General features: G+C 48.7%; 6 protein-coding genes and 3 long non-coding RNA genes across 18 annotated transcripts in view; 7 read left to right on the forward strand and 2 right to left on the reverse strand.

Moving 5' to 3' along the window:
• Positions 1-7,434: 7,434 nt before the first annotated feature.
• LOC127610540 (uncharacterized) lies at positions 7,435-36,250 on the forward strand. Its single transcript, XR_007964886.1, has 5 exons — positions 7,435-7,816; positions 9,552-9,598; positions 32,958-33,096; positions 33,173-34,277; positions 35,522-36,250. It is a non-coding gene; the product is annotated as an uncharacterized LOC127610540 (long non-coding RNA).
• Positions 36,251-37,529: 1,279 nt separating this feature from the next.
• LOC127610500 (protein kinase C epsilon type-like) lies at positions 37,530-62,545 on the forward strand. Its single transcript, XM_052080715.1, has 15 exons — positions 37,530-38,695; positions 43,166-43,229; positions 44,860-45,028; positions 45,860-45,894; positions 45,966-46,054; positions 46,173-46,305; positions 47,755-47,903; positions 48,278-48,362; positions 48,484-48,689; positions 49,440-49,613; positions 57,302-57,456; positions 60,742-60,880; positions 61,353-61,541; positions 61,626-61,772; positions 61,927-62,545. The coding sequence occupies exons 1-15, from the start codon at positions 37,922-37,924 to the stop codon at positions 62,071-62,073; spliced, it is 2,655 nt and encodes an 884-aa protein (XP_051936675.1). The 5' UTR covers positions 37,530-37,921; the 3' UTR covers positions 62,074-62,545.
• Positions 62,546-63,192: 647 nt separating this feature from the next.
• LOC127610501 (endothelial PAS domain-containing protein 1-like) lies at positions 63,193-84,910 on the forward strand. Its single transcript, XM_052080716.1, has 16 exons — positions 63,193-63,592; positions 70,571-70,761; positions 74,232-74,368; positions 75,948-76,035; positions 77,171-77,289; positions 77,631-77,824; positions 79,212-79,318; positions 80,078-80,225; positions 80,429-80,619; positions 80,774-81,003; positions 81,102-81,212; positions 81,358-81,896; positions 82,524-82,602; positions 83,539-83,614; positions 83,691-83,780; positions 83,897-84,910. The coding sequence occupies exons 1-16, from the start codon at positions 63,567-63,569 to the stop codon at positions 84,046-84,048; spliced, it is 2,478 nt and encodes an 825-aa protein (XP_051936676.1). The 5' UTR covers positions 63,193-63,566; the 3' UTR covers positions 84,049-84,910.
• LOC127610542 (uncharacterized) lies at positions 77,147-78,502 on the reverse strand. The gene is made up of 2 exons (XR_007964888.1): positions 78,411-78,502; positions 77,147-77,282 (listed from the first exon to the last, which is right to left on the reverse strand). It is a non-coding gene; the product is annotated as an uncharacterized LOC127610542 (long non-coding RNA).
• A 5,409-nt stretch (positions 84,911-90,319) lies between the features above and the next one.
• LOC127610536 (uncharacterized) lies at positions 90,320-95,539 on the forward strand. Its single transcript, XR_007964883.1, has 5 exons — positions 90,320-90,435; positions 90,517-90,680; positions 90,753-90,931; positions 94,892-95,039; positions 95,129-95,539. It is a non-coding gene; the product is annotated as an uncharacterized LOC127610536 (long non-coding RNA).
• A 732-nt stretch (positions 95,540-96,271) lies between these two features.
• LOC127610506 (high affinity choline transporter 1-like) lies at positions 96,272-106,697 on the forward strand. 2 transcript variants are annotated; one of them, XM_052080723.1, is made up of 9 exons: positions 96,458-96,610; positions 98,156-98,217; positions 98,295-98,408; positions 100,599-100,754; positions 103,164-103,312; positions 104,300-104,443; positions 105,187-105,340; positions 105,541-105,758; positions 105,867-106,696. In XM_052080723.1, the coding sequence occupies exons 3-9, from the start codon at positions 98,354-98,356 to the stop codon at positions 106,416-106,418; spliced, it is 1,428 nt and encodes a 475-aa protein (XP_051936683.1). In that variant the 5' UTR covers positions 96,458-96,610; positions 98,156-98,217; positions 98,295-98,353; the 3' UTR covers positions 106,419-106,696. The 2 variants fall into 2 exon arrangements, with proteins under 2 accessions (XP_051936682.1, XP_051936683.1); XM_052080722.1 differs by lacking the exon at positions 98,156-98,217 and having other exon boundaries at positions 96,272-96,606; positions 105,867-106,697.
• Positions 106,698-110,200: 3,503 nt separating this feature from the next.
• Positions 110,201-131,499, forward strand: LOC127610512 (bone morphogenetic protein receptor type-1A-like). Of its 2 annotated transcripts, XM_052080741.1 has the most exons (13): positions 110,201-110,427; positions 115,931-116,007; positions 121,462-121,690; positions 125,151-125,313; positions 125,819-125,921; positions 126,001-126,100; positions 126,207-126,294; positions 126,740-126,875; positions 126,980-127,172; positions 127,396-127,693; positions 127,770-127,945; positions 128,437-128,567; positions 128,658-131,499. In XM_052080741.1, the coding sequence occupies exons 3-13, from the start codon at positions 121,624-121,626 to the stop codon at positions 128,781-128,783; spliced, it is 1,581 nt and encodes a 526-aa protein (XP_051936701.1). In that variant the 5' UTR covers positions 110,201-110,427; positions 115,931-116,007; positions 121,462-121,623; the 3' UTR covers positions 128,784-131,499. The 2 variants fall into 2 exon arrangements, with proteins under 2 accessions (XP_051936701.1, XP_051936702.1); XM_052080742.1 differs by lacking the exon at positions 110,201-110,427 and having other exon boundaries at positions 115,882-116,007; positions 126,210-126,294.
• A 716-nt stretch (positions 131,500-132,215) lies between these two features.
• LOC127610529 (ubiquitin-40S ribosomal protein S27a) overlaps positions 132,216-140,721 on the reverse strand; it is a 113,025-nt gene continuing 104,519 nt past the window's right edge. Inside the window, exons 1-6 of one of the 2 annotated variants that reach the window (XM_052080772.1) lie at positions 133,491-133,606; positions 133,315-133,379; positions 132,898-132,952; positions 132,731-132,816; positions 132,454-132,585; positions 132,216-132,390 (exon numbers count right to left, since the gene is read on the reverse strand). In XM_052080772.1, the coding sequence (XP_051936732.1) occupies positions 132,241-132,390; positions 132,454-132,585; positions 132,731-132,816; positions 132,898-132,952; positions 133,315-133,362 (471 nt within the window). In that variant the 5' untranslated portion in view covers positions 133,363-133,379; positions 133,491-133,606 and the 3' untranslated portion in view covers positions 132,216-132,240. Of the gene's footprint in view, positions 132,391-132,453; positions 132,586-132,730; positions 132,817-132,897; positions 132,953-133,314; positions 133,380-133,490; positions 133,607-140,721 lie in introns of those variants that run through there. The other variant, XM_052080773.1, reaches the window with a different exon arrangement.
• Positions 135,960-140,721, forward strand: part of LOC127610495 (reticulon-1-like) — a 15,311-nt gene continuing 10,549 nt past the window's right edge. For 2 of the 7 annotated variants that reach the window (XM_052080691.1, XM_052080693.1), the window contains exons 1-3: positions 135,960-136,729; positions 139,820-139,858; positions 140,459-140,509. In XM_052080691.1, the coding sequence (XP_051936651.1) occupies positions 136,192-136,729; positions 139,820-139,858; positions 140,459-140,509 (628 nt within the window). In that variant the 5' untranslated portion in view covers positions 135,960-136,191. The remainder of the gene's footprint in view (positions 136,730-139,819; positions 139,859-140,458; positions 140,510-140,721) is intronic. The other 5 variants (XM_052080694.1, XM_052080692.1, XM_052080696.1 and 2 more) reach the window with 5 other exon arrangements.

Consider the following 140,721-nt stretch of genomic DNA (forward strand, 5'->3'; position numbering starts at 1 on the left):
CTGCTGTCAGGTTTGTTTTCGTTCACGGTTCTGTTTTAGCTTCAGTTGCTAGTTTTGTTTGCTACTTTGGACTTTCTTTGTTTCGGATTTAGTTTTTTGTATTTTTCCCCCACATTTTATCTTACAGCCTTACTTTGAAATGGATTCACCTGATAGGTCCCCTCCAAAATTCTACACAGCCACCGAAACAAACTGGCAACATGGAAAAAGTTGTTTTGAAAACATCTTAACGATCAAAACGTGCAGTTGTATTGACTGTGTGGGAAAATCGGAGGCCCGCAAATGGTTTCCAGGTGGCGCGTAAGTGAGTCAAGGTGCATTGGAAGTCGTCAGCGTGACTTGAAGAGGGAAACCGCCTTTGAGATGCTAACCCACGCACGAGAAGTCAAATTAGAGCCAGCGACGAGAGGCTGCAGGTTGTTCATCACAATCAGTCTGCGGTATAAATTGTTCAAGCTGCGATTGCCATTTTTTTTTCCCGAGGGGGGGGGGCAGTCTTGAGAGGAGCGCCGGCCTCCTCTGAGAGTCCTCTACATTCTCGACTGATCTTCTCCTTCTTACAGCAAGGGCACAAGAGACTTTCTTTGTGTGTGTGTGTGTGTGTGTGTGGCTGAGCAACCCAATAACAAGTAAACGGCGTCAAAATAAGACTGGATCCACTTTTGCGCTCGAGGCCCCCCTGCCCCCGCCTGTGTGGACCAATCACGTTAACGTTGCATATTTGTGTCATGTAAGTTTCACTTGATGGAACACATTTTTCATTTCATCCTTTATACGTGACTTCCAGGTGTGTGTGTGTGTGTGTGTGTGTGTGTGTGTGTGTGTGTGTGTGTGTGTGCGCACCGCCTGCTATGATTTCAGTTTCAAGTCTACTTTTTATTGCTCTGTTTTTTTTTAAGAAGTTGAAGTGGGGAAAGTAGTTGGGGTGACATCTAGTGTACAAATCTAAGACTAGTTCCTCTCTAAATCTCTATCAGAAAGGGTGGTCCTCACTCCTTATCTGGAGTTGCCCGGACCTCACAAATGCAATCTTACAGGAATGTGTGTGTGGGTGTGTGCGCACCGCCTGCTATGATTTCAGTTTCAAGTCTACTTTTCATTGCTCTGTTTTTTTAAAGAAGTTGAAGTGGGGAAAGTAGTTGGGGTGACATCTAGTGTACAAATCTAAGACTAGTTCCTCTCTAAATCTCTATCAGAAAGGGTGGTCCTCACTCCTTATCTGGAGTTACCCGGATCTCACAAATACTGTCTTACAGGAATGTGTGTGTGGGTGTGAGTGTGTTCGGTGTGTGTGTGTGCGCGCCGCAGGTACAAGTTAGTGAGGTTGTCGAGGGGAATCTTGTCACGAGGAGCTTGGAGAAGGCCAACCTGAAGATGGCGCATGTGCACACACACACACACACACACGCGCGCGCGCGCGCTTACACACACCATATACACACCACATGTGGAACGCTAATAACCTTTGCACTGTTTTCATGGGTGTGTGTCACACCAGATGTGACTCTGAGAACCGTTTCCGTGGAAACCTTCTCCGAGGAACCTGCTATTGTAAGTAACGCCACTGCACACGCACACGCACACGCACGCACGCACATACGCTGGAAGCATTAGCTCCTAAGTCGAAACTCAAGCTAAAATTGCCGCCTGGACTTCCAATTTGACCCGATTCAAAGCAAACGTTCACGCAGGGAATAATGTAGTAAAGTAAAATATGATATCAGTATTGTGTTTAAAAAAAAAATAAAATGTGGGAAGAGACGGACAACAGGGCTCAGTTTGCATCTCACACACTTTTTGGCCTGAAAATGTTGATGGAAGAGAGAAGTGTGTTCAAGGGAGAAAAACATCTGGAAAATACATTTGAAAATGCGAGTTCATGAAAAAACGATTCATCAAGTTCAGCCAGACAAAAATGAAACCGAAATCAATGCCTCGATCTTATGGCCAACATCAGGTTTATGATTTTAAAAAATATGTCAATAGTGTATTCAGAATAGCATATGGTGAGAATAGCTTACCCGCTCACTACAAACGGCGCATTGTAGCAATTTGATTAAAAAAAAAAATAACGCAAATTCCTTCATATGCGGAGATGCGCCATCAAAAACAAAAGTCGTCGGAAGGCATGTTTTGTCCGCGCTTTCATTCTTTCGGGAATTTGGGCGACGTCGTGGCAAATGCGTTTGCGGGAGCAGAAGGCTTCACCTGGCTTTAGGCTCGTCTGCTTCTCTCAGAAAGGAAAAGTCAACGATTTTTTTTTTTTAAACTCCGGCCAGGAAGGTTCTTCTTGCAGCTTTTATCGCTGGTTTGAAAGGTTTTGGTTTTTCCAGGAAAACGCTAGAAAATAAAACAAGATTTTATTTTTTTCCTGGATGGGAACTTGCTGTTTTCATCTTGTGTTGGACTCTGAACGGCGGCGACGGCGGTGAAGGGGCTTGGCCGGTGGGCCACCTGGGTAGGTTCAACATAGTCGGCAGATGGCAGCGAGGGGGGGTTGGGGGGGGGGGGGCGCCTCGGCTCCGAGCAACCCGACGTGACTCCGAAATGCTCTTAGCGCGTGGGCGTGTCACGGCCTCTTCTGGGACGGCCATTAATGCCACATTATCGTGTTTGAGCAAGCAACAAAAGCACACAGGCGAGCGGGACGCGGCGGGCCTTCCGTGTTTGCGGCCAGATAAAGACGGAAAAGAAGGGATGATAAATGTCTTATCTCAGCCGCCGCGTTTGTTCACATAGAAACCGCGACCTGGAAAATCTGGCCGGGGGGCGGGGGGGTGGGGGGGGGGGCGTTTGCTTCTGTTCGACTGAAGTTATTTGGTCAGTCAGTCAGCTAATCGGTGAGCTGTTTATTTAGCTGTTTGGTTGGTCAGTCAGTCAGATAATTGGTTAGGTACTTGCTGGATAAGTGAATGCTGGTTAATTATGTTAGTTAGTTAGTTAGTTAGTTAGTTAGTTAGTTAGTTAGTTAGTTAGTTAGTTAGTCAGTCAGTCAGTTAGTTAGTTACTCAGTTAGTTAGTTGGTTAGTTGGTTAGTCTGTTGGTTCGCTAGTTAGTCGATTAGTTAGTTAGTTAGTTGGTTAGCTGGTTAGTTAGTTGGTTAGTTAGCGGTTAGTTAGTTATCTAGCTAGTTAGTTAGTTAGTTAGTTAGTTGGTTAGTTGGTTAGTTACTTAGTTAGTTAGTTAGTTTGTTAGTTAGTTAGTTAGTTTGTCAGTCAGTCAGTCAGTTAGTTAGTTAGTTAGTTAGTTAGTTAGTTAGTTAGTTAGTTAGTTAGTTAGTTAGTTAGTTAGTTAGTTAGGCAGGCACTTCGTTATTTAGTGACTTGGTTAGTTGGTGGTTGTGGAAGTAGCTAGGTAGGTTAGCACATGGCCGTTTGGTTGGTTCAGTCAGATGGTCACTTCATTGGTTCGGGACTCGTTAGGGTAAGTGGTTGCTTGGTTCACTGATTAGTCCAGTCAGGTCATTATTTGGTCGCTTGGTTGATTTAGTCAGACAGACCATAGTTGAGTTGAGTTAGGAAGACAATTGCGTGGATGGTTGGTTGGTTTGTTAGCATAGTACCGGTAAGTTTGTTTGTTTTTGACTGTAAATACTCAGCTAGATATATGGATGTAAATCAGTCGGTCAGTTAATTATTGGGCGAGTTAAGAAGCTAGACTAGCTGGATGCTTGTTGGGAAGTTAAATCGGTCGGTTTGGGCAGTTTGCTTGGTTTTATTTGATTTTTTGAGAAACAACATAACAAAATGAAACTACATATTGTGACTTACATCGTTAGTTGGTTAGCGAGGTGGACAATTGTCTGGACGGTCGGTGGATTTATTGGGTCAGGTCGCCTTGTAGGTTTCCGGTTGGTTAGTTGGTTATTACGATAAGTCTTGTAGTCTGTTGCTTCGTCGGGTGGCGAAGCAGGTGCACGTTTGTTAGCCGAGTCGGTCAATCCGTTGGTTTGTTAGCAAGGAGATGGACGGAGGCTTTTTGTGGCTTTGGTTGCGCCGTTTTGTCAAAGAGAGCGAAGGACAGCGTCAGGAACGTTAAGTGACGGCGAGAAAAGCTGACGAGCGCAGCTGAGTTCCAAGCCGCTTCGTGCTCACGTTTACGCTAATGGCGTCACACATCCGCGAACCCCGCCGACTGGTGGCGACGCTTGATACCTTCAGCGACACCGCGCGTGACGCCACCTCGACGGGCGTGCGCGGGCGGATTGTGTGGGTGGCCTGTCTCTGCGGGGAATCGCAATTAGCCGAAATGAACTTTTAAACTCAGCCGACGCGCTCATTGCTAACAGCCATGATTTTTTTGTTTTTTTTTTGGGTGGCACACGCAGGTGACAAACACACAAACAAACTTTGCTGCAAAAAACTTGAACCTTGCAGGATAAACAAACCAGGCCCGACGGCGACCGTGCTGGGGAGGCACACTGGGACGTTGTCTTTGATGTTGTTCACTCATGGAGCGCAGACCACGTCCGCAGTGAAGGTCGCTGCCTAAACGGGTTGAAGAAGATGTCACAGTACAATGATAGTCGTCTCTTTTGGGGAAACAAAAGCAAGAACTCTTAAAACGAAATAGGGGTTCGGTTTTGTGCCGCTGTCAGGACTTTAAGAGTCCTGAATGAGTGACGAGACCTGAGGCGACCTTTTCGAACCCATTTTTGGCTGCCGCATCCATTCTCGGCGGCGCCTTTCATTAAGATAAGAGCCCGAACGTGGACTGGACGCCGGCCAGCCGCCGCGACGACAATAGCCCGCCGGCAGGTGTGCGCAATATTTGATTTCTATTTGACCATTTTTTTATTGACGTGCTCGTCACATCACGAGGCAGGAAGCGAAGTGAAATCAGCCGAGGCTTTTACGACCCGGTGCTGAAGCGGCAGCGGTTGTCACGGAAACGCGACATTTGACGCCGCACAACGCTTTGCTCACGGTGACCACACTTGACGGCTTGTTTGCCTCGCGATGTCATCGCCGAAGGCAATTGGGACAAACGACAAGGTTGGGGAAAATGTGGAGTCTGAAGAAAAATATTTGGGAAAATTTGCGGGAAGTGGGAAAATCGGAACTCATGTTTGGGCAAAAGTATTGGGACACGTGCAGGAAATGAAATGTGGATCAAAGTACTTGGACAGGGCGGCCCGGTAGTCCAGTGGTTAGCACGTCGGCTTCACAGTGCAGAGGTACCGGGTTCGATTCCAGCTCCGGCCTCCCTGTGTGGAGTTTGCATGTTCTCCCCGGGCCTGCGTGGGTTTTCTCCGGGTGCTCCGGTTTCCTCCCACATTCCAAAAACATGCGTGGCAGGCTGATTGGACACTCTAGAAATTGTCCCTAGGTGTGAGTGTGAGTGCGAATGGTTGTTCGTTTCTGTGTGCCCTGCGATTGGCTGGCAACCGATTCAGGGTGTCCCCCGCCTACTGCCCGGAGACGGCTGGGATCGGCTCCAGCACCCCCCGCGACCCTAGCGAGGATCAAGCGGCTTGGAGGATGAATGAATGAATGAATGAGTACTTGGACATGTGCTTACAGAAATGTGAGACTAGCGTTTGGGCCAACATTTTGTGGACGTACAGGGAGTGAGCTATGAAATCTCGAGTTTGGCTAAACGTGAACCTGCGTGCCATCTTCCTTTGCGGTTGCAGAAAGGTTGGATCATCGCAGCGCATTCAAAAACCTCGTTAAGGGTCATTTGTTCTGCCAAAGTGCCCCCCCCCTCCCGACCCCCACTTCCTTTTTTTTTTTTTCATTCCCCCACCCCCTTGCGCTTTTGCCATTAACGGCACCATTACTAGCTGTAGCTTGAAAGGAGATCTGCTAATTAGCCTCTTTCGCTTGATCTGGCGTAACACGAGAAGCTTGACGCGTCTCATTTCGTCTCGTCTGCTGACCTTCCGACGGCAGAGCGGGACGAAAAATGGCTCGTGATTCGCAGCCAACCCCCCCCCCCCCCCCCCCCCGCAAGGGAATCATTTTAATGACAATGATCATTTCTGCCGCCATTGGAGTCACGCTTGACAAAAAAACATCTCGCCGTAATGCCGAGTTTGTCTTCAGTTGACGAAAACGCGTCGATGGAAGGTTAAGATAAGGTTTGCTGTTGCTTTAATGCTAATCGATGAACGAATCGCAAAAGCGAAATCGTCAGACACAAAAATGTCTGATCTGGACAACATGAATGCTAAGTGCGTTGACAAAATTCTTTAATCCTCGGCGGAAAAAAAAAAATATGTGACCTTTGTTCTACACAAAATTGCCTTTGAGGTGTAATCTAAATGATTTTTACAAAAAGACAAACTGATATTAAATTTTTAAAAAAGCACTTTGTATTGGAATCGTGTTGATTCGAAACACATGCAAGGTCTGTTGATCTTTTTGGAAAAATGCCTGAGTGCTTATTCGTACACAAAATGATCGTTTATGGAAAATGCCAGTGAACTTTAATGTACACAAAATACTCTGAACTCTACAACAGATTGTCTGTTGGAGGTTTTTAGAAGACTAACTCATCTGCGTTTACAAAAACGTGTCGTTGAAGCCGATCTTTGACATTTACGAAAAATCATCAAATGGTCTTTGATGGTTATGAAAAACGTGATCGCTTCCTTTGTTTCTTGCTGACAGACGTTTATATTGGAGGCAAAAGAGGTTGCCGGTCCTGCTAATTTGCATGTTTCACTAAGGTGAAAACCGGCGAGGCGTACACACCGACATGACCGGTGAGTGTTGCCCCGGTGGCGCGATGACATCATCCCGGCCTCGGGTTCCTCGGAGGTGTTGTTGTGGACGTTGCGACTTCTGGCGCGCAAACAGATTTGCTGATGAGCAGTGTCATCGCGGCGACCTTGCGCCTTCGTTCTCGCTCGCACGACTTCACCGCCGAGTTCGCTTCCGCGCCACGGCGCCGCCGTTACCTGAACGCGCCGCTGGGTGCTGTGTCAGGCAAAGTTACGGCAACAACTTTGATGTTTGTCCGCTAACTTCAACGCTTGCGAGGCAACGGCAACGTGTGCAGTGTTACGGCAATGCATCTCACCTTGCTTATTAAAAAAAAGAAAAAGGGAAAAAAAAAGCTTGTGTCACCAATGTACAAACAAAAAATCTTATAAACCTGCGGCATAAACGTTGAAGACTCCAGTGTGAATTCTGACAAGACGTTTTTATTTAGTTTTAGTTGTAGTATTTATAATTAAAATTAATGATTTATTCCTAATTTAGTCATCTTTCGTGCAATTTCAGCGCGGTTTCGTCAACTAAATGAATAATTTCAAGTTACGAAACGCCTTGACTGAAAAAATATTGCCTCTTGTTATGAAAGCCATTTCAAGATACGAAAGGTAAAAAAAAAAATACAGGACGAGCTGCGAATCACAGCTCCGAGTTTCCTGAACGCCACATACTCATAGCTGCTCTGCCATTGGCCATCGTCCTGGCATCCCATTGGCTGAAAGGCAGCAGCTCGATCTCGAGACCAGGAAAAACAATACGTGCCCTCACATGAAGGTTTCCAGTAACACCGGGAAAAAAGTCGATAGATTTGTCGCTAGTCGCTTATTTGAAAAGCTACAGTGGTCTGAAAACTCGCTAAATATAGCGAGAAAGTCGGCGAGTTGATGAAGTCGTCTCTGTGAGGCGAGGTCCCGTTTGCCGCCCGCCCACAAGCGTAAGCAATTAAGCTCATCCAGCAGCAAAGTGATTGGAAGGTTTCAAGGGCAGGAAGTGGGCAGCAGATCCCAACAAACGACCACATGACTAACGGCGCCGACATCCGTGTGCGAAAAGTGTTTGCCATCCACTGACAAGTTGTGAGGAGCGGCCCGCCACCGGTGAGTTGTCAAGCTGAGTTACGGCCCTGACATTAATCTCCTGTTAGTGTTGATCTGTTCCACAATACGGCCACAAACGCTGACTGGGTGGATTTACGCCGCAGGATGAAATGAGCGTTTCTGCTTTACTGGCTGGAAATGAATTTTTGGGCGTTGGAGGTAGGAATTTTCTCACGTGTACAGTAATAGATTTTTTTTGAAACTCTGCCTTTGTAGAGAGACTATATTGAGGGGGGAAAAATAGTGAGCCACTCCCACACACTGAAAGCACATTTAAAGTGATAAACGGCTCTTAAAATTCACTTTTGAAAGTATTTCTTAGCATCTCTTCTCACGTTCTCGCCGTCAAGAGATGAGAGACGCAAAGACGACTGACTCGCAAGTAGCGTTCTCCAATTACAAAGTAAGAGAAAAAGCTCTTTATTTTTCCCTGCCACTTAAAGTAAAATGTCAAAGAAAATTAAACACGATATACTTTGTAACTCAAAAGCAAAATGTTCACTCAAACCATATTTTTATCTTCCCGCAGTACACTAGGCGGAATACTAACCGAAGATTCGGAACGCCACAGTGAGGCTAACAGAAATTAGCATTGATTGTTAGCCTCTATCCAGACAAACAACTGCTACTTGACTATCAACTACTACTTGAAAATCAGTAGTCATTTTAAAGTTTCATTTCTGCCTTTTTTTTTTATCCAGGTAAGGCAATTGAGAACAGATTCTCATTAGCATCGCAGACAGCAATGTGAAGCACAATGAAAGCGCATACAAATAAGTGGGCGTGGCCTTCACGTCATGATTGACGGCGGCAGTTTTTAATGACTGCGGATGGTTGTAAAGTGAAACGATGACTCCGGCGCTTCTGGGAAGTTTTACTGTCCAAATGTGTAAGCGGCGTGCGGGAAGTGCGAGTGCACGTTTAGATTTTCTTCCTAATTTATCAGATTGTCAGCATGATGTAAACTGCCGCATTGGACGCCAAAAACCCAGCCGGCTATCACCAACCCCGCCCCATCCCCGATACTCGCATCCCCAATGAAGCTAAAAGCAGCGTTTTTTTTTTTTTTTTTTTTTCCACCTCCATCAGGACGTTTTTACCTGCTCGCCGCTAAACCTCTTAAGCCCGTTCTCATCCTTGCCTCCCCCCTTTTCTGCCGCCAGAGACAAGACTCTTATTGTGCTGCTATTAGGGCCATTTAGCGTCTCCCCCAGGCTCAATTTAGACCAAATATACTCCTGCCGTTTTGGACTTCATAAATCTTGTTAGCTTGCAGGATGCTGAGCTCTTTAATCCATCAATTCCAGATTAATTTATTTGAGATTTGTGTCAAAAAAAACAAAAAAACGTGGCAGCGGCAGACCCTCTGTCTTTGAAGCACCGCAGGAAATATCGACTTCAAAACAAAGGGTCATGACTTCCTGGGGTTTTTTTTGGGGGGGGGGGGGGGGTGCACCAAATGTCACATTCTTGCTGCTGTAGGATGTAAATTTTCCCAGTGTGGAACAAATAAAGGATATCTTCATCTAAGGCCTGCAAATGTTCGCTTCAAAGCAAAATGGCCGCCTTGCTTTTCCGGCATGGCTTCAAGAGACTTTGTTGTGCTTCTACTCACAACGCAAATTTTGACGACGAAACTTGGCTTTGGGGGGGGTGACATTTTCAATGGGTTGTGAGGAAAAAACGAGAAAAATATTGCAGTAACTGAGAAATATATTTTCTTGTTTTCGACCAGACCAACAACGTCACGGATTTGGTGAAGTTCTTTATCGCCTTCTTCAGGTACGTGCTTTCAAGTTTTGATGGTGACGAAACATCGGCTTCTTGAAGTTGAACGACGCATCATCTTTATTCAAAACCGAAGTGTGTTTGATGTTTCCCAAAAACCTGGACGTGATTGATATAAAAATGATTTATAAGATAGAAAGACATAACTGGGTAGGACTAGATTTAGTTTTTTACTTCTTCCTTCTCCCTTGAACATAATAACTGTGTTGAATGAAGACTGATTTCGTACTTTTTTACAATTTTATCTGCCTTATTTTCCGTCAAATTATTACTGTATATGTTGTATGTTCAATAACCAAACCAAACGTCGAGATTCACCCTTTGCTTTGTCAGACTTTGCTTTGTTTCCTGTGCCACATATTTCCACTGGAGTTGATATTTAAGGCAACGGACTTCAGGTTTGACAAATACTCCAAAATGGCCGACTAACAAGCGCACGAGGATGCCTCGTGACCTGAGGCGACACGCTGCCACTCGCCAGCGCGCGCTTGTGTGTGTGTGTGTGTGTGTGCGCGTGTGTGTGTGTATGCGTGTGTATGTGTGTGTGCGTGAGTGAGTGAGTGTAGCCATGAGAGGGAGCAAACTGTTGTGTGCCTCAGGCCTGCCTTCAGACATCAGCAACCTTTGGGCAAGCTGAGAGTGATGATGTCATATAGAGAAGACTGTGTGTGTGTGTGTATTTTACCGCCAATAGTCATGCCGTTGAATCATGCAAAGATGACAAAATTAATCCAATCTTTGGGCTTGGTGAAGCAGCATTTGGTTCATTACCCAAGTGTATTTAGAACACATAGCTCAGAAGTACATATTTTTATCAAGGGCTGCAACTAATGATAAATTTGATTGATTGATTGATTTTATTTTTTTTAATTGATGAATTCAATTGGGCGGCCCGGTAGTCCAGTGGTTAGCACGTCGGCTTCACAGTGCAGAGGTACCGGGTTCGATTCCGGCTCCGGCCTCCCTGTGTGGAGTTTGCATGTTCTCCCCGGGCCTGCGTGGGTTTTCTCCGGGTGCTCCGGTTTCCTCCCACATTCCAAAAACATGCGTGGCAGGCTGATTGGACGCTCTAAATTGTCCCTAGGAGTGAGTGTGAGTGCGAATGGTTGTTCGTTTCTGTGTGCCCTGCGATTGGCTGGCAACCGATTCAGGGTGTCCCCCGCCTACTGCCCGAAGACAGCTGGGATAGGCTCCGGCACCCCCCGCGACCCTAGTGAGGACCATGCGGTACAGAAGATGAATGAATGAAGGAATTCAATTGAAAAAAATTCAATTCAAAAACAGCCCCCCCCACCCCCCCCCCCCCCAAAGTCCATTGGAAAATGGGTAAAAATGGTTTTCCAATAGCAGAGTTTTGCAAATGTCTTATTTTGGCGGGGTGATCGGGAGTAAGTAGCAAAGATCATCTGCGACTGTGGGGAGGTTTATGATGATTTGGACAATTTGAATCAACAAAGTCTCCAAGTCTCCAAGTTTCTCAGCCGCTTCCTGTCGCCGAGGGTCGTGGTCAGATGTTCCTTTTTTTTTTTTTTTTAGAGAGGCCAGCTTTGTTGGCCACCTCGACTTTGGCCCGCAGACATTGAACTGCGTGGGCGTCAGACTTGTCGATTGCCGTCCGGCGCGGCCTCTTGGCGACATCCTTCCCCCGGCGGCCCGAGCTGCGCACAATCTTCTTTTCCCAACAAAGTCCATTTCCTGCCGCCGCCGCCACACTCCCGACTCCTCCTCGGGTCGATTACAAGGGTGAGAAACGCGTTTGAGTTCAGGGAGCACATTCACACGTGCTTGATCTCAAGTGGGGCCCCGATTGGTACATTTGTGGCCTAATCGGCTATAAATAACCATTTTCTAATCCGATTATCCTCACGAGGATCGTGGGCGTGCTCTCGCCTATCGCAGCCGAATCCCACCAAAAAATAAATAAATGTTTTTTTTTTAAGTGACCATGTGACCTATGTCAAATGTCAAGTTTTTTTTTTCCCGGAAAAAGGGGGTGTCATGTCCCAGGCCACTGAAAAAAGAATGGCGGCCGCAACTGGCCCCCGGGCGACAGTTTGAACACCAGTGCACTACTTGATAGCCATGACTGGAGTCGTGTCCTATATACGGACTGTGCGTAGATCCGGGGGGCTGTGGGGGGGGAACCCACGCACTCACTTCCAAGGCGTGAAGGGTGAGCTGGTGACCAGAGAGGGTGGGGGGGGGGGACCTTAAGAGCCTCACTGAAACGGTAAACAAGGCCGTTCCCCTTAATTAGCGCTCCTCATGAAGCAATTAAGGCCCATCAAGTGATGCTAAATGGAGTGGAATGAAGTGACGCACGCAAGCACGCATGCACGGCTGGCAGTCAGCTGGCCGACTTGTTTCAGTCGATTTTTTTTTCCTCCACGTGTGGCGCAAGCTGAATGTTGAACCTTTTTCTTCCAAAGCCTTTGAAATAGTGTCGAGTCCCAACCGATGGGTGGCATGTTATTTGGGGAAAACAAAAACTATCCCAGTCCTTTCGACGAGTTCTTGAGGACTTGAGTACAAAATCCTCTAGATTGCGCTTGCATGTTTTATCCGGACAAAAATCTTCATCTGAGGTCATTTGAAAATAAATAGTTGATTTTTGTACAAAACCATATTTGCGCCATATATTTATGATCAACCATCGTTCAGAAAAAGAACAAACAAAATTGAAGCTTCTAACGCATGACCTCTGAACTGCCAGGCGAATAAGCCCCGCCCCCTTTTTTTTTTTTTAACGTTTCAAGAGTATGCTCATTTGTGTCATGTATCGTCCCAAAACGAAGGGAATTAAAACAACCAAAATGTTGCGTTTTCAACTCCTCGTGATGCGCCGCCACGGCGACGATGTTGATGAAGAAGTGGTCTCGCACGCCAGCGAACTCTCCACGCTTAAGTCGGCGCGCTCCAATTAGGAGGCTTTGTTGTCTTTTTGAGTTGGCTGCGTGAGCGCCAGCCGTTTAGCCGTTTGTGCGGCGCAACCGGGGCGCCGCCGTCACTCGGAAAGGCTGACAAAGGGGACGACGCTGCTCTCTTGTTTTCCTTTTGTTGTTTTGCAATTTTGAGAAGCTGGGAAAATGACGCCATTTTTTTTTAACTTTGTTTGCATTCTCATTTCCTGCTGTGTGGCATCAACATTCCTGAAAAGTCGTCCATCTTAGCAAGCCTGCTGAAAAGATTTCTTGTGTTTTGCCAAGGCAAAAATGACTCACGAGCGCCCCCTGGAAATTTAGGTGGGGGCTGGGGGGGGGGGGATTAGCCCTGGACAGCAGTTCTACTGATCTGGCTAAATGTGTGTCTGTCATGTCATGAATCCGGGTCATGGCACCATTTCAGAAGTCAACTTTCCCTGGTCCTTCCCGCCCCCGCCCTCCTCAAAAGTCTTATTTTGATTCATCTCCAACAGAAATCAGAGATGTACCGTTGAGAGGCTGAAATCGAAGGATTTAACGAATTCGAGGACCGACCAATTACTTGTCGATTTCTTCATTGTTCCACCTCTAATGGTTTGGTGGGGTCGAGCAAAGTCGAGTCGCGATATTTGATTAACTTTGATCCCGCATCAGCTCTCATCCGAGATGACATTTCCCGCAGTGTTCCGATATCAATCATCCGCTACGAGCGGCGCGACCGTCTCATTGGCGACCTTGAGCGGAGGACGCCGGCACAAAGCACAAAGAGACGGAGGAAGAGGAAGATGAGGAAGAGGAAGATATATTAGCGCAGACGGGGCCGCCCGGGGGGCGCATCCCGGGAAGAATCCTAAGCGGACGGGACCGGACGGGACGAGCGCAAAAGGGTATCGCGGCAGCGCGTGTCTTGAGGGAGATGTCCTTGCTGCGCCGTATCGCTTGTCCGCCTCCTGTCCCGCTCGCTTCAAGTCGCCTGGTGGCGGCGGCGAGGGCGGCGGCGCTCGCTCAACTCGCTTCGGAAACAATCGCCAAGTAACGCCGCCCACCGTCCGAGTCGCGACCAAGCTAGCGCCGAACGGCGTCACCCCTTCGCGCAAATATTTACGCGCAAGGCCGCTCTCCGCGCGTTAACTTTTAATACCGCCCGAAAGCATTTCACAGGCCTCGTATCCGTTGGACTTCTTCTTCTACAATTAATTGTCGCATGAACAAACGACGGCGAACACCCTGACGGCTTCCTACGCGCAAATAATGTCAACGTGCCCCCCCCCACCGTCATCCCCTTCCGCGCCGTCGTCCCCGCGGAGCCACGGCAAGGTAATGGATAATGCGCCGAGCCCGTCTGAATTTATGGAACGACGAGGCAGCGGCAGGTTGGAATCCCCGACCGGCCCAACCCGGAGGGGGTCACGGGGGTCCTCGTCTCGTCCATCATTTCAGGCGTTAAAATAAAAACAACGCGAGCAGAAAACACCCCCCCAGCGAGGAAACGGCAAAGAAACATGGCTCCATAAAGGACGCATTAATGCTGCATGCTGCTGTGATATGCCGCTCATCAATAATGGAGGCCGGCGCGCGCACGCAACAGCAACGGCACGCCGATCGGCGCGCGAGCTAAGCTAAGCTAGCGGCCGCATTCTTATCACGGCTAAGTCGGAGCGGGTCACAACCGCCTGGGATCATATTGTCTTTTTATTGACTGTACACAACGATCCACATAAAAACTTTATAGGCTGCGGTAGCACAGTAAGCAAAAAATAATAATATGCCGACCACGGCTTTTGTATCGCCCCCAAGTGGCCCGGAGGCCAGATGCAGGTCGTAAATTGGACTTGGAAATATTGGCCAGCAGTGCTTTTCAAACTTTTTTTTTTTTTTTAACACCATGTACAACCTCTGAAAATTAAAATCTGAATCCAAACATTTCTGGAAAAAATCGAATTATTAAAATGACATTTTTCAACATGGCTTCTTCAGACCTCGTTTCGGGTCGACTGGTGATTAACAAATTTGGTGGACTGCAGCAAAGTCGAACTGGCTTCAGGGGCTGATTTATTGATTTCATTTTTCAATCCAGGAGGTGCAAGCAAGAGTCAGAACACTTCAAAATAAATCATAAATAAACAATATCGAGACACAATTCAGCATTGGCTGTTTGGCTCTAATCTGCTGTAGCGGTCGGAGAAAATATGGAAGGATCCTTTTTGAAATGAACCTGACGGGGCTGCTTGAAACCAAAATAGCAGACTTGCTCTATCAAATTTTTGTTTTTGTTTTTTTGCGGGTGCACTCGTGATTGACGTCGCCGCCGAATGTCCCGTTGCTATTAAGTCGAGCTGACTTTGAGAGAATGATGCGATGCACTACCCAGCCAACTTTTAGAGGTCGCGCCCGCACCGCCTCAAGAATATAAATGAACCCGCACAAAACCCGCAGAAAGGATGCACGCACCCCCCCTCAGAATGCCGACTCCTTTCGCCCAGACCAAAACGTGGAATCTGTTTTTCCTCCTGACTGTTGTTTGCAGAGCGGCGACGGGGCAGCATGACAACACATCGACGGTCGGGTGGAAATTCCCCCCCCCCCCCTCCCCCGTAGATGGTCATCAAATTTCCATTCCAATTTAAATCGACGACCATGCCGCCCGGGCCCAAATTCCGCCCGAGCTTCATCCCCCCCCCCCCCCCCCCCCCCCCCCGCGTGCGGGCCCATTGTGGGGCAGCGTGCTGCTAAACATATCTCTGCGGCAAACAAACGCTCGTCCTGCTCTAAGCCGCTGGACAATGATCGGGCTAATCCCGCTCCTCTAAGAGGCTTTGCGTCGTCATCAACACCCGCACAACTTGAAAAACCGACACGCGCACTTTCCCTTCCAACATTCCGAGGTTGGCAAAGAGTTTGCTTTTTTAAAATGGTTTGGATCGGATTGACTCCAAATTCTTCCGATGCAATGCTTTTGACTTGAGTAACGTTACGATACATTCAACTCACCCGTATTTCTCCGGCACTTCCATATATACAAAATGCAAAAATAATGACGTATAAACAATAGATATTTTTTCTGACTGCTATTCACTGAAGTCAATCGTATGGCCTCGTAATTACAACAAATCTTTTCCAAACTGGAGTGAATCGCGTCGCATCGGAATTGGAGCAATTCCAATTCCGATCAATCGGATCGCGGAGTAAAAAAAAAAAAAAAAGTTAATAAAAAAATAATTTGCGAGAATCATATTGCATCCAGGGCGGCCCGGTAGTGCAGTGGTTAGCACGTCGGCTTCACAGTGCAGAGGTACCGGGTTCGATTCCGGCTCCGGCCTCCCTGTGTGGAGTTTGCATGTTCTCCCCGGGCCTGCGTGGGTTTTCTCCGGGTGCTCCGGTTTCCTCCCACATTCCAAAAATATGCGTGGCTGTTTGAACACTCTAAATTGTCCCGAGGTGTGAGTGTGAGCGTGCATGGTTGTTCGTCTATGTGTGCCCTGCGATTGGCTGGCAACCGATTCAGGGTGTCCCCCGCCTACTGCCCGGAGACGACTGGGATGGGCTCCAGCACCCCCCGCGACCCTAGTGAGGATCAAGCGGTACGGAAGATGAATGAATGAATGAAAGATTGCATCCAAATTAAAGTGAACCACGTCATTCATTTGGGTCATACGTTGCGTCGAGTCATTGGGGTTCTTAACTCGCACGAGCTTTTATGCCGTACGGCGTGGAAATATTCATGACGGAGTGCTTATGAAAGTGCCGCCAAAACTTTCAGTGACATGACCAAAAAAAAAAAACAACAACAAAAAAAAACAAAGCCGTAGAGTGTTTTAATGAAGGCGGCAAACACATCATTAAGTTGCACATAATTACAAAGAAGCGACAACGCGGCCTGGTTGATTACAAGCGGCGGCGCGCGCCGGCAGCGAGCGTACGCGAGGCGTTACTCCGACTCCCATCGCCGTCGCCCGTGTCGCCGCGGGGGGTTAATGTCGCATCTCTTTTGCTTGATTGTTGCGCGTTTTTTTTTCCCACCCCCCGCAGACTTCACACTCATCGGCTCTTTTGGGCCATTTTTGTTTTGTGTGTGTGTGGGTTTTTTTTTTTAAGGGGGGGGGCATACGTGATCTAAGGAGATGTGGATATCAAACTCAAGAAATAGTCGGATGCCAATGCCGGTTCCATGTTTCCTCATGTGAAAAATGAACATTTGAATGAATGAAGGAAAAATAAGAGTGAATGTAGTCATCTCGTGGTCACGTGACTCTTTGGGCTTTGATGAAATATGGCGGTTGCTCCTAAGAAAAACCAAACCGATGAGCTCCTGGTCAAAGCGCGCGTTTGTTTTGGCTCAACGGCAATCGCGTCATCCATCATCCCTCACAAAAGCCGGCAAACATGCATGTGACCCGCCTTTTATACCTGGCCCCAATTAAATGCCGCTATTCATCACTCTGCTTGGAATCAAAGCGTCTTATGGTTAAATGTCATTTTTCAATGTGAGCCCCCCCCCCCCCACCCCCCCGGAAGGAGCGTAGGCCTGGAATACAATATAATCACCATCTCAGTGACATCGGTGATCATGGGCAGGGCCTTTTTTTGGACCACTGGAATACAGTAAAGCCCCTCTCCAAGGCAGTTTCGGGGTTCACTTAGCCTTTAGTTTACATATTTATTTGCGGTTGTACAGTGTAAAACAAAAATAATTGACGCTGTGTACATTTGAAAGAAGAAAAAAAGTAAAAAGATGATTTTTGTTTTTTTTAGAACCCAGCCAAGCTTTTGCTGAAGATTGTTCAATGTCAAAATGCTCTTTCATCCTGCTTTTTACACCTACAGAATTTTGACCATGTACATCTTTGGGCATGCTTATTGAAGTATATTGTGAGGTGATTTATTTATATTTAAAATACATGTTTCTTGACTCGAAACAGAGGGATCGGCACCCTTTTTGTACGATATTTTTTCTTCTCAATTTATTATGCGTTTAAATGAGTTTGTGTTCAAGAACCTTAAAAAAAATGCTGTAAATGTTCTCATGCATTCTGCACGTTATTTTTTGTTTTGTTTTTTTTAATCAGTAAGTTTACAGCCATTTCATTTTAAGTTTTTTTTGGGGGGGGGGGGGCACCTCTTATTTGCCATTTCGTAAGCAAGGTTTCACTGAGCATGATATCATACGTAGAGCGGCGGCCGGTGGGCGGAATGACGCATAAGACATTCGCGGGCAGATGTTGGTTTTCTTCAGATTGGGATTGTCTTCTTTGTTCGCTTGCTCGCCATCTGTTGTTGTTGTTGTCACAAGGCCGCCATGAAGAGCCCCCGTCGAGTGTGGGCGAAGCACAATCACACAAGCTTTACTGCTCATTGTTCATATGCGGAGAGTCGCAACTCGGGAATTTCCGAAGCGGCGTATGCTAACACTACATGATGGAACTGCTAGCATTGAGCCAGAATGGCCGACGTCTCGTGTTGTTTGCATTTTGCGGTTTGTCAGCCTTGATCCGGCATTGTTTTAAGACAGGATGGGTTCTTGTGTCCAGTTTTGTGTCTGTATGTTTTCCTCAATGCACTTTTGTTTCCATACATGAGTCGCTAGTTGATTTTGACTTTGATGACTTGATGAATATTTGACCTTGGCAATGAGCCTCATTGGGGTTCTTTGGGGGGGGGGTTCCCAGTCATCTTTGTCAGAGCGAGTCGGGACGCTGGCCTCACGGTGATCGTCTCATCGATTCTTCGCCTGTAATTTCCTCACTTCACTAAGTTGCTAATTATAAGTCTGCGGCACCATTATTAGCGCTCGCAAAACAAACAGTGAGAGGCCCCGCGGCTGGCCACTCAGCCTTGACGGCCCAAAACACTTCCGCCTCCTTTATTAGCTGGCTTATTACCACGCACACACACACACACACACACACACGAAATGAAGAAATGTAATATCCAAAAGATAACTCTAAATAACTTTGACGTGCTTATTATTACATTACGAGTTGAACGAAAAGAGGCCGCTGACAAAATGAGAGCTCCAGCTTTCGAAAGTTTGACCCTCACTAGAGTCGTTTCCTCCTCAAACTATTTTGAATATGCCCAATGGACCGAAAATGTGGTTAGCGATGATTTCTTGATTAGCATTTTGGCAAAATTCGTGTTTTGGTCAAAGCAGTTTTACAAGCATGGCTAATGTTTTATGTTTCTTAGCATGCTTGCTAGCAATGCTAACAGAAAAATGCATTTTTGAAATCCGTGTGCCTTAATGCTGACCTCATTTTCCTTTAATTGAAACAGTTATTGCCTTTTGAATGATATTACAACTGCCAAATACTCATTCAGCGAGGTACTGTATGGTACTGTAGATACTTATTGATCAAATTATATCAACATGCCCCACTTGGTTAGTGTTGGCTAACATTTGCCGATTAACCTGGCTAGCTAACATCAATTAGCTCCCGATCAGCACAACTAATGTTGTATGTGGCTATGTTTACTGACTCAATTCCCAGGAAACCGGTCGTTTATTAGCATTAGCATCACTGACCTAAAGTATTTGCGGTCACAGCTAATCCGTTTCAGACCCAAAAAAAAAAAAGGGCCTTTTACTTTTATTCCACTTCTTTGACTTTGTTCACAGAGGCGAGACTGAAGAGGTGTGTTGCCTGACCCGCTCTTGGTTATTAGGCGGCGGCGGCGGCGGTAGGCGCTGAGCCGTGACCACTGCCAAAGCGCTCAATAGACAATGACGCTAATCTCCTTCGCTCACATTGTGGCAAAGCTGTAAGTCGTGTTTTGTGTGTTTGGGTGTGTGTCACTTAACTCATACACTCCCAAAGACGTTTTTAAACGTCTTTTCAGACTTGGTCTAGAATTGGCTGGTAGTGAATGAGTTAAAGGTGATTGCGGTGTGGAGAGTCTGGCCAACATTCTGCTAGCCACTCGCTCTCCTCACCACCAGCGGCACAGCAGATAATGTCCAATCACGCGCAAGGATAAAAACTCCTTACCAGGCCAGCGAGATGGCCAATCACAGAAGACGGTCATTTTTTTGGTGTTCGTTTTTGTAGTCCGCTTCATTTTATGCTAAAAAAGCAAACATACGCGATTGTGTTCCAGATCCAGTTTTGCTTAGATTTTTTTTCACTTGGAGTGTGATAAAGTGATGCCCCCCCCCCCCCACCTTAACACTCGCAAGTGTGTGATTGCCATTCGCAGAGCCACTCTGATATCAAGCGATGACAAAAACTGAGTAAAAAGTCTTCACGCTTTTGGTTTTTCACGCTGGCGTTCGTTGTTGTCGTTCGAGCCAGCGCAGCCAATCAATGAGGCTGGAATTGGAACACTTCCCGGGGAGACGAGATGGAGATCTGCTCAGATAACAAGAAGCTGCTTCAGACACACACACACACACACACACTTTGACCATTCAAAGATTAAACGAGGACACCAGATGTGCGCTGATGTTATCTCGGGCAAAGTTAGAAAGACCTTCAATCAAACTTCCGCGCCATGACGTCACAACTTCTTCCGGACGCCTCAAACATTCTTGTAGTCCCAGAAACCAAACCCGATCCAGAACACCGATGATAACAAATCGCAAGCTCCTCATGGCCGTAACGAGCTCAGGAACAAGTCTGGAAACATAAGTGGATCAAAATGGGCTTCAGAAACCAAAGTGGATCAAGACCGCATCTGAAAGTCTCTTCTCAACCCTGTTTTGGGCCACTGCGTGTTCTTGAGTTTTTTTGTTCTCAACAATCTTTTATTTCCGTACATATTTTTGATCTAGTTGTTTGATATGAGTGGAGTGCCTTAGGTGTAAACACGCTTACTGACACGTGCGCATCAATCCAACTGCGAATTATTGGCTGACATTTGTTGAGGTGATTCCAGCTCCGGCCTCCCTGTGTGGAGTTTGCATGTTCTCCCCGGGCCTGCGTGGGTTTTCTCTGGGTGCTCCGGTTTCCTCCCACATTCCAAAAATATGCGTGGCAGGCTGATTGAACACTCTGAATTGTCCCTAGCAACCGATTCAGGGTGTCCCCCGCCTACTGCCCGAAGACAGCTGGGATAGGCTCCAGCACCCCCCCCCCCCCCCCCACGCGACCCCAGTGAGGATCAAGCGGCTCGGAAGATGAATGAATGAATTAATTCAGTTCTTTTTTTTTTTATTTTTTCTTCATTTTCACACATCCTGTCTTCAAAGCTCTCTCGCTCCCTATCACTTTCTTTGCCCCCCCCCCCACCCCCCGCCCACACCCCCAATTTGTCTATCCAGGCCGTTATTGGCTTCTCTTCCCTGCCAGCTTCCTGTCTCAGGTGCTGATTGCTGACCGAAAGACTCTGCTTCATCCTCACTGTTGGCACATATGGGGCTTTGACACACACACACACACACACACACACACACACACGTACACACTAATGGCTCCACATGGTTATCGATTGGAGATTGATTAGGCCGCTCCTTGTTAGAAAGTTCTGGAGACGAGGCCGGCAGGCTGACTGGCAAACATGCTGAGTCGTGCTTACATCCAGGTACACACACACACACACACAAACACATAAACACGCTCACACAGTAGCGGACGCTTTGCCTTTTCGAGATCAGTTATGTAAACCGAACTGGATCATGTGAAGAAACAAAATTGGATCAAGAACACTTTCAAGCAGTCAGCGAGCGAGTCGCGTGCTCTCCCAAGAGGTGACGAGATGACACGCGACGGTCCATTAGGAGCGGCGTGATGAGACGTCTCCTCATTAGCGCCTCGTCAGCATCTGCCGACCTGAAACCCGCTCGCACCTCTTTGATCACATGACAGGAAGTAGTCGCCGCCGCGTGCTCCGGGTGGGACCTGAATGGAGCTGATGTGGTGCGATTTTGTGGTGGGGTGCATCAAGATAACCCGCTAATGCTAATGCTAATGCTAATGGGACATGCGGCTAAATGGCGTGAATGGGAAGAGTAAATATTCATTCATTCATTCATTCATCTTCCAAGCCGCTTGATCCTCACTAGGGTCGCGGGGGGTGCTGGAGCCGATCCCAGCCGTCTCCGGGCAGTAGGCGGAGCAGACCCTGAATCGGTTGCCAGCCAATCGCAGGGCACACATAGACGAACAACCATCCACGCTCACACTCACACCTAGGGACAATTTAGAGTGTTCAATCAGCCGGCCATGCATATTTTTGGAATGTGGAGGAAACCGGAGCACCCGGAGAAAAGCCACGCAGGCCCGGGGAGAACATGCAAACTCCCCACAGGGAGGCCGGAGCTGGAATCGAACCCGGTACCTCTGCACTGTGAAGCCGACGTGCTAACCACTGGACTACCGGGCCGCCAGAGTAAATATTGTTGTTTGTTTTTAAGCGTCACTTTTGTTGACATACAATATGTGTTCTCGATCCGGTCTTCTTACCATACGTGTTGCGGATCCAGTCTCGGTGATAACGAGAAACACGCACGTGCGCTCGGACGGCCTTTCACAAGATTTGTCGCCACCGCGTGGTCAGTTTTCAAACATGTTAGCCGCGGCAACCACGTTCGTCGGGCGTCTGTCCGACGAGGGCGATGATGAAGGCCGACGCAACGGCTTCAAATGTCGCTTTTCAAGTGGCGCCGGCCAGCCGTCGCCGCCAGAGACGCTCATCCCACTTGAAGCGTGGCTGATTTCACACTTGGCTGAGCTCGATTTGTTTTTTTTTTTTTCTTTCTTTGAGATTTTTAGCTCTGCTAAACGATGTTGAGCCAAACCTCTCATGGAATATTAACTCTTCTCTCTTTTGCATGCAATTAGAGACTGAAGCGAAAAGATACGACTGAAGTTAGTGATAACAAATGCAGCTTGTGGAAATAGTTTCAACTTTAATTTTTTTTTTGGGGGGGGGGGGTTCTTCAGATGACCACATGGCCTTTTTGAGGCCCTCAGCAATGGCGGCTTCGGGCTTCCTGTCTCTTCAAAGCCCTCCTCCAAACTCACTTGGATTCTTTGGCGTTGGACTCGGCATGACTTAGATTTGTTCTTGATTTTACTGTCTGGTGCTTTCTACCGCCTTTAGTACCGATTTGTCTTACTGTTTATTGTGTATTGTTAAATCACTCCATGTACAGCACTTTGTATGCAGCGATGGCTGTTTGAAAGTGCTCCAGAAATACTCTTGACTTGACTTGACTTTGGATACTTCAGACTTTTGAGCGGTTCTACGAATGCGGAATGTGTATAACTGAATTCAAAGTTGCCCCAAGCGCTGAATGTTCACAAAGTTCCATTAGGGGCGCTACTGAGCAGCTTTTTTTGATGGACCCCTGGAAATGAGCAGATTCTAAAATGGCGGCTTCTTAGCAAAATGGCCGACTTTGGGCATTTTTCAGACCTGGCTTCTCGGGCCTTTTTGTCAGTCAAAAAACAAAGAAAAAAAAAAGCTGCGTGGGTGCCGTAGTGCGTCACTTTGATTGGTCTTTACAGTTTGTTGTTGTTGTTTGTTGAAAATGTAAACCGAACGCCGTGTTGAGAGTGCTGTCAGAGTCGAGCGACTTGAAGTGTGTTGCTTGCGCTCTGTCAAAAGTTTTGCAGCGCTGGCTTCCCAGTAATTGCCATCCGCTTAGTCGGAGTGGTGAGCACGAGCGGCGGCGGCGGCGTCCAGTCCAGTCCAGCAATTGCCGTCTCCCTTTGTCTGGCAGTCCCGGCTAATTAGTCCTCCATACAAATCAGCCGCTTTTTTTTTTTACTCCCTTGACAAAGGGAAAGGTCCGAGAAGAAACACTGTCAGGCCCCGTCTCAAAACCTCACATCGAAACCAGATCAACTCATTCACTCCCAAAGACGTTTTTAAACGTCTTTTCAGACATCGTCCAGAATCGGCTGGTATTGAATGAGTTTCAAACGCGGCAAATCAAGGGAAACTACGCTGGATCGACATACGTCCTCTGGACCGTGGAGGGCGTAGCGTCGCAATGTGACAAGCCCTTCAAGCCACATTTGCAGCCACAAGTCGTCCCGCCGCCGGAGCCGCCGCCGCTACTTGACGCGCGTCTCAAGAGCCTCACGCTCGGAGGCGAACGCTTATCAGCCCAGGAAATCTTTTTTTCTTCCTTGCTTACGCCGCTCGGCTCGACAAGGGCGAGCCGAGCGGGAGACAAATGCCTGTCTGGAAGACTGACAAACATGGCGGAAATGAGATTTGTTATCGGCGATACCAATGGCCACATTCTCACACACACACACACACTCATTGTCTGACCAGAGCCCATAATTATGTCTGATATTACGAGTGTTTGTACCGTGTAAACCCAAAAGAGGGCACTGAAGTGTGTCCTTTTTTTGTCAAGCAGCTGCTATGAAGCCAGCAGTGTGTGTTCGGCGTCCCTCATGATTATTCATGCCGAGTGACGACGCCAAGAATTGATCTTTTTTATCAGTCGCTATCAGCTCTCACGGATTTACGACAGGATACCGCGTGCATGTGTATTTTGTTCTTATGGTTAATCCGAACACCAAGTCGATGAATGATTGCACAAACGCATCCAAGCTAGCACCGAAATACAAAATAAATCAATAGTGTACGTCGCCTAATCTTGATCTTCAACTCAAAGGCTGTGCTGATGTCACATCCCAAGCAATCTGCAGAGTCGCACTCGTGGTTTCCAAACGTGAATTTTATGGATGAGCGTCTTTCAAAGCTGCCTGCTAACGTGTAGCCAATATTTTGGCCGGCGGTACGGTTTGGGTTCCATTGAAAGAACGCGGCGTCTACGCCGTGAGGGTGCGTCCAAAGCTTTCGGAAGCGTTTGACCATAATCGGAGCTTTTGTTTTGTTAGCCGTCACGTGAGCGACGCAATGAGGACCCGGCAGCAGACGTGACACGGATGTTGAAAAGTAAAAGAGCGACGGGACCCGTCACTGAGTCATTCAAGTTTCGATACTGTGACACATCAAGTGTGTCAGACACAATAACGATACAGAGCGTAAAAGCAACTCAAATGCTAAGGAGGATCAAAACGGTCACAACAGCGGCTGTCATATGTGGAGCGTCTTGGTTTTGGTTTGTTTTTCGAGGCCAAAAAAAGCTCTCACGTGGTTTGTTGGCATCAAAATGAGTTTGCGCTTGCGGTCGTTGTGTGTCGGTGAGTGTGTCAACCAAACTTTTACGTCTCAACACGAACGAGAGCCGCATCGATTCTGCCTGCTCAAAGCGATGCGCACCTTTGCTTGCATCATCGCTTTGTGGCTTTTGCGGTTTTGCTCTCGCGGGTTTCGATTCTATTTATTGAGTGACCTGAAATGAGGCCTCGGGGTAATGTTCGACAGCTGCGCTACATCGCAGAGAAAGCTGACACGATGGAGGATGTGGCAAGGTGACATATTTCATCTTTTCGTCTACTTTTGGAAGCTGTATGAGAGAGAAATTCAAGGCCGCGTCGACGCCGTCAACGACGACAGTTCAGCTCAGCTCTCATCGCTTAGCGATTTTGATTTTGTTGCCACCTCAAACTGGTTAACGCATCTGAATCGGCATCATGCCATTTGGGAATTTTGATCGCAAACCGACATGGTGTCCAAATTACGGCTCGGGGGCCATTTGCGGCCCGCCGTCCATTTTTCAGCGGCCCGCTACGTCACATTCATCAGATGGGCAAATAATTGTCAAATACTTTTACAATGATTCGGACTAAAAATTCAAATGGCCGACATGAAATGGATTTGTTGTCACTGGAGGCTTGCCACCTGTTTCACACACAAACCTGCGACGTTTATTCACCACGCAAGCGCACACAAAGCCCTTAAAGCAGGGGTATCCAAACTTTTTGCCAAGGGGGCCAGATTTTATGTGGTAAAATGTCGGGGGGCCGACCTTGGCTGACATTCTTTACATTGAACAACAATATTGTTCAACAAATTTTAGCAAGCCAGTCTGTTTCACATTTCCATTTTTATTTGAATTTCAACAATCTTAAGAATTTCTTTTGGTTCATTTGAAACAGGAATTTGAAATATGACATATCAGTCAATATAAACACGGAGTGATGTCTTGTTAACTCGTGAGTGATGCCCTCTAGTGTCTAAATGCTATTACGCATTTAGTGAATGCTATTACTCATTTAGCCACTAGAGGGAAGCAGTACTCTATGAAACATCACTCACCAGTCTACGAGACCTCAGTCAATGCAACACGTGTTCCATTGCGCCCAACCTGCGGGCCAGACGGCACTGATTTTATGACAGGGGCCGAGGGCCGGATGAAATTCGACCGCGGGCCGGATTTGGCCCCCGGGACGGACTTTGGACATGCCTGCCCTAAAGGCACGCACACACACACACACACCAAACCCAGTGAACTGATGGCCTCTGCTGCTAGAATTCTGAACGCAGCAAAATGGCGTGCACGTGCGTGTTGTGTGTACGTACTGAACAGGTCTGCCAAGCCATTTAGAATATTATAGTGCTGCAGTGCTCCAAACTAGCCCAGTCAGGGAAAACGCACACACACACACACGCACACACACACGTGCGCGCGCACACATTACGACAAAAACACATTGCTTACCAACACCGGCGTCTGCAGTTTGTACAAAATATTGACTTGGGACGGCAACTGGAAAGTTGCTGTCCCGTCGCAGTGCAGCGGCGGTTCTTCTCGTTGCGTTTTTCACCTGCAATTCACCTCGACGTTTGGTGCTTGAGCACAGCAAATCCTGTTTGTTGTCAAGGGGGGGCCGCAATAATAGCAACAAGAGAAAATCTCTTCCTGGAACACTTGCTGCCTTTCGTGCGGATTGTCGACCGCCGGCTCGGATGTGTGTCCAATCAGCCTAATCGCCTTGTTCAATACGCTGGCGGCAGCAAAAGCGATCGGATGTTTTACACGCCGCTTCGCTGAGAAACGTCGTCAATCTTGCACGGCTCACCTTACGGATGCGCCTACCCCCCCCCCCCCCCCCCCCCCCCCCGCTTACTTTCAAAGACTCGGAGAGGCTCGTTACGTTTGGAGTCGCAAGGACTGAAAATATACCAAAGTACAAATCATAAATCAATAGCAGATGCGGCGCTGCGCCGCTGTGGGTGTGTTCACAGCCCACTTCAGTCATTGCCAATCCAAACGGCCGCTGTCATTCCCCTCCAATGCGGTGCAACGAGTCTTGACGAAATGGAAGCGCGTGTGCGACGTCAAGCGGCCCCTTGGGTAACAACACCCGCCCCCCCCCCTCCCCCCACCGCACTCTTATCTCAAAGCACCACTGTATAGTGTATCTAAGTTGAAGAAAATGACAAATGTGTTGTAAAATATGAATGAAAAAATATTAGACACAAGAAAAAAAATCAAATGTAAAGAAATCTTTCAAGCGGCCCCCTCGGAGATGCTGCACAACACACACACACACACACACACACACACACACACACACACACACACGCACGAGTTGTGCTGAGTACACAAAAACAAGAAAGTTGAGCTCTTTGCAAAATAAAACATGGGGCTGATTTTTATATATCCTATTTTTCGTGTGACTTGTGCCCCAAAGGAGAGTACAATTTCTCACTTCAATGCCCCACACACACTTACACACACACACACACACACACACACACACACACACAGATGCACTCACACACACTCACCCCCGTGCACTCAAACACACAGTAAGCTTGATGTGGTGTGTGGTTCTAAATCGAAACTCGAAACGCCTCCACTCGGCCACTTTATTAAGTACAGGTAAACGTCAGAAATGGACATTGATGATTGACATTGGACACACATGCGATTGATCAGGATGATCAGTGGCTCCACCTTCAGCAAGGTAAACGCTGCCTTCTGCCATCTGTTGTCTAGTCTGAAGTTTCATCCCTCACGTCCTTCTCGGCAGTCTTGGGTTTGTGTTTGCGTTGATTGCGGCTATTCGTTTTGATTTAGCTGGCGCGCTGGCGGCTCCTTTGATTCAGTGAGCATTTGTTGTTGGTGTACGACATCTCGATCATAAAGGGGAAACTTTAGTGGCGTGATGAAGAGCAGCCGTTGGAGCTTTATCGACATCATTAAAGGGGGCAGCTGGGCCCTCGGTGTGGCGCGACTCTACTAGCTTGTTTGTCACTTTGCGTCGCCTCAAACATTTGGTGGAGAAATCAAAACTTTTGGCCTCCGGAGAGCCTCAACTCAACTCGAGTGTATTTCGAGAGCGCTTGACAACAACCCCCCCAGCTGTATACAAAGTGGAATTCATACAACAACAAACAATAAAACGGTAAAAAAGCAATAATAAAGATAGTAGAAAGCACAGTCAAACCCAAATTAAAAATTAAAAAAAATATTTAAGTTTTTAAAAAATATTTTAAAAATTTAAAATCTTTTTTTAACTTTAATTAAAGTTTAAATAAGTTTTAAACAAATATTTTAAATGTTTTAATTTTTTTAACTTTAATTAACTAAAGTTTAAATAAGTTTAAAAAATATTTAAAAAATTTAAAATATTTATTCTTACTTTAATTAAAATTGAAATAAATTTTTTAAATTTATTTTTACATTTTTTAATTATTTTTAAATTTTAATTAAAGTAAAAATAAATATTTTAAATTTTTGAAATATTTTTTTAAACTTATTTAAACTTTAATTAATTAAAGTTAACAAAATTAAAAATTTTTAAATATTTGTTTAAAACTTATTTAAACTTTAATTAATTAAAGTTAAAAAAATATTTTAAATTTTTAAAATATTTTTTTAAAACTTATTTAAACTTTAATTACAGTTAAAAAAAAATAAAAACACATTTTAAAGCCTCTACTTAGTTCTCGCCACCTCTAATAATGTCTGGTCTCATGCAGACCTGAGGAGGAGGACCCTCAGAATGGTCAGGTGGGGCTGGGCCATTTTAAGAATTTGAAAACAAATCATAGAATCTTAAAAAGAACGTATCGCAGCCACTGAAGGGCTGCAGAGGCGAGTGGCGGCATTGTGGCCCAACTGGAGACACTTGATGGAGGATTGGCCGATTCCAAAGTCAATTGCACGACCGGAATGTGAGGAAAATGAAAATGAAAAAACCACATCCGCCTCAATCTGAACCAGACCAAAAAAAAAAACCTGCATCATTTTGGGCAAATCATTTACAAGCTACGACTGACGTTGAGACCGCAGTTTGGCAACGAGTACATGGCGTGATGATGAAACGTCTGTTGAGAGGCAAGTGGAAGAAATGCTGCAAGGTTTCCTTCCCGTCCAGTGACGGTCGGGGCGTGACCGGTGACGAGCTTCCTTCATCATCCGGCAAGCAAAGGTGAAGAGCCCCAATTCTGAGCTGTCTGCCCCCCCCTCCATCACTCTCCTCCCTTTCCTTCGCCGCTAACGTTAACCCGGCGCCCCCGCGCCCAGTGTTAATTGGCATTTGAGCCGAGGTAAATGTTGCCGTGATGGAGGAGAGGAGGGAAATCGTAAAGCCGGCAGCCTTTGTCGACGAATGGAGGGAGACGGCGAAAGGGCCGAGAGGACAAGGCGAGAACCGAAACGCAAAGCAAAGGGATGGGATGGGAAAAATTAAAAAAAGGGCAAAATTGAAGACAAATCGAGCTCAAATTGAAGGAAAATAAAGCGTTGAGGGAAATGACATGGTAAGAATGCAAAAGGAAAGACGGGAGAGGACACAGCAGGCAAAGCGTAAGGTCAAAGGTCAAAGGGGAGAAAATAAAAACGGGGTCACAGCTGAAGGAAAGGACATGAGGAAAAAAAAAACATGATAAGCAATGCCGCAAAAAAAAAAAAAACGGAAAAGCAAGTGGGAAGGGTACAAACGAGACAATATGAAACCAAGACAAAAGAGAAGCAAAAGATGATAAAAGAGGAAAACAAAGCAAAGCGCGGCACAAATAAAACAATCGATAATCCAGGCGGGAAAAAGATGGCGGCAAGCGGAGACCGAAACTGGGAAACAGCCGACGTGGACGAAGGCGTGCCAGGGAGGAGGAGCGCAAGTGCAATCGAGCGTTGGGGGCGCATCCATCGGGGGGGTCCTGGACCATTGTCTTGCCATTGGCCTTGTCTTGCCTTTAGCCACGCCCACTCGACGGATCCACGACACAAAATCGATCTCAAATAAGTCGGCCTCGCTCCAGTTTTTCAACGCCGTTCGGTTCATTAGGAGACTTTGTTGCGTGTAAAGCGGCACCCCGGACGGGTAAATCACGAAAGGTGGCGAGGCGGGAAGCGGCCCGCCGCGCGTTAAAAGGCTCCCGGATGCGTTCGAGTGAGCACATTTTGTCCATCCAATTCAATCCGAAAAGGCTGCGGCGGAGCACAAACACAATCGGAGCCTCCGGAGATGTCATTTAGCGCCGCTTATATACTCGCACTCGCGTGTTCTCACCTTCTCCCTGACCCTCGGCGTTGCGGAAGAAATTGACTTTTCCTTTTTCTCCCCCCCCCCTCCCCGGCGCATTCATATTCATAAAGTGGATGTGACATTAAGAAGGAGGGAAGAAAAAAAACAACAATTTTTTTTGATGAAATGAAATATGACGCTTTCTTTGGAGCCTGCAGTGGCATTTCAACCACAAAAGTGAAGAAATGTTGGCAAAGAATAAAAGTGAGTTTGAAGACGAGTGTGAAAGACGGGCGGGGCGGAGGGGGGGGGGTTACTTGTGTAAAAAAAAAAAAAAAAAATTTTTAATGTACTCTCTTATGAGAAACAGTCAAGAGGCGACTAGCAGCGTTTTGGAGCAACTGGAGACGCTTCATGGAGGATCGTCTGATGGTTTAATCCTCGGCAAATCTTTCCTTCGTATCTTCCGACGCTCTTTTTTGAAAGCCCGCCATTTTCTCTCGGTTTTTAATTCACCCCCCCCCCCTCCAAAACGCTTGACACCAGAAGCAACCGCTTTGTCCCCGAGTGAGCTAGCGAAACGTATTTACGCTGACTTCTGAGAGGATGTTGACATTCGCTGGGGGGATTTTACGCATATTTACCAGTGGCGCACCACCTCAAGAAGAAAGAAAGAGATTTCGCTTCATCTTCAGGAGCGAGCGGCTCGGCGCTCTCCCATGACCACCCCCCCCCCCAAGGGGGGCCGCCCATCTTCTGATCGGTTAGCTTCTGACCGAATATGAAGAGAAGGACGGCGGCGGCGCGCTACGCGGAAGCGCTAGTGATGTCGAGTCCACACGCAAAGAGGGCGTCGGGAATTTGGATCTTGCATCCCGAATGAAAGAAGCTTACAAGAGAATTTGGAACTTCAAAATTGCTTCTCCTGTGATCTTGGCTTATTTGCAACTGAGGTTGCGGGTTCCAGTCCGGGCCGGGTGAGGCGGCTCCCGTTGCCCTAAATTCTTTTCCACCGTTAGCATGGATGGAGGCTGCGACTTCCACCGCAACGATCCTCAAAGACGACGCCCGAGGGCGACGCCGGGAAAGGCGTCGCGTGATATCTTCTGGAAGAACTTGGATGTTATCTTTCCACATCGTTTGTTCTTTGCTATTTTTACAAGCGCCTCGCTTATCTGACTCAATCTGCGTTCCGCTTCACCGGATGGACGTGAGAGATTAGCATGTACGGCCCGCAGCGTCGTTGGGATGACAATGAGCCGCCAGAATCTCCGCGCGGCCCCGCGAGGTCCTTTTCGACGCTAACGGCAGACGGGGGGTGTGGGGGGGCGGGCGTCTACATGGAAGGCCACAGGAAAAGACCGTTTGACACCTCAAGAGTGTGTCGGCGTGTGTGTGCGCGTCATCCAGATGTGCAGCGCGGCGAGCTGTCAAGCTAGGCGAGCGGCAAAACGAATGTTAGCAAACGCAGGGGACGGCAAACACGCCGAAGCCGATCGCGACGAGACGGATGAAGTCGAGAAGGAAGGCGGGGGTTCCCTTTTCCCCCCTTCAACAATCAACGTCTGCCATGTTGCCTTTGCGCGTCTTCGCCTCGAGACGTCGCCTTGACAACACAAAGTCGGGAAAGTTTGCCGCCGCGCAGCTACGTGTTAGCGGTTGGCCTACTTAGCGAGCGCACCCGACGAGCTCATCGGGCAGCCCCAATCTGGTAGCGAGGGAGACTTGAACCTGAGTCGGCATGCGCGGCTGTGCTAGTGGTTAAGCACGTTGCGCATTGGCGATTGGGAGATTCTGGGTTCGAGTCTCGGCTCGCGTGTCCGTCGTTAGCTTCGGTAAAGGCTTGAAATTAGCAATGCTTGGGATGCTTTGTTGTGCCCTGACTTTGAGTGATGAACTGTCAAGTGTCGTCTAGTCTTGTTTTTCAAAAAAATATTTTTATGACAAAAAGATGCAGATTTGTCATGTTTTTAATTATTATTATTATTAATAAGTAAATAAAGCCAGGAATTTTTTTTGTTGACTTAACAAGATTTTCTCCTTCCATCTCCTTTTCAAGGCAGCTTTTTTTTTGGTTTTGTTTTGGTTTCGTTGTCCCACTGTCCCACCCCAACAACATTATTTGAACGCGTCGCATCGTCCGTTTGTCCGGCTGTCCATCACACACACACACACACTCGCATGACGCCATATGCTTTCTTCGGCATATTTTTCGGCATCATAAGCGGCGAGGAAAGTCAAGCGACCAACACTTCCCACGCACCTTCTGCCATCAGCACAACAACAAAAACGGACAACTGGAAAAACACATTTCAAGGAGATCGTTTATGGAAAATGGACATTACGACTGTCTCGCATGGCCCCCCCCAAAAAAAAAAAAATTCGCCTCTGTGTGATGATGATCTGTTTCGCAAAATGAGTGCGCGAGCAAACTCTGCATTTCCACCCCAGTGTGATGTCACAGCAGGGCTAATTCATGATTGCTTTGGTGACATTTTTTTTGGGGGGGGGGGCAATTAAAATATAAAAAAAATGCACATGGCTGGCTGTGAATAGCCAAGCGCAAATATGAAAATCGGACTTTTTGTGGCGAATTGATGTGATTGTTGTCAATGTTGTGAAAGTTGGAGGTACAGCTGCTCACACACACACACACACACACACACACACACACACACACAGCTCGATGGCATTCGGAGAAGGGGCCATGGAACACTTGGGGTTGGCCTACTTCCTTCCTGGGCGAACGTATGCTAATCCCCGCCTGTGCGATGTGCGTAAGCTTATTTTTAAACCCGCCTTATACAAGCAAGTGTCCACTGTGAATTCAACACAAACGCGGCTGGGGGGGTGGGGGTGGGGGGGTCTACTCACTTAACGAGCTTTTCGGCCTTTTGAATTTTCCATCCGGTTACAGTAGTCAAATCCAAGGTGAGCAAATTGATCGGAGTGATTTTAGCTTCTACGTTTTGGCTTGTCAGATCAAGGAGGACACCAACGATGACAAAATTGGATAATCGCAGCAGCGCTGACCTCCCGCTAATCGTGAAACTGATGCAAAAAAAGCCAAAAACAAAAACCACCCAAATTGTTTAAAATTGCTTTGTGTTGTGGGTGTCAAAGTGCCACACGTGTCGATGATTTCAGGACACGCCGGGGCCGATGAGGGCAGAACTGGGCGGGCGTGGCGTTCAGGAGACCGCGGAAAATCAACAACACAAGACGATGAAATCAAGTCGCACAGAAAAGGGAAGGGACCAAATGAAGTTTCACGATTTTCAGTTCGGTGAGCTTCCTGTGCTTCTTTTTCCATGATTTGATGTCCGTGTGGCCCCCAAGTGTTTATTTTTTTTCCCCCCCAGCTGACCAACACGCTGCTTTTTATTCTACATGACGTCACTAGAGACGACACAAGCAGGCAGCAATGTGCATGAAGATGCCACAGCAGCGCCCCCCGCAGGTAGGAACCACCACTGCTACCTGTTAGTTTGTCTCCTCCAAAAAGAAAGAGATTGCCATCTTAAACACACACACACTCACACACACACACACACACACTCACACAGGCGGGTATATCGAGCTTTTAATTTCCTCCCGGGATATGAGCATGGCGTGTTAATAATGCATGCTGGGACGCTGAGTCCAGATCGAAGCAGGCAGGCGTTGCTGGCTGATTGGCGGTTTGATCTGATGTGCACTAATAGAGGCCTTGATGGTGGTGGGGGGATGAGGCGTTGTTCATCTGTGGGGGATGGGGGTCGGCCGGGGGGGGGGGGGGTGTTGTCTTGTCTGGTGTGAAGATGAAGTATCATCCAGTATATTCCAGAGCTGTCTTCTAAACGAGCTCGCACCTCCAGGCGCCGAGGGTCGCGTTTTTAATCAAAAGCTACGCCGCCGCCGCCTCCGCCAAATCTAATTAGATGATGTGGGCGTGGCCAAGGTGAGTGAGAATGGGGGTGCGGATTCTACGGAAGAGGGAGGAATACATTCGAAAGCATGTTGGTGTTCTGACAGTCATTACCCGAAGCGTTACAAGACCACCACGTCGATGCTAATCGCTAGCATCTCTTTGCTGAATAGTGCAAGATAGAAAAAGATGAATATACTGTACTGAGGGCTCAGCTCATCTCTTGGTTCTTCGGTACAGCAGTAATATTCGTTGTTCATCACGCAGCATAAAAACATACGGCCATGAGGATTGTCATATTAACTTCAAGTATTCAAGTATCAGCTGCTTAAAGGGTAACAACGCTGCTACATGGATGCTAATTGTTAGCATGTTGTTTTGAATAGGCCATGTGTAACACCTTTTTTTTTTTTTTTTTACGTCTGTGAGGGTAAACATCAACCGCCATGTTCACGCGGCGGGACGACGCCAAAGCGGCAAACAGATGAAGGAGGGACTTGGGGAGGGAGAATAACGACAAGAACAATAACAACGAGCAAAGTAACACCGGCCATGAAAAGGTAAAGAAAAAGCAATAAGGCTTCCGTGTCATCTTAATGAAGTTGCGACGCGGCGACTTTTTCTTTCATTTTTTTTTTTTCTTCGCTCCGTTTTATGCGCCCCGTGGTGCCGCATTATCGCTCCCCCTTTCTTTATGAATATTATCATTTATTCATTAGCGCTTGGATTCGCGCGTCTCAACACCTTTAGCCACCAACAAGGGGACACAATCACACTTGCGTGTAAGGGGCTTGCCCGACACTCCGATGGCGAAAGGCACCGTCGCCGTCGCACCAGATCCTGACGCCATCTAATTATCAGATCGCGGGATATTGTGTGGCAATTACAGCAATCTCCCGCTTCGCTGGGTTCAGCGTGGAAGCTACAGATGAGTAAAAATGGAGATTTCTTGAAGGAAGCGTGCTAAAGTGGCTGAGGGTGCGTGTGATGTTGAAGCAAAAGTAGATGTAACGAAGAAAAAAAAAATCTACCTGGAGCCAGATTATTATATTTTATGCAACCACTTAAAATTTGAGTATATACAACACACGATTTTTTTTTTGCTGAGTTTGTCTTAATTTTCAAACCGTGCCAGACTGTGAGTGGGTCAAAGCGTTATGATTCGGTTTGGGACCAACAGGTGGCACTGTAGGGCTCCCACCCTGCAGCTGCGCACCTGTTGGTCATTATGTAATTATTTTAGTTGTATAAAAGGACTCCCGCCCAAACGCTCGGTGTTACTAGTGTTGTCTGTCTGGATGCAGTTCGTCCTTTTGATGGTCCAGCAAGCCAACTGTGCCAACTGTGCTTTAAGATAAGATATCCTTTATTCGTCCCACACTGGGGAAATTTACATTATATTATTTATTATTACTTTGGCAGCATACGCACGCGGGCATGCTATCTGATCACCACACACTCTCAACATGAACGCAGTCAGAGGTGGCGGTCGGCCATGCGACCCACTGGCTGGCTGGCGGTCGGACACCAACTGTGTCGTGGTCATTAACGGAGACAAACGTGAGCTCACGCCAGACCCGACGTGTCAGCAAAAAGTGCTCAGGGACTCGCTCAGACCCTTAAAAATTGGAATGACCTCATTTTTTTATCCACTTAGTTAGTATTGTCACTTCATTGTATCCTATTTTCTCAAAATGATTTTATTTTTTGATGATGGCATCAGCAAAGTGACCCAACACTGCAAGACCATCACACGGGCAACACAGATTGTGATCCATGTATGTTGTTTTTGTTTTTTTTGTAGCCGATGACATACCCGTCATTTTTTAAAGCCTCATTTCCCTGGAAGAGGTCTCCTGTGCTTTGCAAAATGATTGACGAGGAGCATAACACTGACGTTCCCACTGATGAAGATCAATTGAAGTTTTTTTTTGTGGGGGCGGGGGGGTTGTTTCTCTTCGGCTTTTTCACAGCGAAACAAAAATGCGGAATGACGCAAAGTACGAAGCAACTGTGCTCATTCTTCTTTCCTGCTTTGTTTTTGCAATTGAATTCGCAGGTGGGAACGGAGTGGTGAAAAGCAATCAACGTTTTTAATTTCATTTTAAAAAAAAAAAGAAAACGCTTGACTATTAAAAAAAAAAAACATGACCTTTCACTTTGTCAATTTCGAAAAGCTCTCCTCGCGTGGAAAACAAAAGCTGCTCTGGGAATTGCAAACATCCACTCCTTGACTCCAACTTTAAAAAGAAGAAAAGTCGTGCTCACATTTTGTGCCATTTGAAGATGAAATGGCAGATTGAGTCGGTTGTTAAATTCCCCACAACTACGGTATTTGTAGACAACACATTAAAAAGTCCATTTGCCATAACTCGGCTGCTTTAAGGAGAAGCAGAGCATAATGATGAGAAATTTAGAGAAGGACAAAGTGATGACTCAGCCAAGGTACGAGAGGTGGCGACTAAGCAATGGAAAAAAAAAAAAGGAAAAGGTCAACGCTGCGTACTTCACTCTGGCAACTAATTGACGTTGACTGGAGGATGAGGAGGGAGGACGAAGGGAGGGGTCACAAGCTGAGAGGGGGAGGGGGGTGGGGGGGAATGGTGGCGAAAAACCAGATGAGAAGCAAAAAAAGATAACAGGAAAGACGACTCATTCATCTTGGTCTTCCAGAAGCCTAATGACCAATTTTCTGTGGGGGAGTGTCTTTACGCGCGCGCACACACACGAGTGCGAGCATGCGCGTGCGTAAAAGCGACAAACTGCCATTAGGGAAAGACAACACTGCCCTCTGGTGGTTATAAAGGCAAACAATCAAAACATCAATGCAAAAAAAATATAATAATAAAGGAGTTTATAAAATATTTTACTGTCTTGTCTCTTCTCGTATGAACATTTTTTTAAAAATGCAAAATATTAAGTTCTCAATGTTCAATGACAAAAAAACAAAAAATTCAAATTGCTGCCATGTATTGACCGGTGCTGTAGCTGTCGACACTGATGGTCACTGTTTATTTAAATGAAATGTGTGCCAAGTGGCGCGTGGCAACTTACTAGCTCGTCCAAAATACATAAATTATTGATCAAATAACTACATTAAATAACATTAATAAATGTCATGATTTGGTTTGGGACCAACAGGTGGCACTGTAGGGCTCCTCCTGCAGCTGCTCACCTGTTGGTCGTTATGTAATTATTAGTTGTATAAAAGGACTCCCGCCCAGACGCTCGGTGTGGGGGTCATTGTTTGCTCTTGGCTACTGTCATGTTTGTTTGTTCCCGTCAGGTTCGTTTCGGTCATGTTTCTGTTTTTGAGCTTCTGCCATGGTTTTGTTTGTTACTTTGGATTCATTTTGTTTCTTGGGACTTTGTTTTGGATTTAGTTTTCTGTTTTTTATACAGTTCATTAAGTACAACCTGCTCCTCCCTCCTGACTGCTCTTTGGGGCCCACCATCACCTTGCACAGGTGACAATAAAAGGCTGTTTCGCCAAATAAACGCGCCGCAATCAATCCACTCGCCATCTGGCCCCGCCCAAAACAAAATCTGATTTTTAAACTTGACGTTTGACGGGGAAGGCAAATCCCAACGTTTGTTTTTTGTTCTATGCTCCCTCACGAGTCCAAACGCTTCACGAAGGCACAATTTGTGACAGCTCTTGAATCTCCCCCCCCCCCCCGCCGTGTACCAAATGACTGATCCAGTTGACGCAAGCAAACGACGCCCTCTGCTGTTGTAAATCTGCCACTTTCAGTGAACAAATCTCCCAAATTAACTCATGTTAAAGAGGATCTATGATCATTTTTTAAAAAATAATTATGTATTTTCCCTTCAATTTGTCAAGCGGTTCCCACGTGTCAGTAAAATGCTTCATAATACTCCCAAGTACAGTATAAGAACACTCGTTAATCGTTTTTTATGCTTTCCCCGAGTCCACTGTATGCGCAAACGCCAGGGGGAGCCTCAAAATGTCCTACGAACCGAAGTTTAAAAAAAACTGTTTACTGCAATTCGTTCAATTCTATTGAACTATAAATTACGGCATGCTTTGATAAAGTATGATGATATTTTAGAGTTGTGCGTTTTTATTGTGCTTTGGAATGGATTCCTGACATTTCAATTCAATGACGTAAGAAGATTTGAAGGCACCAGGCGCTGACCGCCTGTCCCTAATCAAGTGTCCGGTGTGTCACCTGGCACGTGCATGACGAGCACTTCCGGCCACTGTTGTCTCCACAGACCAGACTGGAGTCTGCACGCCCTCCCTGCACAGCCGACGTGCTTCCGCGTGCGCGTGCGCGCCGAGATAGTGCGGCGAGTCAAATCAGCAACCGCGGAGGAGCTGCTGCGGCTGGAGGCGACCTACCGCGTGGATTCGCCGCCCCTCCCTCGCCACCCCTGCTGCGGCTGTTTGCGGCTGTCGGATACGCCGGAATCCCGCCAACCCCCACCCCCGAACAACCTCCCTCCCGTCACCAGCTCGGTCCACAAACATGACGCGTGCGGCGACTTTATCCGGATTTTGTGCTTTTCCGGGCCGGGATTTCGGGTCCACTTGTTCGTCCACGGTACACCTGTAAGCGTCGCGGAAGGCAGTCCGGACCCCGGATCCCGGACCCCGAACCCGACCATGGTGGTGTTCAACGGGCAACTGCGCATCCGGATCTGCGAGGCGCTGGACCTGAAACCCACGGCGTGGTCCCTGCGTCACGCCGTGGGCGCCTCCGCCAAGAGCTTCCTGCTGGACACGTACGCGGCGCTCAACGTGGACGAGTCGCGCGTGGGCCAGACGTGCACGCGAGCGCGCACCAACAGCCCGGCGTGGAACGACGACTTCACCGCGGAGGTGCGCGACGGCCGCGCCATCGAGCTGGCCGTCTTCCACGACGCGCCCATCGGCTACGACCAATTCGTCGCCAACTGCATCATCGGCTTCGACGACCTCCTGCAAGGCGGAAACAAGCACTTTGAGGACTGGGTAAGCATCTTTACCACCACCACCCCCCCCCCCCCCCGCCGCCGCCCTCCATATTTTTTCTTTTTTTTTTAGAGTGATTGGTTTGGGGTTTGTTGTCCTTGTTTGTCACGTGACTGCGTAGCCGCATGTGCTCGTTTGATTGGCTTTCAGGTATGACGTCATGGGAATTCAATCAAAACAATGGAGCGATTTCGATCCTGTTGTTGATATTGCTTATCAATGCGATTCCTGATCAATTCTCGACGCATTATCATTGGGCGAGGAAATGAAATGCAACCAATTATTTCTGATCATAGATTCAGCTCACGATTTATAAAAAATAACCGATTGATCCGTTGAGAATTATTTTTTTTGAGTCAATGATAAATAGAATAAAACAAAATCAGCTTTCAAAATTTGTTCAAAAACAGGAGCGCGCTTTCAAACGCGTCATCAAATTGACAACAGAAACAAAAATAACATATTTTGACGGAACGCGTGTATAAAAATAGACGCCAAGGCATAAATATCAAGTGGTCGTCGTGCATGTGATGGTGCTCTCATACTGTCATCGCCAGTCCCCCCCCCCCCCCCCTCCCCCGTCCTCGTGTTTTCCTGCCGGCATCTGACAAGGTTGTCACATTCTCCGTTTTAAAAGGCAAACAACCCGCTTTTTTTTTTTTTTGCTATGTACTTGTCGTTGTTGCTCAATCCGCTCGTCTCCAGAGTACAAAGTTGACGTGAGAAACCAAGCGCTGACTCGGCAGGTGCCGACGTTTTGATCGTCCTTTCACGCGGTACTGAAGGCGCCGTTTTCCCCGACACTTGATTAGAAGCTTCTGCGAGAGGCTGACGGTTGACGTCTCGAGAGAAAACAACAGGCAGGCGAGAAAAAGAAAAAGAAAATAAAGAGAATCCGCTGGCGGCAGCGTGTCGTCGCCTGCCCCGATTGCGTCGTGACACGAAAACGTCGTCCGCATGCACGTCGGATGACGTTGGAGGCGGACCGGATCATCTTCGGAATCGGCTTCTTGTTTTTGTGTAGCTCGAGCTTTGCGAAATCCTCGCGAGTGGTTTCAAAGTAGCAGCGCGAGGAACATCGGCAGCTATTCCACTCCGCGTCAACATTGTTTGCCGATCGAATGGAGCCCAACGCCGCCGCTTCGAACGTGTTGTCAACTCCGCCGGCCGCCTTGGAAAGATAGGACGCAAACGGACGTCGATGCTCTTTCAGCCGCCTTTTTTTTAGGAATGAAACAAACGGCGTCAACGAATGACGTCATTAAAAGACAATTCCCGGCACACACACCCGGCCCAATGATGAAGAACCAACAGAAGAAATCGGCCATTGACCCGCGTTTCCTTTATGCTAACGTTAGCTTGAGTTAGCATAAATCGATAACGTTTGACTTGTGGCTCGGAAATACAAGGAAGGCCCCGTGACCTGACCTCCTCTTGACCCCGTTTCCCTGTAGGGGGGGGGGGGTGGACGGTCGGGCCCGAGGAAGCACGTGTAACGTGTGTGTGTGTGTGTGTGTGTTTGCATCTAAAAATAAAGGCGGCATGAAGCGGGCTCGACTTCCTGTTTTTACTGTCAGTCGACTTCCCACAGAAAGAAACAAGGTGCTGATATCTCTGGAAGGACCCCCCCCCCCAAAAAAAAAACCTCTCCAAAAACGATCCGACAAAAGACACCAGAAGGTGCGAAAATCGCGATTTGCGCGCTCCTTTTTTGGTTATTTCCGGCAATCATTGAGAAATAAAGTCGGGCTGGAGATTTGCTCACAAACAACTACGCAGACAAACGATGGTCGCTTGATTCATCTTCTTTATTGTCATTCTTCATTAAATTCCATTCAGGAAATTTGCCCCCCCCCCCCACCCCACCGAATTCTTCCTTTTGATTGAGGGTTATTCATTTCTCATATTTTGGAATTGTCGCCAACGTTGACGAGTTTCTGCGTAAAGTGCACAAAGTGTCCATCTGATGAAAATGAATCGGCGCTCGCCGCGCCCAAATCGGCTCTCGCAATGGCATCGTTGTACAAACGTACACGCGTGAAATCGGCATCGCACCCAGAGATGCGAAGAGACGGCACGCTCCAAATATTTGCGGGGACTCGGTTGCTATGGAGACGCTCCAAACTCCACAACACACACACACAGTCGATCACAGCAGAGCATGTATGGAAGATTTGTGTTGCCTCTCCACTCCTAAAACAAACAACTTTTTTTTGGTCCATGCATCTTTCTGCTTATTCATCAAATTGTATGTCAACGAGCCAAATGTTAAAGGTGACGTCACAAACTTGACCGACACGGAGGTGAAGTTGTGTGCTTGGGCGTCTCGTTGAGCGGCAATACATAATCAAGTTGTGGGAAGAGGGTGTGTACGTGTGTGTGTGTGTGTGTGTGTGTGTTTCCTTCCTTAGGCCTCGCTATATTTGGAAGCGTGTCAGCACCTGCATGTCTGCGCGCGTTTGCAGGAAGGGAGCGATTGCGTTTGGGACGTTGACCTTTTTAAGGCCGCCGTAATGGCATCACAATTACCGAAATCAATCAAACTCGCAATGAATGTTTGTTTTGTTGTTTTTTTGGCTTACATCAGGCATGTCCAAAGTCCGGCCCGGGGGCCAAATCCGGCCCGCGGTCGAATTTCATCCGGCCCTCGGCCCCTGTCATAAAATCAGTGCCGTCTGGCCCGCAGGTTGGGCGCAATGGAACACGTGTTGCATTGACTGAGGTCTCATAGACTGGTGAGTGATGTTTCATAGAGTACTGCTTCCCTCTAGTGGCTAAATGAGTAATAGCATTCACTAAATGAGTAATAGCATTTAGACACTAGAGGGCATCACTCACGAGTTAACAAGACATCACTCCGTGTTTATATTGACTGATGTCATATGATTGTTGAAATTAAAATAAAAATGGAAATGTGAAACAGACTGGCTTACTCAAATTTGTTGAACAATATTGTTGTTCAATGTAAAGAATGTCAGCCAAGGTCGGCCCCCCGACATTTTACCACATAAAATCTGGCCCCCTTGGCAGAAAGTTTGGACACCCCTGGCTTACATGATCGGCAATACGCGGGTGGAAAAAAAGTAGTTACACAAAATAAGAGTGATCTGCATCTGGGTAACATTCGCGCGGCCACTTAAGATTAAGATTAAGAAAACCTTTATTGGTCTCGCAATGGATAAATTCCAGATTCACTTGATGAAATAAAACTTTTTTTTTCCAGTGTAGTGGGAAACCGGCACTCGATCTGGTTCCAGTGTGAAGGTTCACCAAGCATATTTTCTGATTGGTTGTCGTGCCTCGGCTGTATGCAAAAACTGCCCAAAATGTGATGGTCTTTTCACGCAGCAGATTTGTCCAAAGTCCCCCCCCCCCCCCCCCCCCCCCCGGGATGACCTTGAGTGGTTCTGCTGTCACCGGAGCACAAAATCTTTGGAACACGAGGAGTCGGGATTCTTAGAACCGTCATAACGGTCGTAACTTTTGTTTGTCTCGCAATCAAAAGGTCAAATTCAATCTTCAAGACGGGGGTGCGAATGGTTAAAAAAAAAACACACACACACACACACACACGCATTTCTTTGTTTGGATCCTGGACAAAATGTCGTGACTTTCACGGTGCCACGGCAATTGTTGTGCAAGACGGCGCCGTCTTCTGCTTTGCCGAGTGAACCAACAAAGGCTCGGTCCTTGACGTGACAACTAAAACAAGGAATCAATCAAAGGGACCCTCCCAAAGCGGTAAACTCGCTCACCCTTCATACCTCGTCTCTGCTTTCCATCTTCTGTTTACATATCGTGACATCTTCTCTTCGTGTGTGTGTGTGTGTGTGTGTGGACCTGCGGAGGCTTTTGCAACAGTGAGCCACAAAACCATTTTGGACAGAAACCCCCCCCCCCCCACCCCCCACTGCAACAAATCTTGCGTTGAGGTTACTCCATTTTATTTTGTCAAGTGGTTGCGTAAAACAAAATCGTCTGGCTCCAGATCCATGTTTTAAGTCAATGTGTCGTCTTTATTTTGAAAGGTTTGAAAGTTAAGGGGCCCGTCCGTCCGTCTCACTGGCCTGGAGACTCGCCGGTGACCTGAGGCCGACTCGAGTCTCTGCGGCAGATCTGTGCAACATCTCCGAAATGTCACGGAGACAAACTGTTTTGGCAACTGGGGAGACATCGCAACTCAATTGCAACCATCGCTGAATTCAAAGTGCTCTACGCGGAGCATAAAGAATTCATGCAAAAACAATCGAGTCAAAACAAAGGCAGTAGAATGCACGAAAGCCTCCGACTAAAAATCGAGTCTCGTGCTGAGTCAAAAAGCCTGAAAATCCAAATGAAATTTAAAGATGGGGGGCGAAAGGGGCTGATGGGCAGCGGGAGCACACTCGACCGGCGTGTCGAAATCAGCCGTTGTCTTTTTGTGTCCTGATCTTGTTTCTTTTCTTCCTCCTCTCCGCTCTGTCTTGGCAGGTCGACCTGGAGCCCGACGGGAAGGTCTACGTTATCATCGATCTTTCGGAATCGTCGAGTGAAGGTACGATCGGCTCGCGGTTTTTACAGCCGGCTGACATGAAAACTCACTTCACTCGTTCACTGGCGCGGACGCTTGTACTGGTCCAAGCGTACATTTTTCAGCGGCTCCGGGCGCAGGAAGAGAGGCTCGCACCGGCTTGCCTGCAAAAATTTCAGCTTCAACGTAACTGCCTCGAACGGCTTTGGATTTGGCATCAGCACAGCTTTTGAGTTGATGAGAAAGACGAGGCGCCGAATATCGGCTTTCCGCGTCCGCCGTGAGCCGGAGAAACGTTACAAGTCGGACTTAGGATGTGGAAACCGAGTCCGGTATGTGTTGCAAAAGTAGGGCTGAACAATATGGACAAAATGTCATCTCGATATCAATACGATACGGTTACAACCCCCGAGTCGGATCATTGGGAACGCTGGTAAAATGACCACGTGTTCTCCGTGTGAGCACGCGTGTGTGTACGTTGGCATTCAATTGGAGTCCTTGGTGAAATGTGTTTGCGCAGCCTCGCGTCACATGTTTGACTTGAGAGCTGCAATCAAACTATTTAGCGCTCGCGGGCAAAGGACAAAGTACCCTCTGTTGCTAAATACGCTCCGTGCTCGAACACAACCCCATTCACTTCTGTGGGAGGAGCTTGTAGCAACCACAAATGCCCTCTGGGGACTCTGACATTTGAATTTCGTGCTGTGAGACTGATCAGCCAATCGGCGGCCCCGCTGCCGATTGCTACCAACCAATCACAGCCCCCGGAAATCGATCTTGATCCAATCACTGGACGTTGGTTACGCTAAGGCCCGCCTTGCTGGTACATGAATGATCGTATGTTTGCTAAAAGAAACCAGTGTACCATAGCTCTTCGAGTACTTCACTTCGCCTGGCCGTCGCTCCTTACAAGCTCACGTGAGCTTGCAGCGCACCAGACCAAATATCCCATCGATAAAGGCGGGATGTCACGCGTGGTGCCACGCAAAATAGACAAAAAAGACACACACACACACACACACACACACTGACACTGCATCCATTTGCTAAATGAACGTTAACCTTTCAGCTGCAATTCCACACATTTACTTGCCAAAGTGTGTGTGTGTGTGTGTGTGTGTGTGTGTGTGTTCGTGTGTGTGTGTGTGTGAGAGAGAGAGCGCGCGCGAGTGTGTTTTGATCCGTTTCCTTTCATTCGCATGTATTGTATTGTATTTTGGGCCACGTAGGGGTACAGTGCCATCTGGCGGACATGTGCTCAATGTGCAGCTTCATTTCGGACAAAGCCAAATAAATCAGCAGTGACGCTTCTAGGTGACTCTTGGCGAACTTTTATTGAGCCGGCGTGTGTATTTCACGTGCGAAAAATCTCGGAGACCAGCACAAACAAATGCGTGACGTAACGGAAAGAGCGCCACCGCATCCCCCCCGACATCCCTCACGGGGGAAGAACACCAGGCTCTGCTCACCGTGCATACCACCACCCACACTCATGAACCTTTTGGGGTCCATTTCAGACGTGTTGAAGTTTATTCTTTTTATTTTTACCTCTCGGAGGATGTCCAAAGATGCTAACTAGAACTGCAATTGTTTTTTTAAATTTTTTTGGGGGAAAAAATGTGAGCGTACGCCTTTCTTGTGATTTTTGGCACAGCGGCGACGGCCGTCAGCGACAATGAGGAGCGCGTCTTTCGCCAGCGGATGCGTCCCAGGAAGCGGCAGGGCGCCCTCCGCCGACGCGTCCATCAGGTCAACGGCCACAAATTCATGGCCACCTACCTGAGGCAGCCCACCTACTGCTCGCATTGCCGCGACTTCATATGGTCAGTCGCACGCCGGTCGCCGTCCGCGCGCTTGCCTTCCACTGGACTATTGAACAATGTCATGACCGTATTGATTTTGAAGCGCGATATTCATTATGGAGTTGTTTTTTTTTTTATGTCAGCGCACACATTTCAAATATATATTTATTTTTTAAATATTTTTTTATATAATTTATCATTTTATAATATATACAGGCGGCCCGGAAGTCCAGTGGTTAGCACGTCGGCTTCACAGTGCAGAGGTACCGGGTTCGATTCCAGCTCCGGCCTCCCTGTGTGGAGTTTGCAATGTTCTCCCCGGGCCTGCGTGGGTTTTCTCCGGGTGCTCCGGTTTCCTCCCACATTCCAAAAACATGTGTGGCAGGCTGATTGGACGCTCTAAATTGTCCCTAGGTGTGAATGTGAGTGCGAATGGTTGTTTGTTTCTGTGTGCCCTGCGATTGGCTGGCAACCGATTCAGGGTGTCCCCCGCCTACTGCCCGAAGATGGCCGGGCTCCAGCACCCCCCGCGACCCTAGTGAGGATCAAGCGGCTCGGAAGATGAATGAATGAATGAATAATATATATATTTTGGGGGGTGCTGGAACAGATTAATGGAATCCCCATTGATTTCAATAGGGAAAGACGATTTGAGTGAAGCGCATGAATTCAACTCGTGCCTCAAGGGCCCCACTGTACTTTTCTCCATGATGTGTACAATGAATAATAGCCCCCCCCCCCCCAAAAAAAAAGCTCGGAACCACTCGGTCACGCTGCTAAAAGCAAAAGTGTCTCCAAACCTTTGAGCAAAATTCTTTCTTTTGTTTGTGGTGGTGGCGTGTGGACCTCCAGGGGCGTGTTGGGCAAGCAGGGCTACCAGTGTCAAGGTAGGCAAGGGCTCACCGTGGATTCCGTCCCGCTCCGGATTCGCGTGTTGACGCGTTGCCTTGGGCTGCAGTCTGCACGTGTGTGGTCCACAAGCGCTGCCACGAGCTCATCATCACCAAGTGCGCCGCCATGAAGAAGCAGGAGGACAAAGCGGAGGAGGTGAGCGCCGGCGAAACGGAGCGCGCCGCACACTACCAGCCAAAGCATCTTCTCCTTCTTCTTCTTCTTCTTCTTCTTCTTCTTCTTCGCCACGTGGTCGTTCCTGCGTGTCCCGCAGCCAGCCGCCTCGCAGCGGTTCAGCGTCAACCTGCCGCACAAGTTCCGCATCCACAACTTTAAAGTTCTCACCTTCTGCGACCACTGCGGCTCGCTGCTGTGGGGTCTGCTGAGGCAAGGCCTGCAGTGCAAAGGTACGAGTGTGCCATTGGAGGCTTTCTTTCCAAAGAGGGGGTTAGGGGGAGGGGGGCACGGCTAAAATAATGACGCTGCGCGACGCACTCCCCAGCAGTATTAGACCTCGAGTGGCTTCGTTGTTGGGTTAGCGCTTGGTTAGTTAGCTCTTGTCGCGACGCCTTCAGCCCAAAAAATGTATCTTCTGCATCAGGCTGGAGCCGTTGCTTTAGAGCGCCCCGTTGTAGCGGTGAGTGTGTGCACGTCACACGGGAAAAGGAGAAAAATGACGTGCAGACCGCCTTTAGAGTGCCTCAATGTCAGCCGCGAGTGCGTGGCAGCCGTGGTCAGAAAGGCCTCAGGCTGGAGCAGTTGCTTTAGAGCGCCCCGTTGTAGCGGTGAGTGTGTGCGCGTCACACGGGAAAAGGAGAAAAATGACGTGCAGACCGCCTTTAGAGTGCCTCAATGTCAGCCACGAATGCGTGGCAGCCGTGGTCAGAAAGTACTCGGGCTGGAGCAGTTGCTTTAGAGCGCCCCGTTGTAGCGGTGAGTGTGTGCGCGTCACACGGGAAAAGGAGAAAAATGACGTGCAGATCGCCTTTAGAGTGCCTCAATGTCAGCAACGAGTGCGTGTCAGCCGTGGTCAGAAAGGCCTCAGGCTGGAGCCGTTGCTTTAGAGCGCCCCGTTGTAGCGGTGAGTGTGTGCACGTCACACGGGAAAAGGAGAAAAATGACGTGCAGACCGCCTTAAGAGTGCCTCAATGTCAGCCGCGAGTGCGTGGCAGCCGTGGTCAGAAAGGCCTCAGGCTGGAGCAGTTGCTTTAGAGCGCCCCGTTGTAGCGGTGAGTGTGTGCACGTCACACGGGAAAAGGAGAAAAATGACGTGCAGATCGCCTTTAGAGTGCCTCAATGTCAGCCGCGAGTGCGTGGCAGCCGTGGTCAGAAAGGCCTCAGGCTGGAGCAGTTGCTTTAGAGCGCCCCGTTGTAGCGGTGAGTGTGTGCACGTCACACGGGAAAAGGAGAAAAATGACGTGCAGATCGCCTTTAGAGTGCCTCAATGTCAGCCGCGAGTGCGTGGCAGCCGTGGTCAGAAAGGCCTCGGGCTGGAGCCGTTGATTTAGAGCGCCCCGTTGTAGCGGTGAGTGTGTGCACGTCACACGGGAAAAGGAGAAAAATGATGTTTTGGTTTTTTTTAGAAAAAAAGTCCACCTTGACAGTCAAGATGGACTTCACATTTGTCTGGCACTGTTAGAGTGCCTCGTTGTTGGCCACGAATGAGCTTTTCAACATAGAGAAAAGCCAAAGACCAAGGGTGAGGGGAGACTTTTCTCTATTTTAAAAGCCCAACTCGACAGCAAGGATGACAACGGGGGCTTTACTTTGCCATGATAGTTTCAGAGCGCCTCGTTCTTGCGGCGTGTAAAAAAAACCCGTGACGACTCAGTGGGATTGATGTGCGTGCGTTTCAGTGTGTAAGGTGAACGTCCACAGGCGCTGCGAGAGCAACGTGGCGCCCAACTGCGGCGTGGACGCCCGCGGCATCGCCAAAGTCCTTTCCGACCTCGGAGTCACACCTGACAAGATCTCCAACAGCGCGCAGAGGCGCAAAAAGTCGCAGGTGGGCGTCGACTGCCTCCGTCTCCCCCAGCCAATCAGCTTTAAGCTGCGCATTGCGTCATCTCATTGCGCCCTCAACGGGGGGGCAAATTGATTTCAGCAAATTTTTAAAAAAGGAAAATGAAATGAAACGATTGAAATTCCATTGATTGAAAAATAATTTCAAAAAATCAATCAATCAAAAAAAAATCATTGACGACAAAAAAAATGATTCTGGTTCAAAAGGGGAAAAAAATGACTTTTTACATAAATATAAATAAACCAAGTGAACCCACAAACAATAATTCAGTCTTTTAAAAACATCGAATAATATCGAAAAATACACGACGACAAGTTTTTACATGGCGACCGATGTCCCACATGGTGTCTGCGCAGCTCCCTCGGGTTCACAACCTCGAACGGCTTCCTCAGACCAAAGAAGACCGGACCAGGTCGGCCCCCACGTCTCCGTGTGACCCAGGTACAGACCGTCACACCATCAACCAAGAAGAAACCCACCACCACCAAAATGATCCGCCTCTCGGAATATATCGATTTTATTTTGTTTTTGTTTTTTTGTTTGTTTTTTTGTGTGTGCGCAGATACGAAGGATCTGGAGAACATCCGCAAAGCCCTCTCCTTCGAACATCGCGGCCAGGAGCTCTCGTTGCTCTCCGCCGCCGCTGCGGTCACGGATGAGCGAGGGGAAAACGGCCAGGTGGAGGCCCACGCCGCCGCCAAGCCCAAAAGGATGGACCTGAGAGACTTTGTGTTCATCAAAGTGCTGGGAAAAGGAAGCTTCGGAAAGGTCAGCCAGCACGCGATTGACGCTCGAGGGTCGCGATTTGAGAGCAGAGAGTTGAATTCAACTTTTGTCCGAAATCATCCTTGCCCGTCGGAATCGGGCCGGGGAATAAAAATCGACCACGTCGGACAATTCGGCCACAGAAATAGAAACAAAAACAACAACAACAAAAAATGTTGGCCTTGAAGGTCAAAGGTCAGCAGGGTCATTGATTGTAAAATCATTTTTTCCTGCAATGTATGGAATGCCACTGCCCCCCCCCTAAAAAAAATGAAATACATTTTTGGAATGAAACAGAAAAATGCCACTCGACAGTTTCGAAAGACAGTCGTTGCTCTTCCCCTTTATGGGGTGTGCGACTCGGCCACTGGGGGGCAGTGTAGTACATCCAGACATTGCTTAATTGAGGAAAAATCGTGACAAAACTGCAGTAATATTGGTCATTTTTCGCAGAGGATAAAGAATGCATGCCCGCAAGTATTTTTATATCGTCTGTCTCCCTGTGTTTTGACCGTTCAAGCGGAAGGTTTTTATATTTTTATATTCACGCCAGTGTAATGATCTTATCTACGGCATTATGTGTTAGCATTACAGTGGTAATGCTAACACATACGAGGTGCACTTAGTTTTTGTGTTTAGTTTGACAGTAAACGTGGCGGACGCCATTTTTTTTTTTTTTTAAAGAACTGTCCACTCTCTGCTGCTCAAACAGCGGCACGCCTAAGATCGCTCGTGTGTATTTTTGGCGTTCAGGTGATGCTGGCCGAGCTGAGGGGCAGCGAGGAGGTTTTTGCCGTCAAGGTGCTGAAGAAGGACGTCATCCTGCAGGACGACGACGTGGACTGCACGCTGACCGAGAAGCGCATCCTGGCGCTGGCCCGCCAACATCCTTACCTGACGCAGCTGCACTGCTGCTTCCAGACCCAAGTAAGAGCGCCTGCGTCCTGCGTGCGTACGCACCGCCTGCAGAGGGCGCCAAATCGTAGAAAATCATTTTCACCGGACTGAATTCTTTCCAGTGCAAAGGAGGCACTTACAAAGTGGATATTAAAGTGGATATTAACTTTGTGACATAGTTGATGAAACGCTAATTCACGCGAGGTCCACCCCCCCCCCCCCCCGAAGCCCTTCCCATTTTTATTTATTTAGAATGGGACGACTCAACTCTTGACTTGTCAAATGAAAACTACGGAACAATGAAACGATGTTATTGCAACACGCTAAGCGGGAGAAAAGCCGGCGGCCATACATCGAGTGACACTTTGAAGGGGGCCCCCGGGAGGGCAACAACTTCCTGTGGCTGATGGATGTTTTGTCTAGCGCATGTTGCATAAGTGTTCCCGTCACGGAATGTATGCGCGCGTTACGTCCGCGCGCGCACGCGGCGGCGCGCTGAAGTTAAAGCCGACATCTTTTCATTTGCACCCGAGCCTGACGACGCTCGTCAGTCGACAAGTAACAAAGTGTGCGCCGCCGTGGCAACCGCAACAAAAATGTTTGTGAGATGAGGTTTTGGGCAATTCTGCAGCTTCACCTTGGACGTGACTCATGTTAAGGATAAAAAGTCGTCATTAAAGGGGCGCCCTCGCAACCAACGTTATTATCGGGAAATATAAAAAAGTACAAGTGAAATAAAAAAAAAAACGAACCTAGGATATCTTATCTTATCTTATCTTATCTTATGAGTGACACTGCCCTCCAGAAGTCTTAAAACGCTTCAGGAGAGCATGAACACTGAAAATCTGCATATAATTGATGCATTTGGGGGAAAAAAAACAACAACAAAAAATCAAACATCCCCCCCCCCCCCCAAAAAAAATATTGCAATAAATATGTATTTTCCCGGGCGGCCCGGTAGTCCAGTGGTTAGCACGTCGGCTTCACAGTGCAGAGGTACCGGGTTCGATTCCAGCTCCGGCCTTCCTGTGTGGAGTTTGCATGTTCTCCCCGGGCCTGCGTGGGTTTTCTCCGGGTGCTCCGGTTTCCTCCCACATTCCAAAAATATGCATGGCAGGCTGATTGAACACTCAAAATTGTCCCTAGGTGTGAGTGTGAGTGCGAATGGTTGTTGGTCTCTGTGTGCCCTGCGATTGGCTGGCAACCGATTCAGGGTGTCCCCCGCCTACTGCCCGGAGACGGCTGGGATCGGCTCCAGCACCCCCCGCGACCCTAGTGAGGATCAAGCGGTACGGAAGATGAATGAATGAATGTATTTTCCCCCCCAAAAAGCTCAAATATATATCGAAGAAGTTATGTTTGGTATCAATGTTTTTTGTGGATTTGAGCTAAACATCCTCATGGATCTCAGCGGGGGGAGGGGGCGGGGTAAACCTTTCCCTGAAATCGCAATTAAAAGCAATAAAGAAGCACTTTCAGCGCCTAAAAAAAAAAAATAAAAAAAATGTGGACAAAAGTTGCATCCACATCCTCGACTGTCTGAGGTCAACAATTTCAATGAGTGCGATCTTTGTTTATTTTCTCGGAAGGTTCTGGAACACTGCGTGATGGCGTCTCCTCCAGAAATCATCTATTCCTGTTTTGTCGCTCGCACAACAAACACAAACAACACACACACACACGCGCGCGCACGCTGGGTGGGCGACCGGGAGGTCACATGACATGTTTGCTCATGCCCGTCGAGTCGCCATCGCACACACACACACACACACACACAGGCTACAGACAAAGGGATTGTGGCTGCTTATGTAACATTTTTGATGCTTATCATGTGTATTGTATGGACCCGCCTACTCGCCACTCCACTAGACACACACACACACACACACACACACACACACACGCGCACACACACGTGGTCTCTGAGCAGCGTGTGATCACAACAAACAGGCCCTCGGAGACACACTGTATACACTGTACATTGACACACACACACACACACACACACACACTTCCTGCTTTTGAGGTCTTGCTCAGCCGGCTAATAACGAGGTGACCCGTCGGTCTGCCACGGAGCCGTGTGAATTTGACATTTGCTTGTTTTTGTTTTTTTAATCATCTAGTTGCTTCACTGTGCAGAGGTACCGGGTTCGATTCCAGCTCCGGCCTCCCCTGTGTGGAGTTTGCATGTTCTCCCCGGGCCTGCGTGGGTTTTCTCCGGGTGCTCCGGTTTCCTCCCACATTCCAAAAAAAACATGCGTGGCAGGCTGATTGGACGCTCTAAATTGTCCCGAGGTGTGAGTGTGAGTGCGAATGGTTGTTCGTTTCCGTGTGCCCTGCGATTGGCTGGCAACCGGTTCAGGGTGTCCCCCGCCTACTGCCCAAAGACAGCTGGGATAGGCTCCGGCACCCCCCGCGACCCTACTGAGGATCAAGCGGCTCGGAAGATGAATGAATGAATATATAAAAATACAGGGCGGCCCGGTAGTCCAGTGGTTGGCACGTCGGCTTCACAGTGCAGAGGTACCGGGTTCGATTCCAGCTCCGGCCTCCCTGTGTGGAGTTTGCATGTTCTCCCCGGGCCTGCGTGGGTTTTCTCCGGGTGCTCCGGTTTCCTCCCACATTCCAAAAACATGCGTGGCAAGCTGATTGGACGCTCTAAATTGTCCCGAGGTGTGAGTGTGAGCGTGCATGGTTGTTCGTCTATGTGTGCCCTGCGATTGGCTGGCAACCGGTTCAGGGTGTCCCCCGCCTACTGCCCGAAGATGGGCGGGATAGGCTCCGGCACGCCCCGCGACCCTAGTGAGGATCAAGCGGCTCGGAAGATGAATGAATGAATGAATAGTTGAAAAGTACGGAAGGCCCTAAAGTGAGTGTTGGGGGCGGGGGGGGCTAGCGCTCGCATAGGATGGACTTTTCTTGTTAGGACGAGAAGGTTTCGCATCCTGACAAGAAAGTTTTCTTGTTAGGATAAAAAAAAGTCTCTCGTTAGGGCGAGAACGTTTCTCGTCTGGAAAAGAGAAACATATTTTTTTCTTTATTTTTTTTTTCACTTTAGCGGCTCCGTAGCAATGCAATCCCAATTGCATTTTTTTTTTTTTTTATTGCGGGGTTCCAAGACTTCCTGTCAGCTTTGTTGCGCCCCTCCCTTCTTCCTCCCCCCCCCCCTCCTCCTCCCTTGCCTCGCAATCAACTGTGGCATCGCGCCGGTTCTCCTTATCGGCCTAATTACAGCGCAGCAATGTAAATACGCTTACGCAACGGCAGCGGCGGCCGCATTCCGCTGAAGACGATTGCACGGATGGTCTGGAACGCCGACGCGCATATGTATTTTTTTTTTAATGGCAATAAAATCTCCAATCATTCAAGTCATGAAAGTTGGATTTTAAGGCTTAAAATCCCGACCCGAAAAAAAACGATGCCTCCAGACAGATTCAAATCTTGAACTAAGAGGCCACTAGCGTACGAGCTAGCACAAGTCAAAGATGAGCCAAGGCGGAAGGAATTTTCACTTTGCTAAACCTGAAGCGACAACCGAGGGGGGGGGGGGGGGGGGGGGGGACGATGGTTTGCGGCTTCAAAAGTGCTCGAGGGCCAATGCGTCACCTCATTTTTGCGGTAAATCTTTTCTGTTGGAAAAAACGTCATCATCTTGACGTCATCAGAAATGTGTTTCCTCACGCCAAGCCCCGGAAGCGCAACTGAAGTCATCGTGGGCGGATTGCGAGCAAACGTGACCTTGACATTTTGCTATCTGGGAGCGAGCACGACATGAGAGTTCATTTCGATTGTAATATTTTGCTAAATATTTCCTGTCCAAATATGTGGCAAAATTCTTTGATTTTTTTTTTTTAATCCACTGCCACAATTTTGATTGATTTTTTTTTAAATCAACAGTACACACCTACAGTAGATGATGAAAAATTCATGTTCTTGATATTTTTTGTTAAGAAATGTCAGATTGATCATCGGATTTGCAGCAAGATTGTAAAATAATTCATTCATTCATTCATCTTCCGTACCGCTTGATCCTCACTAGGGTCGCGGGGGGTGCTGGAGCCCATCCCAGCCGTCTCCGGGCAGTAGGCGGGGGACACCCTGAATCGGTTGCCAGCCAATCGCAGGGCACACATAGACGAACAACCTTTCGCACTCACACTCACACCTAGGGACAATTTTCGAGCGTCCAATCAGCCTGCCACGCATGTTTTTTTTGGAATGTGGGAGGAAACCGGAGCACCCGGAGAAAACCCACGCAGGCCCGGTTGCCAGCCAATCGCAGGGCACACAGAAACAAACAACCATTCGCACTCACACTCACACCGAGGGACAATTTAGAGCGTCCAATCAGCCTGCCACGCATGTTTTTGGAATGTGGGAGGAAACCGGAGCACCCGGAGAAAACCCACGCAGGCCCGGTTGCCAGCCAAACGCAGGGCACACAGAAACGAACAACCATTCGCACTCACACGCACACCTCGGGACAATTTAGAGTGTTCAATCAGCCTGCCATGCACATTTTTCGAATGTGGGAGGAAACCGGAGCACCCGGAGAAAACCCACACAGGCCCGGTTGCCAGCCAATCGCAGGGCACACAGAGACGAACAACCATTCGCACTCACACTCACACCTCGGGACAATTTAGAGTGTTCAATCAGCCTGCCATGCACATTTTTCGAATGTGGGAGGAAACCGGAGCACCCGGAGAAAACCCACACAGGCCCGGTTGCCAGCCAATCGCAGGGCACACAGAGACGAACAACCATTCGCACTCACACTCACACCGAGGGACAATTTAGAGCGTCCAATCAGCCTGCCACGCATGTTTTTGGAATGTGGGAGGAAACCGGAGCACCCGGAGAAAACCCACGCAGGCCCGGGGAGAACATGCAAACTCCACACAGGGAGGCCGGAGCTGGAATCGAACCCGGTACCTCTACACTGTGAATCCGACGTGCTAACCACTGGACTACCGGGCCGCCTGTAAAATAATTGATTGGCGAAATATATATATATATTTTTTAACCCAAAAATGGGAACCATTTGGAATCCCTCACTAGAACACGACTCATCTTTCATGGCTTCGTTCTTTCACTGATTTTTTTTTTTAAACGGCGCCTTGTTTTCTGAATCCGGGCTAAGGGCCCATCGACTCATGTCGACAGTCGCCACGCCTCATCGTTTTACAGCTCGGCAAAATGTCCCCATGACAAACTCCCACATTGTCGACGAAACGTTCTTTCTTGAAACTTTCACTTGTTTGCAGTCAAACGATAAATATCTTTATTTTTTTTAAAGGCTTTGGCCCCAAAAAAAAAAGCTTGAATCTTTGGTTTCATTCCAGTACTTTATTGTATCGTGTAAGTAACTATTGTAAAAAAAAAATAAAGACCACGACGTCACGAATTTCACTGATCACGGGTTTCTTTGGGGACGTCACCACCAGTGATAAATGAGGGATTACTGCACTTTTCGCTGTCTTCTGTCACTTTTCGCAGGTGAAACGTTCCACGATCCCCCGAGATAGCTGAATTCGAGGCCATGAGCGGACGCCGCTTATTCATGCGCTCCGCGGTCACGATTGGGGCCAGTAACACGAGCCGCTTGACCTTTTGGCGCAGCCGCCCTTTCGTGCATGCACGCATGCTGTCGATGTTGTTGTGGATTTGGACAATCCGGCAGGAAGCAAGCGCCTGACGGCAGTCGAATGCGCTTGTGAACGTACATGGAGACGCTCGCAACTCCTCAGCGAGCTGCAGAAGTAGTTTTTGTTTTTAGCGTGAGGATAAAGAATATATGCCTGTAATAGCGACGGTGTGGCAGCCCAAACGGATGGACCGGATCTGAACTTCGGGCTGCGGGTTTGACACCTGCGGCTGAAATCCGCATTGTTCTTTGTTATTCAGGTGTTGTGTTTTTGGCCAGAGTCGGAGCTGGAACAACATCAGGTGGGGGAATTTAGTCAGAATAAATTCTTGACAAGCTTCCAGGCCCACACATTCAGACACGTTTAAATGGCAGAATGAGTGCGCGGTAATCAGCGGGGTCATCTTTGGCAGGAGGAGGCTAAGCGCTAATAGCTCGCAATGTTCCGATGAAAATAAGCTAGGCTAGAAATTCCCTTTTTTTAAATTTGTAGGGGGAGGGGTTTTGTGGTTTTATTTTCATTCTCACTTTCCTGCGGAAGACATCACAAGTTTGGGTTTGTGCGACTGTGACCTCAGTGTACTCCCTTCGCTTAGCCTTGATCGTTAGTTAGCAAAATTTGGACTGGTCTCAAAGCGACCTCATGTCAAAAATGTCCCGTACACTCAGTCCTCGGCGTGGCCTGGACGAACGGGCCATTCCCAAGATCTTTCTGATCTGATTTTAAAATACTGCAACGTGCATGACGTGTTTTCAAAGACCTGCTCCAGGCAAAGGACTCCGAGGACGACATGTCTCTCGAACTGTAGCGTTCGACACTCTCCGGACCACAATATCTCACCACCTTGTCGACCGATGTGACCAAACTTTGAATTGCTTCCGATCGTATCCGGAAGACAACCGCGTGCAATGTTTTTGGGGGTTCCGCAAGGTTCAATTTCAGTCCCGCTGCTTTTCTTTGTGTATTTGCTGCCTACGCTTGAAAACATTCATTCATCTTCTGAGCCGCTTGATCCTCACTAGGGTCGCGGGGGGTGCTGGAGCCTATCCCAGCTGTCTTCGGGCAGTAGGCGGGGGACACCCTGAATCGGTTGCCAGCCAATCGCAGGGCACACATAGACGAACAACCATTCGGACTCACACTCACACCTAGGGACAATTTAGAGCGTCCAATCAGCCTGCCACGCATGTTTTTGGAATGTGGGAGGAAACCGGAGCACCCGGAGAAAACCCACGCAGGCCCGGGGAGAACATGCAAACTCCACACAGGGAGGCCGGAGCTGGAATCGAACCCGGTACCTCTGCACTGTGAAGCCCACGTGCTAACCACTGGACTACCGGGCCGCCGCTTGAAAACATCATGAGAGATATACTCGGTTGCTACATTTTTGCAGATTTCATGTCTCCCGTTCTTGTCGTCGAACACGACGCGAGGACAACTGGGGATTGTTGAGGCGAATCAAAATGCACCTTACGCGCCGCCGCTTCCTGGTGGGCTCGCACAATGGCCTCGTCCGGATTCCCTTCAGACTCTTTATATACGCTGCTGTTTATATCACCACCCGCGCGCGCGCACAGATCGACTTCCTATGTGGCAAAAGAAAGCTGGAATGCAGGAAGGTCCATTTTCGGCAGCAGGAGAACAGAGCTGGCAGGCTGCGCCGCAGTATTGTGTGCGTGCGTTAAAGGAAGGGTGTCACACGGGGGTGGGGAAGGATCGGATCATTGTTGTCTCCTGTCGGTCAAATCGGCTCGGATTTCGGGGGCCTGTTATGCAACCGAGTTGGCGACCAGTCGGTTGTTTGGCTATATGTGCCTGGCTATTGTCTGGCGACCAATCCTTGTCTGTTAGCGCCACGCGTGAGCGGGTGGCTAACAGCCCGTCGTCTTGGCAAGAAACGCCGCCGACAGCCTGGGGGGGTTTTCGGTTCTGGAGAGTCCCTTTACGATGTCCCCGACCCTCCATCGCACCCGATTCAAATGATCAGGATGGTGGGGGGCCTCTCCAGGACCGCACTCGGGCACCGCTGCTCGATTCGCATAGCCGATGTGCCCTGTCGTTGTCTTTCAGGAGCGCCTGTTCTTTGTGATGGAGTACGTGAACGGCGGCGACCTGATGTTCCAGATCCAGCGCTCCAGGAAGTTTGACGAGGCGCGCTCGCGATTCTACGCCGCCGAAGTCACGTCGGCGCTGATGTTCCTGCACCGCCACGGCGTCATCTACAGGTAACGCCCGGCGGGACGCCGCTACCTCGATCTTAGCAACAAAAAACAACAAAAACAACAACAAAAAACGAGCGGGATGCGGGATTCTGGTTAAGGGAAGCCGTTTTCAACTAAAAAGGTCAACTTTTTCAAATCCGACCGGAATTCAACACCCTGGTCACCATCGCCCACGTGATTAGGGAACGGGGATTTCGGGCGGTAGTTCAGGCCCTGCTCTTCTTGGTCTCGTAAAATAAACTTCTTCAACGAAATTAGACTCCTGTGCAACTGCATTTTTTTTTTGTTTGTTTGTTTTTTCTGATGCATTTTTGCTGATCTTCCTGAGCCGCTTCGACTTTGGGAAACGTGGGATGTCGATTGAATAGACACAGAATAAACTCTTTCATGATTGAATTTGGACGATGGTGCTTTCCAGCTCAACAAAAAAAGCCCAAATTGACATCAAAGTTCGAATCTGACATGAGGTACAATCGGCACGGTTGATATCGTTCAGCAACCAAGGCCGGAATTTCTCGCCAATATTTTTGTTTGAGCTCAAGACGACGGAGCTGCTCGTCAAACAAAGACTTGCTTCAAAATGAGAGCCGCTCGGCCACCACTTGGGAGTGAAGAAGTGGCGCCAAAAGCAAAAAAAATAGAATTTTTGATGCCATGACAATTCAGGATTTTCATTTTTTGGTCGTTTATTTGATTGAGTTACTCGAATATTTTTTTTTGTTGTTGTTACCCTCTGCCAAATTCCTACCTTGTTTGTTTTTCGATCTTCGCGTTTCTTCTTGCCCGATAATTTGCAGGCTACTTTTTCCCCCCGATATATTGTCTTACCCCCCCCCCCCCCCTGTGCTGTGCGTCAATGCGTTTCTTTTATATTGTATCGTTCATTCCGGGACCAAGTATGAAGACACCAGGTGAAAACTAGAAATGACTTGCCCCTCGCGGGATAAATAAAGCGGCCCCCCCAATCCGAATGTTGCACAAGTTAGTGCGGTGAGATGAAGGTCGACAACACCAAGAGTTGACAACTTGGCCCCCATCTCACCTCCGATGGCAAGTTTGCCAAACAACCCATCGACCGCAGTCTCCGTCGGCCATTTCTGACATCCGACTTGGCATCGTCACGCTTGTCACTCATGACTTCTCCCCCCCCCCCCCCCCCCGCGAGCAGCTACTTGATGATCATTCCTGACAAATCAAAATGTTTCCCACCTTGCTGTTGCGCAATAATGCGATTTCTCGCCTTTCATCTTGTTTTTGTTTTGACACACGCTCGCCATGACGTGTTCATTCACGGCCAACGGATTGAACGCGACCTGATGCCAACTCACCTTCGCAACCCCGAAAAGACACAAACAGCAAAGCTTTATTTGTACTCGGAAAGGGCCGGAAAAAAACACGATGATGTCATTGAAAAGTCGGAATAAAAGTTGATGGTGGGGTGGGGGGGGGGGGGGTTCCAAGCGCAGCGCTAAGCCAACAGTCATGCAAAAGACCCCCTGCGACGTTGAAGCACACGCCTGTTGTGTTTTTCCCACGATGTTGTTGTGTGTGTGTGTGTGTGTGTGTGTGTGCGGTGCAGCGGGGGAGGGGCAAGCTGTCCGAGTGTCATCGGGATGTCATGGAAAAAAGAAAAAAAAAATCTCTCCAAGATCAACGGCAAACACAGGAAATGTCTTCAATTCAACCTGATTGCCGCGTGAGTGTGTGTTCCCAAACAATGATGAAGGTGCTTTCCGCTGACCCCCCCCCCCCCCCCCACCACCACCACCACCACCACCACCACCTCCCTGCAGTTGAATCAATTCGAACGCGATGGATGATACTAAATGAGCTTTGTGTGTGATATGGCAGCCAGATGGGCCTGCAATTCAGATCTCCACAACCCCCCCCATGCCCCCCCCCCCCATTGACAGAAATGGGCAGACGCTCCAATGACTTTCAGGCTTCGAGTCGTCCATTTTGCGGCTCCGTTCATCGCTTTCACTTCATCTCAGGGGGGGGGGGGGCGAGGGGACGAGGGGGGGGGGGTGTGATGACCACCTTTTAAAATTAAATTGCACTTTGACTCGATGACTCAATAGGACGGCTCATTTTGTTGTCGCGGCCGATAACGTCCACAAGAACGACCAAACGTCAGCAATAAAGTTGCCGACACGCAGATGATATTTTTCTTGTGGCATCGCACCGCCCCCCCCCCCCCCCCCCCCGGCGCCGACATCGTGATTGCGTTAACGGTCAACACCTGCAGCCGGCCCGGTGCCGACACCTCATGCGACATCTTCAATGAGCTGCTAATAAATGAGATTTATTAGCCGCTTTGTGGATCTGCAACGCGCGTGTGCCGGGCCGGGCGTCCCCCGCGGGGGGGCCGTGAGGCTTTTTGGCCTGGGTGGGGGTACATTTGAGCTGTTTCTCCCCCCCTCCCACCCTGTAATTGATGATTCTTTGGGTTCCAAGGTCTCATAACGTAACTGAATGCAATCTGAGAGATGCTAACTGTGAAATAGCTCCGGTTCAAGTGAATTTAGCTCCATTAGCGCGCCGATTCCGACTTACGGATTTTGCGGAATTTCATTGGAACGCCGGCTGCTTTCCAATCCATTTAGAAATAAACGTTTCAAATGAGCGGCGGTGCGAAAAATGATTCTCCGTGCCGCGGAGCAGGAGTCGAAATCTTCTGTCTGCGCTACAAGACTGTCACCGCCGCGACGACCTTTTTAAATCCATTAAAGCTTTTTGGCTTCTTTTCGGGAGAATTCCTCCACTTTTGACTCCGAAACAAATTGCGAACCGTTGCATAAGCAAACGAGAGCTGCGCCGCCACCCGGGACGGCCGCTGTACTTTGGAAGTGAGCGTGGCTGAAGGGCGGCAGCGGCAATGTTGACATTTTTCTCGCAGTCAACCATCAAGCGCCGAGCGGCCGCATTCAGCGTTGGCTCGGTCGTCTCTCAACGCCTCGACGCTTATCTGCCTTCTGCTCGAGCGCTCGCCCTCCTCCTCCTCCCGCCGGCCGTCGCCCGGAATCATGTGACTTTCCCAAACCCATCGCCACCAACCCCGCTGCGCGAAATTCCACCGTTGTGTAGATTAACGTATGCCGAGATTCACCGCCTCGCCGCGACCTGAAGACGCTACTCGCTATTAGCGGCTAACGGTTGGCTTCCACTCGTCGAATCTAAATAAAATAAATCATCTGCTTCCGCACGGCGCAACATTGACTCAATTCTATTTCAACGAGTGCTTTTGCAACCAAGAAGAGCATGTCGGTGATTGTTTGCGTCCTGCAGGGACTTGAAGCTCGACAACATCCTGCTGGACGCGGACGGCCACTGTAAGCTAGCGGACTTTGGCATGTGCAAGGAGGGCATCCTCAACGGGGTCAGCACCAACACCTTCTGCGGGACGCCGGACTACATCGCGCCGGAGGTCAGAAAACAAAGTCGGCGCAGTGCCGCCGTGCCGCCGCGCCGCGTTGTAAGCTAGCCTTTTGCCGGTGACAAAGCCTTGAGATACGAATCGCAGTCGCTTGCCTTTGTTTTTTGTTTTTTTTTTGTGGGTTTTTTTGGCAAGAAAAATAGCATTCAACAATGAGATTGTACTTTTTAAAAACCTGACGAGTTAGTAACATCACGAACATTTCACAATTTGCGCATCACGAGTCAATGCTGCATCCAATTCAGTGTGTTGCTCCTTGTAGTGAGCCTCTTGGCCACCGGGGGGCAGTATAATAGTGTACGGTGCACTCATGCAAGCACAAACAGGGAAGAAGAGACTTCTTCTTCTACTACTCCGTAAATTGCCGTAATGCGAGTCATTTTTCGTAGAGGACATTGCCGCTCTTGAAGCTAATGTTAGCATGTGAAGAAGCCGCAATGCTTGGCGCGTGTTTGGGCCCCAGATCCTGCGGGAGCTGGACTACGGTCCGTCGGTGGACTGGTGGGCTCTGGGGGTGCTGATGTACGAGATGATGGCGGGTCAGCCTCCATTCGAGGCCGACAACGAGGACGACCTGTTCGAGTCCATCCTGCACGACGACGTCCTCTACCCGGTCTGGCTCAGCAAGGAGGCCGTCGGGATACTCAAAGAGGTCCGGGCGGGCGGGCGCGGGCGGGCGGGCGGCAAGGGTTCGCGCACACACACCCCCGTACACGGCTGATCTTTTGCTTTTCAGTTCATGACCAAAAGTCCCAGCAAGCGTCTGGGCTGCGTGGCGGCTCACGGCTTGGAAGACGCCATCAAGCTCCACCCCTTTTTCCGAGAGATCGACTGGGCTCTGCTGGAGGGACGCAAGATCCAACCGCCGTTCAAGCCTCGCATCGTCAGTAAAAAAAAATCCGATTCAGTTGACAATTGCACCTTGCTATATATCTCGAAAGTCGTCTTTCGGGCAGAACGAGACTTCTGTCCGTCAGCGCCGACAGCTTCCGCCACATTTAACGTCCTCGGCCCATGTTTGCATGTTGTGCCGTTAGAAAACCAAACGGGACGTGAACAACTTTGACCAGGACTTCACGCGAGAAGAACCCGTCCTGACGCCGGTGGACGACGGCATCGTCAAGCAGATCAACCAGGACGAGTTCAAAGGTTTCTCCTACTTTGCGGACGACATCGCGGCGTAGGCGAGGACATAAGGCCGAAACGCCGGACCGCGCAGGAGTCATACGACGGCATCTTTGCACAACCACAACTCAGCTTGAGACGGCTGCCTCGCAAAACTGCTCCAGGAATTAGACCTGACCCATCTGGCTTCCAGTGTTCATCTGCCGAGGAAGCCATGTCACACTTCCTCGCGTGTGTGTGAGTGTACCGTATCTGCGTGTATGTTTGTCCCTGAAATCACCCCCCGCACCCCCCCCCCCACACACACACACACAGGTGGGCACCACCCATGATCTTTTTTGACGCGTTGGAAGGGATCAAAGAGCAGCAGCAGTATTCACAGCACGTGTTTGTCTTCTCAGAAACGGCCGACATGCTTCTGTTTTTTTTGGGGGGGGGCAGAAGTGCTGTCTGAGTGAATCTGGGCCAGCACTTGCAGGTCAAAGTTGGTCTGGTGTGACTTGCTTTCACTTTCCCCCTACCCCTACCTCCCGCCCCCCCCCCAAAAAAATCTCCTTTTGCCGGTGGCTCCTGAATAGTGCGCCATTTTCGTCTTTTGCTCGCTCGACTTTGCGTTTGCGTCAATTCCCCCTGGGCACTGTACTGTACTGTACCTTCGAAGAAAGACAATCGATTTTTCATTTGCACACAAAATAATTAAATGTCATGACGTCATGATCAAACAACTCATGTTGGTGTGTGTGTGTGTGTGTTTTTCTGAATCTTTTTCTTGATCGCCAACAGCATTTTTGGAATGAGCGCGACTTGAACCCCAACCTGTGGGATCTCATTTTAGCCTACCAGGGGGGGGGGGGGGGGGGGGGAACGCGCCACAATGACACTCAAATATTTGTAATCAAGACTAGTGTCGTCCGGAAAACGCACAAGCACCATGGAACTTTGCGGTCGTCTGAATTCCTTTTCAATAAGTGTATGGACTTGTTTTGAATATAAAAAAAAGGACTTGGCATAACTTTGTAATGATGGAATATCACGGAGGGGGAGGGGGGGGGCAAGAACGTTTCAAACCTGCCTTCGCATGTCGCAAGTGCATTTTCTTTCAAGGGCGGAGCCAGCTCGGTGGGGGCGTTCCCGAAGCCTGACTTGCAGCCAATGAACGTCCGGAGCTGCGACTCCACTGCCATTCACATTTTGCTTTCACTCGCTCAAATCAGTCAGTCCGAAAATCAGGCTCGGTGCGTCCGAGCTGCTGCCTTGAATTGTCGCGACGTTGGCGTGTGTTTTTTTATTCGCCGGCACTTTGTGTGGAGCTCCTCTGCGGGGAGAGGCTGTACAATCCTCGGCAGTGTTCTGAGACTGTACGGCCCTGGTTCCCCAAGAGAAGTGACCGACGACCATCCGTCGCGCTCGGAGCCGACTCACCTTCAACTCTTGGAGTGGACTAAAGTCGACACGCACTTTGAAATATCTTTTACCTTCAGGGTGTTCTTTTAATTTTTATTTTTTGCTCGTTTTTTGTTTGGTTGGACACTTTTGCGGACTTGGTGAAAAGATGACAGCCGACAAGGAGAAAAAGAGGTAAGGCCACTTTGAGTTCATTTTAAAAAAAAGTCGTCCTTAATCTCATTTTTGTTCTTTGGCTTTTGACTCAGCATGAGACTTGGTTGTAGTTGGGACTGTTTTTGTGCTTTTTTTTACCGGATATTAATTTGTGGTGTAAATGTTCGTTGTTATATGACTTAATGTACAGCGGTTTGTTTTGGTCGTGACCTCGAAGAAGCGTTGGGTTGATTTCGAAATGTCTTTGAAACCATTTGGATGAGTAAAACGTGTCACGCCGCTCTTGTTTGCTTTCAAGTGCACGAGCGTGACGCGCAGGTAGAAAGGATCAAGCGAAACTTTTTCGGGGCACAAAGTCAAGTTCGTTTCTTGAAGCCCAACTGCCCAAACCGACGAACGCAAAACGTTTGACGTCACAACCCTTAACCATGTCATCATCCCGTCGATTGTTTGTGTCCTTTTGAGTTCGCGTTGCGTCGTGATGCATATTGAACATTTGCACCTGATTCCCCTCGAGTAGCGAACGAGCTCTCATTTTGATGCTTCAAAGGCACGTCTTTTAAAAGCTTTCGAGGCGGTTGATATTGATTTCTAAATGCTTATAAGGTGAAAGTTCTGCTCACAATCGTCTCTGACCCCCTCCTCAAAAACTTTGAAATATCAAACACAATTAAAACATTTTTGCCCGATCCCGCGATCGGCTTTGAATATACGATCTTTGCACTCTTGGGAGGGTATTACTTTCATGGATAAAGGTCTCTTGTGGGGGTTTAAAAAAACGAAAAGGATCAGCTGTAAAACAATTCAAAAGTGTCCTTGTGGCTTTGTCCATTTTTATTTGTTTTTGAAATCCCTTTTAACGAAATGTTGGGCTGTAATACTTTTTTAGTATTTCTATGCGTGTCAAAGCCTTCGGTTGGAATAATAATCATGTGGGTGGTTAACCTTTGCATGAGGAGAAAGTGTGTGGATGTTCCACCCTTTTCAGCTGTCAAATGCGTCAAACCCTTTTGGCTGGAACGGCGGGTGTGTCAAAAGTCAAATTGCTGAATTGTGGGTGGGGGAAAAAAATGTGGGTGTTCAATGCTTTCAGCTGTGAAATAAAATGTGGATCTTTAACCCTTTTACCTCATTAAAAACCAAAAGTGAAGTCTTATTACCCATAGAACTGTGTGGGTGTCGAACAGCTTTGACCAGCAAAAGTGTGGGTGTTGGCCCTATTACCCCCCCCCAACACACACACACACACACACACACACACACACTGGAGCCTCTGTGGCTCGTTGCTCCTCCTCATGGGTGCCTTCAGCCATTTCAGGGAAGCGGCGCGAGGCCATGTTAGATTCCCTGGACTTGATTCGTGGAGTTGATATACATCGGCGGGGGGGCGGGGGGGGGTCCATTTGGCGGCCGCTACGGTGAAGCTAGCGATACCAACGGCAGCATAGCATCCAACTTTTGAACTTGAGCAGCGGCTGTCTGCTGGGAACATGGACATTGTGACGTCCTCGTGAAGCGTCTCCCGTAGGCGTCGTGTCATGAAAGCAAGGACGAAATCAAGTGGTGAAAAAAAAATAAACGGTTTTGGAATCCCATCTCGTGACAAAAAGTCAAGTGTTTTCAGATTCGTCAATGTGTTGCCAGATTTGGTGTGAAGTGCGTCCAAGATAGCGCTAGGCTATTTTTACCCTCCCCCCCATCAGACAAATGTGTTTTGTTTTCCAAACGGGATTTGAAAGCCGAGGGCAGAATGTGGAAGGTGTCGCATGATGACAGGACGAGTTTATCAAAAGTGGCGCCGGGCCCATGGGAAGTTGCGTCATAGCCCAGGAGAAGCTTCCAGAAGGCGGCGATTGGCGGCGAGCTTTGATCCCTTTGGCCACACGTCGACATCGGGACGCCCCTCTCATTGCTTGAGTGCCCACGGGGGGGCACGTCACTTCAAAATCATCCTTGCTCAAAGCCACAAACCACGTTTAGAACGCAAATCCTCACCCTATTGTGAGACTGAAACTCGCAAACTCTTGCTTGAAAAAAGCCAATTTGATTTTGATACCCTACAGTCCTTAAAATAGTCCTCAAAATAACAGTGAACCAGGCAAAAGCCCTCCTTTGAAACACAACCCGGGGCCTCAAACTCTCATTTTTGAATCCTTCTTTAATCCTCACCCTATTGTGAGACTGAAACTCGCCAACTCTTGCTTGAAAAAAGCCGATTTGATTTTGATACCTTACAGTTTGAAAAACAAGTCCTTAAAACTTGTGAACCAGGCAAAAGCCCTCCTTTTGAAACACAACCCGGGGCCTCAAACTCTCATTTTCGAATCCTTCTTTCATCTTCATCAGCTGGGATGCCAGAGTAGGAGGTCGATGTTACGAGTAGCCGTCAAGAGCGGCATTCGGGACCAACTGGAGATGCTTGATGGAGGATCGACTGACTCCAAAGTCCCAAGTGCGTGACAGTCGTGCGACTGACAACGGTCCCTCTCTTTGATCAAACTCGTTTTTATTCTTTGGCTTTTTTGACTCCGCATCAGACTTGGTTTTGAGTCTGGCTGTTTTTGTGCTTTATTTGTTGTTTTACGATTTATTGGATGAATTCTTTTTGCGCAGCACTTTGTAAACAGCGGTGGTTGTTTTTAAAGTGCTTTGGAAATACAGTTGAATTGACTCCTGACCTCATCTTCAAACCCTATTTTGAAAAGCGCATCCTGTTTAAAAATTCTCACCCTCCGGGCCCACTTTTGAAACCCCGACCCTCGTTTACCCTCTTGTCCAACCTTAAAAGCCTCCGTTAACTGTCTCGAAACCTTAAATTGAAACCTGCACGCTTATTTCAACCCCTCATTTGGTCGCAGAAGCCGAATTTCAAAGCTTTCCTTGTTTCAAGGAAATCTTACATTTGTGACTCCACTCTGAGCCTCGTTTGGAAGCTTTATTCAGCCTGTGCTAAAAAGCAATCCTTTGATTATGTGACGTTTTATGAAATACAATCTCAGATTCAAAGTCGCCTTTATTGTCATTGTATAGCATACAATGAAATTTGGGTGCCACTCTATTTCGAAATAAAATATAAATATCCCCTTGTTTTTATTTTATTGTTTTAGTTTTCATAAATTAGAAGGGAAAAAATTAAATACTCATTTTATACAAATTCTGTAGCATATGCAAAGTGTTGTGACGACTTTCCTGATGCATTGTGCAGATGGCACACGGGTTTATTATTATTTTTTTGTAGTCACACCCATATGAGATCAATATTTTTTTCCCATCACCTGACAGCAGTCCCCAACCTTTTTTTTGTTTGGTTTTGTGGCCCAATTTTCCTTATCTGTCCTATTTGTTCATTTTTTTTTTGTTTGTTGATAAAAAGGCCGATGCGTTGTGACGTGCTTATCGGTTTCCCTCTGTGAGTGTAATTAATATTAAAACATGTCCTCTGGGCTCTCCCCGCACACGCTTTCAGAAAGCCTGACGTCACGCGACCCGACTTGTTAATTAGCAACCGGCCTGGACCCATTACCGAGACGTGCTCGCTCGGCGTTGGGAGATGTTCTCTGGATTTTTTGGCGGAACATCTCGGGAAGAGTTTTTCAACGAGTGCTCGCAATCAGGAAGCGTGAAATGAAATCCAGAGAGGGAAGTAACGCGGCTTGAAGTCGACATGTGAGAAACGTTGACGCCTTGTCCCGATGCCAAGGCCTCCTTATTGCGCAAGCGCGCCATTAGACTGGTCGGTACCAATATCCGTGCATATATGTGTATGTGTGTGTGTGTGTGTGTGTGCAAGTGGGCGAAAAGAAGACTGCGTCCATCAGTGTGTGTGTGTTTTGATTCCGTCGGCGCCCTTGCGTCTTCTCGTTTGGTATTCCGCCTCGCTGCCTGGCTGACGACCGCCACCTGTGCCCCCCTCCCCCTCACGTCCCCGGCCAATAGCCTCCGTTTTGGACTCAATCGGCCCCGTCTTGTGTGGGTTTGTTTATTTGTGTGATTATGTGTGTAAGTGTATATGAGTGTGTGTGTGTGTGTGTGTTCGTGCGAGCGCCCTTGTCTTCGTTCTCATGGCCTATCACAATCATTAGTAATCTCCTGCATCGTTCTCAATCTGGGGCCCCACACTGGGATAGCTGTTTGTCTGGCCGCGTGTGTGTGTGTGTGTGTGTGTGTGTGTCTTTGTTGGCTGTGTTTCCAGAACACCGTGTTCCACAGGATCACAGATAGCCCGCGTTGTATTGTTGCCGTGTTTGTTTGTGTCGGCCAGGCCCTAAAGTGCAGGAAAGCCAACTCCAAGCAAGGAAAGGCGCATGCGTGCGTGCCTAAAATATGAGAACGAGAGAGAGAGCAAGGTATTCTATTTAGAATGAAAAGCAGCAAATTAATTATTATATAAATTATATAAATTTTAAAAATGTAAATTTCCGCAGTGTGGGACAAATAAAGGATATCTTATCTTAAATGTATGTTATTTTTGTCTTTGTTCATATTACATGAACTGATGCCCATTTTGACTTTATTGTATATATTTTTTTTTATAAAGTCAATAACAAAATCAATCCAAATGAATGCGTGATGGCTTCATGGGTCAATAAATGTATTTTCAATGTTGAAATTAGAATTTTTTTTTCTCCCATATGAGGCTTTGAGATACTTTTTAGTACATATTATTTGACTACATATGTATAGTATATTGTTCGTAGATTATTATTGTAATTGTTAAGGAATGATGTGGTGGTGGGCGGCGGCGAACAAGGACAGATTTGATTGGTCAGTGCTAAAAAGTCATCGTGAAACGTTTTCTTGGATCTCTGATTCAAATAATTCTGTAAAAAACGTTTGACCAGTGTTATGAGAGTAATTGCTGTTTTGTTTTTTTAATCGCTTTTCAAACGTGCATGACCATCCCAAACAAAAATAAGAACCTTTCACGATTGTAAAGGACCAAAACATGACCACCAAATAAGTCTGTGTTTTGTGAAGAACTGCTCACATTGGGCAGGCTCGCTAAGTTTGGAGCACAGGCGGCCATTTTGAATCCAAGGCGATTGTGTTTTGGCATCCCTCACCGACATTTTGTTTCACTTTGTTCCCGACTGAAAACAAGTCTGGCAACAATTTACACACACGCACACGGTGCAACACGCACACACACACCTGCTATGTTTTGGGAGTTTTATATAAATATATATAATTACAACAGGAACAAGGTCGTGTGTGTGTTTGAATGTAAAACACTGGAGAACATTCTTGCAGGTCACTCTGCTCGTTCACATGAATTATGGTGTGTGTTTGTGTGTAAATGAGTGCATGTGAAACTTCATACGTGTTGGTTATCAATACATTTGATCCCCTGTCGTCTCGCACGCAAACACACACACACACGCTTGCCCGAGGCCTGACTGTGATGCGCCACAATGGCCGAACGCCATCCGCGGAGTCATTAGCGAGCATAGACCAGAACCGACGTCACCTTATTGTTTTCATCAGGACCGCGTGCGCCGCCATGATCGTCATCTCCATCCTGATGCGCCGTCGCCACCGAGGCTCATCCGGAAAGACGCGGCCAAAAGATGGCGAGAAAGACAAAGGAGCGCGATGACGGCAGCCGCTTGGCAGGCCACTTTACTTTGATCTCTGCGCAGGAAACGATCTCAGAGCGGCCGCCGGCGGCCTTGTTGGTGCCGACTGGCTTGCTTCCTTCCCGTCAGCCGTGCCAACATCTTGCGGGTTTCGACACATTTAGAAGCCTCTGGCTAACCGGTTAGCGTGTGAGGCAGCCACTTTGGCGGCCATATTTGTAGTCCTTTAGTGATCGAGGGAATTTGGGTTCCTCACACACACGGAAACATACCCGCAGATACACATGGTAATGGCCTATTTTAAAGCTAAATATTTTTTTTGCCATATTTTGAGTCCTGATGTGATTGGAAAACAGACGGGGGAATGCCCCCCACCCCCAAACACTCCAGCTTTGTCCCTTTTTGTCAGCCATATTTGTAGTCCTGAAATGCTGGGACCGCATTGTTTTCAAAATTGACTGATTTTGTTTCTCTCAATACACATTCTCTCAATACACATCCCAACCCCCCCCCCTCCAAAAAAATGCACAGAAACAATCGGCATTCGGCTCAAGTGTCTTTGATGAGGCAAGCCTGCGCAAGTGAGCGCGTCAAAGCCGGAGCGCTACGTTGATTGTTTTGTCAATTCGGAATGCACTTTTGGCCCCCCCCGATATCGCCGATAACTTGGCTAAAAGCTCGTTTTGCTCTCGCCGTCAACTGCTTTTTTTTTTTTTTTGGTCCCATGTTGTGTTGCTCCGAGCACTCGGGTGCTGAGAAAACGGTTTCGTCAACGTGCGGTCCTCGTTTGCCCGCAAAACAGGAAGCCGTTCGCCGGGTGGCCGTGGTTGTCCGTTCCGTCTGGACTTTGGTTTCTCACTTGCCGGCGCTTCCAGATGGGAAGTGCCTGGCTGCGCATGGGTGGCGAGCACATCAGAAGACGCCGACCCCCCCCCCCCCCCCCCCACCATTGTTTGGCATCCTGCGACTGTTGTACCTTCACAATGGGCGAGCACAATCAAAAGAGTCACCGACCACTCCGACGCACGCGCTAGCCTGTTAATGATGTGGGTTAATGAGTGCAAGCGGCAGGGAGGGACGCACTCGCCGCCATGTTGGATTGAAAGTCGTGATGATGCGTTGTCGCCATTTTGTCCTCTCCGTAGGGTGTTTCTTCATTGTGATGGGAAAAAAAATCGTACCTAGCCGACGGTTTTGGCTGTCGCTTCAGCCTTCGTCGGAGCTGTCACTGCTTCCTTGTCTCTTTACCCCCCCCCCCAAAAAAGACCATTGTCTGGAAAAAAAATCAATCTTAAACCAAATTTCAGCAACACGAGAGCGCCACCACGACCGATTTGTTTTTGGCGCTTCTGACAGATGTTAAAGTTGAGCAACAGGAAGTAGTAATCACTCCCTTGTTGTTGGCGTTTGTGTCGCACAGGAACAGCTCGGAGCGGCGTAAGGAGAAGTCTCGCGACGCCGCTCGCTCTCGCCGCAGTAAAGAAACGGAAGTTTTCTACCAGCTGGCTCACCAGCTCCCGCTGCCGCACAACGTCAGCGCTCACCTGGACAAAGCCTCCATCATGAGGCTGGCCATCAGCTTCCTGCGCACGCAACGACTCTTCGACGCAGGTACGCACACGCAGGAGTAGTAGTAGTAGAAGAGAAGAGTTCTGACCGCCATTTTGAGAGGTGACAAGGTTGCGGATGAGAATGGAGGCAATCGGGGGTCGGGGGAGGGGAGTGGGGTAGTTGATGTTGCACTGGGGAAAGTAAAGAGAAGGGATTCCGTGACTGTGTACATTTCCTGCGAACAAGAATTTCTTTAGTCACGGTTTAATTTCATGAAGTTAGAAGTCAATCGGGGAGAATTGTGTCTTCCACGAAGCAGGATAATAACATTTGCAGAATATGGCGCATGGAGGGAAGGTGATACAGGAGATGAAAACTAAGGGGCCCCGGTACAGAGCCCTGGGGCACACCCGACTGGGTTAGGGGTCGATTGAGATAGCTGAATCAACCGAGTGTTGTCTTTGAGGGGTGAATCCAACCAATCGAGTCGATAGACATCCTCGTCCACCCAAATATTGTGAAACACATTTTCTGATCAGATGTAATTTTTTTTTTTTTAACATGATAATGTGATGAGTACACTTGTGTTTTTGTTTTGGTTTATTGTGTTCCAAATCCGACCCATGCCTCGTTTTGTACGTGGACATAAATCGGATATTTATATATGTGACGACCTTCACGTCATGTGACAAACGGCACATTTGTTCGCTTGGATTGGACAAATAAAATTCAAGTTGGCCGTCAAAGTGTACCGTGCAGTGTCGACTTGGCCGTACTCGGTCGGCACTGAACTCCGAGCCCCTTGCAACGCACGCGAGCGCATTGATGAAGTATTCGTCAGCCCTCCCGAGTCGCCACCGCGTCTTCCCGTGTGTTATTTTAATTGCGAAAGCTGGATCAAAAGGGAACGCTATTGTTCCCGCATTCCTGAAAGCGTCAGCGCGGACGTCACGCAACTTGAGTCTATTCTTCTTCACGCTTTCTCCACTCGAGTGGATTCTACTGAGGCATTGTGCTTGGGGTTCGAGTGTCAAGTTGCGCTTGTCAGTAACCGGAATGACATTGCGTAATGAGCGAGGATGTAGCATGTCCGCGTTACATACACACACACACACACACACGGACGGCCTTGGGCTTTGATGTTGTGGCTCTCTCGTTATTTTTAGGAGACGGGTGATTTTTCAAAATAAAGGCCTTAATTATCTCCTTAACAATGACATGCAAGTGTTGTTGTGTTTTTTTTCCCCCTCATTTTTGGAATTATGTCAAATCATTGTGGTTGGACTCAAATCAGGTGAACGGTGGCAGATGGACAGACGACACGTTGCAGATGTGCCCCCGGGGGGGCAGTCGGCTGCTCGGCCGTTCTCTCGTGGACAGGTGGGCTGATAAGGCCGCCACTTTGTGTTTCTGGGCGATGCAAATGGCTGACAAAAGCAGCAGGATGATTTCTGACATGCTTTGGGCCATCCAACGATCTGGTCACGTTCTGCCAAATTGGATGATGACCCGACGCCGGCTGCAGAAGTAACCTGCGTGGCTTTTCTCCGGGTGCTCCGGTTTCCTCCCACATTCCAAAAACATGCGTGGCAGGCTGATTGGACGCTCGAAAATTGTCCCTAGGTGTGAGTATGAGCATGGTTGGTTGTTCATCTCTGTGTGCCCTGCGATTGGCTGGCAACCGATTCAGGGTGTCCCCCGGAGACAGCTGGGATAGGCTCCAGCACAACCCCCCCCCCCCCCCCCCCCCCCGCGACCCTTGTGAGGATCAAGCGATTCGGAAGATGAATGTTCTTGGGCCTTCCCTTCCTTTTTGCGGATGATTTCAAGTCATTTCTCATGCGGCAGCTGGCTGAAAGAAAAAAAAAAGGGAGGGAGGAGTGCAGGGCGGGGAAGGGGGGGGGGGGGGGGGGGGGGGGACCACGAGTGGACGGGATGGGACGGGCCCAAAGTGCATGTGAGGACACAACCAGATGAAGCGTCGCGATTAAAAAGCGAGCGAGATGCGAGGAGCGATTGGAGAGGAAGTGGAGGATCTGCCCAACGGCACACACGGCTGCTGGCATTACTGCGGCTAGCCATAACAGCCCGGCGACGTGGCGCCAACACGCTAACGCGCGCGCGCGCGCACCACCCCGCCGACTCAGGTTCCGATGCGCGGTACGCCACAGAACGTCATTTACATTTTTGACACCATTTCATTCAGCACCCTGTAAAAATGACTTCCCTTCCCAAGACAATATGCTCATGATTATTTGGGGTTTGGCTAGGCTAGGCTAGGCTAGCCGCGGATGTGCGCCGCAATCAACATCAATCGTAGCGCACCCGGTCAGTTAGAAGCTCAGCGTTGCTGTGGACAAAGATTCATCGAGCGTCCCCCGTCTTGGATTGGTCAAGAAAGTCCAAAGTGATCCCGTGATGCCCCCCCCCGTCAGCCATTGTGGTCCCAGCAGGACTCTTACGCAACCCCAAGAACAACAGAGAGAGGAAAAAGCTCCAAATGTCCGCTCATCACAGCTAAGAATGTAGGCCAAAGGTGTCCGCTGCTGGCCTTTTGGAGCGGACAGCGGAGTCTGCCCCGTGAGAACGATTTTTTTTTGTCAGTGGCGGGGGGGGGCAATGGTACGTCGGACGCCGTCTGGGCCTCGGTCCAGGCCCGGGTCCCCGCACTGGCTGTGCTGGAAGCTTTGAGAAAGTCAAAAGTCTTATCGGAGGGAAGCACTGGAGGAACTGCGATCTTCCCCTCGGACAAACTCCCCCCGGCCCACCCCCCCCTTCAGTCACATGCGCGCACACACACACACACTGACAAATTCCTTTTGGTGCCTCAGGGGAGACGACTTGCACAACATTATGTAATTATTATTATTTTAATACAATACATCTTTATTTATACTTTGCTTTCACTAACCAAACTGCCCTAAACTAAATGACCTTTTTTTTTTTTTTTTTTGCGGACATCCTGTCATTCTAAACGCGTCTCCAAAATCTTTTTGAGTTGACCAAAATTCTGGTGTCGGGTTGATTTTCGGTTTGTTTAGGGTTGCTTGGGGAAGTTGGGAAACGCTCCCCTTGAATATAGCGTCGCCGAACCAAAATGGCTGACCATTGCTTTTCTGACCTTTTTTTGTGTGTGTGAATCATTACAATGTACACGAGTCTCCCAAATTCTCTGCTGATCAAAACTAACCTTGGATTGCTGATTTTGGTCATCACATTTGTCATCACTTGTCATTTAAGTGGTAAAGATTCACCGGTGCAAAAATTAGCAACAATAGTTGGGTTGATTGGGGTGGGGGGGGGGGGGTGTCCCGGATGTGTTCTCTGTCCACATTGAGCGCTTGTGATCGCAAGTGCTCACACTTGAGCGGACTAAACGTTCAAACAGTGCGAGTGGAGCCGCGGCCATCGGAGACGTCAACGCTCGGTTGTTTTCATCTGAGCTAAAGATGTGCACCGTAGCATGTGCACACCCGTCACTAATGACCGTGTGTGTGTGTGTGTGTGGGTGTTCGTGCGCGTGCCATCAGGCTGCAAGGGCAGCGATGACGAGGAAATGAGCAGCTTATACCTGAAGTCTCTGGAGGGTTTCATCACCGTGGTAACATCGGATGGTGACATGATCTTCCTGTCCGAGAACATCAACAAGTTCGTGGGCCTCACACAGGTACACACACACACACACACACACACACACACACGTCCGCACACGTGACACACGCACAGTTGACAGTCACGCAGCGTTTAATGGAAAATGCAGCTTGAGTGTTTTTCCCTCCACTGCAATAGGGGGCGCAATGGCGCCATGATTCTTGAATGAATCTTGATTTAAATGGGCAATAAGAAATAAAAGCACATAAAGGGGCTAGCGCAGCAAAGATGTCACTTTGCAATGCGCCAGTTCAAGTATAAGAAATGTTGTTTTAAAAAACTATCGCATATGAAAATATAAAAAATATTAATTTAATAAAGTACTCATGGTAATAGTGTAATGGTGCCAACAATTGTTAAATCATGTCGAGGAATATTTTTATTTTTTTTGACTTGGCAGCTGATTCTTTATTTTTTATGTGTTGATTTTAGATTGTGTTCTTACGCCTGTCTTGCTATTATTATTAATAAAAATTAAAAGATTATAATGATGATGATTATTGGAATGAAATAGTAAAGGTTTCTTTTCTTTTGTTACTTGGCCGCTAAGTTGATTTGTTCTTCTAATTAAAAGGGCAAAGAGACTTGGGGGGCGGGGGGGCCTGAAATAAAATTGTGTATCTGTTAAGCCGAAATTTACTTTTCAGTCATCGTTCAGTTCATCTTCCCATCTTCTCCCCGCGAACATGTGCAGAACCCCCCCTCGCTCGCTCGCTCGCTTCTGCCATCTGTTTACCCCAAAATAAATCAATAAAAATTTCTAATGGCGTTATCTGCGCGTGTTGGACCCGTCAATTGGATTTGGCTGGCCTCCTAACGCGCTTACGCGTATCTTTAAAGTCTAGTTGAGTCAATAATCCGATTTTGTCTTTGAGGCAGACGGCTCAGCAGCTTTTATTGTCGTTACTTTTAAAGAGCAGAGCGATCATAATCGTCGTCGGCGTTGTCGTCGACGACGTTAGCAAACCGCTTGTGGGTTTGTCAACGCTGGCTGGTCTTTGCACGTAGCCATGGCAACCCACAACCTTATTATTTATTCTTAGCATCTTTTCACTCCACACGTGGCTATTTATGCCACTTTGGGGGGTTTTTTTGTTGTTGTTAAATGTCCGCCCGGCAATTTGAAGTTTGAGGCCATAAGAGTCAATTGACTCATTTCCTGTGCGGGTATAAAAATCGTTAATGACAAGGACTTGAATTTTGCACCCAGCTTAGTTGATGGTACATATTGACTTTGGCAAATGGCGGCAGCCGGCCATCTTGCATAAGGAGCAAAAGCCCATCACGGGGAAAACGCAGCTCATCGCAGCCATTTGAGTTGCACAATTGACGCGTCGCCCTTCAAACGTGGCCGAAATGATTCCAATTGCTCGTTAAAAGCCGTCACGCTCGAGTTGTCGGTGACGCGTCGACAAATTGATCCACGGCTGCTGTTGCGGGAATGCAACATGGCCGCCGCATGCCGCAGTTCCCTTTGGAGCTCCCTCTAGTGGCGTTAACGGTAAAGACGGCTGGAGTGACGTAGAAGGACATCCGATTGCGTAACAATGAACGTGCCTTTCCTTTCCTTTCCTTTCTTTTGTTGTGCTTGTCAGGTGGAGCTGACCGGCCAAAGCATCTTTGACTTTACGCACCCGTGTGACCACGACGAGATCCGAGAGAACCTCAGCCTGAAGACAACCAGTCAGTGTGACGACGCCCACCGCACACGCACGAGCAAACGCGAAGGCTCACCGGGGGCCGCTTTCAGTGCTTTTTTCTTGACATGTTGAGCGCTCACATGTCCACGTATGCTAGAAGATGTCCAAATATTACGTTCTGATTTGTCCCCCCCCCCCACAACTTCAAAGTTACCTCAAGACTGCCAGTGTGGGGGCTAATGGGCAATGCAAATAATTCGCTTTGATGCATTTGATTCCTTTTCGCCTGGTGATCAAATGTCATCGGCGCGATTCTTCGTGGAAAGTTTTTCATTGACTGACTCCCAATTTTCACGTGAGCTTGGGGGACCTACTGTAACGTCAGCCCCCCCCCCCCCCCCCTCACCACCCAAAATTTAAGATGACTATTTTCGCTCACGGAGGCAGCACTTCATCAGGAAGCCACCAAATGACTCTTTGTCAATGAGTGTAACTGATCCCACACGCACCCCCCCCCCCCCCACCGGTGGTGCGTAAAAGGCGAGCTGACGCTCAGTGAGACGACTTAAATGTGCCTGTGGGTCAAAAAGTAAAAGAGCGCACTACTGACGCTAGCTTCTATCTCATGCGACCGCGGGCTCAGAGGTCATGTCAACAGCAGTGAGGGAGGGGGGTGGGTTGTGTGTGTGTGTGTGCACACGCTTGAGTGGGTAGTGTGAAAGAAAGCAACACACACACACACGTCATCGATAAGACTTATCAGCGGCGCAAGAGGCGCAATCCGCTTTGTTTCGTGGTTCTTTTCCTTCTCCCTCACTTTCTCTTATCCCTCTCCACCTATGTCTTTCTCACTTCCCACCCCCCCCCAAAAAAAAGATAAAAATGAAGGGTTTTCACTCAGAGGGCCTCTGCCTCCTGCTTGTTTTCTTGTTTATTGTCTTTTCTGTTCTTTTTTTAAATTAATTTTTTAATTGGAAAGCCATATCAAGCAGCACCTAAACAAAGTTGTTGATTCACATTCAAGTGTGTCACGTGACTGCTGCCAGCCAATCAGAAGGCAAGATCCGACAAAATCGACAAAACGAAAGAACGAAACGTGTAAACAAGCAGGAGGCGATGTTTTGAAATCATATGATGTATTAATTTCCTGTCATTTTTATTTTTTTTTTTGTTCCTAGCCAACAGCTTCGGGAAGAAGAGCAAAGAGCAGAGCACCAAGCGGGATTTCTTCATGCGGATGAAATGCACGGTGACCAGCAGGGGGCGCACCGTCAACCTCAAGTCGGCGAGCTGGAAAGTAAGACGCGCGCGGGCTTCCTTGTACATGAAAAAAGTTGAGCTACGCATGTCCTAAAAATCAAGACAATCATCAACGGCATAAACGTAGACGATGCAAAAAAAAATCACCAACATCGGATTGATTCCAACAGCAGACAGTCTTGCATTCACCACATAAGGTCCAAAGCAAATCTATTGCTGACAAAAAAAAAAAGGGTGTGATTGCAATTCATCAGGGGGTAGGAGTAAGTCAATAGAAACCCACCAAAATAAAAGCAGCCCCAAAGCAAAAACGCCCTGCCGAAAAGCCCCAAATCTTAAGCGCTTCCAAACGGGCGTCTTTTTTTGTTTGCGCGGCAGGTGCTGCACTGCACGGGCCAGCTGAGGACGTACGCCAGCCGCCCGGCGTGCGGCCTCGAGGACCCGGCGCTCACGTGCGCCGTTCTCATGTGCCAGCCCGTCCCGCACCCGGCCAACATCGAGGCGCCGCTCGACAGCAGGACCTTCCTGAGCCGACACAGCATGGACATGAAGTTCACCTACTGCGACGAAAGGTGCGTGCGAACGCGCCACTGCGCTGCCGTTTTGGGTTAGCAATATGGCCGAAATGGACCTGAAGTGTTCATTGGTTAAAGGAGGTGCTTATTTAAGGGAGAGGCAATTATTTTCCACCCCCAAATCGTGGGAATGGAACCAACATTGTCAAGGGCGACGCTTTGGGAAAAGGCCTTGATGATTGTCATCACCCTTATTGTTATGTCTCCATGGCAACAGTGTGCCAGCATTACCTGGGGGCTGCTTTCGAGTTTTCCTCTCCTTGCTGGCACGAGAAGACGCACTCACTCACCGATTGGAGTTACGCAAGCTTTTGCGTGCATTCTTGTCATCTTTTCAAGTTGCTCATGCGGCACAAAGGTTTCTTCTGGCCAAGAAAGTGTGTGTGTGTGTGTGTGTTTGCGTGCGCGTGCTTGTGTGACTTCACGACAAACAAGGGCCCCCTTTTTTCTTTTTGGGACACATTTTGGGGAGGCTTGATAGTGGCCCAAATCCTGCATCCAATTAAGTGAATGAGGTTATTGAAGAGCGCTGGCGCTCGTTAGAGGACACACGCAGGCACACACACACAAAAAGAGGTCTCACTTGATGCAAAGTCCTGCGTCGTCATTGGCAAGCAAGGCAGCGCCGCTGATGAATTGCACGGAGTGGCCACCAGGGGGAGGCAGGCGTGCTGAATGCGCCGGCGGCGGCTCCTTCGCTGGCTCGGATTTTGGAGTTTAGAATATGGCCGGCTGCCTGTCGCAAAGGTCCTTTTTTTTTCTATCCTGTTGGGAAACGAAGTTAGCCGTTCCTCGCTGAAAGTAGAGTTTTTTTTTTTGGGGGGGGGGGGCGACGGCTCCTTCGCTGGCTCGGATTTGGGAGTTCAGAATATGGCCGGCTGCCTGTCGCAAAGGTCCTTTTTTTTTCTATCCTGTTGGGAAACGAAGTTAGCCGTTCCTCGCTGAAAGTAGAGTTTTTTTGAGGGGGGGGGCGAAGGGGGACAACTGAGATTACGCAATGTTTTTTTCCCCTCCCAAAAGCTGATTTTGGGGACAAGTGTTTACATTTTCTCAAGTTCTCTGCCTGATTATTTTTTTATGTTTGTTTTTTTTTGCTCGCTGCTGTTTTGGTTTGCTACAGACTTAAAAGTTCAAAGCCATTTTCTTTCCTGGTGGGAAAAGAGAGGGTCGCCTTGGCTTGCCAAGTGCTGCTGTTTTGTCTAGCCGTAGTGAAAATCTGCCAATCGTTTTCAAAAGGGGTTTGTAGATGCCACAAGGTGACTGCCAATGTCAAAATGAAGCTCCTCAACTTAGTTGCAACTATTGACACAAGTTGAGCAAACGGCAGTCTTACAACATCGGTAAATGTGCGGGTGTGCCGTGTACGCGAATGTGTGTGTCACAGGGTGACGGAGTTGATGGGTTACACTCCCGATGATCTGCTGGGTCGCTCGGTCTACGACTTCTATCACGCTCTGGACTGGGACAGTGTCACCAAGAGCCACCACAACTGTAAGATTATGCTAAGTTAGCTTGGAAGCTAGATTTCGGCACCCGTTGAACTTGCTCCTCCCCCTTCGTCGTCCTCACGGTGGGTCGATGACCCAGCGTCCTCTCACGCCACAACCGATCACACACTTCAATTTCCTCCATCGTCACGGACATTGGGCGCGTGTTTCCCAGAACGCCTCGAGACCTGCAAATCGGTGCGAGGCCTTGAATGACCTTGATGAAACGACGTCGGTTTAACCGTTTACCTGTCAAATGAACTCAGAAGTTCCCCCAAAGACCTCAAATGGAAGTTGATCCACGCAAGTGAGGGGGGGGCTCGTTGATTGCGCTCGAGTCTTCGGCTGGCGTTCAGGAAACGGTTGAAAAGTGCATCCGAGAGGGTAGCTTCCGCGTTGCCATGAGCTAGCCTAAACCCATAAATGCTCGCTAATCTAAACTGTTCCAGAGCAAGGATTGGCATGATAGCTTCCCCCCCCCCCGCCCCCGAAATTGTGCAACGTAGCCGCCCCATGGTATGCGAACCGCTTCATATTATCACCCAAATTTGTTTTAAAAATCACGCGGACGATAAAGCCTTCCACAACGGCGTTACTGCGACTTAGCCGCTACCTCTGCGCGGCCCGGTTCGCGGGGTAATCTCAACTGCAGTCGTTGATCGTTGAAAAGCAAAAAGCAAGTCGTCACACGAAGGGAACGAGGAGCGCGTGTCCTTTGCGGCGGCTCAGGCGTTTGCCGCTTCCTGTCTTGTGTTTTGTCCAGTGTGCAGCAAAGGCCAAGTCGTGAGCGGTCAGTACCGCATGCTAGCGAAGAGCGGCGGCTTCGTGTGGGTGGAGACGCAAGGCACCGTCATCTACAACGGCCGAAACTCGCAGCCGCAATGTATCGTCTGCATCAACTACGTGCTCAGGTAAGACGCCGCCGAGCCCTCGTCTCCTTGCGCCTCGTCTCTTCCGAGCACGTCCCCGCGACGCACTTCCAAAAGTGTCAGTGTGTGTGATCCTCGGCAGGAAATTTGCGGCCATTTTTTTGTCATATATTTTTATTTTATTTTGTCAAATAATTGTCTACGGAGTGATTTGTAGTGAAGCGTGTCTCTTGCCATGTCCGCAGCGATATCGAGGAAAAGAGCACCATCTTCTCCCTGGAGCAAACGGAGTCGCTGTTCAAGCCCCGGCAGGCCGGCGCGTTCTTTGCCGGGGAGAGCGGCGGCGAGGCGCTCTTCAGCAAACTCAAAGAGGAACCCGAGGACCTGGCCCAGCTGGCGCCCACGCCGGGGGACACCATCATCAGCCTCGATTTCGGTCTGACTCCTATCCGCTCAACCTCCGGCGAGTACAAAAGAAAAGATTCGTAGTCGAGTCACACCCGAATGAATTTCCTGGAAATGGTCCTTTTTGAAATGTAGTTGTCATTGAAGGGGAGGGGCTTAAATTTACCGGTAACTCCTCCCAATAGGCCGCCCTCATTTCGAGGAGCCGTCCCGGCATCCGGCGGTGGCGTGCGCTCAGCGGCCCGCCGCCCCCTCCCTGCCCGTCCCGGCGACTCCGTCCTGGGCCGGCGAAAGCCTCGGGAGCGCGCCGCTACCATCGGCCGGCGACGCGGCTAGCGTGGGCGCCGCCGCCTTCGCAGCCCGGCAGAAGCCGCCTCCCTGCAGCGTCACCCCCAGCCTGAGCAGCTGCTCCACGGTGAGAGCCGACGAAGCACGGTGCCCCTGACGGGGCGTGGAAGCGACCCTGCGGCGCGTGCCGACAAACTCCCCTGATTGCGCTTTGCCGGTCCTCAGCCGAGCAGCCCCGGCGACTACTACCGCACCACCAGCGGAGACCTGAAGGTGGAGCTGATGGAGAGGCTCTTGGCTCTGGACACCGAGGGGGACGGTCCCGGAAACGCTGAGGTGGGTGTGGAATCCTCCCCCGGTTGGAGGTAGCGGCACATGAGAAGGAGGCGTCCCAAAATCCGAAAATGATCCGCAACATCGTCGCTACCTGCTGAACGCTACCTGTTTTAACTCGCTCGCCTTCTGGTTTGGGCTCTTTCAGCGGGACTTGAGCGACTATGACCTGGAGACGCTGGCTCCGTACATCCCCATGGACGGAGAAGACTACCAGCTCAACCCCATCATCCCCGACGCCGAGCCCCTGGACGGCGGCGCCGTGGTGGGCGCGAGCGGCGGCACCGTTAGCGGCGCGCTTCCTCCCTCCCAGCGGCGCAGTTTCAGCAACATCGCCGGCCTCTTCCAGCCGCTCTCCCCGCCCCCGCATCAGCAAGGCCGCTACCGTCCGCCGCCCTCCGTCGCGGCTCCCGCCTGGGCTCCGAACGAGGAGCGAACCCCGGGGCCCCAGGGGGGGGCTCTGGACCCGAGGACCGGGGCGTACGCGATGGGGCGGGTGCGGAACCCGCCCTATCAAGCCCCTGCCGGCATTCCGCTATCGTCAATGGGGGGCATTCAGAACCTGCAGAGGCCCCCGGACCCTCTGCTAGCATATCGGCAACAAGCAGCCAACGAGGCCTACCGCGCGGCGCCCGAGCGGCGGCCGTTCTGCCAGCGCAACCCGCTGCACGTCATGCACAAAGAAAGGTGACAGCGCGGGGGTCCATCTAGCCACTTGGTTCGCGTATCGGCACGCAGGCTCGGCTGCCCCCCGACGCGGTCGCGGCTAAAATAGTCTCGGGGCGGGCAACCCGTTCTGGATGCTTTGAGCCCTTCGTCCGCATCCAAGCGTGTGTTGATCTTTTGGGCCGTCGTTAAGGGGGCATCCCGTCGACTGGGACTCGAATGTGCTCAGTACAGTATCAACCAAAACCAGCCAGGCAAAATACATTTTGAGGGTTCTGCCCCCCCCCCCCTCCGAAACATCAATCCAAGGGTTTGCCTCTTTCCACACCCGGCCAAATACTCTAGTTGCCGTTTCCTCTTTTGAGGACGCGGCGGAGTCTCAGGACTATCTGCTGTATTTGACATTTCTAAAAGCAGCGCCGCAGCCTGCGTGCGCCGAGCGCGTTACCAGGCAACGATCACGCCCGCGACCTCAAGCACGTTCGACCCCCAACTCCCCTTTGCGGATATAAATTGATTAATATTGATTGATATGAGTTCAGAACATCCTTCAGCATTCTCCAAAACAAATGCAATGTCTGTTTCTGTGTGTCTGCGCCTGCATGTGTGTGTCTGTGCCTGCGTGTGTGTGTGTGTGTGCGAGCACAGGTGCTTTGAGGATTTTGTCCACGATTACCGAGACATCAATCCAGCCAACAACATCAAGCGCTCCTTCAGTCAGATGTCGGTGAGTTTCCCCCCTGCAATTGGTGAAGATGCTCGCTTATTCTGGTCATCATTGACTCCACCGATTAATTGTTATTAATCACCGATTAATCACGAGCCGATACCGTGTTAAGGGCATCGCAAAAAAAAAAATCTTGACGTTTCGAAACGGAATCGTTGGAAATCCAAAGCGCAATCATTCCGATCGGAAATAGTAAATCCGACGAATCTGTTTCAGTCACGCGCAAATATTGACAAAAGGTGTTCTTTTTAAGGGAATAGCTGCAACCCGACAAACATTCATTCATTCATTCATCTTCCGTACCGCTTGATCCTCACGAGGGTCGCGGGGGGTGCTGGAGCCCATCCCAGCCGTCTTTGGGCAGTAGGTGGGGGACATCCTGAATCGGTTGCCAGCCAATCGCAGGCCACACAGAGACGAACAACCATTCGCTCTCACACTCACACCTCGGGACAATTTAGAGCGTCCAATCAGCCTGCCACGCATGTTTTTGGAACGTGGGAGGAAACCGGAGCACCCGGAGAAAACCCACGCAGGCCCGGGCAGAACATGCAAACTCCACACAGGGAGGCCGGAGCTGGAATCGAACCCGGTACCTCTGCACTGTGAAGCCCACGTGCTAACCACTGGACTACCGGGCCGCCCCACAGGACAAACAAAAACTGTGAAATCGACATTTCGGGGGGGGGGGGGGGAATGGCCGCGCACCAAATAGCCTGTAAAATAGAAAGGCACCGTCTTTTCATAACCTGCCTGTGTCCCAATATTTTGTCAATGCGATGTGTGCGTGTTGAGTTGTTCTTATTCGTGTGTGTGTGTGTGTGTGTGTGTGTGTGTGTGTGTGTGTGTGTGTGTGTGTGTGTGTGTGTGTCTGTGCGTGTGTGTGTGTGTGTGTGTGTGTGTGTGTGTGTGTGTGTGTGTGTGTGTGTTGAGCAGGGCGAAGTCAAGACATCAGGAAGCATGTGGAAGAAGATGAGGGGCGACATGGACAGCGGCGCCGGATCGCTGCCTGGTACAAACAAGTCGGCCATCTTGTGTAGATTTGAAGACGACATGAACGCAAACGTTGACGATATTTTGTCCTCCAGAGCTGGCGATGTTGCCGGGCAACAGGACTTCTTCGCGTTTGAACATATTGCAGCAACATCGGAAGTTGGAGTATCCGGGCAACATGATAGGTGAGCTTACACACACACACACACACACATACATATTGTGCGTGTATGTTTATACTTTTTTGGGAAAGCTATCGGTAAAAATGTTTTTGGATTGTGAATGTGTTTTTTTGTCGCAGGTGTGGCCAGTCGCTTGCTGGGCCCGTCGGCGGAACGCAGCTTCCTGCCCGAGTTGACCCGCTACGACTGCGAGGTCAACGTGCCGCTGCAGGGCAACCTGCACCTGCTCCAAGGCTGCGACCTGCTCCGGGCCTTGGACCAAGCCTCCTAGAACGAGGCCTAGCGGGGCCTTCCCGTCGCCTCCCATGCTATGCTAACTCATGAGCACATTTGGCCTTATTTAGTTGTCGGGATGGGTCGCCGCCGTTGTCGTCGTTGTTGTTGTTGTTCTGGCGCAGGGGGCCCCCAACTCGGGACCTCGATCGCCGCTTTGCTGCGTGTTTTCCGCGTCTCCCTTGCCGCAAACACAGCTGACTGAAGTGAGCGGAGTCGTTAGCAGGCTAGCCGCAGAGCTTTCAATCGGATGTGTTGCAGCCGGGAGACGTGGGAAATCTGACGGAAAGCGTCCCCCGGGGACCCGAGTTGGAGACCCCCGGTCCTCGCGAGATTCACATGGGCACATAAAGCTGCCTTTCACCATTCCGTCCTCATTCTTGGACTTAAACGTCACCTTCGCGGCACTCGATTTGTGGCTAATGCTAATGCTAATGCCACACACACACACACACCTATGCACAGAATTCTTCAATTATGGACCAAAATTTTGGTGAAAAAAATTGGCAGGCAAGGCCACCTCTGAAAAGCCATTTGTGCTGAAAACCATATTTGGACCATTTTGAGCCAAAATGCCAACGCAGGGGGGGGGGCCTTTAAACTCGGACTGTCCCATTTTTCAAAGCCAGGACGTCATTTCAAAAATGCGGAAACAAAAAGTGATTGGGAATCAGTTGCCGATTTGGTCTGCAGCGTTCAAGAGAAAATCAATCGACAAAAAATATTGATCGAGCGCCGATGTTTGCGAATGTTACGTTTTGATCAAACCCAAATGGTGGCATTCTTGCCTCGTCGTGTTATAAAATTTCCGCAAGCTGCCAGAATTTGGATCCATTCAAATTGTTGTGCCTCTACTTGATGACAATTTTTTGCATCCCAAAGAGCTTTTTATTCTTTTTTTTAAAATATATGCTTGACAAAAATGAAAGGAGAACGCCGTCAAAGTCCCAAAATGAAATTTTTTTTAGGCGATTTTGTTTTGTTTCCCTGAATGATGACACAGCGAGCTTCTATGATAACTGCTGAAAAAGAAGAAAGAAAAAAAAACGTTTTATATCTTGAGCTACTCTTTCGTCTGACGAGTCCACCCACAAAAAAAAACACCCAAAAAAGTGTGATGCAATCGACATGCCTCCCACTTTGACCTGCTCCACTCCTCTTGTTCTACTTTGTTCTCGCGTGAGCACGGGGGTGATTTTTTTTGTTTTTTTTTGCCTTTTCATAATAATTTTTGTTTGTGCAATTTTTCGTTGTCACGAGGGGAAAGCCTGGCCACAGGAGGATGACAGCCACTTAGAAGAAAGAAAAAAAAGTTGCTTGCCGAGTAGAAAAAAAAAAAAAAACAATTGGATGTGTCCAAATTCTGGTTTGTTCAGGAAAATGGGAAAACGTTTGCATTTTGTATCAAATTAGGATGGCCGCTTTTTTTTATTATTCTTAAAAATTGGCAAATGTGTCATTTTAATCGTGCAATTTTCTTTGGCGGGGGCGTTCTGCGGAAATCAGCACTTTATTATTCTCATTGTCCTCTTTTATTGTGATTTTATTCTAAAATTCATTAAATTCTGGATTTCGGCATTTTCATGATCTCAAGATTTAAAAAATAATCCTCATAAAATGTTGGGGGGGGGTTCGACTCAACTCTGGTGATATTTGTTGTCCCCTAAATAATTTTTTTTGTTGTTGCTGTTGTGGCCCTAATCCTCCTTGGTCAGGGTCAGAGTGTTGTGGGGTGTGGGGGGGGGGGGGGGTAACAGGGGGGGGGTCATTCTTTTAGTGGCTCTTGTGCGCCATGGTCTCGACCAGCACCATTGGACAAAGAGGTCGTTCAGTTTTCCTCTGTTGTATTTTTTTTTTTTTGGGGGTGGGGTTGTTGAAAGCGGCCCCCCTCCTTGCCACCCGTCAATCAAAAGTTTTTATATTTGTGTGCAATCTATTTATGTGTATCGCAGCAGAAGACTCTTTCCATGTAAACACTTTTGGCCAAATGATGTTTTTTTTTTTTTAAGGTAATTGTTGTTGCGTCGCGGTGACCACTCCCCCCCCCGCCCCACCCCCCCAAACCCCCCCCCCCCCTGTAGAGCTTTGCACACGCGCACGCGGCGCATTTCGAATGTTGACGGTGGACTCGATGCGTGGATGTGTCCCTGGTACGTGGTCGTCGCAGTCTCGGTTTGGAGGCTCGCCCACTACTCGTCCTCTTTGCTCCTCATTTGTGCTTTAAGAAAGTAGAAAAGGATGAAAAGTTTTCTTTTCACTTTTGCGATATGTAGCATTTTTATTTTTTTAATATTACACAGCGGTCGGTTTCCGGTCTGGTCTCGTTTTAATCCCGTCGAGTGAGCGAAAAACGGGCAGCAGTGCTTCGTTCGTACACGTCGAACATCTGCTACATTCGATTTGTGTTTTGTATTTTGATTTTGTCCGGAGAGTTTGCGGAGCAAATGCTGCTTTTGGCGTCAAGTCGCATTCGGTTGCCCCAGAAATGTGCCTTAGTCTCGTCCAGTCCTTCACTTTGTGCCTTGTCCCCCCCGGTTCTGATTGCAACCGAGCCGAGTCCAGTCGCGTCTGGAAACCACATCGTCGCAAAAAACTCGACCCAGCGACCACTCAAGCCCACTTTGGACCCCATTAGATCACTTGTCATCCCCAGTCCAACCCACATGGTTCTCTCGAGAACCCACTTGGACCCCATCTGAACCCATGCGGTCACTGTCAGGAGCAATGCTGACCCCACTGCAGCCCACAGACACCTCCGGAACCTTTTAGCGTCCCAAAACCCCTCTTGGACCCTGTTGGAACACTTGCGATATCCAGTCGATGATATGACTACTAGAACCCACTCGGTCCCCTGTAGAACCCGTTGTGACCCAATTAAAACCCAGATAGTCACTGCAAGACATATTCTGCACGGGGATTCGCAAAGTCCCACTCTAGAACCATGTACGACCCATGTACTGAAAGACGATATCAACTCAAGGACTGAGAAAATCTTTGAGGTCCCATTCGAACCAGTCCTGATTCCAGGTGAACCCTTTGTTCTCCTTTCTAGAACCGGCGCAGTAACCAAAGTCCTGCCCTCACGTGGTGGGCTCCAGTAGAATCCTTGTCTGCCCCATTAGAACTAACAAAATCTCGGGACAAGAACCCACCTTGTAGGACTTCACCAGACAACCCCGACAAGAACCGACTCTGTCCAAAATGAGCGCTTCCGATCCCCACTTCAACCCGTCAGGTAGCCATGACGACCACTTCGGACTCCAGTCAAACCCTTGCTGTGCTTTCTAGAACCTGCCTAGTAACCCCAAAATCCAACTCTGACCCCACAAAGTCCGAACCTTCTCGAAGCCATCACTATTATCAGTCAGTTCTATCATCTTCCCGTCTATTCTGGAGCCCTCAAGTCTCCAAAATTCACTCTTGAACCCACGTAGGCCCCCCAGAAGAACCCGCATAGTGCCAAAAAGACCCATATTGACCCAATTAGAACACTGCCAGTCGTCATTGCGAACCCATTTTGTCTCCACAAGAACTCCTCGCTAAATGCTAAAAAGTGGCTACGAGAAGCGACGTGAGTCCAAAAAGACCCCGCTTCAAAGCCTTATAGCCCCCACTCGCGGGTTTGAAGTCGAACTTAATGGCATTGACGATAAAGCGCTCCCAGGGGGTCAACGGGGGATTTTTATTCCTTTCCAAAACGTTGAAAACAAGTTGACGTCGCTCCAGCTAGCATGAGCCGAACTGTCTTAAACGTACGTGAGAAAAGTCGGTGACCGGAAGCGGCCTTAACGTCGGACTTGGGCCTCGTGGCAAACGTTTGGCGCGGTTCCACTGGCCGCTTGGAAAAGTTTCTACTCGTTTGTGGAGGGAGAATTCCCCGAGAGAAACTTTCGGAGCGCCTAGGCTAGCGGAACCCGATGCTAACGTGCTAAACGATGGACTCTTGTGTCTCAGACAGCGGAAGGCTCGTCACCGGCGTTACTATTTAAAACGGCGGTCCGCCGAGGACGCGCCTCGGCCACCGTTGGTTGCGTTCCCGCCCCCGAAGCAGAACGTTCCGCAATGTTGAGGCGTGGGGAGATGAATGTTAGCATGTTGCGCGTTTTGCAATCGAGAAACCGGGTTTGGAGTTTGCCACTGTGGGATCAGCGTTGAACTTGTTGTATGATTTTAGTTCACTTGAGTCCCGTTGCGCTTTTGTATGTGCTCCGAAAGCCGACTGATTTTGTGATCTTATCCATCTTGATGACCATTGTTACTACGGGGACTCGAACCCGCGCAAAAAGTTTCTTTTCTGCACTGGTATCTTATTATTAAAAGCATATTATTGACCCGATTGAGATTGCCCTTGTCTGCATCCATGCGACCGATCGTAGCGCCTATGTTGTGCGTTTCGGGGCGGGGGGGTGGAGTGGGGGGGGGCCTCCAGTACACAACAAAAACATGCAGGTTGACCTTGGCCACGCAATCTTTTTTTTTTTTTTAGGGCACTGGAAGCCGGGCCGCAAATGTTTGGCCGAGTCACGCTTGTTTGTGTTGTGATCTGGTCGCCCCCCCCCCCATCCCGCTTTCCCATGACTGAAGCTTGTTTGTTTTGAAGCATACGCAAAGAGGGAGGAAAAAAAAAAAGATTTGACGCTGAATTTATTGCATCTTTGACATTTTGCCCCAAGCAACGAAGATGATTTTCCATGGGCGGGTCCAGCGTTTTGCCCCTCCCCCCGAGACCAGCACGTTAACGCAACTTTGTGAACTCTCACAAGTCCTTCCCGAAGGTCCTGCAGACACATAACATATTTGACTCGATCATGCCATACGTGCGTGCGTGGATTGAGGGCGGCCACCCGGCACCCTGTTACATCACGTCCCAAATGTCCACACGCGGCCATTGTCTGCGCTAGTCCCCTTTGTGCCTGCGCAGGAAGTGGCAAGAAATCCGATGTTTGGCCCAAGCGAAGGCCCGGAATCGTCTTTGCGGCCACGTTTGCTCTCCACCGGACAAAAGCGCCTTCCGCAAGCCTTAAAATTACTCATCCATCCTCCTTTGACCTTTGACCCCGCCCCAAAATAAGAGAAATTCCTTCGATGAACTGCGCGTGTGTCAGTCAAGCCGGTTGAAATTTGGGAATCGAAGCACCGATTGAAACCACGGGTGTCAAAAGTCGAGTTCCGAGGCCAGGTCTGGCCCGCCGCCTCAATGTATGCGGCCCGCAAAAGCCAAAATGGCGCAGGTCGACTTCGATGATGCCCGCCCAAATCTGTACCAACGTTTGAAACTGTCAGATGGAAGAAATGAATCACGTTGAGCTCTTGCTAGCATCTTGTGGAAAGGCTTTGGGGAAAGGCGGGACGCTCGCGACAATACTTGACGCTGATTGGGCACTTCCTTTGCGGGCCCCCTGGGGGCGGGCAAGGGTCAGCGATGACGCATGCTCCCCCTCGGCATGATTTGGAGACAAAACGCAGCAGGCGTCCCGGCTTCCGGGGAGGCCCTGCGATGACTTTCTCGTGAGAAATTTTTTTTTTTAAATGGGAGACTTCTCAAACAAATTGTTGTCCTTTCTCTTCAAATTGCAGGCCGACATTTTTTTTCAAAGGCCTAATGTCACTAATGACTAACAAGTTGATTTGAAAGTAGGCATGGGCCAAAAACCGGTTTGACAGTTGACCGCGCCACTGCCACTTCTCGGGGTCGGATTAGAATTTTATAAACATATTTTTAAATGATACAATCATAATTCATGCTGATGTTTTCTTATTTTTAATTTAATTATAATTAACGATTACGTTGTTTTTTTTACTTGTAATGACAATACAGTGGATTTGGGTTTGGAAATATTAAAACAACATACGATGATTCAATTTGATGAACCATAAACAACTTGATAATTTACTGTTTTGTTTTTTTTTTCTTAATTGAGGAGTGCACCTTCCCCAAGCCAGCAAAAAGCATTTTCGTTGTGCCAATGATCCTGGTCTCCCTCTTGTTTGGAGCGCTCTCTGATAAGAACGATGACATTTACATTCAGTAAGACTCTCTCGCATTGGCTGTGGGTTGAATGCTCGTCTCGTTGGCTTGTTTTGACCTCAGCGGCGCATGACAAGAGCGACTTGAACTTTGAACGTTGTTCCCATTCGGGAGGAGAGCTTACTTTGTGGTCATCTGCTGCCCCCTCTTGGTGAGGACTGTGTATCACAATGGGAACAAAGCTTACTTTGTGGTCATCTGCTGCCCCCTCTTGGTGAGGACTGTGTATCACAATGGGAACAAAGCTTACTTTGTGGTCATCTGCTGCCCCCTCTTGGTGAGGACTGTGTATCACTGTTGCAAGAAGTGAACCTAAATATCGTGAACCGACAGCCGTACTCGTCGTACTCGCTCAAGGTGAATAAAAGTCCGATCAGTGCACCAGATGTTGTTATCAGTACATTCGGTGTGTTAAATATGACATTTTGTTTTGTTCAGACGAGACGGTTTGGGCTTCGCGGGCGTGTTTTGAGTCTGTGGCTCATCTGGTTCTCCTCCTTGAGGACGTGTGGACCCTGCTCCCCCCAGGCGCGGGGTTCTGCGGACCGTTGGTGCCGGTCCTGCCCGAAACCTTCATCCTCGGACGCGGAGAAGCCCGGATGGTGCGTCACGTGACTCGTCGGGGCCATTTCGCCAGCCCGCGTTTCGCTAACTTGCCTCTTGTTGTTGTTTAGTTCTAAAGGACGTGACGTCACAATGGCTCGACGGGAACTGCGAGGTGGGATCAGCAGGTTACAACAGAGACTGCAAGAGTCACAGAAAGACCATTCTCAAAAAGTTCAGCACAGATAACAGCACCCCCGCCATCCTCCAAAAAAATGCAAGCGTGGAAAGAAACAAAGCATCGCTTACCGTAAGCATTCCCCAGAAGTATTGTGTGTCCCTTAAACTGACTCGTGGCGGCTGACAATGTCAAAGTTTGCTCCACCTGGGCCGGTGGTGCGCAAGGTGACGTTTCAAGCGCACGACGGCTGTTGTCGCTGCGTACATATGAGCCGTAAAGAGTCTATTTCTGTGCGCAGCTGTTCCCATAAGCATTGCGACCCTGAGACCAGTCGGAAGAAGCTTTAGAATGGAACGTACGGTCTGCGACACCCCCCCCCCCCCCACCACCACCACCACTACCACCACCTCCGCCCCCAAAAAGTCATATAAACACTCGCCATTGTTTTGCCGCTCAAGGTTCAAGGTTTCACTTTTCTCCTTGGGAGGAATTGGCCTTGGAATGAGGGACAGCTGCATACGTGATCAGAAGCGATCAGCCATTTTCATAAGAAAGTCGCGTCACCAAACCACGGACTTGTAGATGACTGGACTATCAAGAGGCCCCACGGGGCTGAAGCCAGAGGGCGGCCATCTTAAGTTGCCACTGTTACTGAACACTGGCGAGAAATCAAGGGATTACTCTAAAATGGTTCAATGATTTTGTTGTTTACGATGATACTAGTGCAGCGTGTTATATCGGAGACAAATTCCTTGTGTGTTCTACATACTTGGCCAATAAAGATGATTCTGATTCTGATTGAAGATAGGTGGGCTTAGCGATTGACCAACATAAGATGGCCGCCGGTGGCTCCACCCGCTGCCGCGGCAAGAGCGCACCATTCTAAGAGCAACCGGGAAACGACTTACGCAATCAAATGTGAGCAGAGACAACAAATAATGTAACACGCAAATAACTTCACATGCAGGCCAACCGTATTTGATGTTTTTTAACACATTTGTAATATTTTGGAAGTGTGTTTCAGGACCTTAACAAGCATGAAATCTTTTAAACGCTATAAAAAGAAGCCTAAAATAGAATCATTTTATTGCGTGGATTTAACTTACGCAACTCCGGCCTCCTTGTGTTTTGGTGTTTGCGTGTTCTCCCCCGGCCCTGCGTGGGTTTACTCCGGGTACTCCGGTTTCCACCCACATTACAAAAACATGCAGAGCAGGCTGATTGAACACTCGAAATTGTCCCGAGGTGTGAGTGTGAGCACGGATGGTTGTTCGTCTCTGTGTACCCTGCGATTGGCTGGCAACCGGTTAAGGGGGGGTGCCCCCCCCCCTACTGCCCGTCACTGCATAATGGTTGTCAGTGTGTTCTACTTGTGTATTTTGTTGTACCCCAAAGACGCATGAAAACCTTTCACAATGGACGCCTCACTTCATTTCTCATCGTTTAAGGGACAAAGTGATCGTATGAAGGTCCTCTTCGCTTTATTTGGCAGGAGCTGACGTGAAGAGTCCATCTCTCTATTTTTATTAATTCAATGATCGGATTGTTTGTTGTTGTTGTTGTTGTTTTTTAACCCAGCCAGCTGGTGATCGTAAATCTCATTACAGATTCTGCTCGAAAATAATAATCAACATGAAGGTGTGACTTGACAGCTAATGCAACAGCAACGCGCTAACGTGGACACAGTACGCCGGCAGCTGCCGTCAAATCTGAAATGTGGCGTTCGTTTCTGGCAGACACTTTGGAACACACTTCAAACTGTGCCATGTCCACACTCGCACTTGTTATACTTGAGTCGAAGTACAGATAATTCTGGGGAAAACAAAAATTGGTCAAAGTAGCAATTCATGTCCTATTTTTCCTGACGAGTGCCTTCAAATGCAACCTCCTTGCCATCAGTGGGGCCTTTTATTTCCATCATGGCCTCGTATACAAGACAAAATGCCCCTTGCTGGTGAGCGCTCATGATGGCGTGGGCCTTCAAATGCAGCTTCCACCTACTTACTTTCATAATCATGCTGTACACAGGACATTACTCACCACCAAATGTCAAAGCTGCTAAATGCTTATTATGTCACGGGCCTTCAAATATAGCCTCCACCTTCTTAGTTTTTATGAGAACGTTACATCCAAGAGATGAATCACATCAAACCGCAACCGTGACACCTTTCCAAAAAAAGAATTTGAAGCCGGCCGAGTGTTTTGCTTGTTGCTCATCGGGCCGGCCGGGGTCTCGCGCTGTTAGCATTAGCAGATAAATTAGCAGTATCTCTTTTCAAATGCTAATCCTGCCCGCTCCTCGCCTCCGCCCTGCGCTCCAAAAATAGCCTCCGGGGCTTAGAGCAAAAACAAAGATGGTGGCGACTGAGGCTGGCAGCCCGAGCGCACGGTGCACTAATCCAAAATCCACTCGCGGGTGGACTTCATGCTGCCGACTTCTTTTGCGACCTTTACATTTGCTTCATTTTCCACCGTTCGTCTTTAATTCAGAGAAACGGGAAGCGTAAGCGTAGACAGAAAAATGGGAGGATGAAAGGGCCTCTTTAAAATTCGTCAACTTTTTTTGTAAACATGCTAAAGTCAGTCAAGAAAGCAATGATATATTGTTTGTATTGTCTGGTTAATGGCCCCCGGGCCGCAGTTTGGACACCGCTGAATTAAACCACCTCCTGTCAGTCATTTTTAGTATTTAGGATCAATCTTGCTTTATTTGGCACCGAAAAATTGATGCATCAGGCCTGACAATAAAATACATTTTTTTAAAAAACTTTGAATCCCAATTTATTGTGCCGCTTTCAAAAAAAACGCCTCCGTTACGCCCCAGCAACTGTTTCAAGATGGCGATCCCCGATGTGTCGGTTAGTTACGTTAGTTGTCGTAGCGCCCGAGTGTTTTCACTTTTGCGTCTTTTGCCTGAAGCGTCATCAAATGTCAGCATTTTTTTTTTTTTTTTGCTGTCGTCAAATTGCTGAAGACTATGCGAGGGTTCAGAGCACATGAATGGGAGTTGTGAATGGCACCCATTGACAGCTTGCGCGGCTTTCATGAAGAGATCATCCTCTTGCTCGAATGTTAAAGGCTCTTTAAAAGCCCTCCATAAGCTTATGCGGACCCAACGCACCCCCACGCCCCCCCAGCCCACCCTTTGACGCCTCGACACAATATATTCCCCGTGAGCCGGCAGACATTGTCCAAGTCTCAGCGGGGTTGCCGGTGGCTGCTGTGAGCGCGGGGCGGCTTTTGTTACTGTTGTTAGTGGAAACACGACGGGAGGACTTTTAAGGTTTGAGAGTGGACAGGATCACAGGGAGTGGCAGGGGGGGGGGGGGGGGGGGGGGCTCGGGCCTGCTAAGGCCTTTCACCTACATCCATCCATCCGTCCAGTACCTGAAGCGCTTCTCCTATCGAGGATCGCGGGCGTGTCGGAGTCTCTCCCAGGCTTCTTCGGGCAGTAGGCGGCGGACAAGCTCAATTAGTTGCCAGCCAATCCCAATCTATAACTTTTTATACCATATGCCACCTAAAAAATAATTCTTGAAGTAGACGGAAAGAATATGTGAAATCAAATATCTTGCTGTCATCTTGGACCATAAAATATAATAAAAATCTGCCGTGAATCGCGCCCGAGGAACAAGGGGAGAGAGAGAGAGAGAGAGAGAGAGAAAAAAAAAGTGTGTCTAGCTATTGATCTCGCTAGCTAGGGATCTAGCTAGCTAGGATCTAGCTAGCTAGGGAACTAGCTAGCTAGGGATGGGATCTAGCTAGCTAGGGATCTAGCTAGCTAGGATCTAGCTAGCTAGGGATCTAGCTAGCTAGGGATGGGATCTAGCTAGCTAGAATCTAGCTAGCTAGGGATCTAGCTAGCTAGGGATGGGATCTAGCTAGCTAGAATCTAGCTAGCTAGGGATCTAGCTAGCTAGGGATGGGATCTAGCTAGCGAGATCTCGCAAGCTAGGGAGCTAGCTAGCGAGATCGCTAAAGGGTGACACAGCAGTTGACTGGTTAGCACGTCAGCCTCACAGTGCAGAGGTGTTAGGGTTCGATTTTGAGTTTGTATGTTTTCCCCATGCCTGTGTGTGTTTTCTCCAGGTACCCCGGACTCCCCCCCCCCCCCAAAAAAAAAACATGAATGGCAGGTTATGGCTGTTGATGTGTGCCATGCAATTATCTGGCAACCGGTTCAGGGCGTTTGCCTCCTGCTGCCCGAAAGACGGACGGGATCGGCTCCCTCGCGGGGGTAAGCGGATTTCAAAATGGATTGATGGATATAGATAGATATATTTGATCTCGCTCCATTTATTTAATTAATCTTTCCCTCAATCTTAGTGCCTTTGAGGTAAAGAGATGAAAACATTGCTCAAGTTGCCCGTGAATAGGCCGCGCCGCAGGAGTGGACGCAGGAAGCCGCTGACCTTCATGACTGCGTGACGCCTACGCCGTCACAAAAGAAATTAAAGTCATAAGTCAAGGCCCCCCCAACCCCCCTGTATTTTATTTGTATTCATTTGGTGGAATGGCTCACCGGAGTACGTTCCAATATGCAGTGGAGCCTTTTCATCCCGTAAGAAGCCCCGTGAGTCATAAAGCTTCCCGCGTATTGATTAGCTAATGTGGATTCCGGCTGCACCGTCATGTCAACGTGCATTGTGTTTCTTTGTACCGACTAAGCTCTTCCGACTGCTAAATTCAAGTACAGTACATCCTTTTTTTGTCACTGTTTTTAAATGGTTTGTATGCAGTATTTACTTTCACTATTTTGAACAATCCTTTTTTTTTTTGCACACCCCTGCTGGATCATAACCCAGTTACTGTTTTTTTTTTTCTTAATCGTAAGGATAATTTTGGCAAAGGGTGTATACCAAAGGGTTCTTTTCACTTGGTTACGTGCACTTGTGAACAAAATGCGAGAATTTCGTGAATTTGGTGCATGTTTGATTTCAGATGCAGTTCCTTCTCATGCCGCGGGTCCCTTTCACCAAAGTGGCCACCCCACTTGAGTACATTCCAAGATGTGATGGCATATTTTCATCAAGTAAGAAGCCCAATAAGTCATCAAGGTCCCCCGTGCATGTGCGTTGGATATTGATTAGCTAATGTACGTTGCATCCAGTGGGGTGGAGGGGGGGACGATCGGCTCTCCTCGGTCTCCGGTACCTTTTATTCCCCCCCCCCCCCTCTCACCCCACCTCCCCGGTGTATTCCAGTATGGCGTCTGGGCTCGGCGTCAGCACATTGCAGCAAATCGTCACCTCAGGGGCGGCTCGCATAGGACAAAGTCAACGAACCGACATCCAGTCGTGACGCGCTCGGCCCGGGCAGGCCGGCCCGGCGGCGACCCAGGCTCGGAGCGGCTTCCGATTGGCTGAGCGGCGATCGGGGGGGCGGGCCCTCCATCGCCACCGCCATCCCTCCTCCGAGCCCGGCGTGAGGCGGCGGGGACGGCGGCGGTGGGCGGGGGTGGGCAGGAGTGGGGGGAGGGGGGTGGGGGGGGCGCTGGTGGATGTTCGCCGAGCCGCCGCCGCCACTGTCGCTCCGTCTCTCGCTCAGTGCGTCCTCATCTTCTTCCTCCTCCTCCTCCTCCTCCCGGTCGCGGTCGTCTCGCTCCCGCTGCTCGTCCATCATGGCTCTCAACATCCCCGGCGTGAGCGTCATGATGTTCTTCTACCTTCTGGTGCTGGCCATCGGCGTGTGGGCCTCCTTCAAGTCCAAGCGCGAGGCCAAGAAGGGCCGCGGAGACCAGACGGAGATGGCGCTGCTCGGCAACCGCGGCATCAACCTGGCCGTCGGCATCTTCACCATGACGGGCGAGTACAGCCGAGCCGGGTTGAGCAGCTTTTTTTTTTGAGCTGGTGGGGGGGGGGGGCGCTTTAGGCGTGGGAACTGGGCCAAATGAATCCTAATTCAACCTCCGTTTCACCCCGTACACGTGATAACGCAAGCCCCGTTGTGTCGACGGCGTTCAACGGGATGATGCGCAGGCAGGCGCCCCGTTGCAGATACGGACGGACGAAACTCAGGCGGCTCAAGACAAAACACGTTCGAGGCGGCCGCACGTGAAATTGGATGTACCGATGGTACACTTGTATGACGTAAGAGTGATATCTTCGGGGTGTATAGAATATCGCATATGACGCACACGCGCGAAAGCAAGACTGGATGTCATGTTGGAGGCGTGGTGAAAATCATGTATGATGCAAATGTTATTACACATGACCGCTTCATACGTTAACTATATTGTGCATAATGAACCAAAAAAATTTAATTATAGAGTTGCACATTTAAATCAAATGCTAATCTGGTGCGTCGCATCATTCAATCCCCTAAATTATAACGGAGGAGGAAACGGAACCAGTAAATCAAGAGAAAAGCTAATTTAAAAAAAACTTGTACATTGGTTAAATACAGCCGCTATAAAAAGTCTACACAACACCCGATCAAATGCCAGATTTTTGTGACGTTAAAAAAAAAAAGAAAAAAAATCATTTCGCAATTTTCCCCACCATTGTGGTGGCCTCTAACCTGTACTACTCAACTCAAGAAATGGAAATCTTTTCGAGAAGGCAAGTTGGCCAACATTGGCTCTGTTCGAATTACCCTCTCACATTCCTACTCGTGTGAAATTGGAGTCAACACACACACACACACGCGCGCACACTTGCCACCATTTCAAGTCCTCTAATTGAAACCCGAATAAAGTTCAGATGTTCTAGTCGGCTTTTCCTGACATTTTTTTTTTCTTCGCAAGCCTTAAAATGCAGAGAGCATCTGAGCCATTTCAATCGTCAGTAATATCGCTCGGGAGAAGGGTGCAAAATAATTTTCAAAGGCGTCATCATCAAGTACTTTAATACTTGGTTTTAAAAAATAAAATAAAATACCCGCAACCGGATGTTCCCTCCAAAATTGATAAAAAGATGTAAAAAAAAAATTGCTTTGGGAGGCTGCCAGGAATGAAGGAATTTCCGGCAAGTACTGGCAGTTCACCACGCATGGCATCAAACTGCCGTCGTCTTCTGCGTCCGGACCGACTAAAATTAGCGGGACAAATTGGCCGAGTGGACGGCGAGCTCGACTTTCTCCTCACAGGACGTGTCGCGTGTTGCCAGATAGCCGACCACAGCGTACTGCACTCTGCCGAGACAACAATTTCAAGATGGCCGACATCCGGAGCCTTCACGTAGGACGCATAAAATGGCGCCACTTTGTTCATGAATGTTCTGAATTTGGACAAGAATCCACCGATTGAGTACGCGAGGTCACATGACACCCAGAGTTGATTCCGTGGGCATTGAATCTTCTGATGTCAGAACAAAAACTCCCTTCAAGGATCCAACTTTCTGTTTCTGCAGGTAGAATTCATAAAATCTGACGTTAAGTAGGGCACGGCGCCGGCGGACGGGCAATAAATCCGATAGGTTAGTGATGTCAAAACCCGAAGAGGTGCCGCAAAGCCCAAAAGGTGACGTGCGCGCGTGTGTTCTTGTGCCAACAGCCACGTGGGTCGGTGGGGGCTTCATCGTGGGCACGGCGGAGGCCGTGTACAACCCGTCCATGGGGCTGATCTGGGCCGTCATGCCCGTCACGGCCACCGTCTGCTTCATCTTCGGTAAGCGCTCCTTTTTAGGGAAGGCCGCCGCGGCTCGCCGCCTCTCGCTCGGCGCCGGGCCCGCTTTTTCTCAAAGCGCCGTGAAAAATAGACACCCCCCCCCCAAAAAAAAAAACATAAATAAATCAATCGAGCGGTGACGTCCAAACAAGGAGAGCCTCGTCGCGCCCGCGCAACAGGGAGGATTTGTGTCCTTAAGAACACTTAAGTCGCGTTGGCGCCGGAGTCCAAATAGGGTTTATAAGGTCCGAGGGTGACCCCCTTCTGCGTTGGGAAGAATCCAAAAAGTGGGCCAACAAAGCCCGGCTGGAAGTAGCATGTGATCACAACAATCGCAATAAGAACTTGTCACCAAACTGAGGCGGGCAACGTGGAAAGCCGTCGCTTCCCAAGATGTCCGCAACCCGGGCGAAGGATATTTTCAACTGAGCGGGGCTTGAACCGGACATCGCGCGGATTTTCATTCATCATTCATTCATCTTCCGAGCCGCTTGATCCTCACTAGGGTCGCGGGGGGGTGCTGGAGCCCATCCCAGCCATCTCCGGGCAGTAGGCGGGGGACACCCTGAATCGGTTGCCAGCCAATCGCAGGGCACACAGAGACGAACAACCATTCGCACTCACACCTAGGGACAATTTTCGAGCGTCCAATCAGCCTGCCACGCATGTTTTTGGAATGTGGGAGGAAACCGGAGCACCCGGAGAAAACCCACGCAGGCCCGGGGAGAACATGCAAACTCCACACAGGGGAGGCCGGAGCTGGAATCGAACCCGGTACCTCTGCACTGTGAAGCCGACGTGCTAACCACTGGACTATCGGGCCGCCCCGCGTATTTTCAAAAGGCCCATTTTGCTGATCAAACAAAACGATTCCCAATTTTTTTACACCCCTGCGCCAGCTGAATGTCTCGACGAAAAGAGAAATGCCGCTAACTAGAGGGGGTGGGGAGGGGCGTGAAACCAGCTTGCCGACCTCAGTCATGTGCCCGTCATTGTCACGACCTTCAAGTGTTCCACTGATAGCCTCCAAGGTCACAGTGGAAATCTCTTAAAGGCACAGCGCACCGGCGGGAGGAGGAAAAATGGCCTTCATGAGAAGCGAATTTCTCATAAAGTCCAATATGGCGGAATCGGTTTGACTTCCGCATTTGGAGCCTTTCCCGGCCGTCTTTGTTTGTTTCTCATGAATCGGTTACCTGCCGCTACCTGCCGCATAATTCGTACTGTAAAAAAAAAACAAAAAGTCAAGATCATGACATTCCAAAATGGGGGGTGGGGGTGGGGCCGTTTGTGGCACTGGACGCACTCAGACAACAGGTTGCGTAAGGTCATGTACCGTACGCGCAGATTAGCGGACATTCCTTTGCCACATGAAAGTCACATGATTGATCCTCTTACTCTTGATCAACGGAAATTTTCTCTCGCCGTCTGCGAGTGTGCGTGCGCAGTATTTCCACGCAGCGCTTCACACGCTCTATTACGTGAGCGTTTGGCAGCCGCGCGGCACGCCGTGGCGCCTCGCGATACGAGTGACCCGGCGTCCCAAGTTTTTTTTTTTGGGGGGGGGGAGCTCAGAGCTGTCGTACGGTCAATTTGAGATACGAGCGGCGGCGGCGGCGGCTCAACTCGCGTCACGACAAGCGTCAGTTTGGCAAACGACGGGCCGCTTATTCAAAAGCAGGCCGCGAGCTGTTTGTTGCCGCCCTCGGCTGAAGTTGACTCGACACAACGACACAAAAAAAAAAAAAAAAAAAAAACAAGAAGAGAATTTAGCCTCTCTCGGGGTCGCTACAGACCCTTTTTGTGTTTATTTGCTTTTTTTTAATCGTAAAAGTCGGAATTTTCGCCAGGCCCCAGAGTGTGTGTAAAGTTTGTGCACGTTTAGTCCCACAAAAACGCGCTTCATTTTAAGGAATTACGAACCGCTTATCCTCGCAAGGATCGCGGGCGTGTTGGGAGTTTCGTCCGACCAATTTGGGGTGAGAGACACCCCGAATTTGTCGGCCAGCCAATCGCACAACCGTTGACGTTCACAAACGCACCTCGAGACAATTCAGAGTGTTCACTTAATTACCGTGCGCGTTTTTTGGAATGCGGGAGGAAAACTGAACTGAACTGAACTGCGTCATCCGTCATCCTTCCCCCCCCCCCCCCCCCCCCCCCCCCCCCCCCCCCACGCTCATCCCAAAGGCGGGCTGTTCTTCGCCGAGCCGATGCGCAACAGCAAGTACGTGACCATGATGGACCCCTTCCACATCAAGTACGGCAAAGTGGCCACGGCCGCCCTCTCCCTGGCCGCGCTCATCTCCGAGATTATGTGGGTGACGGGCACGCTCATAGGATTAGGTAAGAATGCCCGCGCACCCGCGGCGAGCGAAACGAAATCCACGCACGTTCCGCTTTTAGCTAGCGGCTACAAACGGACGGCTTGGCTTTTTTCCGAAGTCGAGCGTCAAACGAGACGGAATGCAGTGGAACCCCCGCTAATGGCGGCGGTTAGCGAAGGGCGACGCCAAAAATCCACAGACAATTGAGGCCTGTTACAAATCACACAAAAAAACGTAAAAGATATATCGGGGGAGCGGAGGGGTGTGTTAATGGTCGTCAAGGTGAATCAGTGGGTGCGCTTGGGTCCGCCGCGCACTTTTCAGGGTGCTAGCTAGCGGCACGTTTGGCGGTATTGCCCTTGTGGTAAAAGCGCCACCTTCGCAAGCTAGTTCCGTGTCGAGACAGGCCTCCATGAAGGGGGGCAGCCCCAAATCTTGTTGTGCGACGAACCACGTCTGAACTTGGGTGAGGGTGAGTTGTGTGTCCTGGCCTCAACCAACCGTACAACACATCGGCAAACAAATGTCTGAATGCAGAGACACGCGATCCGTGTTATTGTGCTCGCTTGGCCGTCATGTCCGGCTGCGAGGCTACGAGTGCTTGTTATGCTTGCTCGCTTCTCACCGTTCGTTGTCAGTAAAGTGAGAAAGCCGCCTACCGCCAAGATTGTTTTTTTTTTTTGGGGGGGGGGGGGTTCCGCCTTAACCCCCCACCTTTGTGGGCACCTCGCTTACTTTTTTTTTTAACCATTTAGCTGTGCTAATGTTTTGCTAATGTTAGCTAATGCCGTGCTAATTTTTGATTTTCTTTTTTTAAATCCAAGAGTAGACTTTTTCCGCCAAGATTGTTTTTTTGGGGGGGGGGCGGGGGTTTCCGCCTTAACCCCCCACCTTTGTGGGCACCTCGCTTACTTTTTTTTTTTAACCATTTAGCTGTGCTAATGTTTTGCTAGTGTTAGCTAATGCCGTGCTAATTTTTGATTTTCTTTTTTTAAATCCAAGAGTAGACTTTTTCCGCCAAGATTGTTTTTTTTGGGGGGGGGGGCGGCGGGGGTTCCCGCCTTAACCCCCCACCTTTGTGGGCACCTCGCTTACTTTTTTTTTTTTTAACCATTTAGCTGTGCTAACGTTTTGCTAATGTTAGCTAATGCTGCGCTAATTTTTTATTTTCTTTTTTTTAAATCCAAGAGTAGGCTTTTTCATGATTTCCAACTTTTCAATCAAACAATATTATGCTGCTTACATCCATTTCTACCTTTTTGGGGGTCTATTTGAAGACAACATTTCCTTTCATTTTTTTTTATATTCCATAGGATTGAATCATTCACTTTGGCTAAAATTTATTTGCTGCCTGCAAATTTTCCAATGCACCTCAAGTAAATGTTTACACGTTTTTTTAATCACTTGCACTTTGTGCAGAGCACAATTTCAAGGATTAAAAAATAAAAAAAGTGAATGATATCTTATAGCCAGGACGATAACGGATGTTTGTTTAAAACTTGAAAATGAAGCCCCGCCCCCCCAAAAAAATTATGTGTAAAAATGACGGACTAATCTGAAAAATGTGAAACATTCATTCATTCATTCATCTTCCGAGTCGCTTGATCCTCACTAGGGTCGCGGGGGGTGCTGGAGCCTATCCCAGCCGTCTTCGGGCAGTAGGCGGGGGACACCCTGAATCGGTTGCCAGCCAATCGCAGGGCACACAGAAACGAACGACCATTCGCACTCACACTCACACCTAGGGACAATTTAGAGCGTTCAATCAGCCTGCCACGCATGTTTTTGGAATGTGGGAGGAAACCGGAGCACCCGGAGAAAAGCCACGCAGGCCCGGGGAGAACATGCAAACTCCACACAGGGAGGCCGGAGCTGGAATCGAACCCGGTACCTCTGCACTGTGAAGCCAACATGCTAACCACTGGACTACCGGGCTGCCCAAATGTGAAACAGTGAAATAATTAAAAAAAAAATTGAAGTCATCCACCATATGTCATATTTTAGCTTTGAATTCAATAATTCAGTGCAACCTGAAATTTGTAGCTGCACAGAAACAACAACAGTTTTTTTTCTCAAAGTGTGGCTCGTTAGCACTATTTCAGCGGTCGTGGGTTCAAAATCCAAACTTCCCACCCAGCTTTTGATCGATTGCCCATCATTTTCGACGTTTTCTATCCTGCCGTCCCAAAAAATGTGCGCTCGCTTGACCGAAGACTCCAAATCGTCCTTCGGTGCGACGCCGAGTTTGGCCGAAATGGAAAACCGTCAGTTTCAATCGAAAGGTTTCATTTTCCAACGTGTTGCTTTGCCGCGCCTTGAGAAACGGCGTAACACAAAGTCAAGAATTTCAGGTTGCACCAAATTTGAATTATTGACACAAAAGCATCCAAATGGGTCAACGGTGCCGGCCGGCTTTTGTTTGCCTCAGGCGTGACCATGAGCGTCATCCTGGATCTGTCGTACACGGTGAGCATCTGGATCTCGGCCGCCGTGGCCATCACGTACACGCTGCTGGGCGGACTCTACTCGGTGGCCTACACCGACATCATCCAGCTCGTGCTCATCTTCATCAGCCTGGTGAGTACTTTCATGATTGGCGATATCGGCGCTGGCTTCCTTGTGGTTGTTACTGTTTGGCGGGGCGGGGGTGGGGAGTGTGGGATGGGGGGTGGGCTCGGAGAGGCAGCTTGGCAATCGCGCCGAGCGCTATCAGCCCAGCTGGCTGCGAGTGCGGCGCGTCAAGTGCGCAGCCACTTGGTGGAATGACACGTGAAGGTCAAGGCACGAGGGGGGGGGGGGGGGCAAAGCCACTTGTTGTTTTTGCGCTGCTCGAGTCTCACACGTTGTATCTCACAACGGACGTTGTATCGGTCTGTCGTGGTGAAGAAGGAGCTGAGCCAAAGGGCGACGCTCTCAATTTACCGGTCGATCTACGTTCCAACCCTCATCTATGGTCACGAGCTATGGGTCGTGACCGAAAGAACGAGATCCCGGATACAAGCGGCCGAAATGAGTTTTCTCCGCAGGGTGTCCGGGCTCTCCCTTAGAGATAAGGTGAGAAGCTCGGTCATCCGGGAGGGGCTCCGAGTCGAGCCGCTTCTCCTCCACATCGAGAGGAGCCAGATGAGGTGGCTTGGGCATCTGATTCGGATGCCTCCTGAACGCCTCCCTGGTGAGGTGTTCCGGGCATGTCCCACCGGGAGGAGACCCCGAGGAAGACCCAGGACACGCTGGAGAGACTATGTCACCCAGCTGGCCTGGGAACGCCTCGGGATCCCTGGGGAGAGCTGGAAGAAGTGGCTAGGGAGAGGGAAGTCTGGGCTTCCCTGCTAAAGCTGTTGCCCCCGTGACCCGGCCCCGGATAAGCGGTAGAAGATGGATGGATGGATGGATGGATGGAGTCTCACACGTCCGATTTTGTTTCCACGTTCGTTGTCACACAGTTTGTCGCTCTATTGTTGTCGCGGCGCTGACGTTAGCGTGGGTTTTTTTTTGTGGCGCACGCGTGCATTTTGTGATGTCACCCGATGCACGGCGAAATGTTGTGGAAACTGCCGCCCGCAGTGGATGTGCGTTCCCTTCGCGCTGATGAGCCCGGCCGTGACGGACATCACCCAGACGGCGTACAACTACACTTTCCAGCCGCCCTGGGTCGGCACGCTGGAGGAGGATCGAGTGTGGCGCTGGATCGATAACTTCTTAATCCTGGTGAGTGAGACGAGAATTTTTTTTATTATCATTATTCATTCATTCATCTTCCGAGCCGCTTGATCCTCACTAGGGTCGCGGGGGGTGCTGGAGCCTATCCCAGCTGTCTTCGGGCAGTAGGCGGGGGACACCCTGAATCGGTTGCCAGCCAATCGCAGGGCACACAGAGACGAACAACCATTCGCACTCACACTCACACCTAGGGACAATTTAGAGCGTCCAATCAGCCTGCCATGCATATTTTTGGAATGTGGGAGGAAACCGGAGCACCCGGAGAAAACCCACGCAGGCCCGGGGAGAACATGCAAACTCCACACAGGGAGGCCGGAGCTGGAATCGAACCCGGTACCTCTGCACTGTGAAGCCCACGTGCTAACCACTGGACTACCGGGCCGCCCCAAAGATATATAGTTGTGACATAATACAAATAGAATGTAATGCATTCAACGGTTTGTGCATCATGACTTATTCATTGCAGGTGGGGGTTAGGTGGGGGGGGGCAGTATAATAACAGTGAAAAAGACACAAAGAAAAAAGAGTTTGACCATTTCTGTCAGTGCTCGGTTATCAGTCATAGGAGTTGTTTTCTGTCTACGTGTGTTGCCGCACTGTTGGTATTCGGATATCCGTCGCTGTCACCGCGCGCCGGCCGTGTCGCTCGTATCTCAAGGCCGCCGCCGGTGTTGGTCCAATCCATCCGTCTCCTTGATGCCTTGGCTTGTTCTTGCGTCTTCTCGTCCAAGGGTTTGGGCAACCTGGGCCTTCAGAACTTCCACCAGAGGACTTTGTCCGCCGCCTCGTCCACCACGGCCAAGATCACCTGTTTCGCCGCCGCCTTCATCGTGCCCACGCTGGGAATTCCTCCCATCCTGCTGGGCGCGGCGGCCGCCTCCACGGGTACGCAAGCCACAAAAGCCCGTTTCGAGGGATTTGGTGTGTCACTCTCCCGGCCTCTGGAAGCTCCCTCGGTCCAGGAAAAAGGCTCAGGGAAGGACCAATCACGGCTCAGCTTCAGAAAAGAGCTGCTCCGTGATTGGTCCAGCCGAAATGTGACAAAACCATTTGTAAAAGATTTCCCCAACTGTGTCTTTTCTCAGACTGGAACATGACGTCTTACGGTTCTCCGTCTCCATTCGAGCGAGGTCAGACGGGCCTGGTGCTGCCCATCGTGCTGCAGCACCTCACCCCCCAGTACATCTCCATCGTGGGCATCGGAGCCGTGGCGGCCGCCGTCATGTCGTCCACCGACTCGGCCTTGCTTTCCGCCGCCTCCATCTTCACGTCTAACATCTACAAGAACATCCTCAGGACTCGGGTGAGGCGGCGTCGGCTCCGTCGTCGAAACAACGTCGCCGTCGCCAGCTTCATCTTTGATCACGTTGAGGCGGGCGAGTGACTTTTGGCGTTTGGCGTCTCCCGTCAGGCTTCGGAGCAGGAGCTGCAGTGGGTGATCCGCGCCTCGGTGGTGGTGGTGGGCCTGGCGGGGACGTCGCTGACCTTCCTGGACAACAGCGTGCTGATGATCTGGATGCTGCGCTCGGACCTGACCTACACGCTGATGTTGCCGCAGCTGGTGTGCGTCCTCTTCTTCGCCGTGTCCAACGGCTACGGGGCCGTCCTGGGCTGCCTGAGCGGAATGCTCTTCCGGGTCCTGTGCGGCGAGCCCGTGCTGGGCATCCCGGCCGCCGTGCGCTTCCCGGGCGGCGCGCTGGTGGACGGCGTCTACGTGCAAAGCTGGCCCATCCGCACCATCTGCATGCTGACGGCGGTGGCGTCCATTTTGTCCTTCTCCTTCCTGGCCTCGCTGCTTTTCCACAAAGGCGTCCTCCCCGAGAAGTGGGACTTTTTCCAAGTGCTGACGCGGGACTCGGCCGAGACGCCGGACGGCTCCAAGTACGACATCAAAGAGGACGACGCCAAGGAGCAGAACGAGAGCAACGAAGTGTGCGAACCCATGCTGGAATCAACTTTTTAGAGGGCGTGACTTCGACAGTGACGCGCCCTGCCCGTACGCAGTCGTTTAGGAACAAATCGTATGCAAGTTTAGTAGCGCTGTACAGTAATCCCCTGCCGTTTGCAAAAACGACGAGAGGGCGGAGAGACGCTCTCCTTCATTCTCGGCGACTTCACCTTCCCTGTTGCAACCCTTGACAATTTATTTTTATGGTTTCTTCTATAAAAACCCTTCACAGGGCGGCGGCTTTTCTGTCGTGACGCATCCGTAGATCAAATCGCTCACTGTGCGGGTGTGAATCGCGCTTGGCGTTACCCTTCAAAAGGGACTTATCAATTATTTGATTTGGGGTTTATGACCTCTAAAGCAGGGGGGTGTCAAGCTCATTTTTGTAGCGGGGCCCACTTTGGGGTCGCGTCTTCCCTCGCTAGGGCCGTTACGTCATGTTTATATATTATTTCTTGTACAAGTTGTGAAATCAATCAAATCAACTATAATAGTTTGTTCAATTATTGTTTGAATAAGTGTTAACGGTTATTTATTACGCATTACAATTTGACGTTTCGGTACAGAAGGATCATGGAAGTTGACACGCATGATTCGCTTTTGCGGGCCACATAAAATGATGTGGCGGGCCGGATCTGGCCCTCGGCCCTTGAGTTTGACACCAGTGCTCTTAAGGGCTAAACCGTCAGTTGAGATGTATGACGTCCATTGATGCTAATTCAGATATCTTGTGGCAAATTTTTAGAAAGTTTCAAATGAAAACACACACACAAATCGGCGATCGGAACTGTGAATACGCAGGGGATTACTGTAGTAGTTTTTTTTTTGTTTTGTTTTTTATTATAATTTTTTTAAGGCGTGTATACTGAACGGTGTACACAGAAAAAAAAATGACAGCTATGCTCTCTGTTTTAAGAGCTCAGCATCCTCTCTGCAATTTTCTGCAGCAATGACACTTCCAGGCACGCACAGAAGGGGTCGGGATGGGGGGGGGGGGGGGGGGCAGTGTTGCCAAAAAGGACGTGAATGTGTTGTTCAGCGTCAAGTGACTTTGCCACCAGCCGATTGTCAAACATTTGCCAGTAAAAACAAAATGTTGTATATGGTTTTCTTTTTTTTATTGTATTTTAGCTTCTTAGACAAGTAGGTGATTGTCAACAGCTGATTGTATATCGTGACTGAGCGAGAAGAGGGCTCTCAAGCACGAGCACTTCATTGTACCAAAAAAAAAACCTGAAACAAAACACAAAAATCCCAAAAATCAGCCTGCCTATGCAACCAAGTGTGAATGATTTGTCATTAAAACATTTGTTAGCCCCCTTTGACCTGCGTGTCATTTTGAAAGTATACCCCTCCCAACCCTTCCCTTGTATCCATCCAAATATATCAAGCACACGCGCATCTAGATGTACGTGCCAACTTCCGTTTTCCAAAGTTGTCAACGGCGAGGCTTTCAAAACAAAGTCAGGACGAAGCAGCTCCAATCCATTCTTCTCGGCATGTTTGTGAGAAAGAAATCCAAAATAACCTGTTGTCGGCAGGCGGCGCCAGGCATGTGACCCCCCCCCCCCACCACCACCACCACCACGAGGGAAGGAGCCGAGTCAAGCCTGTCCCGGTGGACGCGGGCGCTGAAGATAAACCAAGGCCCCGCTGCTATATTGAGCGCTGGCTCACATGCCGCTGTTGCCGTTTGAAGGACGCCCGCCTGCTCCCTGTGAGCTCGCTTTGATGCTTCCTTTAAATGAGGCCACAAATGAGGTCAGCACAGATGACACTTGTCTAATTTGTTGTTGTCCTTGTGTGCCAGATGCTCATTGATGACGTTTTGGTCAAAATCTTGACATTTTTGTTGTCTTCTCCGGTGAACTGGAAAGCTCCAGTTGGGCCATAACACGCAACTAGCCAAACATATCGAGGGTGCGGACAGACCTTTTGATAGCCGCGTGCTCAAACTTGAAAAGGGAGCACATGCCGTAGGGAGGGCTCGATACCCATTTTTCACGTCCGATACCAATGCCGCAGCCTCAGGGATCGTCCGATATCGATCCAATTCTTTCCCCCCCCCCCCCTCACTCAACAAGTGATTATGATATTAGGATACATGTACGACTGTAACAACAACAGATTTTTACAGATTTATTTTATCACTATAAGCAAAAGTGGGGGGGGGGTATTTTTTTCATGCGACTGAGTTAATGATGATGATACAGTTTTGTAAAAAGAATTAGAAATCATTGAAAAGTAGATACCTAGGCCCAAAATGTACATTTCCCATTTTTCTAAGGCACGGAAGCAGGAAGTAGTTGTGTGCGTGTGTGTGTGTGCGCGCGTGCGCGCGCATATTATTGAAATTTCAATTGTAACATTCCGACTTCAATTTTTGTTTTTTTCCTTTGTGTCCCAAATCGTTTTGTTGTTTTGCATCATCACACGTGTAATGAAGTCAGTTGACCACAAGATGGAACTGTAGGGTAGTTAGTATGCTGACGACTCGGCAGTCCCTTGAGTCGCTACACACGTGGCTCGTACTGTACTGCTTTTACAAATATACAAATATAAAAATGTGCTTCACCATGTATATATATATATATATATATATATATATATTTGTGTGTGTAATAGAGAGACACGATATAAAAAAATATAGATGCATTCAAAGAGCGACTTATTTTTGACATTATTTGGGGAAAAACTTTTCCCAAAGGTGTCCAATTGGCCTAAAAATACATAATTGTTTTGTATACAAGGTTGTATTAATTATTGAACTCCTCCCTGACAGTTCCCATCACAAGCTTTATTACCTTTCTAAAAGCAGAAGTTTGTTTGTTTGACTGTACCTAATGAAATGTCCAGTTTGCTCCCACCAATTTCAAGTGCGACAAAAGCGCGGTATGGATCACCATGGAAATCGTCCTCAATGGTGGGATGAAGTCATCTAATCTACATCTCATTTTCCAGAAGGTTCCTCTGCTTTCAGCTCAAATTGAATCTCGGGGGTGGAAGACTTAAAAGGCTTTTTGCTTTTCTCCATCCTGATGGATGAAGCTCTGCGGTGCACTTATTTAATCATCGGCCATTAAACGCCGTAACCCCCCCCCCCGCCCCCCAGTATCTCCACCACCATCCGTTTCTGTCCACCGTGAATTAACATGGCTCGATAGTGGCACAGGTCCAGCTTTTAAAAGAGGTTGGGGTGCTCTGTTGTCATAGCAATAGCGTGTGTGGACGGTGGGGGGAGGAGAAGCAGTCGGGTGGATGCGAAATAGCCAAACTCCCAATAATTCATTGTGGTGGGTGCAAGTTCACACATTAATTGAATTGCCCCTCAATTTTTTATCCCTCTCCTAAATTGGATGCCTGGGACCTCGCACCGTTAGGCTTACGTTTTGCAGTGAGTTTAGTCCTGATGGTCTTGGCTTATATTTCATTATTTATGGTCCTTTATGACAGGCGTGTGTTTTGTATGTGCACTACGACTGGGCCAGCCTGAAATAATGACAATAGAATGACTGATAAGACTGATGTGCCTACCTCAGGTATCATGGAATTTGTACTTTTTATTGGTTGCAATTGTATACTACGAGTAACTACCAGAAAGCGCATATTCTCAGTTGAACTATTTGGATGCTTATCCTCCCACACATTGTCATTTTCGCCGTTGAGACAGAAAATCATTTGGAAACGCCACAGAGAATTCAATCTTTGAGTTTGGCGCGGCGAGTGTATAGCAACGTAAAATGGCTGCTGGTAGCTTCACTTCTGGCTCCTGCCACTTTGCTAATAGTACATCACGCACGCGCACGCGCGGCCACTCACCGAGCCAGCGAGGGAGTGCGCAAGAAGAAGCCTCGGCGGCAGCGGCGCCAACGTCTGTCACTCGCTCGTTGCTGGAAATTGGGCTAGAAAAGTCTGGAATTTCACACCTCGTCCTTCTTCGTCTCGTTTGGGAACGTTGGATTTTCGAACCACAGACAGACAAAGCGTCCGAGAAGAGAGTGAGAAATAGAGCGAGACCATAAAGGTAGAGACGACTACTTTTTTTTTTTGCTCGGCTTCGACTTGTTGGTGCCGTCTATTTGCTGGGGTGTAATCGGGAGAAGCGTTTTCGTTTTTATGACCAACACGCTGACTAAAATGTGTTTTAATTTATTCAAAGCTCTTCTCTGGAATTTGTCATTATCTGTGGGTTCCGTGTGTTCGCTTGTCTGGTGAGCGTTCGATTGTACAAAGAAGCCACAACATCATTCGCAAGCTTTTCCTGGGTGTTAATGCCAGGTGATGGATGGATCCCTTCAGTGGCCGTCGTGGAAAAAAAAAGAGTTACGTTCAACTTTTTTCTTTTGTCCCCCCCCCCTCTCTTTTTTTCTGCACGGCTTCGCTAACATTTTCACTTCGTTTAAATCCGAGAGAATCTCCTTCCAAGTCGTTACTCAATGTTGGTAACACGCCAATGAACAAATGGGAAGCAAAGCCAGCATTTATTAGCGTGTTTTTCTCTCTCTCGAAGTCTGAAGCCTTTAGCCGCATTCCTCAGCTAGCTAACGTTTAGCTCAACGTTTTGTCTTCACCCCCCTTCACTGACTAAATCTTTTTATCAGTCACTCGAAACTCGTACATTATTTTCACCTTGCTAACCGAACAGCACAATTTTGTGTTCCAAGCCCAATACTAACTCGCCCGCTAGCATAAAATAAACTCATTCTGGTCTTTTAAAAAAAATCCCAATTTAACTGAGGCCATTTGTTAAAATGTGCTTTCCCACGGAAGTAGTAGTGATCACAAATATAAATGTATGTAAAACAGTTCAACAAAGACTATTTCCTCATGTTTTTACCTTCAACTATTAATTTTTGTGTGAAAATGTGTTTTCATTCATATTAAGACTTGAAAGGGGTCAAAACAATGTAAAATTTTGACTTTTAAATGTACTTTATCCAAATAGTTGTGTGGCCACCCATCAAATATGAAATTAAACCAAGTAAATGTTTAGATGACAATTTGTGTAAGTTGTTGTCTGTCAGCAGTCCCTTGCGAATGTTTCCACCCTTGAGACATAATGCCGGCGCAAATTTAGACAGCCTTAGCCCACACTCACGACATTTAAATGCAGTCAGTATTTGGGTTAAGGTCAAAATTGGGTTTTGTGAAACATTTGCGATAACCCCCTTACATGCGTAAGCAGACAGTTACTCCCCTAAACATGGTAATTGGGATCAATTTAAATATCCCAATCGAATCAGGTGACTTAGAGCTAACGCCATAACGTGAAAAGACGTCATTGCCACTTGCTCCTTTCTGCCGTGAATCAAACATGTTATATCATTGTTACTCGCCACAGGAATGAAGCAGCCGTTTTGCTCCCGGTTGTGCTGCTTCTGAGTTTCTGCGCCATGTTTGTTTACCTCTGCTTTGTATTTCTAGCAAGTTGCACGCCAGGTGCACTTGGACCGGTGTTCATACACGCACATTAATATGTCTGCGGATACAAACTGCATCATTTTTGCAGGAAAGACTATCCATCCATCCATCATCTATCGCTTATCCGGGGCCGGGTGGCGGGGGCAACAGCTTTAGCAGGGAAGCCCAGACTTCCCTCTCCCTAGCTACTTCTTCCAGCTCTCCCCGGGGGATCCCGAGACGTTCCCAGGCCAGCTGGGTGACATAGTCTCTCCAGCGTGACCTCGGGGTCTCCTCCCGGTGGGACATGCCCGGAACACCTCATCGGGGAGGCGCTCAGGAGGCATCCGAATCAGATGCCCAAGCCACCTCATCTGGCTCCTCTCGATGTGGAGGAGAAGCGGCTCGACTGCTTCTCCTCCAAATCTGGGAGCAAATCTGAGTTTGGCTGTGTTTTATTGAAGTTGAAGAATATTGACTGCCGAGTGGCTGAAATTCTGACAGTTTCAAGTTCATCAAGTTCTGTAAATGAGTCGTTGCTCATCAAAATAATTGTCGCTTCATTTAGCTGTTGATTCAGTTGGCTCCCCATCCGCTTCCTTCTTTGTCTTGACATCTTGAAATGGTCCGAGTCACATGGCTGCCACACTGACCGGATACTTGAACTCATTCGGTGGCGGCCATTTTCAGAAAAGACCCCAAGAGTGCCGGCCATTTTAGAGCATTTGCACAGATTTCTTACGGTTGTATTTATTTCCTTAAAGCCGCATCGAAAATTGTTTTCCACGAGGCTTTCGGCAGTTTGGCGGTTTGGCTTCCCATCACTTGTCAAGCGCTCGGAATTTCAAGTTCAGATTATTCGCAACCCCCGCAGAATGAATAAACATTCAAAACGAGAGAGCTTGTTCATGGGACTGAATATTTTGAGACTCATAAACGCCTTAAGCCGCTCTTGGCATTTCATGAATTAATCACATTATCACCGTCGTCATAATAGCATCGATATGGAGCTTTCGGACGCTTGATTGGACGCGCAACCGAGTGACGAATTGTCGTTGCAGCAAATGTGCCGGACAGCTGCACGTTCCATATCAAGCACCCGCACACACTCGGACGCATGTATTTATTTATATCGCGCTAATAAAGGAAAGAATCTGCCTTTGCTTGTAAGCGGACGTTTGGCTCGTTCGGTCAGCGAGGGTCAACCAAGTCAATTAGAAAAGTCAAATGAAGAAAATCCAACCAGTGAGTGACTTTAAAGAAACGCTGCGCCTTGCGTGTTGCATTGCTTTGCAAAAATCATCCTCACTTGTCGATGGCGCTCATTGTTTTGATGCGAACTGAGCTGAAGTCCCACGAAATTGATTTTTTTATCAATGTTTCACAAATTCAAAGTATTGTATTGGAATTAAACTATTCAGAATTAAATTCATTCATTCATCTTCCAAGCCGCTTGATCCTCACTAGGGTCGCGGGGGGTGCTGGAGCCTATCCCAGCAGTAGGCGGGGGACACCCTGAATCGGTATCCAGCCAATCGCGGGGCACACAGAAACGAACAACCATTCGCACACCCACTCACACCTCGGGACAATTTAGAGCATCCAATCAGCCTGCCACGCATGTTTTTTTTGGAATGTGGGAGGAAACCGGAGTACCCGGAGAAAAGCCACGCAGGCCCGGGGAGAACATGCAAACTCCACACAGGGAGGCCGGAGCTGGAATCGAACCCGGTACCTCTGCACTGTGAAGCCGACGTGCTAACCACTGGTCTACTGGGCCGCCCAGAATTAAATTCAATATAAAAAAATGAATACATTGTAAAACATTGAAATGGTTTATTTCCATTAAATTTCTTATTTTATATAATTTTAAAAAAGTGTATTTTCACGTCACGTTTTGTAGTGAAATCGATTCAACAAGTCATGGAAACATCGTCCCTTTGGAAAGCTAAATTGCTTCAAACTATGACTTTTGAGACCTTATATTGCGGAGATCTCAAAAGTCGGTAGGCTGTGGTGCAAATAAAATTACTGACGTTATAAATATTGACGATGCTGTTGGCATGTTCTGATGTTGAGCGCGTGTGAAATTGCAAATCAACCCATTTGGGCTTGAAGTGAGGAGGGAATCGATTAGATCACTTAGAAATCAGCTAAGCTACCTATTTTGCATGACAGAAATCCCGCCCTCGCGCCCCCCCCCCCCCAAAAAAAAAAACAAAGAACAAAAGATACGCTCATTGACCGCGATCGGTTCTGGTGACATTTATCTTTGGAGGAATTATGACAGGCCTCAAAGGCATTGACATTCACTTGACTCGGGGAAAGGTGACGCCACTGTTTGAGAGCGCTTCATTCATTGATTGATTGACTTGATTGAAAGTATTTGCCTCGATCGTTACTTTCCCGAGTACATTTAGATGAACGCATTCTAACGACGACTTTTACAAACAACACTTTTCTCTCCCCATATGTCATGCTTCTCGTTTTCCCGGCATGTCCTCCGTTTGTTTCTTTCTTTTCTAGTCCTGGTTGGGCTCCTTCTTCCCTGTGTGTCCGTTTGAGGGAGTTGTTCTGGCATCCCCCCCTCCCCCCTCAAAAAAAATCTTTTTCTTCTCTGGGCTGCCTTTCCTTGGAGAGCCTCCAATGCTGCAGGCTGCAGGATCGCGTTACTCGCCAGTCTGGAGGCACTACGGCGAGGTGGCACAGCAGCAGCAGCAGCAGGAGGAGGAGGAGGAGGAGGGAGGGGGGAGATCAGGTTTCAAATCTCCCTTACTTCTCTGTCTGCTTTCCTCCCCATTTCCTCCCCCCCCCCTCCCAGAGGAACCTGGAGACAGAGTGGCTGAGCTGGGGAAGAAAACATGCAATGCCGCCGCCTCCTCCTCCTCCTCCTCAAATGGTGCATTGGTTCATGGCGGTGCGCTGCAGAAGATAAATAATCGGCTTCTTCGCCGTCCAATTCATACCGTTGGAATTCCGTTTCCAGCCGCTTCGGAAATCTTTTTGGAAGCTTTGCCAAAACGCACCCTGGACGTTTGGCTTCTTTGTACTCGATTTTGGCAATCGTCATACTTTGCAGGCCTTACTCTCAAGTCTCCATGACCCCCCTCACCTCACAAATCAGGCCAGAGGTGGAGACTAAGAACTCTCTCGTGTATTCTGATGGATGCAATATTTAGATATGAGCGATGTTGGCGCCCGCATGGCGCATCTGTAAACTTGAAACCCCCCTCAGGCGAGGGACCCCACTTTCATAAAGTGTCGCCCCCCCCCCCCTTTGTTGTCTTTCCCATGTTGGCTTTCACACATTTGCGCATTCCGTGAAGTGTTTCAAAACGTATGCACACCAGCGTTTTGCGTCTGCACACATTGTGACACCGCCGAGTGCTGTTACATCATTTCAATGTCTGCCCTCCTTCCACACCCAAAGTGCAAGTCAATCCTGTTTTTATATTTGGGGGGGGGGAGTCGCATAGACCAAAGAGAACATGTCACGAGAACTTGGCCTCAACCTCTCAGCTGTTTGCCGCTCTGCTATCTCCGTGCGCGCGTGCGTGTTTACCCCCACGGCCCGCATAGCTCAGCCAGCCTCGCTTGTTTACGAGGCGCCGACTGGTTTCTCAGCTTCCTCCGGCCTTTTTCGGTGCGTCGCTGCTAAGCGGACCGTTTTACCTTTTTTGCTTTTCCACGCACGACCAAGGTAAAAAAGGTGAAGGAGAAACCACAACATCATCTTTTCATTTTTCAGGAAAACATTTCATCTTTTCACGAATGTCAAAGTATTTCAAGGCTTGATCGCGAATTGAAGAACGCAACAAGCCAAAGCCGGTTTACACGAACGACAGTTTGGTTCACTTTTCTGATCAGAACAAATGAATCCGACTGTCTTTTCGGAACTCCTCAGTCTTTTCGTCTGTGTCTCTAAAAACAAAACGGTGACCACCACCAAGCTCCTCCTCCTCCTGCCGCGTCATCTTTGTCCACAGCAGCGAGTAACATTGCGCCATTGATTGTCTTCCTTTTTTTTTTCATGTCAAAGCTCCAAGAAAAAAAACAGCGTAGGTGTGGCATGTTTGAAAAAAAAAAAAAAGCATGACTCAGCTGTTGTGTCGCTCTCGTCCTGACAGTTTTCTCCGATGTGACCCACTTCTTTCTCCCATGGAACCTTGCGGCGGCATGCCACACGCACGGACACAGCGCCCAGGTAGGACTTGTCTCCTAAATGTGTGGCGAGTTTCTTATGTCCGTTGTTTCAGGCATAAATATTGCACAATACCTTTGACAAGACAAAACTTTTTTTTTTGGGGGGGGTCATGTCATGTCACACACACCTTTCCTCACGTTGCATGCACATGCTAACATGCAGATGAGACAGACAGACAGACAGACACGCACAAGCCCACATTGTCATGTCGGGCACCCGTCCGCGTCACCCACACAATTCCACGTGTAGCACTTTGACCAGCTTGTGCAAACACACGTGCACAAATGAACACACACACACACACACACACACACACTTGCATACGACACACTGACGTTTCATGGTTTCAATTGTCAATCACACACACGTTTCTCGCTTTCTCTCTCTCCACAGTCATGCCACACACACACATCAGAAATTGTCACCACATACAAAATGACACGATGACATGCGGTCGCCGCTGCATCCAATGTCGAAACGCGAGCCGCCATTTTGAATTGTCCACATTGAATGGCTCCATCGGCTACACAAACACTGCCGTTACCCAGTCGGACTGAACATCTGTGGGATTTATAGCGTAGTCACATGAACGCGCGCTACGTACCCCCCCCCAAAAAATCTGATTCCCTACCCCTCATCATCCCCGCCCCTTTTCTGCCCTTTCATGAGATTAACCCCTTGATCCCCACATTGACGGCAGGGCGGGCCGAGCCAATCGGGCGGCTTTTTAATTGCGGCTGATTTTGCCCCGTTGTCCGCTTTGATTTCCAACAACCCGGGAGAGGAAGAACTCTGACTACGTGGTGTGTTCACTTACCACACACGATTAGGAAAGGGAGGCAGTCATTTGTCTCAAGGGGATGCCTTCCCCCCCCCCCCCCTCCCCGTGACTTTCTGCGGGAGGGCGTCCATGAGAAGGACAGCCTTTAGTCGAGCAAACGGCGCATTTTATGTTCCAATCAAACCGTTGAACGAGTGGAACTTCAGGCGTCATCATCTCTGACTCGAAACGTACACAAAGACCTTCAGAGGCGGGGGCCCGTCTGCGCTCCAAATCACTCCCATATGTCCTGCGGTACACCCGCACATGCGTGCGCGTGCGCACTCGTTTCCAAGTTGGACTCGCGAGCAGCGTGGATGATTTCAGTATAAAAGTATTTTCAGAGTTCCCCCATGAAAAGATCTGAAGATGAAATAGGATCATATACCTTTTGGCACATATTTTTTTTTTTCCGATCAGGCAACATTTTAGACGCCAGTGGCTGTACGCAATGGTTGTGAAAAGAGGATGCACCCACCCAACATCAAATGTTTGAGACAGTGATGTTTTCAGGGCACGTGCGTGTGATTTGCTTTGGGCTTTTATTTGATTAAATGACTGTGAACTGAAGTTGCAGGGCCACGACGTGAAAATCGGTGACATTTGCCACTCACAGTTTTGACTGTGCATTTATTTGCAACGCCGTAGGCCACATTCCGCCCACATGGTTCGACTTTAAAACTCGATTGAGATCATTTTCAATTTTGTTGCAGCAAACTTGTACATTGAAGCCTCCGTTTAATTTGACGGCGCCTGGCGACGCGTTGGATTTATGAACATATCGCCGCTTTGTTTTACAGCCGCGCTGGAGGACGAAAGCAATACTGCGCCGCAGACGGACGCACTTGTTACTATGGCGATTACACTCATTAAAAACACCTCCAGTCCCCTGAGCCACGTCGTAAGAATTTACGGCTTCTTCTGCTCAGCAACACACACACACACACACACACTTTTATACTTTATTTGTACAATACTAATGCATTCACTCCGCGTGCAACTGTACAACTGCGTCCAAGTGGATGCTGGGTAGTCCATGAAGCAATAAGATAAGATAAGATATCCTATATTCGTCCCACAATGGGTAAATTTACAGCCTCCAGCAGCAAGAATGTATGTAGAAAGGGGAAAGTGAAAAAAACAACAAACATCTTTCAATTAAATACAATATGAACACAAATGGATAAAAATTATTATTATGATTGTGATTGTTATTTTTTTATTCATCAGCCTGACAGCAAGTCACAAGAGAGCAAACCATTTTCAGCCCTTTAGATTGGTCAATCATTTGTTAAAAAAAAAGAAAAAAGACACGTGCAATTGCTTTGTGAAAATTTGGACATTAAAGGTTTTGGCCTGGCGCCAGTGAAGCAGTCTTGAAATATCTTTGGATTGTATTGCGACACGACCGACTGAAGTACAAACGACACATTATTGGCTCATAAAAACGACACAGTGCACACGAGCGTCGCATTTTTCCCCTGTGTCCAAAATGCTCGGCGATGATGGCTGCAGAATATGTTGAGAGCAGGGCGATTTCCCGGAGAATGATGTCGAAGATGATGAGGGTGTTACCTGACGAGGTGAAAGAGGAAGCACTCATGAGAAGTCTCGGAGTCGGCCGACTATTCTTCTGCTAATCTCCGGCCGCAGATGAGGAGGCGCAGAGAGCGGCCGAGCAAACAATGGCGGAGGAGCCACCAAGTCTGGCCGGCAGTCTCCCAGGCCCCCCCGAAAGGCATGTTGGCCGAGGCGCCGACAACATCGCAGGCCTGCCGCCGCTTCTCCTCTTTTGGCGGCCGGGGGCCCACCTGCAAGGGGTGGAGGGGGGGCGGGGGTAGAAGGGGACACCCCCCCCCCCTCATAGATGAAGTGCAGAGAGATGAAGGAACAACTTTCAAGCCCCGATCCCACTGAGGGCGAATCATTGCGACTCTTGGCAAAGGTAGAAAAATGCACGTTGACGTCGGGGTTTGTTCAAGGTTGCAAATGTTCACAAATCATTTGCCAAATGTTCGGCAACAGTCGGATTTATTTATTTAGTCGTTTGTTTGCAACACGAAAAGGACCGATGAACGTCTGGTGACCATTTGCAACCTTGAAGGAACCCTGACAAATCCCGGTGAGAACGCAACATTTGCAAGAATTCAATTGTTTGCCGCTCAGTGGGGGCGGGGCTTCAAGGACGACTGCCGTGGCTTGCAAAAGTATTTGGCCCCCTCGGAACTTTTTGACCTCTTGCCCCACGAAGGAAATTTTTTTTTTTTAATGAAGAATCGGTCTCAAGTGTTGCAAAAAAATAGCCACATATAAAGTTTTACGCTTCACTTCATCGATGAAGACATAATGGCACGCGGTACATATTTTTCTGCTCTTCGTTTTCACGCAAGTTGAAAAAAGAAGCAAGCCCCGTTTTGATCAAGAAGGCACTAAAACAAAGAACATTTGGTGTGAGGTGAAAAGGAAATTGTGCTGAAAGTGTTTCTTGTTTTCAACAGAAGGCCACGAGATTGTCAACCCAGATGACACTCGATTCCGTTTTTAGCGCCCCGGCCGAAATGCGTCGCCACCGCCGCAATCCCAATCTCGCTCATTACACGATTTATTTGTGCGGCGCGCAAGCCGTCTGCCTCGGGCTTGTTTGTTTGGACTGCCACTCTTCTTCCAGAGCAGGAAGTGGACAAACATTAAGGTCTCATTATTGATGTCTGGACCTCTAAGCCGCAGACATTCTCCATGGGGGGAGGGGGGCGGGCTTAAGAGGTGGCAGCGCCGTTGTTGTTGTTGTTGTTTTCTTCCCTCATACGGCAAGGCGTTAGTGTTCACTCAAAATCTAACAACGCGTCACATCCTGGCGATTTTAGATCGAGTGGATCTCGGCAGAAAATCCCTTTACAGCGATTAGGGAGAAGGAATTAATTCATTCATCATTTCCCTCCTCCCGAATCACTCGAATGTGATTTTTGGATGGGAGACGCCATCCTTGGCCCTAGCAATCAAAACGAAAAGTAGTTTTGGAGCCTGCAAAGGACGGTTGAGAGTCTTTTGAGGAGGATGCGGGCGCGGCGCTGGTCACGGCTGATTGCCCGCTTCCAAGGCTCCTCTATCCCGTCTACAGGTGGCTCTGCAGAACAATGGCTGCTTTCATTCTGACCCCCCCCATGCGAAGGAGCTGGCGCGATGGCGTTCGGCCGCTCGTCTTTTCGGGACAGATTGTTGGTCAAATGTTTTCTTTCCAGTACAGAGAAATCAACCTTTCGCCGTATTTTCACGAGCATAAGATGGACATAAAAGTCTTGAATTTTCTCCCGAACGGACGGGCGAGCCCAATCGCACGGATCGCCGAGTTCCAAAATCTGTCAATGCTGCCATGCGATTTCGAGGAGGGATCCGCTTGACTGACCGATGTTGTGGCCACACGTTCCTCGTATCGAGGAGCGGCAGACGGAAATGAGGACAACATGCGGGCATTCAAGTCTGAGCAGTCAGCGGGCCGAGCGAGTTTTTCCCCTCGTGGGATTTTTAGGGTCGTACCGCAGCTTCAAAAACGAACGGCGACAAACTTCCAAATCGCCTTCCTCATGTCGAAGATAACATGCGCACCTATGATGTCATGCGACAGCCATATTGTTTTCAAAGGGAAGCGGCCTTTGGACGGCTACACGGGGGGGGGTCGAGTGAAGGTTTTGGGAGCTTCCTCAACCTGCCTCGTCTTGTCGGCGCGCCGGCATCTACGCGTCTTATTTTTCTTGTCCGACAACCATGTTGTTGTTGTTGTTGAGCAAACGGCCACCATCGGGACGCTTCGTCCAATGTTCTGCTAAAAGTGGCAATTCGCACATGCACACAGGGCGCACTCATTAGGACGCCCCTCCCCAGCCAAAGATGTGTGAAAAGTGGGTCATAGGTCCGACCCCTTTGTCCCGCCCCGGCAAATGGAAAGTGACAGACGCTGGCTGGACATTGCCACTCATTCCCACACGCACACTCCTATGACCCCCCCACTTCCCTCTTAGCCTCATCCACCAACAACCCCCCTCTCGGCTCCCCTTGATTGCAACATGCGGTTATTTGAGCTGCACCCGTAAGTGCGCAACATCTTGGACAAATCATTTCGTCGCGGGTTCCGTAGCTCGCCGCGTCGTTGGTGTTGCCGATGCTGCGGTCGGGCCGGCGCGGAGGAACAAGAAAACCAGTGTTCCCGGTGCTTGATTACGGTGCACCCCCGCCTGAAACAAATTGCATTTACTCTCATTTTCTCTTTAAAAATGAGCCCATATTTGGTTGACATGTCAAGTCACGAGTCGGCCATTTTGATTTGAAGCATTCATTTTTGGCACACTTTGGGTTTCTTTGAATGTTTTCAAAATCAAGCCCTCAAAGCCAGTTTGACTCGGCGACACGAAATTCTGTAAACGTGTCGAGCAAGAGTAGATCCACCAAAAAAAAAAATCTTTCAGGAACAGGCCTTACACGACACAGGAGGTGCGCCACTTTTCGCTTGAAGCAGCCGTCGCTTTTGGCCAACTGCAGTCCTACGTCCAAGACCAGCTAGCTGGCCCCGAGAGTATCAAAAGTTGTCGTCGTCATTTCTTGTACGTCTTCACAAACTGTCAATGGTTGTGTGTTGTCAGCGTTCCGGGTTCAAAGAGCCAGCGAGCCAGAGGAGCCTCTTGTCAGATTGTGATAGCGGACCAGCAAAAACGCCTGTGGTGAAGCCGCCGGACCCCAAAGTCAGATCGGGAGCGGCGCCAGCGTCCGTCCCACCCGAGCATCCGTCCAGTCGCGCCGCAGGGATGGTAGTGCTCCTGTTGCGTCTGGCCGCCGCGATCGCCGCGCTGCTGATGGTCTTCAGAGCAGAAGGTACCACCAACACGCCGCGCCGGGCCTTCGCGCTTGACTGCGCTTCATTGAGAAACTCGAATTTGGAGCAAACCCCCGAAAAGTTCAGACGTCTTTGTCAAGTACTTCTTTTTGATCATCGCACTTGCGTTGGCGATCCATTTATTTGTCCTTGAATGTATTTTTACAGATTTTCTTTTTTTAATGCTTTGACTTTTTTCTAGCACATCAGATTTTTCAATGATTTTTTTGGTTTGGTTTTTAAATTTGACCTGTAAAAGTTTACAGATCGATTTTTTTTGTAGCAATGACATTTGAGGAAAAAAAAATTCCACCTGTTGCTGAACCGAACCCATCTTTCATAAATACTGCTTTGATTTCTTTCTTACATATTTCATTCTGGTCATATGATTATTGTGATTTTTTTTTTATGAGGGAAAAACGAGGGCAGATTCGGGATCGGTGCAAAAAAACAGATCCAGATCATCCAATTGCATTTCTGATGACAAAAATTTTGTAAAAATACCATCAGTTTGCCGGTGTTTTCATTCTATGATTCATGATTAATGTCCGCAAAATGAATTAACCAATTATTTTATAAAAGAGAGAGACTTTGACCAATTTTCGGGAAAAACTAGATGCAGCTTTCAAAATACTTAATTTTCATAATAAAATAATACAATTGAGCAAAAATTACTTTAAATATTTTATTTTGCGTTTATGAAGCAGTGACTGCATAAAATGTTCAAAGGAAAAAAGCATGTCAAAGTAATTTTGACCTTTTTTTTTCCCCCTTCCCCCCAAAAAATTCGGATAATCCCCAAATGCATTGAAAGCGTGTCGAAACAGTGGCCATTTCTCGCGGCCGTTGCGGATGCGGAGCTGGCAAACTTTCTCTGGCCTCGCGCCGCAGGAAGCTGTAGAGCCGTTTGTTGCCGCTCCCGCTTCCTCTTTTGCACATGAACCACTTCCTGTATGACACGGCGCGGGCTGTCGGCGGCGCGAAACGCTCATTGTTCTCCGGATATTTCCCTCAGTCCCTCCAGAGAGGAGCTTGCCCTTTGAAGAGGGCTCGCTTCCCGCTTCTGCCCCCGACAACCCGCAAAATGTCTTTCCATCTATCACTTGGACATAGATGACATGAAGAGGTTGATAAACTCTTGGTCTGCCATGCTGGCTACTTTGAGTTGAGTTTATTTACATTGCGCGTGTCAAGTTAGTCTCATTTTGCCATCAAATGACAAAAATGCTGATAAAATGATTAAAAAAATATATATTTTATGTATTTTTTTTCACCAAATCCCAAAACAGTACTTTAATTGTGTACTTCAAATATTTGCGTGCCGCTAAAACAAAGCAGTCCGTAGCACGGGACGCTTGTGCATATCTCGCCGGCATCGGGCAGAATTCTTGTACCTCCAAAATCATCACTTCTCAGGTGGCGGAGAAAAAGGAAAAAAAAACTGGATATTCGTAAAATCCATTCACAAGCAAGTCATTTTCAACACAAAAATAACACCCACACGTGTGCAATGACCAATAATATGGGAGGTTGCGGGGTTTACCTGGTTATTGTCAATATAATAATCCATTTTATTTACAAGTGCCTCTCAGTGCACGCGAATTATCCAAGAAATAAAATAAAATTCACGAAAACGAGTGGATGAGTGCATTTGAACTTGGCAACCACATTCTGGACAACTTTCCACGTATTGAAGGACTTTTTCGTAATTGCTATTCATTTCCCCTTTTTTTCCCCCCCTTGGAATTCTTGAAAATACACAAATAAAACCAGCATGTAAATGTTTCTCGTGTCATGACAGTTTGCCACGGTAAGCACTTGATTTAATCTGTTGAGGCGAGTCGATGAGAACGTGAAAAAAACAACGTGAAAACAAACATTGTTGAGGAACTTTTCATTTGATACCAAAACGGCTTTTTAAATATTTATCTTTTTAAAGTAGCGTCGCTCTTCAGGCCAATTTGTGGTGTGCGCGCGCAAGCGTGCCATTGCACATGCGTGTTTGCGTGCAAAACAGTGACTTTAAGAGTCCGATTACCCAGCCTGCTCCCTGCCAGACCTCAGTCTCCACTCTGACTGGCGCGCGTATACCCCCCCCCCCCAAAAAAAGAGAACTCGAAAACAGATTTGTGCATTCTCTCCACAATTTAATCCGACGTTAGTTGTCGGTTTTTGTTTCCAGCAGTTCTCTTCAATCACGTGTCACGTAGCCGGACCCGAGACATCAATCTCGGACTTCCCTATAAAGATGCAAGATGACATCAGTGCAGGGGGTGGGGGGGGGGTGCTGGGTGTTTGTTTTGTCGGGAGAGGCGGCCTTTATACTCGGGCGACTGGTTTCCATGACAACCGGGCAGCTCAACGCGTATGCGCTTCAAGTCCAGACATGTCAGCGCACTTTGCCGTTGTTGCTGCGAGGAAGGCGGGCTGGAATGCGCCGCGCAGAAGAAAAGAGCAGATTGGGGGGAGGAAAGGAGATAAGTGCCGAGAACAACAACTGATAAGAAAGCTTCAAGGCTCTCCTCTCCTTTCTCTTTCCGTCGGCATCATGGAAAAAAACAAATGTGAATCTTTTTCCAGCCCTCTCTTGCAAACACACACACACACACACACACACACACACACACACACTTTGATGTCAGCCGTGCAGAGGGAACGTCAGATGTGAAAAGTTTATTCTGAAGGACTTTATAAATAGAATGTCCCCACGCTGATAACGGAAAAAGCTTCACCTCCAGCTGATAACGCTGCACAACTGAGGTTGCGCCGCATGATGATGTCATCAAACCTCCCGAGGAACAAGCGGATAGAATCCAATACGTTCGGAGCCTTGGAGCGGGCGGTCCAGGCCCGAGCGACTTTTTACTGTCGACAACTGCAGCAGTGATTAGGGTTTTTTAAGATAAGATAAGATAAGATAAGATATCGGGCGGCCCGGTAGTCCAGTGGTTAGCTCGTCGGCTTCACAGTGCAGAGGTACCGGGTTCGATTCCAGCTCCGGCCTCCCTGTGTGGAGTTTGCATGTTCTCCCCGGGCCTGCGTGGGTTTTCTCCGGGTGCTCCGGTTTCCTCCCACATTCCAAAAACATGCGTGGCAGGCTGATTGAACACTCTAAATTGTCCCTAGGTGTGAGTGTGAGTGTGGATGGTTGTTCGTCTATGTGTGCCCTGCGATTGGCTGGCAACCGGTTCAGGGTGTCCCCCGCCTACTGCCCAAAGACAGCTGGGATAGGCTCCAGCACCCCCGCGACCCTAGTGAGGATCAAGCGGCTCGGAAGATAAGATATCCTTTATTCGTCCCACACTGGGGAAATTTTGTTTGGGGTTTTTTGATAGAGGACCGAGGTCGGTTTCCCGAAGAAATCCACCCAAAATTCTGATCTTGTGGTTTCGCGAGTGATCCGTTCGTTCCACTGTTTTCTTGCTAATCGTGGATTTTGTCGTCTTGCCTTTTTGGCAGCAGCGGGTCAGAACCCGGACCACGTCCTCCAGGGCACCGGCGTGAAAGCGGAGGCCAGGCGTCCCGGCGAGGACTCCACCGTCGCCCCCGAGGACGCCGCTCGCTTCCTCAGCTGCTACTGCTCCGGCCACTGTCCCGAAGACGCCACCAACAACACTTGCCAGTAAGCTGCAGCCCGCCCCCGTTGCTTGGCGCCATTCCTCCGGACGTTTTCGATTACCGATACAGTATGTGGAAAAAAACGATTTTACTCGACATAAAAAACATACAACTCTAGCGTTCCCACGTTTTTCCTCTGAAAACATTCAGTCAGCAAATAAAAAGTGCCTTTTCTCCAGTTCGGGATGTGCAGCTCGCCGAAGCCATTTATTGATCATCTTTCGATCGGATTTTGTTGCCATTACGGGTGATTGTTGAATTCATCGCCGTTACTGATTGGTAGTCTCGGCCCAGCTCCGTTTCGGAGACTCCTTTCCTTTTCCAAAGTGAGAGACGATTTCAGCCTTCGCAGACAGCAACATTTTCTCCCATTGCCTCTGAATATCTCAAGTCTTGAGTTGGGGGTTTACATGTCTAACTATCTCTTGGGGAAAAAATCTAGAAAATTCTCGAGGAGTGGGGGGAGGGGTGTTTTTTTGACATGCGTGTTGACAAGGGTCATTCCCCAGAACCAACGGTCAGTGCTTCGCCATCATCGAGGAGGACGAGCACGGCGAGGCCATCCTCACATCAGGATGCATGAAGTATGAGGGCTCACACTTCCAGTGCAAGGTACGCCCACACACACACACACACACACACACGAACAGCCAGGATGTGTGTAAGGTGACGGTTCGCTTTGGACCGGCAGGACTCCCCCAACGCTCAGACCAGAAGGACCATCGAGTGCTGCAGTACCGACTTCTGCAACCGCGAGTTGCTGCCCACACTGCCCCCACAGGCTCCTTCAGGTACTGTCTTGTTGTTTTTTTCCGGCTTTGCGGCGTCCGCCCCGCCGCCCGGTCGCCTTCGTTGACCCTTGCCGTGCCCCCCGATCCGCCTCCATCTCGTTTCCAGAAGGCAGCCCCCACTGGTTGGCCTTCCTCATCTCCATGACGGTGTGCTGCTGCACGCTGGTTTGTGTCACGGTGGTCTGCTACTACAGGTGCGCCAAATACTCACTTTTGCACTACGCGGTACACACAAGTGCCAGCAAATCAAACTCGCCGACACATTTCACATTCCGTCTTGTGGTCATTTGTACTTACCAACAAAGACACAAACGGCATACACTGATTAACTTTCACGAGGTAACAAATATCAAAAAACACATTTTCATTCTTAAACTTTTTTAAACCGCTTTTGTTTTGAGAACTTTTTTAATTAAAAGAAACGGGCTTCTTTCATTGATTAAAAGCCAAAGTCTTCATGTCAGTTCATCCTCACTTTCAGACGCACACAAACATGACATCACATCACATTCTGCTGTCACATGACTGGAATGTTTGTGTCTGTCTGCTTGGGTGTGCGTGCGTGACTTTCTTCTTTATGTGTGCGCGCATGTGTTTGTACATGTGTTTTGCAAACGCATTTTGCGCGTGCGTGTCAAGATACAAGTGGCAGAGCGAACGTCAGCGTTACCAGAAGGACGTGGAACAGGAAGTGTTCATCCCCGTTGGGGAGTCTCTCAAAGACCTCATCCACCAATCGCAGAGCTCCGGCAGCGGCTCCGGGCTCCCCCTGTTGGTACGAGCTTAACACTGCACCAGTGGCGCACGTTGCCCCTCGTGTTGGGGAGTGAGCGATCATTGCAGTCGAATCAAATCGAGCGACATAATTCACACCCAAAGGTTCAGCGGACCATCGCCAAGCAGATCCAGATGGTGCGTCAGATCGGCAAAGGTCGTTACGGCGAGGTGTGGCTGGGCCGGTGGCGAGGCGAGAAGGTGGCCGTCAAGGTGTTCTTCACCCGAGAGGAGGCCAGCTGGTTTCGAGAAACTGAAATCTACCAGACCGTCCTCATGAGACACGACAACATCCTCGGTAGACGCACTTTCACGCACACCCCAGATGATGTCATATTTTACTTTCTGGGGGGGGGGCTAACCCATCACCTGTTATTGACCGAAATGTATTTATTTCCCCTATTTTAACCAAATCCCCACTATGTTTATATGAGTCATATTGCGCGTCTGTGATTTGCTCTTCATAGCGGAGGCCCGCTCTCTAGTGGTGATGCAGTATTTGGATTTTTGTGATTGTTCAGGGTTCATCGCGGCCGACATCAAGGGCACGGGCGCCTTAACGCAGCTCTTCCTCATCAGCGACTACCACGAGAACGGCTCGCTCTACGACTTCCTGAAGACGGCCACGCTGGACACGGCCACGCTTCTGCGCCTGGCGTACTCGGCCGCCTGCGGCCTGTGCCACCTCCACACCCAAATCTACGGCACGCAGGGCAAACCCGCCATCGCCCACCGGGACCTCAAGAGCAAGAACATCCTCATCAAGAAGAACGGCGCCTGCTGCATCGCCGACCTCGGCCTCGCCGTCAAGTTCAACAGGTTCGGACCGGGATTCCGTCGACGGCGCCGCTTCCGGCCACTGCCGTCTCGTCTGACCCCCTTTGTGTTCCCGTAGCGACACCAACGAGGTAGACATCCCGCTGAGTTCGCGTATGGGCACGCGGCGCTACATGGCGCCGGAGGTTCTGGACGAGAGCCTGAAGAAGAACCAGTTCCAGGCCTACCTCATGGCTGACATGTACAGCTACGGATTGGTCGTGTGGGAGATGGCGAGACGCTGCGTCACCGGAGGTACGGCCCGCCGACCGACGCTTGCCAAGCACTCAAATTGTTAAAACGAGAGGGTTGTTAAGAAAATGATTCTCAACAGAAGTGACATTTTGCTTTTATTTATAAAATGAGGAATGGGAATTTTGCCACTTGGGAGATTCTAGATGGAAAATTGACGTGTTTTCTAAATGGAAATCAACTTAACCGTTTAGAATTGGAATGCTTTGAATTGATCCAAAATGGTGGAAATTCAATATAAAAGAAACAAATGATTGAGTTTGGGCTTTTATTTTGAAGTTACAAAAACTTTTGGCACTGAACTGTTTGTAGTTGGCGCAGTTTGAAAACGGTCAAGAAAGGTTGAAAAGGAGAAGAGCAATCCAGGAGCTTGAAAGTGGCCCAGGATCTTCTCCCAGCCTAGCTATAAAGTCATGCACCATTAAAAAAAAAAAAAAGGAAAAAAAAGAAGAAGCTGTTTTCATCTGTGTGCCATTTTGTGCCTGTGTGCGCAGGAATGGTGGAAGAGTACCAGCTCCCGTATTACGACATGGTGCCATCGGACCCGTCGTATGAAGACATGCTGGAGGTGGTGTGCGTCAAAGGCCTGCGCCCCACCGTGTCCAACAGATGGAACAGCGACGAGGTAAGGCCACGCCCCACATTGGATGACGCCACCTCCTGGAGACCGAGGGCTCCTCATAATTCTGTGTGCGTGTGTGTGTGCTATTTTTAGTGTCTGCGCGCCATGCTGAAGCTGATGTGCGAGTGCTGGTCGGCAAGCCCCGCCTCCCGCCTCACTATCTTGAGGGTGAAGAAGACTCTGGCCAAGATGGTCGAGTCACAGGACATCAAAATCTGAAGCGCAAAACGCGTCTGACAATTCGGAAGAAAAGGGAAAATCAAAAGCCCGAGTCACGGCGCTCGTCCATCTTCCCGTCATCCTCCGGTGGTGCTTTCTGTGAAAGCAACGCAGACCACTTCCTGTCCCTTTTGCCAACTTCCTCTCCGGCTTATCCACTTCGTGTCCACTTCCAAAAAACAATTTCAACATTTTGGATTTGCTCGTCGTGTTGGTCTTGGAAAATGTCTCGGCCGCAGGGAGACAACGCAGTCATCAACGTGGAGACGTGGACCGTCCTGTTTTATTTTTTAATTTGTTTTTGTTTGTTTGTAAACAAGAGGTGGAGCTCTTGCTGCTACAAACAATCTCATTGGTGGAGCCAAACCTCAGTGGGCAGAGCCGATGAGACAGGGAATGTGGATTTTATTTATAACAAACGCTACACTCCAGTACGCAAACGTGATGTAAAAATAATTGTATGTGATGGACGACAATGTTAGCAAATGTGATGACGCAACGAGTGCGAGCGCTGATGCTAATTTAGCATTAGCTTGCTCTCAAGGGCGAATAAGGGGTGCGCTCGGAAATGTGAACAGAGTGCGCGCTGCTTCACTCCGACCGTTCGGAAACTCCGAGCATTCTTGAATTGTGCGTAGCCCCTAAAAAGGGAGTGGCGGTGCGCGCTCTCGCCGCTCCAGCTGAGGACACGGAGCGCCCAGAATGTCAGGCCGAACAGGTGGATACAGTTCAAGCACAAGCTGCTGATTGGTTTTGAACTGAGGCCTGCATTCAAAAACGAAGGGGAGCGGAGGGCGCTCCGCCACACCCAACTCACACACTCTGAGTGCCTTTCGGATGTCCGAGGGAATGCATTCGAGAGCACAAACTAGCGATAGGCAGTCCCCCCCCCCCCCCTCATTTTATTGTATTTTATGGGGCCCCTGGGAGTGGGTGCTAAGTAATCATCCAAGTTATTAAATATAGCAACAAAATGGCTGCTTTTGTAAACTAGCTCCTCTGGTCATATCCATGTTGTTCGTGGAAGGAACTCGCATCAAAGGCGAGTCCACCCCCCCCGCCCCCCAATTCACAATTTAATCACTTCCCCAATTTGCTCGCAAAAAAAAAGTGTGGACCCCAACCCTGTTTCTTCGTGCCAATTACAGCTGCTCGTCACTTAATTGAAAACAACTCTTGGGATGGGAAAAATGACGTTTCCACAGGTGTCAATGGACCGTCACTTAATGGGGAACCAAACACACTTTGGGGGGGGGGGGGTATGTGTCATTTGCGCCAGCACTAGTCGAAACAGTACTCTGATTCATACTGCATTTGTGGAATAAGAAATTAATATCTCACCCCCTCAGGGGAGCCACCATGTTGAGAGATAGCGTCGACGTCCGGAAGTGACATCACGACTGCAGCCGCACCGTTGCCTGCTAAAATGGCACTTTTGAGTGAGGCTGCACTGTGGAAAGAAGATCCGTAGGAACTCAAAAGTCGATGGTAAGCACAAGCGTTACATCTCGGCTGGTTCGCTCGCTGCTAACCCTGACGAGCTTGCCAAGCACCGGTATACCATTTTCGACAATCACACCTTAATTAGTGATTGAACATGATTTTGCAATCGGTATATGATGACGATATAAGACGGGATACCAACGTCAACGATGCCAGAACAGCCTTTGCGAGCCATTACGTCTGCTATTAGCTTCAATGATCAACGAATCTGTCCCAATGTTTAGCTTGTCCTTCCTGAATATTCCCCAATTCTGCCTGGCTTGCTTCAGAAATGGTGCGGCGGGATGGGCTGACACGTCACACCGATGAGTATGGAAAGGTGTAAATATGGCGGTCCGTGTAGGCAGGTAGCTCCTAAAACGAGTATGTTTGAAACTTTTATTTTTTCAGAAAATACTTTTTAGGTTTCAGATTTGTTTCAAGTCATCTCAACCTATGAACTCTGTAATCATCAATTCATGGCACATCCCTAAAACAAACCAAAGTTAACCAAAACGATCACGTTGTGCTAATTTTGTACGCTAACAAGGGAACGGCCAATTTATTTGCTGATGCGGTTAAGCGTTGACCATTGGCTCCTCCCACTGAGCTTTCAGACGTCCAATCAGTCTTGTAAATGCCTTTGTTGTCATTTAAGACATTCTTCAGCAGGAACATCAACGTGAGGTTTGTTAGCTCGTCCTGGCGAGCGTTGCCGTAATGTGAAGCACACGTGTCAAACTGATCCTCGAGGGCAGCTGTTCTGCATGTTAGATTCTTCCCTCCGTCACACTTGATTCAAATGATGGGGCTCCTGATGTGTTGGGAGGGAAGCGACCCTCAAGGACCAGAATTTGATATCTGTGGTGAAGAGAATATTTTGGTTTAATTATTACAGTCAGACTTCAAATGTTTTAATGTGCAAATTCAGTCACTTTAGGGTTTGCATCCGCTTCCTCGTGCTAAGCTATGCTAACAGAATCCTTGCTGGACATTGTGCTTGTTTTAAAATGTCAGCGTTGTCTCTTGAAATCTGCTAATTGTGTCGTCCGAGTGTTTTTTTTTTTTTTAAGTGGTCAACTTTGATGTTTTTCCTCTTTTAATATGCAAGAAGCCTTGAGGCGTATAGAAATGTTTCTTTTGTGCCTTATTGAGTTTACCAAGGATACAAAAAGTGTATACAGTCTGTCCAATATAACAATTGTAAGTAAATAACCTTATTTTTAGTACTCAACTGCTGTCCTTTCATTTGTCAAGTCAACAGTATTTCTCGAGCACTTTCAAACAGCCATCGCTGCATACAAAGTGCTGTACATGGAGCAATTTAACATGCACAATAAACAGTAAGACGAATCGGTAAAGGCGGTAGAAAGCACCAAACGGTAAAACCAAGAACAAATCTAAGTCATGCTGAGTCAAAAGAATGAGTTTTGAGGAGTGAGATTTGTGGGGAAAACCAACCCGAATCCTTTCATCGGCGGGGAAAACAAGCAAATTCTCATTTTACACTTTGTAAAGAAAGTACTTGAGTTTAACTCAAATCCTATCTGGTATGTATGCTAATTCCATAAAACTTGACTTTTTGACCAAATCAATTTGAGTCACAGCACCTCCTACTGGACGACATGAAAATTTCATGCACCGCAGACCTTAATCGGCAAGCATTTATACATTAAAATGTAATGCATAAATGCATGTACTGTTCTAAACTGAACTTTCTTAAAAGGAAACTTGTAGAGACCACAAATCATTTGTAACTTCATTTAATGTCTTATTTCGTCTGCTTTGAAATTGGAGATGAATTACCATGAACATGCAGCCACGTTTTCTCAACGATAAAAGACTGGAAAATGCAAAATATAAAACTTAGTAAATTTTAGCACAACCATATGCGAGCACTCGCGTAGCTGACGACAAATGAGCGAGAGACTGTTGAGGTCGGAACAAATATTGTTTTTATTGACTGTCCATGCGCCTACTTGTCTTCGGGCTTATTGAAGCAGTAAGTGAGGCAACACTTTCCGCAGTAATGGCGGTCGAAGTGGCTGGCCATGAACACGCCAGCGCCGCACTCGTCCGCCGGGCACTCGCGCCGAAGACGGTGGATCTTGCCGTTCTCGTCCACCTGCCGAGACAAAAACATCAGTGGGGCAACCGTCGGGGGATTGCGACGGCTGAGCGTGGTTACCTTGTAGTACTTGAGCACAGCCAGCTTGACCTTCTTCCTCTTGTGTTTGTTCTTCTTGGGGGTGGTGTACGACTTCTTCTTCCTCTTCTTAGCGCCGCCGCGCAGCCTCAGCACCAAGTGGAGAGTTGATTCCTACAAACAAGAAGAGGTAATTTTTTTTTTACATTTGCGCTGCCATACTTCAACCGTTCGATCATTATCCAGAAGCTTGCTCTCAATAGCCAAAATTAAACTCCTCCATTCAGTCAATACTTGTACAGGTGGACTGCCATGTCACCTTCTGGATGTTGTAGTCGGACAGAGTACGTCCGTCTTCCAGCTGCTTGCCAGCGAAGATCAGTCTCTGCTGGTCAGGAGGAATTCCTGCGCGAAAAATCTAATCAATGGCTGTGCAAAACATGGGTGAGAAAGGATGTCATTCGTATGGCCACGAAACGAACTTACCCTCCTTGTCTTGGATTTTGGCTTTGACATTTTCGATGGTGTCTGACGGCTCAACCTATTCAAGAGGACAACAGTCAAGCAGCTAAAAGGTGTTTCATAGAAGCAATTAAGACCGTGTGACGTGCGTCGCAGACTTATGTCGAGTTTAAAAGCAGGAAAATGTCACCGGGTCACTTTTCGTGAGCTACACGTGTCGACAATGCTCGGCTAACGGCAATGCTCGGCTAACGGCTAGTTGAACTTAGCGCCGAGAAATATGCTTCGAAACCATCTCAAATCGACTCTGCCTGACATTAAATAACCTCTCGAGCCTCGAAACGCTAAAGGGGCGATAAGTGATGACACGAAGTGAGGTTTTCATGCGTTCAAACGTTGATATTGTGAGAGCGGGTTGAAACGTGGACGGGCGTCGCTCACCTCGAGGGTTATAGTCTTCCCCGTGAGGGTTTTGACAAAGATCTGCATCCTGGCACACAATCCACCTAAACGAGACAATCACAAAACAGCTTTTCTTTCGTGTGCTTGATGCTTAACGTTGTAATTGACGATGAATATTGAATTATTTCGGGAGCGTCATGATGCTCTCGGCTCACCTCAAATGGCGGAGCAGCAGAAAAAGAGGTCCTTCAGCTCCTCACGCGGGGTTTTCTAAACGACTTTACACGGGCAGTGCGCCCACTGTAATGCCTGAAAAAACTCCCAAGTTTTAATTTTATTAAATGTTTACATCGAGAAAATATGTCGCTGTTGAAATGTGTATGACTCTTATGTATTATTCTTTTTTGAGGGGACTTTCCTTTTTATTGTAATTTTATTATTTTTTTAACGTAGGCAAAGCAACACTGGCACTTTGCAGTGCAGTATTCCTCTGTGTTGTAACGGGAAGTTTCAGAATAAAGACGGAGGAATTCAAAATAAAGTGCCAATTTTCAAGACAGTAATGACGACATAAAACGCTTGTTTGTTTATACAACAGTGATGAAAAGTTTTACGTTACTTTTATTCCTTGAACATGAGAACAAATACTGGGATTGTCCAGCCGGTAGTATAATTTGACAAATAAATGACCAGCAGGTGGCGATAAAAAGCACACACCGACACTGTCGTTGTATATTTTGACTTTTTTGAAGGATTAGTTATGCGTACACACGAGTACTACATTTGTATGGTTTCAACTGAATGCGTCGGTGAATGTCATCTGGTTTGATGCTTTAGTTTGTTTTTTGTCAGCATGACTTTGATTTCCACAGCGGTGGAGAGAGTGGTCACTGGTAAACAATCGAGTGTTGTCAATCGTCTTGGGGGGTGCTCAAAGTATGTGTTTCGTACACGTTGTGGTGATGGCACAAAGAACTCTGAGTGTGTGTTTGTGTGTGCGTTGTGTAATAGACTTGACTGCTAATCCGCTAAATGCTTCACTATGTGAGCGAAATGCTACAATATTGTCACCTGCTGCTTACTAACTCTATTTGTTGGCCTCTAAAAGCTACTATGTTAAAAAAAAAAAAGCAACATGATAAAGCGTCTGCCAAGTGCTTCATTGTGTCCACTTGTTAGTCGCTAACTGTGTCTATTAGCCGTGTCACCTGGATGGCAAAGTAGTGAGTTTGTGTTAAGTAAATAGTGCTGAGCAGCTGTCGTTATCGTTTAATTCCATCCGGCCAGAGTAAAAATAACTTTGTGTGTCAGCTTGCAACAACTGTCACACAAACACACACGAGAACATAAACACATTGACACTTGAGTGCATGATGAACCGACACTAATCGAGCAGCAGTTTCTAAGATGCCGCGAAAATATTGTATTTATACGGGCAGTAGATTGACTTACAAGTTGAATTCGATCTATGGCTAAGCTTGTAACTCAATTTACTCAAAGATCAAATCATTTTTTCCCCCGTTTAAATAAATTGACATACCAGTAAACTCTTCTAGTCCCTCTCCAAAAAATGTTTTTGGTCCATGTCTTCAATGTACAAAAACGGCACTGTATTATAATACACGTCATGGAATACAATGAAGTAAAAGGTAAAGAAAGGACTTGTGATAACTGGACGTACTGTACTCTACAAAATGTCTTCTGTCTAAAAGTATTACAACATAAATCCATAGAAGACTTCCAGGCATCATAGAAAGCCTGTGGTAGTAAATCTGGAAAACCGTTGGCATCCCATAAGTTTAACTTTAACAAAACAATGTAGAAAAACAAAACAAATTGAAAAGTAGGTCACCTTCAACCTATGGTTGCATGCGACCTGCATCACAGAAAGTTGTTAGCAGTCAATTGCAGCTAACGATCAGAACAATTGTGAGATCTGTTGTTGTTTATTTTCCATCAAGGTTGGTTGATCTGCAATTCACTGATGCCATTGGCAAAGAACGGCAATCTGGCCTCAGTGGGATGATTTGACTTTCAAGTTGCGTATTTTTAGGCGTGAGCTTTCCGAAGGTCCTTTCGCAATATTGGGAACTGCCCGAATCAGGATTTGGGCCTGGTTGAGAATCCACACATTGGAAGAACTTCCAATGCTATCCATCAGCCCCGTCTTCCGACGACGTGTCTCGTGTGAGCCCGAGCAATTGGATGTGGTTGCACCCACACATGTTTCCATGCTATAAATAAATCACTCAGGATGACGTGCTACTTTAGATTCGGAGCTCAGGTCGCACTCTGCTCGCTCCCTTTTTACCATTTGCATTTGTTTGTGTGCGAGCTTTGATGTCATGCAAAAAGTTTTGCACAGCAACTGTTTACACACCAAATCCACAAATTCCTATTCCTATGATCATGAGTCATGAGTCTGAAAGTAACCATTGTGTACGAAATGTTGTACGCGTGTTTCCTCTGTTCGAAGTGAGGCTGCCACGTCCTATTGCAGACTGTTGCAGGAGTAGTGAACTGCCGACGTTGTTGTGTAAGACTTGACCAGATCAAACTTCTCCATTTACAGGAGAACACTCGCCTCCTCGACTCCCGCCTATCAGGCGTGCCCAGCAATGGCCTAATCTGATTGGTCATCTTGCATGTCAACAAGGCAGAGTCAGACTCTGATTGGTCGTACACGTCATCTTCTTTGCCTTTTCAACTTGCCGCTGCCTGTCCTGACTCGGGTTCGATTGTCTGTGTGCCGCCTTAGTCCAAACTTTGTCGGCGTCCAGGGTACACTTGACCGTCGACCGGTCGCGAGCTTCCGGTTCGGCCTCACGGTTCTTCTCGTGTCGAAAGCGGACTTTTAGTGTCAAGGCGAGCGCCGCTGAAACTTTGGTCTTCGTCACTCGAGTTGGACAAAGAAAGATGGCAGACAACGAAGAGCAGGAGCAGCAAGTGTCGTCCAGTTCGGCTCTCTTTAGCGACTTGGTCCACCACTACCAGGCCGAACCCGAGACCGAGCCTGAACTCTACACCGGTCTTCCGCTCGATGAGCAGCCCAAGGAGGACCTCTTCAGCCTGGACGACATCGTTGACTTAGTCGGCGGAGCCCAGGATGCCTTGGAGCGGCACATGGCTGAAGATGGGGAGCCACACGGGTTCACGGAACCCCACGAAGAGGAGCCCGACTTACTAGACCCGCAGCCGGACCCGGTGCCACATTTGAGGGAAGAACAAGAACAAGAGACGGAGGAGGACGAGCAGCTCACGCCAGACTCCAGCGACACCTCCAGCTTCCGACAGACGCATTCACTTTCCGATGCCAGTCGAGAAGCGGAGCCACAGGTTTGTCCGGTGAGCGACGCCCTCCCCGCGGCGCCTGCAACCCAGCCAGCAGCGCCATCCCCCGCACACGCGGCGCAGACACCGGCCGACACACAGCCAGCACGGGCTCCGGTATCTTGTAAGTATAAAGACGCTCGTCTCGTCGCCGGCGGGAGACGACTCTTGTGGCGTTTGACGTTGTCTGAAGCGCTTCCTGAGACATTTTTTTGTGTGCGTGTGGGGGCCGGGAATGGACGCCTGCTCGGACAATTGACGCCCGATTGTGGACCTGTGGACGCGGCTAGCGCGCCTCGCATAACCCGCAGGCTACCCCCGTGGCCCGGCCGCATTTAGTTGGCCTTTGGTCGGGAAAAGAATCACATTTTCTCAAACGCGATTCCTTCACGGGGGCGCATTTTGTGCTTATGATCAGCGAACTGGCTGCTTTTTCAGGTAGCCGGTTAGCTAGCGGCTAATCGGCGGCTCTCGGAGCCTGCTTGACGGCAACAATGGCGAGACAGCCACACTTTTCGACCGCCAATGACACCAAGCAAACTTAACGTTGAAGAGGGGTGGGGGGGGGGGCTTTTCAAAAGAAGCTAATTTGAAGGAAAGAGACCCATTTAGCGGAAACGTCTGATGGGGTGTGACGCGGCCCACCTGTTGGGACGCAAACGTCACAGGATGATCTGCTGCATCATCGTCGAGTTTGACGCCGAAAAGCGCCGATCGACACCCTCTTCTCAGCCTTTCTGATTCTTTTAGCAGGTATGATGACGTTTCTGCCCGATGTTTGTGGGCTCTTTTGATCTGATGAGCAGCGTGCGTGCATCTGCTCCCTGCCTCCGCCCGTTGCGAGTTCCTTTATCGGACTAGCCGATTCGCTCCTCTTCTTCTTTGACTCGTAGCAAAACGGCAGGGATGGTCAAAATAAACGCAATTAGGCGGCCGGGGGAATGACCACTTTGCTCATGTTTAAACGTGAAAAAAAAAATATGGCCAATCCACCTCGGATGAGTTGCCGCACTAAACGCTTGGTCGTCACTCCCAAGGAGCTTGTTGACGATCGCCCACTAAAACGGGAGCTCGTTGTTGTTTCTTCACACCTCTGCTAGTTGCCATGTCGTACGTTGGTCCTTTTGGACGGGCTTTGAAGGATTTCGGTTCTTTCGAGTCAGCATACCATGTCGAGTTCGGCGGCACGGCCCCCCCCCGCTGGGCTGTCCGATAATGGGAGCCCGTCTAAGTCAGATTAGTCACAACAAAGGAATCCGCTAAACGTGGCCACGCATTTTTTTTCTTCTCCCGGCATCTCCTCCCCAATTCCAGCACCGTCCTCAGCCACTCATTCCTCGTGGCTACAACCAAGCTGTGTTTGGATTGCTAATCTGCTCTTATTCACAGCTCACCACCGCCTTTGACACTTAACCGGCACCCTGGAAACTGTTAGTTAGCAGAGAGGCCCGATTGCGATTAGGGTGAACATCCTTGGGGCGACATGAACGAAGGAATGAATCTGTTCATGCGAGTTGGCTTTGTACATGGAGATGAGGCAGATTGCAGGCAAACAGGCCTGCGGGGCCTGCAGAGTGAGCCAGAGAGGGGGGGGAGAGCCAGGCAAGGGAGTCAGGGCGGGGCCGCCTAATGGACCAAACCACAAACGGAACAAAGACGCAACTAGGCTCTAAGCCTAGTTTCAATTCATTTGCTTTTTGAAGGCGCTGTTGGTTTAAATCTTCTCATTTCGCTTTTCGTGCGGCGACGCCGGCCTGCATGAAAGGTACTGATGCCGCATCAAGGGGGACAAAGGAAGCCTAACACGTTCGCAGTTTCCACGGTAATACCACAGCCATTTGCCGTACGGCATTGTGAGCCCCCGGGGCCAATTTTTAAGTCAAATTTGCTTCCCTCTCAAGACAACATGCAACAAGAGGATCTGCTCTTCAAAATAAAAGTTAACATGAGATGACAAAATAATACAAGACAACACATGAGACACTTTTCATCAGTGGATCAAAGACGTCATGCTGAAATGTGCACACGTTCTAGGTCGGGCATCCCGTGTTCCAGCAATTTTTTTTGTGTTCTTGCACTTGGCCGTCGGCACTGGCGGAAAGAAATAGAAGTCAAAATGCCTTCAAATCTACAAAAAGCTCCCGTTCAAAGCGTTTCAACCAAAATCATGTTGACTTCCTGATGCTTCGGTTGATGGAAGCTCATCTTTCAAAACGTTTGACTTCCTCAAAAGCTCCTTAAGGCTCTGGAGTCTGGAGCTGAGGACTCCCCGCTGTGACTGTTGCGTCGCCACTCGTGGGAATGACCTACATGCTCGTCTCGGCTCAGCGACGTCCATCCGAGTGTGTCGCTGAGGCGTCGGGTCAGATGGATTACTGGACTGTTTGTTGTCTCGGTGTCCTGGTCACCCACCGGCCCGTTTTGGTTTACGTGCCGACACATGCGGCAGCTGATAGACAGACAGACAGGCGGGCGGGCGGACCACTGAATGTGAGCAGACCATCTGTCCCCCGGGTCCAATTTTTGGGGCACCGCCACAGCCTGCGTCATGCTTACTCATAATATGCTGAGTCATTGGAGGGAATGCTGGAAAGGATGACGTCTATCCCCAAAAATATTTCTCATCTTTTATATACGGTAGAAAAGTTCATGAAGTAGTTCAGGTGAACGTTATTAAAACGCACTGAAAAATACTTTTCAGCAAATTGAATTTTTTTGGCCTCATTTCTGCAGTCTGTTGAGATTCTCTTCGCATTTTGGGATTGTGGAGCATTGCTTTGATGTTAGCCGCTCACGCTAATTAAAAAAAAAAAAGGAAAAACATGGTGGAGCTTGACTTTTGGAAGTGACCCCCCCCCCGAAATGAAACCTGATGGTAATTTATTCCAAGATACAGCAGATAACACGCTCATGCTGAGAGGTTGTCTTTGCGAGAGAGCGGCGTCCAACCGAACGGCTCTTTCAAATCTTGAATTGACCTTAGTTTAGCGCTACAGGAGCAACTACAAACACAAGAGTAAAAAAAGTTCTTAAATGTGTACACGAAGGAAGGAATGAAGTGTCTTGATGTGAAGTTGGACTGTACGACTTGACGTTTCTTGCAGTCAAATGGCGCTTTCGCGGTCATTGTTATCGTTGAATGACGATTTGGCGAGTGTTAGCATTGTTGCGCTAGTAAGAAGCTAACCGTTGTCGTTCCTGGTTCATTTCCTAGGCTGCGTCCACGGCTGGAATCTAAACGTGGGCCCCAGAGGTAACCAACCAAACGTTTTCCGCCAGATCCATCGTCTGTGATTGACGACCAATCGGACGCATGATTCACTTTGATTTGATGAAGATCAACTGTGTGGCCAAGTTGATTTTGTTTTGATTGGTGACTCGCAATGTTCTGACGAAAGGTCGCCCCGCCCCTGTTTGACGTCGTTCTTTTTCCTCGCTCGCCGTTTTCCACTTCCTGCTTTTATTTTCCAGAGTCCTGCGGGAGTTGACAAAGTTGGCGCTGAGCTGAGAAAGTATTTCTTTTTTTTTTTTTGTTTCTGCCCAACTCAGGGACGTCCGTCAACGATTTTAACGGTCTCGGACAGTTTTGAACATGAACAGGTTCAAAATTTCTTTACAATGTTGAACGAACAAAAAAAAAGGACATTGGCCAAGTGCGCGCACACTTGGTGCCATGCGGGCTTGATCACTCATCCGTCGGTCTTGGTCTCGTGTTCGTCGCTGTCATGGGACGGCCCATTTTTTGAGGTTGATGAGTCAGGAAGTTGTCTTGACTGTTCTTCATTCCCCTTCCTGCCGCCGCGACAAGCCGACTGATTTCGCTCTCTGCCGCTTTCTGTCTTTTCTTCCGCAGATGCTCCTTCTTCTCCTTCTAAACCTCAACCTCTGATGCAATTCCCTACAGGCAAGTTGTCTCTGCTCGCTTTGCACCCCCCCCCCCCCCACACCTCCTCGTCTTTGTGTTCGTCTCCACTGTCGTGTCATCGCCGCCGTCACTCGCCTCGAGTGGCCCAAAAAAAAAAGAACCGGAAGTGCATGCCACAAGTAGACGTCAACTCCTGCAGCATGACACGCGTGTGACTTGCGTGGCACTTATTCGCTGCCTCGGGGGGGGGG

The sequence above is a fragment of the Hippocampus zosterae genome, chromosome 11 (assembly GCF_025434085.1).
Source record: "Hippocampus zosterae strain Florida chromosome 11, ASM2543408v3, whole genome shotgun sequence".
Classification (NCBI taxonomy): Eukaryota; Metazoa; Chordata; class Actinopteri; order Syngnathiformes; family Syngnathidae; genus Hippocampus; species Hippocampus zosterae.

Bases quoted from the DNA above. Each gene is read 5' to 3' on its own strand.
- LOC127610506 (XM_052080722.1), top strand. From the start codon at position 96,303: ATGTTCGCCGAGCCGCCGCCGCCACTGTCGCTCCGTCTCTCGCTCAGT. The intron at 104,444-105,186 runs GTGAGTGAGACG...TTCTCGTCCAAG, and splicing joins TCGATAACTTCTTAATCCTG to GGTTTGGGCAACCTGGGCCT. The intron at 105,759-105,866 runs GTGAGGCGGCGT...GTCTCCCGTCAG, and splicing joins AGAACATCCTCAGGACTCGG to GCTTCGGAGCAGGAGCTGCA.
- LOC127610501 (XM_052080716.1), top strand. From the start codon at position 63,567: ATGACAGCCGACAAGGAGAAAAAGAG. The intron at 74,369-75,947 runs GTACACACACAC...TGTGCTTGTCAG, and splicing joins AGTTCGTGGGCCTCACACAG to GTGGAGCTGACCGGCCAAAG. The intron at 76,036-77,170 runs GTCAGTGTGACG...TTTTGTTCCTAG, and splicing joins CCTCAGCCTGAAGACAACCA to CCAACAGCTTCGGGAAGAAG.
- LOC127610500 (XM_052080715.1), top strand. From the start codon at position 37,922: ATGACGAGCACTTCCGGCCACTGTTGTCTCCACAGACCAGACTGGAGT. The intron at 38,696-43,165 runs GTAAGCATCTTT...CTGTCTTGGCAG, and splicing joins ACAAGCACTTTGAGGACTGG to GTCGACCTGGAGCCCGACGG. The intron at 45,029-45,859 runs GTCAGTCGCACG...GTGGACCTCCAG, and splicing joins CATTGCCGCGACTTCATATG to GGGCGTGTTGGGCAAGCAGG.
- LOC127610512 (XM_052080741.1), top strand. From the start codon at position 121,624: ATGGTAGTGCTCCTGTTGCGTCTGGCCGCCGCGATCGCCGCGCTGCTG. The intron at 125,922-126,000 runs GTACGCCCACAC...TTGGACCGGCAG, and splicing joins GCTCACACTTCCAGTGCAAG to GACTCCCCCAACGCTCAGAC. The intron at 126,876-126,979 runs GTACGAGCTTAA...TCACACCCAAAG, and splicing joins GCTCCGGGCTCCCCCTGTTG to GTTCAGCGGACCATCGCCAA.